This window comes from Prionailurus bengalensis, chromosome A1, assembly GCF_016509475.1.
Source record: "Prionailurus bengalensis isolate Pbe53 chromosome A1, Fcat_Pben_1.1_paternal_pri, whole genome shotgun sequence".
In the NCBI taxonomy this organism is placed as follows: Eukaryota; Metazoa; Chordata; class Mammalia; order Carnivora; family Felidae; genus Prionailurus; species Prionailurus bengalensis.
The window spans coordinates 55,390,184-55,534,362 of NC_057343.1; the positions used below are offsets into that span (position 1 = coordinate 55,390,184).

Sequence of the window (144,179 nt, forward strand, 5' to 3'; positions counted from 1 at the left end):
TTCCCCTCCTCTGTTCCTGTTCTTGCTCTCTCTCTCTCTCAAAATAAATTTAAAAACCTACAAAAAATCCAGGACACAATTTAATTCACACAGTACAGGAAACTTGGGGATTACACAAATATTTTCTTACTTTAAGAAACCAGCTTAATATAAGAGCTATAATGTCACTTACCAGACACAGCTCCTCTTAGCAATGAAATACCTTGATATATTTCTCAAGTTGATGTTCTTATATAAGACAACATTTATTTAAAATTACAGAGGTACTAACAAATAATGTGTTGGTCTAACTCATTCAATTATTGTGTAGTCTATTTTTAAAGGGGATATAGGATTTATTCACAAACATGTGTGCACATCCACCACTGTGTAGAAAATCAGGAGTCATCATAATGATAATCTTGATGATTAAGAAGTCAGTTGATAATATCAGCTGACAATTGATAATATAATTTATCTATTCAGAAATATTTCCCATGAGTCATGGGACAGAACTCTGGGGATAAATTGTTTATCTCAGCCTTCTGTACAATGCAAAACTGACTGATATAATGAAATTTGACCCCCGTGTAAGCTACTTCTATAGACAAACTCTATCACATGGTTGGCAATCTGAAGTGAAATACAATCAATTTCTTCAATTCAAAAAATAGAATGACAGCTTTTCTATCTTCTTGTTTGGACTAGAAACCATACATGGCTCATTTGCCAGGGGACATGATGTTGAGCTAACTGCTTTTGAGTCCCCGCCAAAAGCTCCATTTTCAAGATTATATTTGGTAGTCAGTGGACCGTGGTAAAAATTCATTGTTGTAGGTTTTAAGCTATTTTCTTTATATTTTAAATTTGATTACCAAGGACATACCTGTTTTCTAGAGAAAGTTTAAAACTCTTCTAAAAAACAAATCCAAACCTATCATGATCTGATATAGAATTTTTTAAAATTGCTACACATTTAAAATAGAAATATCTTCGCTTCCTCATTAAAGTCAGCTGGTGCATCCTGGCCCTGTGCTTTCCCACTGCTTTGGCAGATGCTTGCAGTCCACAACAGGGGACACCTATTGATCACATGGCTCTGGTGGTCGGGTTGGGGGTGCATTTCTGGGTCCTAAGGGACTGAAACAGAGAGACTGTTCTTGGCAGGCTACTATCCCCAGGGCACTGCATAGCTTGCAGACTGAAACATATCCCTAGTCTTTCCGGAAAAAAAGGCCTATTTACTCTTTGGAGCATCTAGAGGCTATGGAGGTGTTCTCAGAGAACACAGATGAAGGCTGTCATCTTTGTTGTCTCCCTTGGTTTCACTATTGCTCGTGGGTACCCTCCAGAAAGGAGCTTATCTGAAGCCCAATCATGTATCTGATAAGGGGCTAATATCCCAAATACACAAAGAACTCATATAAGTCACCAGCAAAATACAAACAATCCAAATGAAAATTGAGCAGAGGATCTGAAAGATAGTTTTTCAAAGAAGACATACAGATGGCCAACAGGCAAGTGAAAAGATGCTCAACATCACTAATCATTAGAGAAATGCAAATCAAAACCACAATGAGATATCACCTCACAGCTGTTAAAATGGCTATTATCAAAAAGAAAAGAAATAACAAGTATGGGCAAGGATGTGGAGAAAATGGAAAGCTCATACAGTGTTAGTGGAATATAAATTGTTGCAGTCACTGTGGAAAACAGTATGGAGGTTCCTGAAAAACATTTACAGGAGAACTGTCATATGATCTAGCAATTCCACTTCTGAGTATTTATTCAAAGAAAACAAAAACACTAATTTGAAAAGATATATGCACTCTTATGCTCATTGCAACATTATTTATAATATCCAAGACACGGAAACAACCTAAGTGTCCTCTGATAGATGAATGGATAAAGAAGATGTGGTAAATATATACAGTGGAATACTACTCAGCCGCAAAAAGAATGAAATCTTGCCATTTGTGAACACACATGGACCTTGAGGATATTATGCTAAGGAAATATGTCAGGCAGAGAAAGACAAGTACCATATGATTTCACTTATATGTGGACTCTAAAAAACAAAACAAACTAATAAGACATAACCAAAATTATATTCAAAGATGCAGAGAACAGAGTGGTGGTTGCTGGGGCTGGGGTGAGGGGTTTGGGGTGCTTTTGCAAAATGAGTCAAGGGGATCAAGAGGTATAGACTTTCGATTATAAAACAAATAAGTCATAGGGATGTAATGTACAGCCTGGTGACTATAGTCAATAATATTATATTACATATTTAAAACTAGCTAAGAGAGTAAATCTTAAAAGCTCTTCTTCCCACAAGAAAAATGTTTTTATAACTTTGATGCTAGATGGTAACTACACTTATTGGTGATGATTTTTCAGTGTATACAAATATTGAATCATGTGGGGGTGCCTGGGTGGCTCAGTCAGGTAAGCATCTGACTTTGGCTCAGGTAATCTCACAGTTCATGGGTTCAAGCCCCATGTTGGTCTCTGTGGTGAGCCTAGAGCCTGCTTCAGATTCTGTGTCACCCTCTCTCTCTGTCCCTCTCCTGCTCATGCTCTCTCTCTCTCTCTCTCAAAAATAAATAAACATTAAAAAAATAATAATTTAAAAATAATGAATCATGTTGTACACCTGAAACTTATACATCTCAACTTTACCTCAATAAAAAAAAATACCTTTAGCTTCACTGTTAAGGATGTAGTCTATTGTCAGATACAATGACCCTGAGAAAAGGATTCATATGATACGTTCCTCTTAATACTAGTATTAGTCCAATTTTTTCCTCTAAAAAGACTTATAGGATTAACTATAAGAAGCTAACAGGAATTTTTCTATTTATTATTTTCTGCCTTATGCAGGACTCCAGTAAATCTCCAAGTTAAATATAATATTCAGTTGCACTAACAAGATTATCTTCAGTTGCTGCTCATACAACTATCCTGACTTTCTTGGTGCTGTTGTCTTTCTATAAATCTAACTTCCCAAATATACAAAGATATAAAGATACACAGCTATACATAAATACAGATAGGAAGACACTATTTTAATGACTAGGTAAATGCATAATATAATGAATAATATGTTACTGTGCTCTTCCAAAAATAATTAATGAAAAATAAAAATTTCCCCATAGAACTCAGAATATGTTGCCTCAGCATCTTAGCAATTCAGAAAAGATATTATGAAGGGGTCATTTTCAAGCTGTGTTCCGAAAGCACTTAGGGCATTTTAAAATAAATTGTAGTCCAATATTGCTGACATTCAGGATGAAAGGGGAATGGGGAGAATTTAAAGTGAGGGAGATAAGACAGGATAATCAGTCATGGGCCACTGCTTGAAAAGCTTTATATGGGAAGATACAGGGCAAACTGCTGCCCGCAAGATTGGAGAAACAGACAGGAGAATCCGGGGGTTTCATCTTACCAGAGCAGACTCAGGAGTGGAAACCACTGCAGGAACCAGCAGCACAGGAGAAAACCAGAGCTGTAACTGTCCTCCTGCTAGAGGAGGACAGTGAGGACAACTCAGAGTTGAAATCTCCAGGGGGACACAGTCTTAAGAAGACTCCCACCGTACTGTGAGATTTACCTCCAGGAGCTCAACCAGATAGATTCCCAGAGTAAGACTCTGAGAGAAAAGTACCCGCTGCTTCCTGTTTGTAGAGGAGAAAAGGAACCATTTTGAAATACAAAAGAGCTCTCGGTATTTAACAAGGTCTGCCCTCAGGAGAAACTAGTTAACCGGAGTCTGACCTGTTGGGTAGTACCAGAGCCTAAGTAACCTGGGAAGCAGGAGGTATAAGGTAAATTATAAATATTAAATTCTTCTAAAAAATATAGTATTTTTTTTTAATTTTTTTTTCAACGTTTATTTATTTTTGGGACAGAGAGAGACAGAGCATGAACGGGGGAGGGGCAGAGAGAGAGGGAGACACAGAATCGGAAACAGGCTCCAGGCTCTGAGCCATCAGCCCAGAGCCCGACGCGGGGCTCGAACTCCCGGACCGCGAGATCGTGACCTGGCTGAAGTCGGACGCTTAACCGACTGCGCCACCCATGCGCCCCAAAAATATAGTATTTATAATGAAAACAACAACAGCCACCTGTATGTCACATTAGAAAATGTGTATTTTATTCTATAGATTAGTATGTAGAAGATACCATTTTTTCAGGAGCACCTGGGTGGCTCAGTTAGTAAGCACCTGACTTCAGCTCTGGCCATGATCTCATGGTTTGTGAGTCTGAGCCCCTCCTTAGGCTCTGCACTGACAGTGTAGAGCCTGCTTGGGATTCTCTGCCTCTCTCTCTCTCTCTCTCTTTCAAAATTAATAAATAAACTTAAAAAAATAGAAGACAATACTTTCTCAGAATACAAAAATATACTTCCTTGAGAAAGTCAAGCAATACAAAAGTTATATATTAATGAAAACTTTGGATCCCCTTCCTACAAAATGGCAGATTAGAAAGTCTGAAAACCTTCAGTAGAAATAAAGGTTTCGATGGGGAATATAATAAACGTAAGTAAAATCAATTTGCATTCACAGGTATTTTTGATAAATCACAAGGTGAAAAGGAGTATGGATGATTCCACAGTGAAAAGCTAGTACTAAAGCCCAGGGTATGTTAAGTGCACATGGTGATGTGGAGAATACAGAGCTTTGTGTGTGAAAAGCTGGCCAGGATTCAGAAGGCAAGGCACTAGACCTGCACAACATATGCACTTGGAAATATGTCCTCCAGCTAAAGCTAGAATTTCATGGAGAACATGGGTTAGGCAAAGAAAATCAACTGCCAGCAAAACAAAAACAAAAAACACAGCAACTAAATATATTGATGATAAAAGAAAGTAAAAAGAAAGAAAGAAAATGAAGAAAGGAAAAAAGTAGACAGTAAAGGAAGACAGGATAGAGGAAGGAAGGAAGAAGAGGAAAATAAGACTCCTCTAGTATTTAGTAGCAGCACACCAATTATTCATGCAAAAAGCCATTCTAGGTTGATAGCAAGTAGTGTCTTACAGAAGTAAAGCAAAACTTTTGAAGAAAAAGATCCTTTGCTCAAGTCCTTCAGTAATTTATGAGTCAAAAAAAAAAGGACCCAAACATAAAACCGTTGTAAAACAACTGCAGAGAAAAGTCACCCAAGTAAAAAAAAATTAGAAACTGAATCTTCAATACTCCCAAGAAATTTTGACAATGAAATTATGTTGTGATTATATAACTGCCATGTTTAAAGCATTTATAGAAATAAAGAAGCAATAGAAAATTATCAGAATGACCAGGCTAATCTGCAAAAGAACCACACATGAGAGGTTCACAGGGAAAACGTGCAATGGTGACTGGGATGGTCGGCACCTCTATTCCCACACGGATGTTCACAATGAAAACATATTCACAAGGAAATGTGACTGTTCACATGGAAATGTACGTGGTGCAATGGTGGGAGCCAATGTTGATCATACCCAAGGCTATGCTCCCAGAGTTGAAAAAAAAAATTGAAATTTCAACCTCATCTGTAATATGATCACAATTTTGAAATATAGAAACTACAGAAATTTTATAAACAAGGCTCATAAAGCTTTCTTTGCCAATGGTAGCATTTGGTATAGTTCCCATATTTTCCTATGTCAATTTATATATTTCCTATGGTAGGACTGATACTTAAATTCATTTTTAAATGTCTGCATCATATAGCATTGAGTACACCTTAAATTATAGAAATATTTTTTGGACATCAAAAGTCACATTTTATGCATATAAATTTTTCTATATATTAAGATATTGTCTCTTGACAGATGCAGATATCCATATAACGATGAGCATTATAACTGACTTAGATTATAAAAATATTTTTCTTCCTTACAATACATCACAAATTTTTTTGAGGCTTCCCAAATTTGTTATGCATCACTAAAATATGTAAAAAATTGTTTCTTCATACTCCTGCTCAGACATAGCATGGCTTTCTTTGGTCTTGTTTTGTTTTGTTTTCTAATTTGATCAGAAGAAAATTTCTTGGGATTAGAGATTTAATTAATATTTCTTTAGAAGAATTGAAGTTTTTACACCACTATAATTAATTGTCTAATCATGCTCATTGCTTAGAAAAACATCTTAAGAACAACAATTTCCATAAAACTAATGGAATGTTGATATAAAAATCATCCAATCTATCCAGACACTGGCAAACCACCCAACCAATGACACCACATTCTGTGTTATTTGTCTTTTTCCCCCCTGCTAAATGGAAAAAGACATTTTACTTTTTCTCTATTAGTTATATACTTATCATCACTCCCACCAACACATACATACACTTCTGTCACCTGGTCCAGTGATTTGCACTCAATCAATGTTTGTTAAATACAGTCTGCCAATTGAAAATATGAACAAATACATCTCTCCTGCAATGACTGTCCAAAGCACATTGTTGTGAAATATAAGCACTTCTGATACTTGGTAAAGTGAATTTCAGACTATTGTTTCAAATATAAAAAGATGACCTTCAATTTCTGTTTTTTCTCAATTTCTTGGTTTTAATGTAGCATGGAAAGATAGATGTTATGTTTCTATGGAGCTTGCTGAATCTTTAAGTATAGAACTCCTAAAGAGCAAGCTTTCCAAAATCATGGTCCTTAATATGCTCCTTGAAGTGTGAATTAAGCACATAATCAGTATATCTAGGTAATAGTCACATTCAATAAGCTATATTTTCCAGGTTTTTATGTTTACTAAATCCATTTTTTTTCCTTTCAGACAGGATAAGTATAAAAACAAAGATTATGAGAATGCCTTTAGTAGCAACCCCATATTAATGCAAAATCATTTTTCCTATTTCTAAAATAATTGGTTTTTGTGTTTTCGTTGGGAGAGACGCAAATATGATTCAAAAATTAAAGATTTGGGGGAGAAAGAAGAAAAGGATAGAAGGAGAAAAGAAAAATAAGAGGAATCATTATAGCACTTCTTAGATGCATATAATATAAAATGTGTTACCTTTTTAATTTAAGAGACAAGAATACAATTCAAGGTAGAATTGTTAACCTCCAAGTAACTAAATTTATGGCTTAAAGTAATTGAAAATCTGTAAATGACAACCTTTGTTATATTGTATGTACTTTTTAAAAAAACGTACTTTAAAAGGACAAAATAATGATTTCTTTGTAGTATTAAGTGAATAAATGTATCATTAAAAATGAGCTGTTCCGTTCTTTTTTCATTGCTCTCAGATTTACTACAATTTCCTCATATGAAATCTTTACCTCCCTGAATAACCACTAAGAATTTATTTACAACAATGTAAGTTCTTATCTTTACTCCCAGAATAGATTTTACTCTTTGTATTTCTTCCTAGTCTTCACCGAGGTGTCTTTTATTATAGGACCGATTAATTAAAAATATTTGGTCAGGGTCATATATTTAATTCTATTGACTTTCAACTACTTAAAGATACATTGGCTCAAGACTTGTATGTATGTGTAAGAAAATGTTGACAACTTTATATCAAACTGCTTCACCCATCCTACAAGATAATCAAAAAACAGAGAACACTAAAATTCAATTTACATGTAACTGGGGAAACCAACACTTGAAAACAGCAGACGCAAGTGTGGATCCCATTTATGAAGAGTAGCAAATTTTAAGAAGTCTACAAAAGAGAAGGTTGTATAAAGGAATCCCTAAGAGTGGTGAAATGTAAATAAAACTACCCCCAGAGGCAGTATCCTGCCCCAGGTAAGGACGCTGAGAATGGATCTGATCTGGTGCATCAAAAAGAAAGGGTGTGAAAAGTACACAACTCCAGAGGAAACAATATACAGAAGCACATCCAGAAACAAGGAGGAAAAAGAGAGGGGTTTGGTGGTGAAAAGGGAGAAGTAATCATGCTGTTCAAGTTCATAAACCTTTGAAAACAAGACAGTATCATTGAATCACAACCAGAAGGCACAATGACCAGCCCCCCCACTCACCAGCACACACACACACACACACACACACAAACACACACACACACACACACAGTACCATTTATTAAAGAGCTGAACTTCACTGCAACTCCAAAATGGAAGGCTCTTAAAGAAAATAAATTCACCATCCCAACTCCTCACCTCACTCCACCCAATATGTTACTGCTGGCATAAAAAAGCCTGCAAAACTTTTTATGAACAATAAAAAACAATTTATATTCACGCAGTTACTGTAAGAATTAAAAAAGTGCCAGTCAATAATTTTAGGTATGAAAAAATAGAACTTCCTGCTGGCAGGGGACAGGTATGGAGAGGACCTGTCAAAGAGAGGTAAATGACACATCCTTTCTGCCTTTAATGAATAAAATTAAATATGAAACTAGATATATGAAAGAAACTCACCTAATTTGATATAAAAACTCCTGACTGACTGTAGGGGCACCTGGGTGGCTCAGACGGTTGAACGTCCGACTTCGGCTCAGGTTATGATCTCATAGTTCGTGAGTTCAAGCCTTGTGTCGGGCTCTGTGCTGACAGCTCAGAGCCTGGAGCCTGCTTCGGATTCTGTGTCTCCCTCTCTCTGCCCCTTCCCCACTCATGCTCTGTCTCTCTATCTCTCAAAAATGAATAAACGTTAAAAAAAAATTTTTAAAAAAACAACTCCTGACTGTAATGTACAAGTAAAAAAAAAAAGGTATGAGATAAGAACAAACTGAACAAAAGAAAAACAACTGAAAAAAAAGACATCATCTCAGAGATATTACAAGGTACCAATGAAAGAATAGGAAAAAACCTTTCAGCAACTCTAGGACACACACACACACACACACACACACACACGAGACAGAGAGAGAGAGAGAGAGAGAGAGAGAGAGAGAGAGAGATTGTTCACACTGGGAAATGCAAACTTCAAAAGCTAATAGGGTGTTTTGGTCTATTTAATAGTAAAAGTTTAATAGCATAATAACCAAAGTCCCAGATCTGGTTGATTCATAATGCTCAATATGGGCTCCAACCTGGGACTTTCTCTCATTTAGCAAAGGCTTTATTAGAGAGATGCCTACACTTAGTCTAATGTGTGATCTGTCTTGTGAGAGACTGAATTGAAAGCATTTGAAAACAGTAGTTGGAAGTAAAAGGAAGAGACAACATGCCCTTTACCTGAAAGTTATTCTCAGGGTGACTGGGTGGTTCAGTCTGTTCATGATTTCACAGTTTGTGGGCTCGAGCCCTGCGTTGGGCCCTGTGCTGACAGCTCAGAGCCTGGAGCCTGCTTCGGATTCTGTGTCTTCTCTCTCTGCCTCTCCCCTGTTCATGCTCTGTCTCTCAAAAGTAAATAAATGTTAAAAATATTTTTTAAAAGTTATTCTCAAGTATGGGGGCTAATTCTGACCTTTTCTAGAAGGAATATATATGCATGAGGTGTCCCAAAAAATTAAGCTGCTGAATTAAAGTTAAACTTAGTCTTAAAGGAGCCTTAGAGTAGTTACATAACATAGGAAGACAGAGAAACTAAGGAAATGCATTCTAAGCAGATGTTTCAGGATGGATGGATGCACAGACTAAAGCAAAGAATGGTTTGGGGGCACCCAGGTGGCTCAGTCAGTTAAGTGTCTGACTCTTGATCTCGGCTCAATTCATGTGGTTTAGGAGTTCGAGCCCCACATCGAGCTTTGCTCTGATAATGTGGAGCCTGCTTGGATTTTCTCTCTCCCTCTTTCTCTGCCCCTCCCCCAATCGTGCTTGCTCTCTCTGTCTCTCTCAGAATACATAAATAAACTTTTTTTAAAAAAGAGAAGAATTTTTTTTCAGGCAAATGTGTAGCTAGAGTTTAAGATAACATGGATAGGAAAAAAAAGATTACATGTATAGGTCAGGCGAAAGGAATGACAGGAAATAAAGTTGAAAAGGTTTTGATAGGGTACATTTATGAAGGGTCTTAAAAATCATGGTAAAGATTTGAGAATTCACTTAAGCTGCAAGATGAACTTGAAGGATTAGAAAATAGCTTTTTTGGGGGGTGCCTGGGTAGCTTAGTTGGTTGAGTGTCTGATTTTGGCTCAGGTCATAATCTCATGGTTCATGAGTTCCAGCCCTGTGTTGGGCTCTGTGCTGACAGCTCAGAGACTGGAGTCTGCTCTAGATTCTGTGTTTCCCCCTCTCTCTTTCCCTCCCCCACTCATGCTCTCTCTCTCTCTCTCTCTCTCTCTCTCTCTCTCTCTCTCTCTCAAAAATAAACAGTAAAAAAATTAAAAAAAGAAAATAGGGTTTTTCTTAAAGAAAAGTAGGAACAATAGAGCAAGGACAGACACTATTTTGTTAATATTATACATGAGATAAAATGAGGCTGTACTAGGGACAATATGATAGAGGTGGAGATGCATCCTAAATATGTTCCCCTGGATCTGGATGAAAGTTAGTAGACAGCAATGCTTTTAGCTTGTGGGGAAATAAAGTAGGAAAATAAAAATAGGAGTATCTTGGGGCTCCTGGGTCGCTCAGTTGGTTAAGAGGTTAAACTCTTGATTTTGACTCAGGTCATGATCTCTCGATTGGTGAGATTGAGCGCTGCGTTGGGCTCTTCACTGACAGCAAGAGCCTGCTTGGGATTTCTCTCTCCCTCTCTCTCTCTCTCTGCCCTTCCCCCATTTGCATTCTCTCTCTCTCTCTCTCTCTCTCTCTCTCTCTCTCCAAATAAATAAATAAATAAACTTAAAAAGAATAGAAGTATCTAGTAAGAAGTTGGAAAATAGACCACAAGTTCAAAAGAGAGAGATAGGACTGAAGATTTGAGAGGCATAAAAATAGTAGTTACTATGTATGGATTGCCTTCTGTGAGTCAGATAGTTGTCATGCATTATTTCATGTAATCCTCAAAATCTTCAAAGCAGAAAGTTTGCCCTTTTAAAACTGAGACTCGATCTGAAAGGGATTAAAAACTTGCCCAAAGTCACACAATTAGTAAGCCACAAATTTAGTAAGCAGCTTAACCAAGGTTGCATATTTGGAATGTTTCAAACTTATGCTTCTTTTGAATATACTTTGTGTCTGTATTTTACTGATAATTGAAACAGTGGAAGCAGATAGCCATATCTTATTAAAGACAATATCCAAATTACATTCAAGTACAGATACATAGCAATATTTTTCCTTATCCACCACAGCTAAGTATCATGGACATCATGTGTTAATACATACAGAAACATAGACACACAATCCTATGATTTAGGTTTATGATTTCGGTATGTTTTTGTAAAATTTCTTTTAACTTTTTATCTTTTGTCATCACTTAAATCATTCAGATACTTTTGCTGTGGGTGAAATTTGAACTATGATAGTACCATTTTAGTTTGCCTCTATAAATTAAGCTATTGAAAGGTATTAATATCAAATTATTTATAAATGAATGCAGCAAAGGCTGCTACTAGTTTACCAAAACCTCATTTTTTTTCTTCTTCAGCATACACCTATTCTACATTTCCCAACCTCCCTGGATTTATATAGACCCATATGACTGCCTTCCAGACAGTGTTACAATAAATGATGGTTTCTATTTCAAGACAAAGCTTAGTATGTATTTTCCTTCCCAGACTGTCTCTCTTTATTCTAGCTGGATTCCTGCTAGACCTGGAGGATGAGAGAGTCAAATGATTTAAAAGACTTGGACTTTTGACTCACACCATAAAGGAGAGCTACATACTAATCAGGAAAACCACACGGGACTGTTACACAACTAAGAAATAAATGTCTGCCATGTTTGGGATATTTATCATGTTGGGGTATTTATTATTATGACCTAGCTATCATAAAAAATTGACATATAAATAAGTATCATTATTTTAAAGGGTTCAGATTTTCATGCTCCTAATTTGTAGTAAAATTAGAAACTTACAAACAATTTAAAATCTATAATTTTGATTTTAGTCTCAACTGATTGCCAATTTACACATGAAAGAGGCAAGAGGCATGATTGGGACGCCTGGGTGGCGCAGTCGGTTAAGCGTCCGACTTCAGCCAAGTCATGATCTCGCGGTCCGTGAGTTCGAGCCCCGCGTCAGGCTCTGGGCTGATGGCTCAGAGCCTGGAGCCTGTTTCCGATTCTGTCTCCCTCTCTCTCTGCCCCTCCCCCGTTCATGCTCTGTCTCTCTCTGTCCCAAAAATAAATAAACGTTGAAAAAAAATAAAATAAAAAAGAAAGAGGCATGATTGCCAAGTTAGTTTATAGTGAATATTGTAAAAGTACTTCAACGACTGTGCTGACAGGATAAAACTGTCAAAAACCTTTGTCTCTAATATCCCTATATGTGTAAGATGATCCTTACACTATGATTATAATTAACACATGGCTTTCTTTTATTTCTATTGTACCATTTATCCAGCACAACATAAACGAAAGCAATTTTGCTCATCGTTACTAAGCTTTGAGAACTAGATGTGGTATTCCAGTTACTCATTTATGAAACTATGTAGAAAGTAAAATTTGTTGTGAGGAAATTGTGAAAGGACAAGAGAAATCTTCATAACTGGATCTTGGCATAACAAAGAAGTCCTTGAAACACTCAGACTTGAAATAAACTACTGTAATTTTCTCAGGAGCTTTTTGGTCCCAATTAAGCTTGTCTATTGTGACTGAATTTTAATTAGTATGGATGTTTGTACTTCAGAAATTCAGAGTTTGAATTAAACTTCATAAATTTGTGAAACAAAAAGAAAAAAAGAATAATTCAAAAAGCTTAGGATTTTAATGAGGGCATTTGAAAATGCTGGCATTCTTCCTCTCATAGCTGCTGTGTCATATGCCAAAATGCTTCTATAAAACTGGTTTGAAGATCCAGACTGAATTAACTATTCAGTTGAGTCAAATGTTCAAAAATGTTCAAACACCACCAAAGGCACTGTTTGAGAAATTAATACGTTAGTGGAATTATTTGGTTTTTAAATTTTTAGCAAATGATCAAGTAGCTCCATAGGGATGCATACTTGAAGTGTTTTTCAAATTGTATTTTTGATTTCTGAACAATTCAAATTTTTGGAGGATTTTTCTGAGAAGCTAATGTCTATTGCACTTCGGTTACTTAAGATTACCAAACTGGAAATGTGAGACAGTTTCGACAGTAACTGTCTTTGTTTTATTTGTTTGTTGGCTTAAAATAAATAAATACAAATAAGAGACTACTTTATTGAGGTATGACTGACAATCAAAAAACCGTACATATTTAATGTAAACAACTTAATGAATTTGGAGAGGTGTATATATTTGAATTTGCCTTTTCATTTGTCTGCTTTTTAAAAGATTGCTTAGGAAATGGTAATGTGGCAAAATCACCTTTTACCACCCATGACAACTTTGAGCATGTAACTCTGACAGGACATAACTGAGATGCCTTCAAACCAACGGTTTTCAAACTTATGTGTGTACCACAGTCATCTGGAGAGCTGGATAAGATACCATGTGCTAGGTCTAAACCCTGAGTTTCTAATCCAGTATTTCTAGGATGGGTACCAAGTATTTGCATTTCTAATCGGTCCCCAGGTGAAGTGCTGTGTCTGATCCAGAGTTCTGTCTGAAAACCACTGGCTGAAGCATTGAACCCTACTTATTAACACTGGAACTGTCCATATATGACGGCATTTTAAAAAATTAAATATGTGTTTAAAACCTATAGTTTGTTACAGATAACCCTTGAACAATGTGAGGGCTAGGGGTGCTGACCCTCCACATAGTTAAAATGTGGGTATAACTTTTGACTCTCCCAAAACTTAACTGGTAACAGCCTACTGTTGACCAGAAGCCTTTCTGACAACACAGACACTTAGTTAACACATATTTTGTACATAATATGTGTTACATACTATATTTTTACAATAATGTAAGCTAGAGAAAATGAATTGTTATTCAAATCATAAGGAAGGAAAAATACCTTTATGGTACCATAGTGTATTTGTCAAAAAACATCTGTGCATAAGTGGACCCATGCAGTTCATGCCTGTGTTGTTCACAGGTGAACTGTATATCAAAATTAGTCTCCTTATTTCTACCAGGCATATGTCGGCTTTAATTATAAAAAATATATCTTTCCTATATATATTTATACAAAAGTGAAACATTATGGAAGGGAGTTTCAAAGGAAAGGGAATTTATATATACATAAAAGATATACAAATAATTATATGTACAAAAAGATATACAAATACAAATACAAAAGATACACACACACACACACACACACACACACACGTATTTATTGTAACTTTATTGTAAATATAAACATTGTAGCTTATACATATTTGTATTGATTCCTAATCATTTTTGTCATGGCAAAAAAAGTGCTCTGTAATATTTCAATATTTTCAATTTCATTGAGATTTGTTTTATGGTCCAGTTTGTGAATTATCTTGGTGAAACATGCTCAATTTACAAACTTTATAAATAATAGTTTTGGGTATATTGTTTTGAACATGAAAATTAAGTCAAAATGATGGATAGTGTCATTCAATAGCATCCTTCTTAGGTTTTGTATTTTATTTCAATTTCCCAGGGATGAATGGTAAAATCCAGAGATGAATGATAAATACGATTGCGGGTTTGGCTCTTTTTCTTTGTAGTACTGTCTGATTTTGCTTCATGTATATTGAGGCTCTCTAACTGGGCACATATGCGTTTATGATTTTTATGTCTTCCTGTTCAAATGGCTCATTTATCATTATGAAATGCTACTATTTCTACCTTGTGGCAAAACCTATTGTTTCTTAAATTAAAAAGAACCACAAAAATCTTCCTTTGATTAAGATTTCATGGTGTATTTTCCTTTCTTTTACTTTCAACCTATCTGTGAGTGTGTGTGTGTGTGTGTGTGTGCTGTGTTTCCTGTAGTTGGCATACAATTGTACTCTTTTTTAAATCTCCTTTAAGTATGATAATTACTTCCCTTTACTGGATTATGTAGTTCATTTGTAAATGTAATTAGTGATATGTTTGTGTTTACATACACCATTTTTATATTTATTTTCAGATTGTTTTAGGTGTTTTTTTAAAACTGCATTTTCTCTTTTCCATCTTTTACTTTTCAGCTTAACTTTTTTTTTTTTAAAGATGGGGGAACACGTGCTATCCCTATCAAAATCCTAATGGCATTTTTTCACAAAAATAGAAAAAAAATTTTTACTTATTATAGAACCATTATTATAGAAAGAAGAACAAAGCTGCAGGCATCATACTTCCTGATTTCAAAATATATTCCAAAGCTATAGTAATCATGACACTATGGTACCTGCAGACATTTAGATCAATAGAACACAATAGAGAGCCCATAAATAAAGCCACACATAAACAGTCAACTGATCTTCAACAAGGGGGCCAAGAATATACAATGCAGAAATGATAGTGCCTTCAACAAATTGTGTTGGGAAAACGGAATACCTACTTGCAAAAGGATGAAATGGGACCTTTATCTTACCTAATACACAAAAATCAAGTAAAAAATGATATAGAACCTAAATAAAGACCTGAAACTATAAAATTCCTGGAAGGGAACATAGGGGAAAACTTCTTCATTTTAGTATTGGCAATGATTTTTTGGACATGGCATCAAAAGTACGGGCAAGAAAAGCAAAAATATACAGGTGAGACTACCTCAAATCAAAAATCTTCTGTACAGCAAAGGAAATAATCAACAGAATGAAAAGACAATCAATGGAATGGGAGAAAACATTTTCAAACCATAAATCTGATAAGAGGTTAATATCCAAAATACATAAGAAACTCCTATAACTCAATAGCAAAAAAGCAAATAACCCAATAAGAAATGGGTAAGGCCTTGAATAGACATTTTTTCCAAAGAAGACATACAAATAGGGAACAGGTACATGAAAAAGTGCTCAACATCACTAATCATCAGGAAAATATAAATCAAAACCACAATGATATATTACCTAATACCTTAGGTAACTATTATCAAAAAGACAAAAGATGGCAAGTACTGTCAAGGATGTGGAGAAAAAAAACAACTCTTGTATACTGTTGCCAGGAATGTAAACTGGCATAGTCACCCTGAAAAGCAGGATGGATATTCCTTTAAAAATTAAAAATAGAAGTACCATATTGGGGCACTGGGCGGGTCAGTGGGTTAAGCATCTGACTCTTGATTTTGGCTCAGGTCACTATCTCACAGTTCATGGGATCAAGCACTGTGTTTGCTCTGGGATTAAAGCATGGAGCCAGCTTGGATTCTCTCTCTCCCTCTCTCTCTGTCCCTCGCCCCGTGCGCATGTGCACATCCTTACTCTCTCAGAAATAAATAAACATTTTTAAAAAATTGAAAATGAACTACCATGTGACCCAACAACTCAGTTCTTGGTTCTCAAGGATATGGAAAAATTTTACCTACTTTTTAAAGGTATCATTTGCTTCCACCATTTTTAAATTTTTTTTATTATAATTATTATACTTTTAGTGTTTGCTTTAAAGGTTGTAATATGCATCATTACATTTTGAATGAATCTGTTAAATTTAAAACCACTACTTCTTCAGTTTTTAGCTCTTTGTCTCTGTAAAGATTCCTGATACTTACTATAGCACTAGAAACTTTCTCATAATCCCTGATATTTTTCTATAACTCATGAAAATTCTAGCATTTTATGACTTGTTTTTCCCTTTGAGTTTCCATTTGAATAGCTTCTATTGCTAAATTGTTCATGTTCACTGTTTTTTTTTCTTCAGTATCCAATCTCCTAATAAACACATCCAATAAAATGTTCATTTCATTTCCCTGTACATTTGACTTACAGACTTCTTCATTTGGCTCTTTTTATCACTTTTATTTTTCCCCTATGAATCCTCATCTTTATTTTTTAGTACCATCTGCTACTATTAAGTCCTTAAATACATTTATGATAGTTTTTTCAAGCCTTTTACTATTTCTATAATCAAATGCTCTACCTATGAACTGTAGCACCAAGTTCTTTGTTATTTCTAACACCTGGATTTGAACTATGTTGTCTTTCTTTAAAAAGTTTACTTTTGTTCTAAAAAGGAGTTAATCTATGGCAGCTTTTCTTGACCATTTTGAGGCTTCAAATTAATTAGTCTTTGTTTTGGGGGTCAGGTTTAGAGAAGTCCTTACCATGTGACGTGGTCGTTGGTTTTAAGATGTGACCAGTCTCTTGTCTCAAAAGAATGTTGAGTTATTATCGAAGTCTCTCTTACATGGATCACAGTGTCAAAGTCTGCAGCTCCATGTGCCTGCTTCATTCTGTAGCAGCTGCTTTCTGTTTGGCCTTGCGAAGTTTCACCCTGAAAATGAGGAAAGCAGTGCTTGCTCAAAGATCCTTGGGAAACCCCAGTCTCATACAGTTCCCTCCTTCTGATGCATTGTCTGTAAGTGCCACCTGCCAACAGTATCCTTGAACTCCACTGTCTGTCTTCTCCTTTCAGTAGAACCTCTGTGTTCTCCTTAGGCTTCACCACCCTGAGACAAGTTTGAGAATTGATCTCTATGTAGAAATTATCTATGGGGTAGGTGTGGGGCTTATCTCATATATTTCCTTCTTTTATTTATTTATTTTGCAAACCTAAGTTATTTTAAATGCAAAATAAGTATTTATTGAATTGATATTTTTACTAAAGCTTCAAACATATATAACACTATATCTTGATATTTTAACCCTAAGTGGAAAATAAAAATATTTGAAGGGGTTTGGATAGATACACAGAAGACAACAAGATAAAAATAAATGAGAAGCCAGAGGTTCATAAAATTGCAATAGGAAAAGAAAGTTGAAACATGCTTCATTGATTTCTTTCTGGCTCTATTTATATTTTAAAGCAGTGCTTAAGGTTAATGTGAACTTTCTGTTCATTTGTGGCTTCAGTCTGGGGAAAAAATGCGAAATTTACTTAGGAAAGAGACTTCACAGATGTTATTTGATAGGTAACTAATGTACATGAACACAATGTATTTGTTGGTTTGCCACACCTTCAGTATGAAAATTCTCCCTAATTTGTAGCATTGGCTACTTCCTTTGATTTTCATCAGTCAAATAAACCAAGTATTGGATTTTCATTCCATTAAATTTACCTTAGATCAGAATGACTTTTTAATACTTAAGTTGCCCAGTAGTTATTCCTTCCCATCATGAATAATTGATTATTTTTTTATTAATGTTAGTCATTGTCTCAGAATTCCCTGCACACATGCTGAGAAATATTTATTAACCATAGAAGAATTTGTTGTTTCTGAAGAAATTTTGTTGCAGAAATCTCCTAATCGGGAAAAAAGAAAATATGGCCCTATTAGACTCCAACAAAATGATTCTGTTTTGCAGTTTGTGTTATTTTTCTTTGTGAAATCAGTATTTATTTTGTCATGGAGTAACCATTTTAATAGTAAAGGATATTGATCAACACATGTTTACTACAATGGAGAAAGGCTACCTATAAAGGATCAGTTACCCATAAGAAATGCCATAAAATCTTAATTTTTTTCAATAATGTGTGCACTTGAGAGAAAATGGAAGACAGCAACATCATCACTAGTACAGATGCAGCTGTACATTGTGTAGAAGGTGGATAATAGGACAGCACTTTTTACTTGGATCTATCTACAATTTGGAGTCTAATTTGGAGTATAATCTACAATTATACTTACATCAATAAGCCCTATTCTAACTCTAGCCAGGTCATCCAGGAAAAAAAAATATGTTTAATATGACATGATTTCAATCAAAATCTTGCAAATAGTATGCATGGTTAAGTAGTAAGCCATACTTTACTAAGTTTCATCCTGTTTAAAGAATGCTATGTTGAAGTTTACAAAATTTAATATAATTTCATAATAAAGGCCTACTGACATGACATTTGGGAAGTAATAAACTATTTACTATATAATATACTCCATTAAGATTCATCAGAAAATCTAGATCTACACCAGTAAAATGGAGTGTTCTAAAGTGATGTAATGCCAAAAATTACAGGGTGTATACAGGCATTTTATGTCATAGAAAAGAACTTTCTCTGCAATATACAGATGATTTACCAGAAATGTTTTATAGGAAGTAAAATAATTTATCTGGTTGTCACATTTTTTAAAATTCTACCATGAATCTAGTGGTTAATTCCTTACAGTGGTCAAAATGCTATGTTCTGACACATATCAAGGTCTTTGCAAATATGATCACATTGTTTGGAATCCTTTGACTTCTCTCTGCTCTAATATTCCATATATTCCTACAGAAGTGTGTACAAACAAGTGTTTCAGTCTTCAGAGATCCTCTCAGAAAAATCGCCTCCAATGCCAGTGTTATCTCTAGTCATTCCTATAAAAGAATGCTTCTATAATATCTTTTTCATATCTTGATCACAGTACTTTAGCATATTCAATGCTTTCTCTCTCTCCCCCAAACTGAATTGTAATTCCTCTTTGTATCCCAACGTCTACCTGCCTAACAGAGTGCCTAGCACATAATAGAAACTCCCACACGCATATATTGCTAAAAACTAGAAATTATAGATTAACTTCCATCTACAAGTACTTTACTTTTGTTTCTTTTCATCTTTGGAGCAGTAACGGTTTTACACATTGAAAGCATATCATCACTGCATCCGTTTTGTATTCCACAATGATATATAATAATAATAGCTAACATTTATCAACTGCATGCTCTGTGACAGGCACTGTGGTTAGTGCTTCACATGGATTAATCCATTTGATTATCACACACACAAGAAATTTGTGAAGTAGGAAAATGTATTATACCAATTTTGTAAAAGAAAATCAGAGTTTCAGAGCATTAAGTAACTTGGCCAATGTCAAAAGCTAAATGATTGCATGATAAAATTCCTAAGCTAATTCTTTCTGAATTGGTGACCTGACCTATTTCTCAACCACTACAGCCCAATACTACTATTCTCTTCCCTGTCTCCCTCCTTTCCTTCTTATTTTTCTCTTAGTCACTCTCTCTGTTTTTCTCTGTTTCTCATCCCTGACTTGTACTGAACACTGAATGAATTAAACTACTGATCAAATAGATCTTAAGAATAAATCTTTTCTTTGAGAACATGCAAATCTTTGAAGCAAAGAACAACACACATGTTTAACAATAGCTGTCTAGGAATGAGAAAAATAAAATAACCAATGTAGCTTTAGTCTTGTGTGGATAAAAGCAATGTATAATATTTCAATAATCTGGAGTTCACTTACTTGCCAACTCCAAACACAGCTGGACACAGCTAATGAGTGGCCAATGATACATTTAAGAAATGCTCCTGTCTACTTGTAAAGATGTCATAAAATCCAAGGACTAAAACTCTTATACTTTACTTATATTTCTTCAGCTTGAAAAGAAAGAACATGCCAGGTTTTAGTCATTACACAAACACACATAGCAATTTGCCTGAATAACTGGCAAGTTTAAACCTTTCTGATGACGTTGGAGCTACTTATCTATCTTACTTTTATCTCTGTCTTTGTTGTTGGCTAGAATAATTTCTCCTTTCATATTACATTATGATTAGTTATTAGATTTTTGTAGTATAAATAAAGTCAATAGTGATATGTATGGAATCTTCACCAATGAAACATGCTTTGAAACATAAACCCTTATAATAGGGTTTTTTTTAAAAAAATAAATGTTTATTTATTTATTTTGAGAGACAAATATATATATAGAGAGAGAGACCAGGGGAGGGGGAGAATGGGAGGAAGAGAGAGAATCCCTAGCAGGCTCCACACTGTCAGTGCAGAGCCCAATGTGGGGCTCACTCCCATTAACCATGAGTTCATGATCTGAGCCGGAATCAAGAGTCAGATGCTTAACCAACTGAGACACCCAGGCTCCCCAATAGTTGGGTTTTAAAAACCACTCTAGACACAAATTTACATGTATCAAATTTTCAACAGAACAAGCTTATTTAGAATATTGAGGAGGGGCGCCTGGGTGGCGCAGTCGGTTAAGCGTCCGCCTTCAGCCAGGTCACCATCTCGCGGTCCGTGAGTTCGAGCCCCGCGTCAGGCTCTGGGCTGATGGCTCAGAGCCTGGAGCCTGTTTCCCAGTGTCTCCCTCTCTCTCTGCTCCTCCCCCGTTCATGCTCTGTCTCTCTCTGTCCCAAAAATAAATAAATGTTGAAAAAAAAAATAGAATATTGAGGAGAAATTTATTGAAAGGATCACCTGAATTTATTGCTCTTATTTTCCACAAAATCCAGTTATATTTTAATATTCCCATATCATATATCTTTATATAAAATATTAATAATAAAATATTTTAATAAAATGTTAAAACATGTCATTTGAAATGTAATTCAAACAGAATTCGATAACGTATCAATTGTCTCTGTAAATACGAGCATTTAGTATGATCAATTTTACTGTTTCAGTTAACAAATAAGCTGTCTGCAAATTTCAGAGCTCTGCAGATAAAAGATGGATAGGTAAATAGAAGTAATACCTGATTCTCAAAAAGCATAGTATGAGAGTAGCCCAGCATTAGTTATTTAGGAGAACTAATGCATGCTATGAGGTCAGCAATTTTGAGTCATAGCAATGGAGTATTGTTACTAGACTGAGTCCAAAGAGCCCACCAGAGAATTTTTCTAAAAGATGTTTTTTGTTCTAGTATCTCCCCCACAGGTGTTCCTGCCCAGAAAATCCAGACCACAAGAAACTGCAAGAAACCAGATCAAACCAGATAGGCCCAAGATGGCGGACAAAATAGGCCAAAGTTCACATTATTCCTTCATTACACAATGTTAACATACCAAAATCTCCTTCCTAAGAGTGCCATGACAGGAAACCCCTGACCAAATAAGCAATAAAAAAGGATGCGGCCTAAGTTCCTGGAAATTTCTGCCCCTTCCCCAGAATCTGGCTGACATCAACCATCTTGTGTTTGTCCCCAGTCATATCATCTATGCCCCCGACACATCTGTGGAGAAGGGGGTGCCTTTATAGCATGAATTCCCTTATTCTATTCTCTGGCCCGTTGAATAAATTACCTGCTTCCATCAAATACAAATGTTTTGTTATTTGGCTATTTGGTGAACAGTACTGAGTAGGGAAAGAACCTATCTGTTTGGTAATAGTAACTTTGAACTATTTGAAAGTGTAGTCTTCTTAACGAGTAGCAACTATATTTAGATTTGGACTGCAGATCTGTTTCAGTGAAGCCAGAAAATGGGCGGAAGTGTGGTTTTGGAAGCAGGTGGCATGGAGAGTGTGAGACACGTGAGGGAAGGCAAATGTCATTGACTTACTTTTGCTAGCAAAATTTTCCCAATGAAACATTTTCAGTCTGTCTGTTTCCACAACAGGGAACAGGAAATTAAAATAATGCAAATAATTCCATTACCCAAAGGATACATTTTACAATAGTTTGAAAAATGTAACCTCTATATTTAAAGAGACATAAACTACTTTTTTTTCTCTTTCTTTTAGGGAGGTGATAACCAGTGCTGTGGCTGAGCCAGCCCTCGTGGTTCTTACAGTTGCAAGATGACCTCAGAAACAACTTTGAAAGTTTGGGAAAAAAAAATGTTTATTATTTACAAGTCTTAGGTCCACACAGTGAAGTTATGGAGAAGGGGAAAGGAAGGGACAGGGAGAGAGGGAGGAAGAGGAGGAGTAATGAGAAAGGGAGAAGGAGACAGAGGAAGAGGAAGAGAGATTAAGAGCAATTGAGAAAGAGAGATTGAGCACATGTGGGCCTGGATTCTACTTTACTGGGCTCAAGACGGGGGTATAGGGTTCCCCCAGGCTGAATCTTAATTGAGGAATTTACAATGTAAGAGTGAGAATTTAAAGAACAGAAAGGGAAAAAAAAAGTGCCCCAAATAGTCAGCTGTCTAAGGAGTCTAGTTGTGTGGCTGACAATTAGTTTATACAAGAGCCATCTTTGAAGTTGTTGCTTCAGCAATCAATATTTAAGTCAGGCACTTGCATTACAAAAAAAAAGAAAAACCAACCTGTCAGCGCTTACACTAGAGGGGGCAACTCTTCTGAACTACTTGTTATATTGAAGACAGTATTTCCAAACTGGTTTTTAATATTCGTTTTTAAAATCTTGTCCTCCACAGGATTATAAACTGCTTGATTATATTAGGTCATATTACTATATTTTTTAAAAAAAGGCTTAAGATGATACATTATAGATAGCCAACACATATTTTTTGTAATGAAGACATTTTTAACAATAAGGCAGATTTGTTAATATTAGTGAAGTAATGAGGTGGGTTTATTGCTTTTGTTTTTATATCTTCTAATAGACTGTTTGATGGTACATGGATATTTTCTCTTGATGTGTAAAAGGGCATTTGTCTTAGTGACAATTTTGTTGTATCTTGTATTTACTTAACATAAATCAGTACAAATTATAAAAAACAAACAACCAAAAAACACAGAAATCTGTATCCAGATTTTGGTATTTTTGAGATGAGAAAAATATTGCAATGAGTTACATAATTAGTCCGTTACAAAACTTTTCTTGTGAGCAAATAGCAATCCATCTCAGTGAAATGTGCCAAGTGAGACCATTCCAGCAATAACCATTAAGACTCAGAACAGAGAAGCTAAAGTACACCAAACAGAAAGAGAGATTGACTCATTAAAACTAAATTCTCCTTCCCCCATAGGATACCCTTGAACACTCTCCTTAATATGGAGAATTTCGGCTGACATTTGCAAGAACCATTTATAACTCAGATCCTGGATGAATTGCAGAAAATGATGGGTGCTACACACACAACAGGCTTTATTCTGATTTTTCAGGAAAGATGTTTTTCAAATAAACATCCTTAACAGAATTTGCGATGACATCTTAGTATGAATTGCTTTAGAATTTTGAAAACCATTATTGTTTTTGTAAATCACTCCTAATTTGCATCTTTATTTGACAGATATCTTGATTAAAACAGATTTTAGGAATTGCACCTGGTTAGCCAGTACTACGGATATTTTATATTTTTAACGTTGAAAATTCATAATAATATCTTTTGAAAACATATATAAGACCAAAGGGGTATTTGACACATAAGAAATTATATTAGGTGAAGCCAACTTATTCATTTAGGTCAATTACTTGGTGATGTTGTTGCAGCCTATTTCATACAATTTGAATTATTTTTCTTAGAAACAATTCTAAATTATTTATCTCTTATATTTTTTTTTCCTGTTGCCTGCTAATTAAAGGAGTCACTGAGCTCAAATTAAAACTTCTTTTTAGGAGGCATTGCTATTTTTTCAAGGTTTACTAAGCAATTCATTAATATATACTGATAGAAGCTATTCAACTTGTCAACGAAAATCTTTATACAAAGGTTACAGATCTGTTTTAAAGTATTCCAAAGTAAACATTAGGAGATGTTCATAAAGATTGTTCTTTAATACTTTTTTTATATAAGTAGAAAATATCTTCCAAAAATAACAACTACTGTTATGGAGTCTATGTAAGTCATTATTTAATAAAGTACTATATACCAACTAAAATTATAGGTCCAGTTAATTTTTTTTATTCTAAGAGGATTATTAACATTGAATTCTTTATATCATACTTTATTCCTTTGTGTAATATAATTTTATTCCATTTACAAACCATGATACAAGTTAACATTAGTTTGGCATATTTATACCGATTTATTCCCAAAACATCCTTCCATTTTAGGCAAGGTAAATAATTTATAATCAAAACTGATGCTCATTTGAATGTGAAGGACTACAGCTAATAAATATAAGCTATTATTAAAAACAAAATAGAACCACTGGCACATTGGAACTGCCTTTTACTGGCTTGGATGAGCTGATTATTGAAAAAAAAATTTGTCAGCCAGATGTTAAAAGCTGTTAGTTCGAAATGCTACCCGGTGATAGCATTTTCACCATGAAAATCAGCTAATGCTATGAATCAAGACCTCACCCCTTCCTGGCAGTTGTTGAACACTTACCAGTATATGAAAGTGTATGCATCTAACAATTTTGTCAAAACACAGAGTAAACCAAGATTGCTATAGGTAACTGAGCCATATGGTAATCTACATTGTAGGTCACATTTGAGGTTGCTATTATTCGGTTAATGACTAAAGAAGTATCAATGAGGCATAGTAGCACTTATTGATATTGCTCTCAAATCCACACTGAACTCCACAGATAAAATGATATTTTCATGTGATTTAGACATTTTCCAGGCCTAATGTAAAGGCTTGTCATGCCCATTAGGATGAAGTCTGACATGCTTAATAGGGGTTTTGCTAAACTGATCTGGTGTCGAATATATCCTTAGCCTATTCATCTCTTTCCCCAAACCATACTGGAAGTTGTTGGTTTTTTCCTCATTTATTAATGTATTGTGTACTTCTTTGCCCTCAGAAATATGGATATGCTCATTTTTTTTTTTTTGCCTAGAACTGTCTTTAATTCATTTCAGTAGCTAGCTTCTACCCATTCTTTTATGCTAGAACTTAGTATCTAATCTTTTCCTGAGTCCTAATTCAGGTTCTCTGCTCCTCTCTACATCAAATTTGCGATTTTTTTCTATTTCAAGGTTATTGTTTATCAATAGCCTTTGTGTGTTCCATATTCCACCAAGTTTTGAAATATTGCAGTCCCTAGGAGTAGTTCACAGGAATATATATCCCTCTAATATGCTATTCTATATCCAGGTCTGCAGCTTTAAATACAAAGTTTTTGCTGATTACTCCTAAATGCATACCTTCGGACTCAACATGTCCCTTGAATTCAAAACTCACATATCTAACCTGTCAATTTAACATTTTAATTTTTGTAAATAATACATCTTTCCCTGAATGTTACAGTTAAACTTGTGCCACCTGAAATAGTTCCTTCCTGAGTTGTGGGGAAATAGGTTAAAAAAGCTTAGGGCTGAAAGCTGCCACCACAAGGTGAAATAACTCAAGGTTAGTTAGTAAGATACTACAATGGGATCATGACTAACTTGTTATATCACCTGCAGGGAATACTTTCCATTTGGCACCAATATACTTTGATCACAAACACCACCCTTGTATTAATAATGAATTTATTATAATAAATTGCTTCTTACACACACAAGTTAATGATTACTATCTGATTGTCTTCTTCATGTTCCACCCGTGTGTAAGATCTTGATAGCTCAATAAATATGGAGACAAACCTCCCTGTTCTGGGCTCTTGTCTCCTCCCAGACATTAGACTCTCTCGTATTCAATTCTCTGTCTCCTCTCTTGCTGGATAAGAGAGAACTCCAGACTCATTGTCTATGACACTGATATCAAAAATTGATATCAACTACTTAGGATCTCAAACCAAAAACCATGGAGTTATCTTTGATTCTTTATATTTTTCATTCCATGCTTCTCCATCAGTGATTCCTATCAACATATCACAAATATTTTACTCTTCTCCATATCCAGTAATTACCAGCTCAACAGAAATTACCAAAATTTATGGTTTATACCACAGTATTATTGCGCTGATGCCTCACTGCTTTGCCTGTTTCTCTCTTTTCCATTCTTTCATCCATTCTCTATTTTCTAGAATGTTCTTTTTGAAATACAAATTTCCTTTCTGATTATATCCAATTATTATTAAAATCTTCAAATAACTTTTCTCATTTGCTTATAATAAAATATGAACTCCTTACCTGGAAAACATGATTTGTTGTTCACCTCCTATTCTATATCACTTCCTATAACTCCATTTCTGCCTTATTATTTTCACACTACAGCCATAGATATCATCTTTTTTTCTTATGCATAAGCATCTTGTTTGTGCTTTAAGTCTTTGCAATATCTAATCCTGCTCAGAATTATCTTTCCTAATTCTTCATACAGTTGACTCACACCATAAGTTAGGTCTCACATAGATACCCGTATATTAGTTCCCCAGGACTGCCACAACAAGGTACCAGAAACAGGGTAGCTTAAAATAACAACAATTCATTGTCTCACAGCTCCAGAGTCTAAAAGTCCAAAATTAAGATATCGGCAGAATTTATTCCTTCCAAGGGCTCTGATAAAGAATTCATGCTATGCCTTGCTCTTAGCGTCGGGGGATGGCCAGAGATCTATGGCATTTCTCACTTTGTAGATGCAGCACTACAGTCTCTGCCTTTGTCTCCATATGGTATTTTCTTTGTGCCTCTGTGTCTATATTTTTCTTTTTATAATAAAATCAGTTATTTTGGGTTAGAGCCCACTCTAATGATCTCATCTTAACTTGATTACATCTACAGAGACCCTCTTTTCAAAAGAGGTCACATTCAGAGTGCAGGCGTTAGTGCTTCTTTTGGAGGACACAGTTCAAACCATAACCACACCTCCTCTGAATATTCTTCATATAGAACTTACTCTCATAATGCAGTATCCAATTTTCATCATAGTATTTGCCATGACTTGATAATTTTGTATTAATTTAATTAATGGTTTCTTGTATGCCTGTCCCAAATAAATAATAAATTCCATGAGGGAGTGACCTCATCGGTTCTTGATTTTCTTAGATGTGCACCTAGAAGAGTGTACAACATATAGTAAGACCTTAATATAGATTTGGTGTATGTGTTTATGTATTAATAATGAATTTATTATAATACCTGTTTATCACTAATATTACTGCCACAATATTTGTTATAATACCTAAAATAGTATGTGTAACATTTTAATTTGCCTTACCTTCAGAAATGTGGTTTTCTATGTAATGACTAGTCAAGGTTATAGCGAGTTTTTTTTTTAATCCAAGAGAACATAAGTGCAATTCAAGACTGAGTCTTTTTCCATTACATTAATGTAGCACAAAATTCAATTTTTGGCAGTGTTCCCAGGCAATCGAGGTTGCAAAGTCATCTTGTCCTCCACATTTGATATAATGGAGAAACTTATATCATCGTGATATATTGCAATGTTACTCAGAGGGGTTGACCTTATTCTAAAAGATACTTGATTATTTCCATTGACAGTTGCCATTTAGATATGATAAACATTATACTAATTTTTAAAAAGATAAATCATTGAATAAGAATTAAAGCTACTACAAATCTGTCTGGTAAAGAATAAAAATAATCAAGCAGGATGTTATTTTTCCAAGAATTTAATGCATTGTGTATATTACCACTGAGCCAAGATATAGAACTAGATAACTTTTAAATGATATTATTTTAATAATCTATGTTTCTAAAAGAAAAGTAAAATAAAAATCTATTAGAAATTTGCCTACAATGGTGGAGGTGATTAGATTTTCAAGGTTTTCACATGTCTGCATATTCTAAAAATAGCAAGTTTATTCATGGTAATTAGAAGATGTATTGGTTTTCAGGCTAGCACTATGCAAAATACTGAATTATAACACAATTTATGAAAGGAGTCATTTCTACTCATGTACTTTAGAAAAATGAATGTTTTCCTAAACATGTTTTAGTGAGAAAGAAAATCAATTAAACTTAGAAGAAACTTGCTAGAAGAGGAAAAACAAATCTCATTAGTTTTTAAGAAAAGGGGATTATGATTTTCCCTTTACACAGCAGTATATTTTCTGCAACAAAGTTTGAAGAAGAAACAGAAAAACTTAAAAGAATAAAAAGGATATTTTGTTTCTTGCCCTTCAGTAAAACAAAATTTAGATTTTAATTGCAATATAAATTAATGGTATGAATTTCTTGACCTTGGCACTGTTGACATTTAGGCTGGATAATTATTTGTTGTTGAGACTACCCTTTATATGATAGGATGTTTAGCAGTACGGCTGACCTCTATCTACTAGTTTCCTGTAGTACAATCTCACCTCATTTTTGGAGACAGTGAAACATGTCTCCAGATATTGACAAATGTCTGTGTGAGTAGGGTGAGGGGGGGTAGATTTTTCTCTGGGTGAGAACTACTGCATTAAAATAAACTAATAAAATATTCCTGCCATACCAGGTTTGTTGTTGGCAGGCTTATATCTATCTTGGCATTTAAGTAGGAAAAAAAATACCCAACTCTTTGGAAAATCAAAATCCAAGGCTGTGCTAATCATAGGATAATTTAAGGAGTCCAAGATGATAATTTATAAGAATTATATATATATATATATAATTCTTATATATTATATATATATAATTCTTATATAATTCATATATATATAATTCTTATATAATTCATATATACATATACATATATATATATATATATATATATATATGAGACAGTGGAAACTCTTGGGAAACCAAAGATATTTAAATCTTTCTTTGGGAATATATCCAAAACACAGAATACACAGAAAAATAAAGTTTCCCCTATAATTGAGCTTATAATTAAAAGTAAAATCAACAAAGGGAATAATCTATTATGACCAAATCTATTTGGACCAAACTAATGTGATCAATATTCTTAGAATTTAAGATAGAGTAAAAACTCAAAAGTAGAATATAAAATAAATGTGTTTTAAAGAATTATAATGATGAAATAATGAATGAGAAAAAATTTAGAAGCCCAGGGCACTATGAAACAAGCATTGACTGATTTGGAAAAGGACAAATGACCATACTAGAAATGAACTATTTTATTGTAATTAAAATGTTAATAGATTAATTAAAAATAAGATTAGATATAGTTCAACATAGAATGAATGGACTGGCAGAAATATCTGAGGAAAATTCTTGGAAACCATCACAATGATACAAAGAAATGAAAATATCAGAGAGGTTCTTAGACAAAAAGGATATAATACACATGTGTAGTCTATAAGCAACAGAATGGACAATTAAGAAAAATTTAAAAAGGTAATCTAAAGGTTTTCTAGTTGAGATGGCATTGCCTAAAACTCATGAGACATAGAGAAAGATATATCCTAAAACTGAAAAATGTTGAGGTGAGAACAAAATAAATAAAAAACTAATCTTAGGCACATAGTTGACTCTCTAACACGCCAAATAAAGAGAAAGTCATAAAAAGAACCAATGATTATGTGCAGAAAGAAAACAATTAGAATTGTGTCTGCAGAATTATCACAATTATTAATAGAGGCCAGAACACAAAGAATTCTAGAATAAATTTACAAAAACTATTCAAGGAATACCACACATTACTCAAAGTTCTTAGCAGAATACTAATGCTCCCCACCCATAGGATCCTATTTAAAATAATAATTATTATTTTAGTCCTAAGTTACCATTATGATTTTATTGTTATAATTAATGCCAGTCTATATCCCATTTATCAATTTTCTTTTTTTTTTCATTTTTTTTTAATGTTTAGTTTTGAGAGAGAGAGAGAGAGAGAGCGGGGGGGGGGGCGGTCAAAGAGAGAGGGGGAGACCTGGAATCGGATGCAGGCTCCGGGCTCTGAGCCGTCAGCGCAGAGCCAGATGCAGGGCTTGAACTCACGAACTGGGAGATCTTGACCTCAGCCGAAGTCGGAGGCTTAACCGACTGAGCCACCCAGGTGCCCCCATTTATCAATTTTCTAAGGACAGTCAATTTACATTTCTCTAATGAAATATAATATGTTAAGATAAGAAAACATTTCAGAGACCAAAATATTACCCATCAAAAAACTTTACTAACAAAATAATTGTAAAACAAATTTATTTGGAGATAAATTAAATCCACTGAGACCAACAAAATTGGTAAAAATGTAGGTTGTAGGCTTCCTTTTGAGTGTCTTATGTAATTTTGAGAGAATGGAAAATGGATGCTCTTCAAACACTGTTAATGCGATTATACATTTTAAGGCATATGAGTAAAATTGCTCAAAGATAAAAACAGAATATATATGCTCTTCAATTTTGAGGAGAAAACGTGGATTAAAAATTGATAAATTCAATGCAAGATAGGAAAGGAGAAAAAAATGAAATTAAGAAAGTAAAAGTCGGAGAGAGATCTAACATGGTGGTGTAGTAGGATGGCCCTAGACTTGTCTCATCCCTCAAACACAAGTAGATAACTATCAAATCATTCTGAATACTCAGGAAATTGACCTGAGGACTGACGGAACAAACTCCACAACAAGAGGGAGAGAAGAGCCCACACTGAGAAAGGTAGGAAGTATGTAGATATTTTTTTTTTTGGTGGAAGAAAGTAAAAGCTTGATCAATAGAAAGAACAAAAAAAAAAGAGATACAGATAAAGCCAATATATAATGACAATCATATCGAATACAAAAATAAAACTCTCCTCCAAATGTAGATATTTTCAGCTTAAATTCATAACAATTCTATTATTGGATAATTGTATTTTAGTATTTCTTTAGTGGCAAAACTGAAATAAAAAAGAAACAGGAAGAATGAAAGTAATAAAGAGAAATAGTTATACAAACCATAAAACAAAAAAGAAACTAGTATACAATATTACAGGAAAAGGAATTATTAAGGATAAATTGAGTCACTACATACTGATAGCCTACAATGATAAGACCAACTCAACAGGAAATTATAAGCTTGAAACTGCATATACTACTATATTAACAATATAGTTGCAAACTAGTTGAAATAAAACTAAACAAATTTAAAGAAACACAAACAAATCCACAATCATAGTAGGAGATTGAAACTTTTTTTTCACGAGATCTTTGGGGCTGCTTCTAGGATATTAGTGTCTGCCTGAATACAAATTGTCACACATCATTTCAAAAAAATTAACATAAAAAATAAACTCCAATTGAACTAAAGATTTGAACATAAGTTTTGAAACCATAAAACTCCCGGAAAGAAATGTAATGGTAAGCTCTTTGACATTTGTCTTGGTAATGATTTTTTGGATTTGCTACCCATGAGCAAAGGAAACAGAAGCAAACATAAACAAGTGGTACTACAGCAAACTTAAAAGCTTCTGCACAGCAAAGAAAACCACCTACAAAACGAAAAAATCAACCTACAGAATTAAAGAAAATACTTGCAAATCTCATATGTGATAAAGCGTTCATATACAAAATACAAAAGAACTCAGAATCATACAATTCAATAGAAAAAAATCTATTTTTTTAATAGAGGAAAATCTCTATGGAGATTCCTCAAAAACTTAAAAATAGAACCACCTTGTGATTCAGAAATTCCACTACTGGGTACATATCCAAAGAAAACAAATCACTATCTCAAAAAGGTATCTATACCCAATGTTCATTGAAGCATTATTTACAATAGCCAAAACATGGGAACACTTAAGTGTCCATTGACAGATAAATAGATAAAGAAAACATGATATATATATCACATTTATTTTAAATTATATACATAATTATCATGTGTTGATATTGCATATACTGGTAAATTAACAGCATAGTATCAAACTAGTTAATTTTAATAGTACGTAAATTTAAGGAGACAAACAAATCCACAATCATAGTAGGAGATGTAAACGGTTTTTTTTTCACCAAAATCATTTGTGATTGCTTTAGGATATCAGTCTCTACCTGAGTATAAATTTTCCATATGTCATTTCAAAAATATACATGTATGTATATATTTGCGACAATATAAATGAAATTTGAGGGTATTAAGCTAAATGAAATAAATGAGACAGAGAAAGACAAATACCATATAATTTCACTTATATGTGGAATTTAAAAAGCAAAACAAAGAAACAAACAAACCAAAAACAGATGTTTAATTACAGAGTAGTGTCTTAGATTTATAGCTTTATAATGGTCCTATTTTAAACTGCTTCTATGATTAAATAATTTAGAACACATTGAGTGTTGGCAATTTTAAAAGTATTTTGATATTGTTTTCCTTTTGGAGGTAAATGAAGCATTTGTTCTTCTGGAATGAAGGCTGTCATATTGAATAAAATGTATTTTTGTATGTATAGATTTCAAAAAAATATGATCATCTGATAATGCATAATGATATATATTATATACCCTAACTATAAAAATGACTTATGTTCTTTAACATATTTATGAACTTAGATGATACTTTGTTAATATGTTTTGGTAGGGAAAATTCCCTATAATCTTAGTATTTTGAAGTTTCAAGAATGGATTAAGTTTATAAAGAATTATAAAAGGTTATTAAAATAATCCATTTCGTAAGGTAGACCATTCAACATATTAATGCTTAATTACATATGAAAAATAAATTTTAAGGTATACATTATAATGCTTAAAAAAAGAAAAACAAAGTCAATTTTTTGGTTAGAGCCCTGGGTCTGGCATCCACATTGAATCAATACACTGTCAGTGAAATGATCAATAATGTAACATTTAACATGAGAAACTTTACTATTTTATGGTAAGAAAATAAAATCTAAAAATCAACTTGAAACCAGAGGTCTATTACTAATGACATTAAACTCTAGCACATTATACATGCTGTCTTCAGAAAATAAAGCTTGTCGAAAGGCCAAATATATTATAAAATAATGAACCCCAAAAAAGAGGAAATGATATATTAAGTTAAAGTGTGAAAAATTTCCTTAAATTAAAAACAAAAAAAGATTTTCTTTATTGTAAAATTTTGTCCATCAGATAATGCCATTAAAGACCATTATTTTCAAACTTAACATAATATCATTTGATAGTTCACATTTTAAAGTTGAAAAAAGACAAATTTTTAAATAGCATGCTTGGGCTACATTATAAGCCTAAGTTAATGTCATTTACAGATCACTGGGGTTTTTGGCTTCACACTACAATGGCCTCATCCAGAGAAAAGAGGCTGACAAAATCTAATTAGGACTTGTAGATGTGACGAACCCTGGTTGCTAAAAGCTGAAATGGCATTGATCTAAACAGTACCATGGCGCGGTGGAATGAGCAAGGGTTCAGAGTTACACGAAAAGGTTATGTTTAGAAATTTCATCATTACTAGTTTTGTCACCTGGGAAAGTTATTTGATGTCTCAGCACCCTGTTATCTGCCTCTGCAAAATCTGCAATGCCGTTGTACATTTTACGCGAGGTGCTGGTAGTGTAAAATAGTAGTTAACACAACAAACCCTGCAATCAGACAGACGTTGTGGAGATGACACCACAACTTAGTACATCTGTCACAGTGGGCCAATCCTGTAGTTCTTGGTCCTGGAAGATAATAATATTTATTTAATGTTTTCTTATGGATGTTTTAAGGAGGTCAGGAAACCCTGAATGCATCTCTTATCACAGTACCTGGCTCATAGTAATTGCAGTGAATTTTAACTATTATCATAGGTAGAATGCTTATATGCTACACTCTTCCTGCCTCATAACTATGCTCAAAAAGATCATCCCATATAATCCCAATCCCAATAATGAAGTAGAATGCTCTACTTCATTATTTATTGCTATTAATAATATACTTAAGGCACAAATTTTGTGACAAGTCTATGCTTTTGGAGGCATGTGAATATTGGTTTCATCACTGACCAGATATTTGATTTTATGCAAATACATGTTTGCTTGGAAACTTATGATTTGGTAAAACGTTGCTTATGCAAGTAACTGCCTCAGATATAGGTGGAGGTGTTGGGGAAATGACTTGGTAGGATACAGCAAGTTAAAATGCTCCGCACTCAACATGTCCATGAATGTGAAGGCTGGATAAAGCAGAGTGACTAAAGTCGAGAAGAGATAAGAACTCACATTGTCAGAAATACCTTAATATTATTTAACTGTATTTTTTTTAAATATTCAATTCTAGTTATTTGCATTTCTTTGGATTTTGTGATTATTGTAACTGCTGTTTTGTTTGTTCTTTATGGAATTAAAGGAAAGGATTGACAACCACATCAATGTTATTTAAGCTCATTATAATCTGGAATCTGTACAGAAATCAAAGACTGGTGGTGTGAGCAGTTCATTGACTCTTGCAGCAGAAGCAGAAGTTCATAGCCAGGTGGGAATTTGAAAACTCAGATTACCTCTATCTTATTGAACATGGCATAAGATTGCAGGAAATTTCACTTGAAGCTCAAAAGGAGATACATCTCTGCTGACATCTGGTTACAGAAGTGTCCAAACCAATTGTGAAGTACAGTTTCCTAGTGGGTAAATGGGAGCAAATGAGAGTTACCCTACCAGTTTTTGTATAAAATGTAAATGCCACGAAGGCTGGAAATTGCTGCATTTTGTTCTTCATTAGATGTCTAAGATTTAACCCAGGAGTGAAAAAAAGTATTTATTCTAAAGTTTACATAACATTACCTAAAAAACAACCATATGTAATACCAAGCACATAAAAATAACTAGGCAGTGTTAGTTTAAATATTTCATTTCATATTTTAATATTTTATGAGTAAATAGAATTAATGTACTTAAAAAAAATATGTCCATTATTTATGTGAGTGCCTGTAGCTGAGCATCATGATTCGCACTATAAATACAAGAGGAGCCAGAACTGTCCCATACATGTGATATTAATAGATGGTTTTAAATATAATTTCAATTTCACAGAAGAAAAAAATGAATAGAAAAAAATAAATTGTTAAACTTTAGTTACTTTTTTATTGCAAGCTGAAATAAATTTTAAAAGGCCTTGCAGTTATGAAATAATTATACAATTATTAAGAGGATTTAAATAAATATTTTTGACTTTTGTCTCATTTATACTATGAGGAAATTAGGATTTCTATATTTATCATTTCTGCTGATTCCAAACACAAATTATTGTTTTGCACATTTACTTTTATGACACCTCCTACAAAATCAATCAAAATCTCAAAAATGCATATAGAAAACGTCAAATTAAGATGAATGTTGAAAATAAAAAATAAGGGGCGCCTGGGTGGCGCAGTCGGTTAAGTGTCTGACTTCAGCCAGGTCACGATCTCGAGGTCCGTGAGTTTGAGCCCCGCGTCAGGCTCTGGGCTGATGGTTCAGAGCCTGGAGCCTGTTTCCGATTCTGTGTCTCCCTCTCTCTCTGCCCCTCCCCCGTTCATGCTCTGTCTCTCTCTGTCCCCAAAATAAATAAACGTTGAAAAAAAAAAATAAATAAATAAATAAAAGAAAATAAAAGAAAATAAAAAAATAATACTAAATTCCTGTTAACCAGGGATATAGAAGACAATGTAAACAAGTACAATTTCAAATCTCATGAATAATAATTTTTATGTTCTCATTAAATTTTTTAAAAATCAGAGATTATCAAATCCCATAATTTTTTCATCAGTTGTAATGTTTTTGATGTCTTGTATAAATCTGCTTAAACCTCTACTGATAATTTTCCTTGGATATTGCACAACAATGTATTTTGGACTTTCTTTCTTATTCTCCTGAGTTGAATCCACTCTCTTGATTGTAGGTATTCTTATTTTCTGTTCCTTCCCTTGTGCATTTTTCCTGTTTGTTTACATATATATGTAAGATATATATATATATGTATATATATAATATATAGATGATCCTGACATAATATATATAATGGAATATATATCACATTTTACATAATATTATATCTGTTATATATAATATAAATGTAAAATATGTGATAGATTTAAATATACAATTTATATATTTTAAGTGATCCTCACATAATATCTTACGATATTGAATTTTAACATATCTTTAAGCAATCTAGCAACAGATTTGATTGAGCATTGGTCTGGGTATAGAATTTAACATTAAATTGAATTTTTTCCCTCAGAAATTTGAAATGAATATATCATATTATATTATCCTGTGCTGCTCAAGATGTGTTTGGTAATAATATAATACTCTTTTGTCCTCTTTAGAGAAGTGTAAAATTTTCTCTTACCCTTAGGCTCTGAACTTTTGCAGTTTGTCTAGGTCTGGGTCTTACTGTCTTCTAATTAGTAGTATGGGTAACTTCTATCAACGTGGAAATGTGCCCTAAGACTATAAACATTTTCTCCTCCTATCTTTTCCTCCACTCATTTTGGATATTTTTCTTATTTTTTACTTAGGATTTTGTGTGTCTTTGCTATTCACATTTGTTCTCTATCAGGTTCATTAATTAATAATAAGATTATTATTTTTGAATGTATGTTATTTTAATAGTTCTTTCCATATGTTAATTTTTATTACGTAGATGTTCTTTCATGGTTGTACCACATTCTTGATTCTTTTCAACACCAGTAGAGTTGTACATTTGTGCACAAATGCCCATATGTTTATGCAGGCCCTTTTGAGCATCTTTCATTCCTAGAAGCATATGATTTTCCTTTAGATCAATTTTTATATTACCTTACTGTAATATCTATGATGTTGTAAATATAGTTGTTGGTTTATAATTAATTTCTTAAAAATAGTTTATTCATGTATTGTTTTATTTTTTTATTTTATTTTATTTTATTTTTTTTAAATTTTTTTCAACGTTTTTTATTTATTTTTGGGACAGAGAGAGACAGAGCATGAATGGGGGAGGGGCAGAGAGAGAGGGAGACACAGAATGGGAAACAGGCTCCAGGCTCCGAGCCATCAGCCCAGAGCCTGACGCGGGGCTCGAACTCACGGACCGCGAGATCGTGACCTGGCTGATGTCGGACGCTTAACCGACTGCGCCACCCAGGCGCCCCCATGTATTGTTTTAAGTGAGTGATAAAATCACTATGGTTTTTTATATTCCATTAAATATATTAAAACAAGGGATGGGGCATTTTTATTATAAAATGTCAATAGTTTACAGTAAGCCAAAAATAATGGCATAATTTGTGGTTTGCAGTTAATTTTAAGGGATATAACAACAATGAATAGATATTTCAGTGTTGTGTGCCTATAAATGGGGCTTTTAAACTGATAGGTTTTACTTTTGATTCATCACATAAAAGTGAGGCTTCACGTGGGAAAGATACTAAATATAAGCATTTTGAAAAAAATTGCTCAGGGCCCTGTAAGAAAATTAATTTTTTATCCTATATGCCTCTCTATACAGATTTTGTATGGAGAATGGGGTTGCGAGTCAATATACTTTCTCTCTAGGAATGCTTTACACTAATGACTTTTTTCAGTCCTGCATCTAACTTCTGCCCTTAGCTCACCTAACACTGCAGTGATCTCAGCCTTTCAACGTACTGAGTAGAGTAACTCCTCTTTTGGCCATATCTTCCTCCACGAATATTGTTAGTTATCAGCTTTCTCCTCCCTTAACCCAGCAGTTACCACTGTTCCAACTTCTTTACTTCTTCTTCCTTGATAAATTTGATGTGCTTTTGGCCCATTTTATATCTCTTTATTGTTGTGGATATATAAATCAGAAATATTACATTAAATTTATGCCCTTAGAAATTTGTGGACTACAAGAATTTAGATGAGATTATCTGGCCATTATCAAACTAAATGCCCTTATTATTAGAATTTTTATCAAATTTAAATTATTTTCCTCCAAAGTATAGTTGTTAATAAACCTTTCTCTCAGTATCACATTCATACAGACTAAAAGACAAACTATAATTGAATTATAGATTATGCTCAATTAAAAATATGATAGGCATTTGAAGCATGAATGGTTGAACACATTTGTGAGTGTAGGCAACAGATGTTTATTTGAACTCTCTAGTAAATTTATCATATCAATAAGGCAATTGCATTTAGGCTACTTTTATCTTACAACATTGTTCATTCTGTATATTTCAAATATTTAATTGAAATTTTACAATTTACTACTGAATATACACGTAGGCAGGTTGAGATATCAGTTAGCAAAATAAATGATATGCATTTGTATGGCTCTCACAAAATTCCAAGTACAGGTATATAGATTATTTTCAGTGAGTATATTAATTGAAATTGAAAATAAATTAATTGATTTCTTTGTTTTTCTATAAATGATGTCAAATGGAATTGTGTTACTGTAAAACTAATATTTGTTCAGTGCCTATATTCTAGGTTTTTCATTGACATCTGTCTGATATGTTATTTTTTTATTCATTCATTCATTCATTCATTCTTTATTTAAATTCCAGTTAGTTAACAAACACTGTAATATTCAGGTGTAGAAGTTAGTGGTTCATCACATACAACACACAATGCTCACCACAAGTGTCCTCCTTAATACCCATCACCTATTTTTAACTCATCTGTCTGCCCACCTTCCTTCCAGTAACCCTTATTTATAGTTAAGAATCTGTTTCCTGGTTTGCTTCTCTTTTTTCCCCCCATATGTTTATCTGTTTTATCCACATATATAAATAAATGAATAAATTTAAAAATTTCTTATGATCCTTGATTTTTAATTTTAATGAGAAAACTAAACTTCCAAGTGTGAAAACAACTTATAAAAAAGCTGTTCTATTAGTAAGTCATAAGAAAAAAACGGAGGTCCAGATTATTTGTTAGTAGCTGATACTTTCTCACCTCTGGTTGTATTTCACTTTGTCACAAGTAATCAATCTAGAAAATATCAATTACATTCAAGAGCAAAGATGAGCCTACCACTTTTAATTCCTCAAAAATTTTGATGGAGTCACATGCTTTAACACCCCCAAATGTAAGTGAGAAACTCACTGTGTGCATACTCCAAATCTACCCTTTGAACATGAATACACAGTTAATCTGAACAGTATTTTTGAAATAATAAGACTCTTCCACCAAGGTACAGGTCAATTCTGCCACCAAAACTTTTACTCATTTTAACAACTTCTTATCCTTTTACCATTAGATTATTCATACGTTTGTTCATTTAATAAAAATCTAGGTACTATTAATAAGTATATTAAAACATAGCCAACTTCAGGAGAAATCATGAAATTATAATTTTGTAGATTATCAAGATTTTTCTTGTTGATTCTATAGAAATAAAAATTCGGAAAGGTGTTTTGTAGACTGTAAAATCATGGACTTTCTACATTAGACTCTCTACATTAGACTCTTCACCCTGCTTCCTCACTCTACTAATTGCCTGGAACTTAAGTGAGATTCCCTGAGGCATAGCAGCCACTTTTAAATCATGAAGATAAAAGTTAAGTGTTAAGGTAAACAGAACATGAAAATAAGTAGATTTAGGATTCTTTATGACGGTGTACCTGATTCCCTACTTCCATTTATCTTGATATTTAAAGAATTTTTTTTCCCCTACCTGTTTAAACCATTCTTGATGAAGCATCCTGTAGCTTGCCAAACAAAATCTTACTTGGTAAAGATTAGATCCAATAATTTTCACATAATCTAAGTTGTACTTATGGGAAAAGAGCTACAAAAAGACATCCTAGGGGCGTCTGGGTGGCTCAGTCGGTTAAGTTTCCAATTCTTGATTTTGGCTCAAGTTGTGAACTCACAGTTGGTGAGATCAAGCCCTGACTCTGGCTCCGTCCTGTCAGCATGGACCCTGCTTGGGGATCCTCTCTCTTCCTCTCTCTCTGCCTTTCCCTTACTTGTGTGTTCTCTCTCGCTCAAAATAAGTAAATAACGTTAAAAAAAAAAAGACATTTTAACATATTGGATGTCACAGTAATTATATCATAGCAATGCCTTTGCTGAAGCCAATAAATATTAGTTTAGTTTATAGGTGAATAAAAATTCAGCATTTATGAAATAAATTTATGCTATAGGATCAATGAAAATGACTAAAATTAGTCATTGGAATATATTTGTAAATAACGTTACAGGGCTTTATAGGGTATATCCAAATATTTAAGTGATAAAATTTCTTTCAATATTTTCTCGTCTAGGTTTATCTATTCATTTACCCATGGGAGCTTTATTAATATTTTTATTAGAATGGAGTTAAACTTTTAATTTACCAAATAAATGTACAAACAAAAAATCTGCACCAGTACTGAAAACATATAATATACTATAAATTTGTATAAACTTAAATCAATAGGATATTAAAGACTGACCCCTAAACTTAATAATGAGTAGCAGAGAGCCATTTAGATTTCCCTGTCCTAAAATGCCCCAATTTTAGAGCATGAACAGATGGGGAAACACGAGAGAGATAGGAACCATTTCACCAGGGATACTGCTAAGCATATTTTAGCTGCTAAAGTTCATGGCTATTTTTGGTGATTCAAGGATATTTAAAGGTTAAAAAAAAAATGATGGTATGCTGGCAGTGTCCTTGCTTGACATACCAGAGCCAGCCCTTCCAAGTGGCAGGACAGACCTGCATTTTAGAATCATTTTGAAAGGGCCTAGCACAATACTCTCATAACTGGCCCACAGCCCAGCCTGGAGAAGATCCTCCAAATACCCAGTGGGTTGATGCTTCATCATGCTGTTCTCATCCCTCTTCAGGGACCTTTCAAACATTGATCAAAATAACCCAAACACTTCTCCTACCACCACTGGCTGCTACTCCATAATTTTTCAACTGGAAAAAAGTTCTCTGTATATACATACTAAAATATATTTGCAAATGCATTTTTAAAAAAAATTTTTTTTAATGTTTATTTATTTTTGAGACAGAGACAGAGCATGAACGGGGGAGGGGCAGAGAGAGAGGGAGACACAGAATCGGAAACAGGCTCCAAGCCATCAGCCCAGAGCCTGACGCGGGGCTCGAACTCACGGACCGCGAGATCGTGACCTGGCTGATGTCGGACACCTAACCGACTGCGCCACCCAGGCGCCCCTGCAAATGCATTTTTTAGATGAGCTCATGTATTTCAAGTTAACAGAGACAAAAGCAAACATAACTAGGCATATCACAACAAAAAGATGCAGTGGGAACCAAACAATTCTTTAAACTTTTTTTTAACATTTTTATTTATTTTTGAGAGAGAGAAAGAGACAGAGTGCGAGCGGGGGAGGGGCAGAGACTGAGGGAGGCACAGAATCTGAAGCAGGCTCCAGGCTCTGAGCTGTCAGCACAGAGCCAGATGCAGGGCTCGAACTCACAAGCCATGAGATCATGACCTGAGCCAAAGCTGGATGCTTAACTGACTGACCCACCCAGGCACCCCCAAACAATTCTTTAAAAATATATGATGACTGACAGAAATAGCACCAAATATATCATTTATAAGTATCAGAGTGGAAGAAATATTCTCACTTAATGATAATAATTATATTCTGAATAAAACTTGATAAAGTGACTGCATAACATGTCTCAAAATTTACTATAAAAGCTAATAATTATTTATTACTATGGATTTCAGTCATATAGCAATAAAAATTATAATATCCTGAGATTATTTAAAAGGCTGAAAAGAATATATAAATAACAATAACCCTGTCATGTTTTGCTGTGTGAATTCATGGTTGGTATTAAGGGTGTAGGTAGAGAAGGAAGATGTTGTAATGTAATTTCATACTTAAAGAACAACAACAACAACAACAACAACAACAACAACAACCAGGTTTGCAGTCCAGAATATAAGGAGCTTAGAAGTTGCTAGTTCATCCTAATGACAAGTAAAAAGCTGAACAAACTGAAAAATCAATAACTAGTCTTGGATATGGCAGAGAAATGAAGTCAGGGGGCAAGATACTGCCCCTCAAAGTTGGATAGACTGGTGGACACAGTCACAACTTACACAGTGTAGGGGCAAAGCCTTCCAGAAGTCAGAGACTAATCACAGGACACTGCCCATCTCCCCACACGCTGCCCACACATCACCGAAGACCTGTTTACTGCAGTTCCTTTTATGCAGTACCGCATACCCACCTTGTAACAAAGTTTTAAAGATACTAAAAGGCAAAAACACAGTTTACAGAGACTTAAAAAGCAACAAAAGCAAAGTCAGATAGGGCAGGAATGTAGGAATTTTTTAAAACCTCTGATTAATATAAAGGGCTTTAATGGTAAAAGTGAACAACATGCAAGAACAGATGGGCATTGTGAGCAAATAAATAGAAATTCTAAGAAAAACAAGACAAAAATAAATGCTAGAGATATAAAACAAAGTAACAGAAAAGAAAAATGCTTTTGATGGGCTGGACACAACTGAGGAAGGAATCTGTGAGCTTGAGGATATGACAGTAGAAACTTCCAAAACTGAAAAGCAAAGAGAAAAGACTGTAAAAATAAACAACAGAATAGAACACTCTCAAACTGTGGTACTACAGTGGTGTAATGGGGATGCCAAAAGGAGAAGAAAGAAAGAAAGAAAAGAAAAGAAGCAGTATCTGAAGCAGTAATGACTGAGAATGTCCCCAATTAATGTCAAACACCAAGCCATAGATCTGGGAAACTCAGAGAACACGAAGGGAGATGGACGCTAAAACACTACCTAGTTATATTCGCATTTCATATAAACACTAATTACATCATATTAACATTTCATAAAATATAAGGAAAAAGTCTTGAAAGAAACCAGGCAAAGAAAATATCTTACTTAGAGTGGAGGCTTTATTTGTATGCCAAATCTTGAGAACACCAAGATGTCCTAGGTTAATGGATAAATGAATTTTGTTGGATCTAGACAGAGGAATATTATTCAAAGATACAAATAAATGAGCTATCAAGCCATCAAGACATGGAGAAACCTTATATGCATATTACTAACAGAAAGAAACCAATTTGAAAAGGCTTATATCCTGTTTAATGTCACCGATATGACATTCTGGGAAAGGCAAAACTATGGAAAAAATAAAATGATCAATGGTGACCAGAGGTTATGGAGAAGGTGCGATGAATAGGTTTAGGGCAGTGAAAATATTCTGTATGATACTACAATGGTGGGCATATGTAACTATACATTTGTTCAAGCACATAGAATATATAGCACCAAAAGTGAACCCTGATGTAAACCATGGTCTTTGGGTGATAATCATTTTTCAACCTTCGTTCAATTATAACAAATGTACCATTATGAAGTGAAATGTCAATAGTGGGGGTTTTATGGGAGTGGGTGAAGAGGGAGTAATGTATGTGGGAGCTCTCTGGATTTTCTGCTCTATTTGCTGTCAATCTAAAACTTTTTACTAAAATAAAATTGATTAACTAAAAAAGCACTATTTTACCATGCAGCTACGCTGACTTTTAGTAATAGTTAATGTACTATATCAATATGATCACACAAAAGGCAAACTCCACTTTGGAAGGTTTTTGTCATTGTCCATATGACCACATCTTTCCCATTATCGAGGGAGGCCTACCAAATGCTCAAGAGTGCTTTGATTTCTGAGTCAAGTATAGATTTTATAATTAATATGAATAAAAATATTACCACTATGACCAAAAAAAACCTACCAAATGCTCAGAGCATAATTACCTTGAATTAGATTTAGGATGCATGATCTCCTTTTTATTTTTTATTATTATTTTTAAGGTAATCATAAAGAAATGTATGTTATTACTTTATCAAAACATTCTTCTAGAATCCTGAAATTCATTCATTACTGCATTTATAGATATGCAAGTAATTTTATATAATGTTCAAGTATATTGATGCTATGCATAGTGTTTCCAAAAATTTATGTTCATGTAATTAGCCTATCTTTATAAAGAGGTGGAGTCATCATTTGCGTCGTAAGAGATTCTTCTCATCACTCCATCTATAAACCTCATATCTGTCTTCCCCTTCTCCCGTCCCCACATCTTGCACATACCTCTCAGCCATTTATTTCATAGATTTTTAGGGTCTCTTTCACATTAAGAATATTTCTCTGGTTCCATTTGCAATAAACTGCATTTCCTGATAATCTTCAGGGGGTAAAAGTTGTTTGTTTATTTTTTAAAGTTTATTTATTGATTTTGAGAGAGAGATCTGGGGAGGGGCAGAGAGAGGGAGAGAACGAATCCCAAACAGGCTCCACAATGTCAGCCTACAGCCCTCCCCGGGGCTTGAAATCATGAACCATGAGGTCATGACCTGAGCTGAAATTGAGTCCAAAGCTTAACCAACTGAGCCACCCAGGAGCCCCCAGGGGAAAAAAAAGTTGTTATTTGAATATCTACATAAACACACTATTTATATGATACTTCTAAATGTGAATAAAGCACTTTTTTCCCCCAATTCTAATGTTAATTCTCTGTAGCACCAGAAGAATTTAATTCTGGTTCTTTTGAAGTCTTACACTTTTAGGTTTATTTTGAATTGCTTTTCAATCAGTGACACGTAGACCACTAACCAGTAAAAAATGAAATGAGATATACCTATAATGGTAAGAAAAAAAAGGAAAGCATGTTCACTAGTTTTATTCCTTGATGGCTGAGGTAATCGTACCAGTGAGTTTGTTCACTTCACATATAATGCATACAAAACCCAGGAGACCATAGTTAATAGAAAACCTGCATTAGACCTCACCTGCATGTTTAAAGAAGTTGGATTTTCCTTCTGAATACAAATTTTAGTCCAAAGAGAAAAGGAAATTTAGTTTCTTTTGCTTTGAGTTTTTCCCAGGCCTAGCGGCTAAATACTGTCTTTAAAATGTGTCAGTGGCAATATCTAAATGGGAAAAATTAATGAATTATTCTACCATGATTTTTAACCACAGCATGTAAAAATTAAAGTTAAGTAATGCATTGAAAAATCATGGCAAAGTGTCATTATTGAAATGCGTAGATGTACCATAACCAAATTTCAATTTGTACTTTGAAGGTTTGTGTACTAGAAAGCAGGGTCAGCTATTTTACCTAACATTTAAATGCATTTACTGATATAATCGTCAAGATCTAGGAACTTTCTCACATGCTAATGAGAATTACAAAAAACCTTAATTTCACGCATTACAAGTCAACATTGTTAGCACTGATACTGAAATTAATAAAAAAACAATTTTCTCACTGAAAAAAACAATGTAAAGAACATATGCAAAAGTAGATAAGGATATGCATATGCAAAAATAAGAAATAAGGATTTAATGAAAGAATATTATCTTTAGTTGAAACTCAAATATGTGGCTTCTGGACCTACTTCTGACCCCACCATTATGTGGAAGTATAGCTCTCAGGAGATGAGGTTTTTATAACTTATAAAAAATTCCATTTGTATCCCTATAAATTGAGGACTGAAGTCCAGTGCTTCTTCCACACCTAAAATTAAAAAAAATAAAACTATGCATTCTTCCTACCTACAAGTAGGAACTTGCAGGTCTATAGGAAGAAATATCCACAAAGCTTTTAGACTGGAATCTTGAAACTCGGTGATTGATTTAATATTAAAATATTATTAAATTATATTTATTTCTTCCTGACCTTGAATGTTTGTGAGAAGGGTGTTGTAAAATAGAACTTTATATTTTCAGATTACTGGTAACTGCATTGGCAATATAACACAGTCTAAGGAATTATGTTGTCCATGGCCACTAAAATGTCATGCTAATTTAATGAAAAGTCACTGGTATTTCCTTTCTTATTTCAAAGTAGTAATAGTTAAATAAATTTTGTTTCACCATGAGATACTTAGTAACTCATTTAACCAAATCTTTATGAATCGCAAATTACAGTATTTTTGATTTAAAAGAATTCTCAATGTAAACTCCATCTGTAATTTATGGGTAAAGAAAAATGTTAGAAAATGAACAAAAGTCAGGTCATATAAGTAGAAATATAAACCTAAAATATTTTACTGCAATATAGCCAAAAATAAATAAAAATATTCATTGAGTCCTGATTCATTATATATTTTTTAATATTCTAGCTAGAGTGTATATCTAGAAATGACTTGTGACATGGTTAGTGATTCCTGTTTACTTTGTATTGTTAAAGAGATTTATTTATGTACTATACACATCTGCTGTATTTATTTGTTTTTAGTTTTTATGTAGATAGAAAGATACAGAGATTTCTTTCTCATTATAGATTTTATTTTGAAAATACAGGAATGTATAGAGAAAATATTTTTTCAAGTGCATTAGGCAGGCTACAGGCTAAGCTGCTATGACAATATCAAATATATTGACTTAAATACAAGTTTATTTTTACACGGTAAAACACTAGAACAAGATTTTCAGCTTTGAGGGGATGATGGTGGTACTTCTGTCATCAAAACCAAACTCCCAAATTTGCTCTAATTATCACCATTTCCCAGAGAGAATGAAAGAAAAATGTAGAATCAAGAACAAGTGGCTTTATCTGTAAGGTGATGACCCAGAAATAATCCACATCATTACCATTTACATTTCATTGCCCAAAGTTAATTACTTGGCTTCACTCAACTGTTAGAGGACGAAGAATTATTATCTTTAGCTGGATGTTAACGTGTGCATATAAAATTTGGCACCTAAAAATAAGGGGTGAATGGATGTGGGGAAAAACTAGTACTTCCTGTTACATTTTGCTTCACTAGCCTTTCAGGTATTTAAGTGCTCCCCTTTTCTCCATGAAGAACAAAACCTATCTCATCACTAATCCTATTATTAGATCCAGCTTTATTGATATCTGGGTTATGTACAGTTCACCAGGTTTGATGTGGCAGGCTTTTTTTTTCTTTTCCATCTTACCTCCACCAGGCTAGAAAACTTAAGCAGCATACAAAAACCAGTGCTAGTCGATTAATGGGGAACTCACATACCCAGCTGATAACATGAAATCGGCACAACACCATGAACAAGTTGGTATCATTTAATAAAAATAGACATGCATGTATTCAAAAATTTGGCAATTTTACTGATAGGTGAGTTTCTTAAAAAACAAAAAAAGTCAGTGCACTTGCACCAAGGTAAATGTTTGGATATATTCATATTGAAATTATTTTAGTAAGAAGAAAAAGGAAGCTATCCCAAAAGTTGGAATTTGCTGGCATGTACTTATATGGCTGTTTCTTTTAAGTTGTAATTTGTTCAGAGTGGTTACAGTTCTATTTTAACTGTTCAATTTTTATGTACCACTTATTATTAAATATTTTGAATATTTTCCCAGGAACTGTCCATCAATAGAACAAAGGAGGAATAAATCATGTATATCCTTATAAAATTGTAAAAGACATCACTGAAAACAAATGTACCATGACTACATATATCAATTTAGATAGGTCATAAATATGTAATATTGAGCCAAATAAACGAAATGCACTGAATAGAGCACATAGTTTTATATGAATTGTATACAGTTCAAACCAAGAAAATGTCATATATATAAAATACATATATATATATATATGACTGTAACAGACAAATGTTTAAATTGTAAAGGAAATCAAATGGATGGGTAATAAAAAAAAAAAGGCATGTCTGGTTAGAGGACTTCCAAAGTACTACTTATGTTCAAATTGTCAAGCTTGGCAGTGTGTATCTAAAAACTTAGATAAAATTTATTTTAATATGACATTTCATGTGATAAATATATTCTAACTATAATATTTGTGCATGATACATTTTGTATGATATTTTTGAAAGTGAGAGGATTTCTTGATTAAAACAGATGATCTTTCAACACAGTTTTATTACATTTTGAGTTACCTTTGTAGAAGTTAAAAGTGTGGTTGTTAATTATTATTTCTTGTATGTGGATCCTGGTAGCTATTAAGAGATTGCTCCGCTCCTCTGCAAATATTTGACATACTCAACACAAAATCCAGGGAGACTCTATGCTCCCTGTTTGCACCTCTGTTCACCCACTGCTGTGATTGCCACAGGGTGAAGAAGGGGAAATGAATTATAGAGAGGCACAAGGGTGATTGCTTTCTCATCTTAATTCCCTTCCTGACAGTCCTGCCTCTGCTGATTTAAAGAGAGAATGAGCTGGGATCAGAGCAAAGGTGAGAACCTTGGCCATATCTAAATTAAAAATTAAATTTAAAAATATGGCCAAACCTATAAAATGTAACTGCATTAGAAGTTGTGACTGAAAGAGCATTGCATGTCTCATTGGTTAAGAATGAGAGGGATTTTTTAAATAAAAAGAATATAATGGATATATGAGGATTAATATGTCCTGATTATTTGCTTCGTAAAATAGCTAAGAGGAAAACTAGAAAAGGTAAGTTATAGTATTGTTTATAAATATTCTGAATTGTAATGCCTTTTACCAAGATTCCCAAATTCCCTCCTACCCTAATGAGTCAGAGAACACAATGTATACTACAATACTTTTTTAAAAATTTTTTTAAAAAGTTTTATTTATTTTTGAGACAGAGAGAGAGACAGAGCATGAGCAGGGGAGGGGCAGAGAGAGAGCGAGACACAGAATCCAAAGCAGGCTCCAGGCTCTGAGCTATTAGCACAGAGCCCGAGGCAGGGCTCAAACTCACAAACCATGAGATCATGACCTAAGCCGAAGTCGGACGCTTAACCAACTGAGCCACCCATGTGCCCCCCACAATATTCTTTTTAAATGTGCATTAGTGATACAAATATAGCTTTGGGTAAAATGATCCTTCCTTACTAAAATTAAGGTCCTTTGTTTCTTCTTCCATTGTTACTGTCATTGCTATTATTATTATTTGACAGTTCTGCTCTACCTTAATAAAAAGCAAATTTAGAATACTATAAAAATCAGTCTTTAATGATGCTCAGCTGTAATAAAGTGTACTGAGTCACTCATTGTATAAAACTATGCATTAAGTATGTTAAAGAAGGGCCTTTTCAGGGCACCGGGGTGGCTCAGTAAGTTAAGCATCCAACTTGGTTTCGGCTCAGGTTGTGATCTCACAGTTCATGAGTTCAAACTGATATTGCAGAGCCTGCTTGGGATTCTCTGTTTCTCTCTCTGCCCCTCCCTCACATGCTCTCATTCTCTGTCTCTCAAAAATAAATAAATAAACTTTAAAAAGGGGGGGAGGGTGCTTTTCTTATTTAGCAATTATAAAGGTGATTTGTATTCCTCATGAATTTTAACTAGAAATTTTTTCATTTGGACATTTCTAGTGCATAAGACTATAAGCCTCCCTGAACTTCATAGTGTTTGTTTGCTTTAGTATATAGATATGAACTCAGACATGCTTATACAGAAAAAAAAAAACCCTGCACATTTATGCAGATATCAGCTCATCACTTCTTTGATAGCCATTTTAGAAAATATTTTACAGAGAAAAGCACCTCCCTCACCTCTGAAATATAAAGAAAATATTAAATATATGAAAATAATTTATTACACTTCTATATTCAAAGTTTGGTAGACAGGATGATAAAGAAACCAGAGAAAAAGTATACTTGGTATTAGCAAAAAATAATATCTGAGTTTTATCAGAACATGGATAGATAAAAACTTAGATAAAATACCTAAGTTTTATCAGAACATTCTCCTTAATATTTTGGTTAAGTTTTTCCACCGACTTTCTGCTAAGGAAGAATTAGATATAAATACCAGAATCACACTGTAGTTTATTAAAGGCTTATTGCATAGGGGCACGTGGGTGGCTCAGTTGGTTAAGCATCTGACTTTGGCTCAGGTCATGATCTAACAATTCATGGGTTTGAGACCCGTGCTGGGCTCTGTGCTGACAGCTCTGAGCCTGGAGCCTGCTTCGAATTCTGTCTCTCCCTCTATCTCTGCTGTGGAGAGTAAGCTTAGGAATTCCCCAAGCTTGCACTGATGGGTTAACAAGGCATAAAGAAATAGAAAGCCACAGGATGTGCATCCAAGATTAAGTAAACAAATTAGGTAAACAGGACAAAGATCCTCAGTATAGCACAAAGGTATAGAAATAGGAAATCTCAGGATGAAAATATCCAAAATTAGGTAAACAAGATTAGGTATTCAGGGTGGAAATGGCCCCCAATTTAGTACAATAGCAGAAAGCTGCATTCACAGGAAGGACCAAAATAGGTAAACAGGTAAACTGGGCTATAGACCACTACAGGGTGAAGTTGCCCAGAGCAGAGCTAATTAGCAAAAGAAAGGTGCCTTGCTGACCCTGAGGTAGCAAGCTCTGTCTTTCTTGTCCCCTAAGCAAGTTTAGGTAAACTGAAGTAGTGCCTCCTGTCTGCTGCACACAACCTTCCACCAGGAGCCAGGATTTTGTTTTGTATTGACCCAAATCCCTAACACTGCATATCTTCAAAACCCCCTTTCCCTCACACTCATGAGTTAATGTTCACAGTTTCATTGTCTCTTTGTGCACGTCCATCATGCTTATAAGCCTTATGATCTTAATTCAAATGGAGCAAGGACCCTTACTCGGGCTCTTGTCTCCCCGGACATTAGCCTCTCTCGCATCTTAATCCTGTGTCCTCTCTTTTGCTGGACAAGAGACAACTCCAGACCCAGACCTATGACACTCTGACACTTGTAGACACTCTCTCTCCTCTCAAAAAAAATTAACATTAAAAAAAAAAGCCTACTGCATATATTTTCTTGAACTTGTCTCTACACCACATAAAAGCCCTTCTTTTATTCAAATGTTTAAACGTTGGACTAAGCCACAAGCATGGTCTTTCTTTCTCACTTCTGTTTTCCATTTCTCACATTTAATTAATCATTAGGGGTAATTGATTTTATCATCAAAATATTTACTGTTATCTTCTTCCTGCAAAGGTAGTACAGGCCATTATCTTCCAACCCTCAATTACTACCAGACCTTTTAAATTGGTGTCTCTCCATCCTTGGGCCATCCTCTTCCTCTGAGTAATTCTTTTCAATTATCAATGATGACCATTTACAGACATGCATCTGATTACACATATTGCTCTGCTTAACAACTTCACATGGGTTTTGCATTATCCTCCAAGTTAAATAGAACTCCTTAATATGGCACCCTGGTCAATTCTGTCCCTGTTTTGCTCAAGTAACATCTCTCACCATATGACTTTTACATGTCTGTCCCTCTGTGCTCCTCCTCTCCATTGCCTTCTCTTCTTTCATCCACTTAACTACTGCTTCTTCTTCACACATCAGCTTAAATGAGACACCTTCCAAAGAGCTCCCCCTAAATTATTAGGGCACTAACTGTCTCTGGTAGGTACTAACATGCTAAGAATATATGGACATTGAAGGAAGGTAGTGGAATAAAGTATTTTAGAGAGAAAAAAAAAAAACAAGAAAGGTTACAAACTGACTGGTGTATCCAAGCCATCGAAAATAAGCTTAGAATGAATGGTTTGAACAGAAAAAGAGAGTGAATGGTGTAGAACTTTGATAAAGGTGAATATAGTTTTGTGGATACCAAAACTTAAGATATAAAAGATGGATAAGTGAAAGGTTAAGATTGAATAGGTAAGCAGAACCAGATGATAATGTTGGGGGTTCATTTTATGCTAATATAATATTTTTTGTATTCTATTTTTGACACAGATACAGAGGTTCTTTTTATTTTAAGTTTATTTATTTTTGAGAGACAAAGAGAGACAGAGCAAGAGGGGGGAAGGGGCAGAGAGAGGGAGACACAGAATCTGAAGCAGGCTTAGGTTCTGAGCTGTCAGCATAGAGCCCAATGCGAGTCTTGAACCCATAATCTGTGCTCAAACCTACAAACTGTGCTCGAACCCATGAACTGTGAGATCTTGACCTGAGCTGAAGTCAAATGCTTAACCGACTGAGCCACCCAGGAGCCCCCAGATACAGAGGTTTTAAAAGATGTTCATAAAGTGCTAGGAGCCCTGTGGAAGATTTGGAGGGGTTTGAGTAGTGCCAGGAAAAATAGTTAGAACTTCCAAGCCATTTATAAATGTCTCCTAATCCGCATGATAGAAGTCGTTACTCCTGAGAGTATTTCCTCCCCATTGAAAAAGATGTTAGAAATTTTATTTTTTAAAAAGCTTTATCAAGAGTCACAACAAAGATACAAGCTACAACAGATTATCAACAGATTATCGCCACATTTTTTCAGATAACTTTGAAACAACCTGTTTACCTTGGTTATTTGTAACACTAAAAATAATTTGACAATTATAGATCACTTGTTTTAGTACAGAAAATATCATATTTTCTTCCTGAACTAGTATAAAACTTTAGAATTAGTGTGCAATCCATATTTGTTGGTTTGCTGATTATGTTGGATAAGTTTCAAAATTTTATTACCTTTGATTTTCTTTCTAATGATTTTTATATAATAATTCTTTTTCTTGCTATATACGAGAAAATAGACCAAAGAAAAGTTTTAAAATCTGTTTCTCTGACTCATAAACCCTGTCACTGGTTTCTAGTAATGATTTAAGGTCACAAAGATAATTTGTGTGTTGCTGGGAGGTATAGAACACTAATCTGAAGGCTAAAATTGTATTACCTAACATTTTACAAAAATTTAATAATTATTAAAGTTGACTTTCTGTGAGGTCTATAGATCTTTATGCTGCTCTTTCATAAATGAGTAACCTGGAGCTTCCTTCCATGACATTCCAAAGACCACAAATGTCAATGGAATGGAGCCAAGAGGGAATGGTAGACAATTTTGATGACAATCAATATGCATAGGGCAGTATCCTCTAACTCAATCCATTAACAACATTGCCTCAGATCTAATGAATTAAATGTCATTGAAAAAGTGAAACTTTTGTTAAAGCATTTCTCCTTATATAGAGTGGACAGATTTTTCATTTAAGTTCACTGTCCAAGTGACAAATTGAGGAGAGCATCCTAATGAGAGCATCCTATTTAGTAGCACATATGTAGAGGTCAAGTGTAACATTAAAGACGAAAATAGCATTATAATAATAGCTGATAGCTCACTGAGCTGTGTGCTCAGCACTAAATACACATAACAGGAAAGGGGAGGAGGTGATATGTGCTCAAGTGGCCATCTATTTAGCATCTATGGAATAAATAATCCATTCATGATTATTTGAAGGGCAGTGGAGAATTGTGCCTTTCTTGTTAAGGTGGTTAATTATACTTCAGATTTGTTTTTTGTGGGAAAAGAGTTTCTGTCTTTTGAAATTATAATATAGAGATAATTGCTGCTTTTGATTGTGACCTCAGTAAATATTTATTGAGTAAATTAACAGAACAATAAAACTAATTTAGAAATAGATTATAAATAAATTATAAATAACAACACAATATTTAATCTCTTCTGTCCTTACCAGCCAAAAAACAACATAACAAAACAAAATAACACAGTTTTAATTTAGTTTATCTGAGCTATAACAATATTATCAACAACTTTCACAGATTTGTAAAAATTATAAATAAACTTCATGATGAAATCAAACTGGCCAATTTGATAAAGAGTACTTTTGGAGTTTAACCACATTAATATGAAAACACTGATTGTCAAGATAAACAATTAAATTTAATAAAGTCAAAATGAAATATTTAAGTAAGCACAGTCTTGGGAAAGAAGCTACTATATAAGGAATAAAAAAGTAAGTTTTCTTTCCATGTAGCAGTTCTGCATCAATTATCTCATTTAACTACCTAAACAATGCTGAAAGAAGAATATTATGCATTTTTGCAAAGGAAGATACCTCAGGTGAAAGCTTTGAAATGAGTCTCTCGATACACATACTTTCTGTCCTACATTTCATGGTCTTCAGGTCAGCCTCACTAAATGTGGTTTGATCTCTCCAAAACTTCATGGTTCATCTTTGTTGTAGGTTTTTTAAATAGCAGATCCTGCATTCCAGAGCAATCATTTCCTATTTCTCCTACCTTTTTCACTGGACTAAGTCCTCCTTTAGTCAATAATTAATTTTTAAGTCCCTATTCTGTGCTAGAAAATGTAATTCTCTCTCACCAGGCATGTCTCAGTTAGTCTTACCAGGCATGAATTTCTTAAATTCAAAAGCATTCCCTGATGTTCCAAAGATAAGATGGTAGCCTGTCTATACCAGGGATTGACAACATACAGACTGCAATACCCACCTTGCTGCCTATTTGTACAATCCCTGAGCTAAAAATGTTTCTTTTAAATTTTTAAATGGGTGAAAAAGTCAAAAGAAGAATAATTATTTTTGTGCAAAGTGAACATTTTTTGAAATTCAAATTTCAATGTCCATAAATGTTTACTGGAACACAGCTATACTATTTATTAATAAAATTTTAATAGACACTGGAATATTCTGCCATGCTCAGAAATATCCATCAAGGACATGTCTAATTTTCTGCCTGATACCAGTGGTATCAATTTCACCATCAGGAAGCAATGAAGAACCTGGGTAATTTCTGGGATTTAAAAAAACTCATATCAGTGAAGACTATCCTTATATGAGGTAGATGAAAAGTGTGGTAAATAAAAAATGACTCTATGATGAAAAAGTCAGGGAATTATTAAAGAATCCAGGTTCATTAAAACAAAGAAAGAATCATAAGCAATATGTAAATTCTGAGGCGATAAAGGGAATATTGCAAGGAAGGATATTGCCTGTGGGCATGTGTGTGTGTGCACGCGCGTGTGTGTGTGGTGTTGCAAACATATTATTTACTATTTGTCTTGCAAATTCATGTTTATACCAATAATGGAATCTATTGGACAAACAAAATATAACTTAATCCTTTTTCATTATAAATTTTTGCATTTTCCTTAAGTTTTGTCATTTCAGGCTAGATTTTATTTTCCTGAAGATTGAGAATTAATCACTCATTTGAATTATTGAATATTCTAAAATATATAAGCAAAAAAACAACTTAAATACTATGGTACAGTGCTAAGTGAAATAAGTTAATCAGAGAAAGAAAAATACCATATGATTTCACTCTTACCTGGAATTTAAGAAACAAACCAAAGGAATAAACAAAAAAAAGAGATGAGGAATAAAGTCTCAAAACTTTTAAAGGTTCTTAAATACAGAGGTTCCTGGAGGAGAGGCAGATGGAGAGATGGGTAAAGTAAATTAAGGGATTAAAAGTACACTTAACCATGATGAGCACTGAGTAATGTATAGAATTGTTGAATGACTATATTGTACATCTGAAACTAATGTAACACTGTATGTTAACTATACTTGAATAAAAAAACCCAACGCATTAGGAACACTTTCAATTTAATTCCAAAATACTGCATTTATCAAAATACTGGACTTACATATTTTTTATTATCAATTTAAATAAACAAATTATTTTAATTTTCTGGTTCAGTGTTTCTATAATCATTTTTATACTGTGGAGGTTTCGTGTATGATAGTTTTTCTATATGAACATTTAATGATGGAGAGTAGTGAATCCAAATTTTAGTCTGTGACTAGCAGCAGAATTTTAACTACTTCAATTTCCAATATCCAGTAGCTTATGTGTAATCCCTGATTGTATTTCCAGGTTTTTAATATTCTTCACTCCAAAAGACCTTGATCATAGTAATTTCCACGTTCTGCTTACAAGGTTAGATTTCTTATTTTATTTTAATAATTTAGAACTCATCTATAATTCAGAATAATGCATGACTGATTAAATAAATAAACCTAAATAACTTCTTGTCATATTAGAAAGGTGGAAATCAAAATGTATTCAACTGGTTCAATTATATTAAGTGTGGCAGTCTATTGTTAGATTTAAATTTATGAGACTGAACTGTTTCAAGGATTAAATAAGGTCAAATATCCTAACTTTCTGAATAACTTTAAAATTAATATTTTTTTTCTGATTAAGTTTTTTTTTTAAGAAGACCAAAAAATGTGCTCTCAACTGAAATAACAGGTCATCGGATAGTATCCACATTTTTACTGTGTTGATTACATTATGTCTTCCTTTCAAAATATCTTGCTGCTGGTTTCTATGGAGATGGTTTAATCTGTATTGAACTGAATAGAGGATGATTAGTGTGCTCAGCATGATAAAAGCAGACACTATCTTCTTGCTTGGCCCTAGTTGATTAGATTGGGTCTGTTTAGAATTTTCTCTTAATGTTAGGATATTTCCTGACTTTACAGCATAGCACTTACTACTAAAACATAAGATTTCTGGAGTCACAAATGAATGCCTACGGTGCTCAATGATGTTTCCACTCAGGGTAGACAGAACTCCAACATGTTCAAGGAATGCGTAACTACCGATATAGCCATTTTGCTTCCAATATCACAGTGGTTACACTCTTCAAGACTTCAAACTTCTCATCCTTCACCTGCCCAGACCAACTCTTGGTCAAAAACATAAAGGAAATCCTCATGAAGACTTCTGGGACCAAACTTTGGGATAGCCTACTATTTTCCAGTAATATATTCTGCAAATTTCAGCTGCTTTTGAAAACTAAATTCCAATGGTTGTGCCCTCAGCTCAGAAAAACTACCTCTATTTCTGCTTGACTTACATTTTTTGGCCATAGTTTTGAGTGCATTAATGTTGAAATCCAGACTGAAGGTAAGGCCCTCCTGATTTGTCTCCCTCCTATCAAGCTTCAGAGTTATACACTACCTGTTTTCCTACACTTAAAAAAAAGATTTGCCTTACATATTTGGTCAAGTTTTATGGTTGTTTACTGTGTTAGAGTTAAGTCCAGCACCAGTACCTCCAAAATGTGCTGAAGCAAAACTGTTATTAATTAAAATGTTATCTTACTAGTTCAAAGTCTAATAATTGCATTGTGTAATCTTCATTTTATTGTTTCAATCCCAAAATTGATACCAAAGAAGTTTTGATTTCATCTTATCCCAAAATGATGATGAAACATATCTATTACTGAATATATAATAAATATATATTCTAACATATCTATATCTATTCATTTCCAACTAATTAGGTCTATTTTATTCAAAATTTTGTTTTGTATTTCTGCTTTTAGTGACCTTTTTTATGAGAACGTGGTACTTAATATTTAAGTTTCTAAAACTTAAAGGTATTTTTATAATGGCTTAATATTTTGTGGCTTTTGGATAAATTTTCTTACTGCTTGAAAATAATTGTTTTTATTGCTTTATGGTACAAAGCTTATATATAGAGTTAATTATATTTAGGTCATTATCTTTATTCTGTCATCTAGTTTATCTTTCAAATTTGGAAATACTTATGCTAATGTTTACTTTTGGATTTCTGCAAATGTACATTTATCTGTCTATCTATCTATCTATCTATCTATCATCTATCATCTATCTATCTATTTCTTTATTGGTTTTGTATCTTTAACAGCTGTTATTTGCATTTTCCTTTAATTCTATTTTTCCTGCTAGTAATTTAATACATTCTATTTCTTATGAAAAATCAATCCCTAAAAGCAAACACTGTTCATTCAGCATTACTCTAACATTTGCTTTTCTGGAGGACACTTATTCACAATGACATTACATGGAAAGCCCCCACTCATAGGAACCCATTCTTACTTCCTAATGCCAATTCTTACTTCCTATTGCCAATGATATGAAGCATTTCATTTAAACCAGTAACATTCACTTGCACCATTTTCAGAATTATTCTTATTCATAGAACTACTAATAATGATTTAATTATTCTGGGCATGTGTCTTAGAATGCATCATACCCTTTCTTGCCACACTACTCCTTTGTCTTGGATTCTTTGTCAGTAACCAAAATGAAGAAAGATTGAAGAGGTTAGATAGTTGGAATAGTTTCTTCCCAGCTTATAAAGATCATATAGAACTTAAAAACCGCAAGTCATGAAACCTAAGTGGGTTTTCAGATTTAGCTTAAAATGAAATAAGAACATGCAGAGTGATAAGCAATTTAATCAAATCTTATGCTCTCCTGTCCCTCCCTACCCTCCCTCACATATAGACTCACACAATATAGCTATTAATAAATAATTGTAAAATTATTCATAGCTTGAAATTTAAAATAGCATTGCATTATGTTTTTAAGAGTTCATATTAAATATATCAACTATAATATGATATCACAAAACATTAATGTTTTATATACCTTAGAAAGATTATAACAGATTGTTTTTTTCTAAGTAAATCTGTGTGTGATACATGCACACAAGTTTTTAATGACAATTTCAATTGTTCACATTCTGAAAATTTTCATATGGTACTTTGTGTTCCCTTGTAATAAGTTTCTTCACAAGTAAATGAAGCTATTTATATACAATGTTTTCATAAGCAGTGACTTCATTATTTTTGATTCATTTGGGGAGATGAGAAATGTGCATTATGGCAATAGGTAGAAAAAAATAATTAAGGCTAAAATGAATTATGTCAAACATCAACCTCATATTAATGTGTTCTATCAATACTCCATCTTAATCAAATTACTATTGTAAATAATTCACAGTGTAGTAATTTAATAGCTTATAAATCTTAAAAAAGATATGACATTTAAGGCTTTTGTGCATCTATAAAACAACTTGTTAGACTATTACAAATCTAATGACAAAACACCTACTTTAGTATTCCAATCACAACATACATTTTTTGGGTATTGTTTTCCATATAAAGTTGAGATAAAGTTGAGTAAAACCTCATATTCATCATCAAAGTGAAAGAGCCCACACATGAAATTCTTCCAAAACATGTTCTCCATAGTTGGTTGACTATTTCCCTTCTGTCACAGAACAAATGGAAATAGATTCATTTTGTTACACTGGATGCCTGGAGGTAAATACATGTCTATGACATTTTAGAAGTGGCTTTCTTTTCTGTAAGTGTGAAATTCCTAGTGATATATAAGAGAAAAATATAATCTTACTATTTTTGATTCTCTATTTCCCTTAAAGTCAATTTATCCTCATATATTAAAATTTATTTTATTGCAAATTTTGTACCCAAAGATATGGATTTGAATTATATATTATTTAAAAATAAAAGTTAAATTTTGGCTGCTAAAAAAGACTATTAAAAACCATAACACACAAAATATAAGATTAAAAACAAAACATAAATGGGTCTATTTTTAACAGTATAAAATTGCTGTTTTTAGTATAAAATATGAAACTAAAATGTAATAAGATTACTTCTGAGGGGAGAGATTTATTTTATGGAATATTTATAATTGCATAGAAGATTTTCTTTAGAAGAGAATGATATTTTACCTCTTGTTATATAGAATTTCACAAACTACATATGACATTGATTTATTTAGCTAGTTAATGTTTTTGAAAATGATTGTTTCTAAAGTTTCAGTAATATTTATAAAAGGGGTGTTTCCACTATAAAACTCTTGTCCCATGTACAGGCAAATAGATTTCTGCCATACCCTTCAATTTTAATATAGTTTATATGACACTCTTGATCCTCTAAAACAAACATGTATCTTATCTTGGCAATTTGGTACTTAAAGCCAGTGGTTCAAATGTTTAATCTTTAAATAGCCTAGAAATAGAAAGGTCAATATTACATTCACTTTGTAATTTTTAAAATTTGAATAATTCAACCTACTAATCTCTGGATGGATTTAAATGAATCAATAAATTAAAAATATATATTTTTTAAATTATACATTAATAGGACTCCTGGGTGGATCAGTTAGTCAGTTAAGCATCTGACTCTTGATCTGGCTTAGATCATGATCTCATGGTTTGTGTTTCAAGCCCCACATCAGGCTCTGTGCTGGCAGCATGGAGCCTGCTTGGATTCTCTCTCTGTCTCTCTGTCCCTCTGTCTCTCTCCTTCTCTCTCTGCTCCTCCCCTGTTCTCTATCAAAAATGAATAAATAAACTTAGAAAAATAGTACATATTAACAATAATGATTGAGTTGTTCTGAATGTGAACAATGAGAGTGAAACATATCATCTCTAGTTTCTTCTTAATGCCAATATTGTACAGTTTTGTTTTGTTTTGTTTTGTTGTGGAAAGTAATTTATTTATTAATAATTATAATTATTTAAGCACATAAAAGACATTCCAGAATAAGTGACTCACATTTCAATTCACTTTATAACCTCAATGACAAAATAGAGCAAACATGTTGTTACCTTAGGATTAGCTCATGTCCATTTGTCTAGTACAGTGATACCATAACAAATCTCAGTGTTAATAAAAATCATCTGGTAAAGAGCTTTTAAAAAAATGGAATATGAAGGGGTGCCTGGGTGGCTCAGTGGTTAAGCATCTGACTTTGGCTCAGGTTACGATCTCATGTCTTATGGCTCATGGGCCTGAACCCCAGGTTGGGCTCTGTGCTGATGGCTCAGAGCCTGGAGCCTGTTTTGGATTCTGTGTCTCCTTCCCTTTCTGCCCCTCCCCACTCATACTGTATGTCTCTGTCTCTCAAAATTGAATAAACGTTCAAAAAAGTTTCTTTAAAAAAATGGAATATAAAAAAATATTAATAAAAGAAGTCATTTCTATAGTTGAGCATTCCCCAAACTGAAGATTATAGAAGATTGTTTTAAAAAGAAGAGGGAAGGGGATGAGGGAAAGAAAATATGAACATGAAAAAAAAGATAAGTATTTAAGGCAGTACTCTTATCATGTTCTAATAAGTTCAACAATTAGATTCTAATAAGATTCTTGCAAGACTTGCCAGAGTCTACAGTGTGCAATATGCTTTGGAATATTAAAAGAAAGGATAGATTATACAATTATTTGCTAATGATTTTTTCCATAAAACTTATTATTTGGAGAAGTAGACCTTGAAACACAACTGTAAATGATGCTTAAGTTTCAAAAAGAATGATACACTCTGTCCTCTATACTTATTCATAATGAAAAAAATTAAAATAAATGCAAAAAATAAAATATAAAATAATAATTAAAAATAAAATTAAGGGACAGATATTGGTAAAAGAAATATTGATCAAAATGTATCCTAAAAATTATGTTGAATATGTTGACCCTGCAAATTCTTATTAGCATGATGTTAAAAGTATTTATAAAATTATGTGAGAAAACACTGAATTGTTTAAATATGTGGCTTAAAAATCATTTCAAATAAACATTTTTAGTGATAAAATGGCTTTAAAACCAGGGAGAATTCATTAAATGAAAATACAGTTAAAAACAACATTTTCTTGTCCTTGATAATATGAGATTAAACACAGTGATGGTAGCATCACAAGGTCAAATGATCACAGAAGTTGATAGTGTATAGTCCTTCAATTCCTCAAAGAAATTACATGAAAAAGACAATCTGATTAAACTCTGGTGTCCTGAAAGTCCTCTCTTATCTCTTCATCAAAATAGGTAAACTCACATACCCCTGCACACACACACCCACACAAACACATAATTTTCCTTACACAATATGTGCTGCTGCCCATAACTGAAAAACTTCAAGAGTTATTCACAAAGTCCATGAATCCCCCTGGGCTAGTTGATGCCTCTCCTCACTACTGAATTAATGTGACAACTTACAGTTTATTTGAAGGTCAGCTGTACTTGTGTTTGAATTCCTTGAAATTTCTCTGACCTTTATTCTATATCCCTCTTGGCTTTTCCTGAGTTGAGAGTAATAACTTTTCCCCCAAACACCTGAATAAGACATGGAGACACACTTAAAAATCAAATAAAATATTTGCAATATGAAAAAAAAGTAGTTAAATTTCTGGTTAAATATAGTGGTGGGAATCTTGTCCCCTGAAAGCACCAGTTGGTTGATGGTAAAGAGTAAAGAAATTAAACTGGTCTAAGCTCATCAAGACAAAGAGAATAAGATAACAGATCCACATTTTCCCAAAGAATTCAATAAAATTTGAAGAAAAATATGGATGGAGGGGAGGGTCACTTGCTTACTAGAAGTAAACTATAAACTAAATGCTTACATTGGGATATAATGTTAGGGGGAAATGACTTCTCCCTTGAGTCTTTTAAAGTTTCAAGATTTAGAAGCACTAGTACCAAGAAAGGTGATAATTAGATTTAGAACAAAATTCGTGAAGATGGATTGAAAGTATGTATATGGAGTATTTGTATCCTTGGATACTTTTCCTTCAACTTGCAGAGTCAGGGCACCACTCTTCTAAGAGACTAAAAGTTATTCTCAGAATAATGTTGCCTGAGAGGCTTCACACCTGGGGACAATGATGCAAACAGAGATTGGCACTCTTGCAGAAGAAGCATGGAGAGGTAAGAGTAGGGTTATATGACTGTCTGAACCATGGGGCATCTGGGTTTGTTGTTGCTGCCAAAAGAACTTAGACAACAAGCACTATCAGTTCAGAAATGAGCAAAAACTAATAATGTCAATATAAACAGTGTTTATGAAACAATTCTTTGGTTAGGTGTATGGATTTCCAATTCAGAAAACTGAGACATGTTACTGTAGACGACAATTGCAAAATAACAAAAGAAGTGCTAGGAAAGAAAGAAACATCCAAGGTATTTGAGTCTGTCACAAACAAAAACAGAATGAAGAAGTGGCTGCATTTCTTATAGGAGGAGGAAAATTTAATATTATTTCAAAGAACCTAAAATTAATACTATACATCTATATTAGTTTCATGCTCCTCAAAATGTAACTATTAACATTTTAAAATAATCTCTTGGCCTTTCAATATTCACTCATATTTTAGATGCAATGTATTTTGTAATGATGATTGAGTCAATTCATTTCATTCAATGACAATGGAGGTTATAGAGATAATAGGGCTTTGATAAAGATTTTTTAGTTGGTGTTCTAACCAGAATAAAAAAGTCATAGGCTATCTCTAGACATTAATGAATAATCAATTATAATTCTTCAAAAGAATTCATCTGCTCCTTCACAGAGTATCAAAACAATTTTTTTCCATATCGATTCACATTGTTTCAAGGCAGAGTAGTAGAACAATTCTTTGACTAGTGTGAAAAAAAGTATGTTTAGTATTGTGGTAGGCTGAATAATGGCCCCTCCAAAAGATAGCCACATCCTAGTCCCTGGAACCTATAAATGTTACCTTATATGGCAAATGTGATGAATTCATATGCATTTGTGATTAAATTTAGGAACATAAAATGGAGACATTATCCCGCTTTATTATCATGGTGGACATTAAATGCAATTACATTGTCTTTATGATACAAACAATCATTTCTTCTTATGCCATGTTGAATTGCCATTCTTCCGTCTAAGTTTGGGTCAGCTGTCCATGTTTTATCTTTTGTGCTTTCAATGTTGTAAAACACCTCCAAGAGTTCCATTAACATGAAATTTATTCTCTAGTATTACTTCCTCTGTGGTGTTCATCACAACCACTTTTCCTCATTTATGCAAAGTTTACCTTCACTAATTTCCTCTGGCTCCATATCTCAAGTCTCCCAAAACCCCACTTATCTTCCAATCACCCACAGATTTATTCCCAGGGGTATCATTTCTGTTTCTTTGCTGCACCATTATCATTCTCAGCCTATTCTCTCTTTCGATTATCTATTTTTTTAAGAATATCACTTGGATTTATCCCTGGGTGACAAGGTGGCAATGCAACTACATGCTTTGTTATTTTTATGTGAATTGAATAACAGATGTGCAGTGACCAATTTCTGGCAGACTCTTAAACAAGTCATGTGATTGGTCACTGATCATGATGTGCGTCTATTATTTATGTAATGATTTGTGGATGGAGGAGCTAGCAGCATGTTTTGCTTTATGTAATTACTCACAGTTGATATACCCAATTAATTTTAAATTACATCCATTTTTAGGGAACTGGCATTATTTAAGTAAACTATAAAAATTAATATTCGGGCATGTGAGAGACCAGCAGAGCAAAGGCCTATATGCTAAAATAGCAATAAGATCATTGAAACATCAAATAAATGTAAAGTATAGGAAAATTCAAGTATTAGCACGCAATCATTACTAAAGGTATTATGTAAAATATAGCATATTTTAGATAATCAATACATTCTGATTTTATTTTTTTATTTTAATTTTTAAAATTTTTTGTTTATTTATTTATTTTGAGAGAGAGCTAGACAGCATGTGTGTGCATGGGGGAGAGGCAGAGAGAGATGGGGAGGGAGAGAATCCCAAGTAGGCTCTACACTGTCAGTGCAGAGCCCTACGAAGGGCTTGATCTCATGAACCATGCTTGATCAAGACCTGATCCAAAATCAAGAGTGGACTCTTAACCAACTGAGTCACATAGGAGACCCACATTCATATTTTATTAAACAAACTGATAGAAAAACATGAAAATGTTAACCTTGGTGTGTACCCAGAAGACTGTTAAATTTGAAATCCTTAAGCTGGGAGTGTTAGAGTTCCCCTGCACCCTTCCTCTCTCTGGACTGAGCTGGTTGGCTCACTAGACACTCTGGCCTGTGCATTCTCACTTTGCCCAGAGTACCTTGTAAACTGACAGCAGAGCTACCCTTTCAGACCACCACTCTGCCTTTTGTTAGCCTCCATGTTTCATCTGAACTTGCCTGGCATTCCTAAACAATCTTCAGATCCTTGTCTAACCTCATCCATCCCTCCTTCTCCAGCTTTTAACCCATCCATGACTCCCCATCACCTGGAGATTGAGAAGACCAAACTCTTGCTTCAACCATCAGTCAGCTGGCCCTGGTTCCCTCTTATCCTCTCCCTCTGTTAGTTCCAGCACCTTCAAGAGTATGGCTCATTTCCTGGACTTTCCCATCTGCATACTTTTTGAAGTTTCCATTCTCTGGATCACTTTTTCTTTGTGGCCCTCCCCCTATACCATCCCAGAGCAGAAGTTTACTTCCCTTATTCCATCCAGGCCTCCTTGATTTTGTGGAGGAGATTAGCACATATGCTGTGTTCTGCCTGATGTCCAGATACCTGGGAAGGTACTATGGTCCTCAGTTGACTTGGTTGGCTCATCCATCTCCCAGTCTGCTGGCTTCTCCCAGTACTGGAAATTAATACTGGCACCCAATATTCCTATTTTCCTCAAGGAGGGTAGGGCATGAGCAACCCATCTCTACTCCTAGCCAAGATGCTACTTCCTCCTACCCCTTCTCCCCCAACAGCTACACCACCCCACCACCCCCACAGCCCTATGCCCAAATCTCCTGGAAGATCTCACAGAAGTGATTAGAGCGGCTGGTCCATGAGATCCCTCCTTCCAGAGAGTCTCTTGAGATACATAAGTGGATAGGGCAGCTCATGTCAAGAAGCAGAGAACTACAAGTCTTATTTTTCTTCTTCCAATTAAGCACTGAAAATTTTACCTACACACCTTGTAAATTCATATAATAACTAGCTGACATCTTCATCAGCTCCTCCATCAAAAACTTAGTTCCTACTCTCCTGGGATAAAGGATGTCAGGGAAACCACTTAGCACTTTGTTCACTCAAACACTCATAAAGAAGACCAAGCAACGTGATTATCATACTATTTACGTATTTATACAAACAACGAAAGTATAACCTAATTACCATAAGAGTCATATTTATTTCAGCAACTCAGTTGAGTATGATTCCCTTCCAAATAAAAGGTTCACTTTATGTATTCGAAGGAAAATTATCTTAGGCTTCATATTTCAAAGAATAATTAAGTCTCAAATGTGTATCTTTAATAGTCTAAAGTTAAAGGTTATATGTATTTTCTATTTGGGCATTTATTATTAAATGTATGAATTTGAAGGATTTTAAGCAAGATGTCAACATAAGAAACAACAAGCTTTAATTCCCACCCCTCTTTCCTCTTTACAATCTGACAGAAGTGTTCAAGGGAGAATAAAAATAAAAATAAAATACGGAAGAGGGGTCTTAATCAGTGTCAAAAACAAAAGAATTAGGGCTGTCCGTGGAGGCAGCCTCTCAGATGGGGCTTTCCTATGTCAAGACCAGTAAGAAGAAAGCATCCCTGGTGTCCCAGACAGAGTGCAGGACTGGGACTAGCCAGCTGAGGCGAGGCAGCTACACAGGGACTGCCAGGGTCAGAACCACAATAAATCCACTAACAGAAGAAATATTCTGCCATCAGTCTGGCAACCTGCACTGGGTAACAAATGCCCTACAACTGGAGGAAGATCTACTTGTGTTATCAGTGAAGCCCCGCGAAGGCCCCATAATTACGAAAGACTACCTATAAAACAAGGAAAAGCACCATGAAGAAATTTGTTTTTTTGACAAGATCAAAACACTGCAACTGTACCAATCCCAGAGATCACAGAGCCCCTGCCCCACCTGTGCCTGGGAACTGGCTGCATTTGTCAAAGACCATCACACCTCAGCCTTCAGATCTTTGAGTGGTCAGGAGTGGACTCAACCAACTGAGCCACACAGGCGCCTTCCGCCTGTACTTCCACTTGCGCTGGAAGTATCATCAGGGGCTGAGACATCTGCAAACATCTAGGATCCCAATTGCTGTCATGAGCTGCCTGGAGTTTGGGGACAACCAGCTGGAGGAAGTTTGTGGACAACCAGGACAGGCCTTTTCAGCCCTGGGATGATAACCTGGAGCAATATAATAACAGCATAAACCGACAACTTTGGAGGACTTCGGAAATATGAAACTTGGATGAGCATCACCCCCCCACACACACCCTCCCACCCCCAGCTAGGAAGCGATTCAAGAGGACTGTTCCTGCAGCATCTCAATGTTTCATAAACTGACTCTTAGGAAGAAGTTGTAAACTCCATAGGCACACTTGGCCCTTGCCTGAATCCAGAAAACCTTTCTTTCCTTCTTCATTCTTTTGTTTTCTTTTATAAGTGTGCATATATTTTTATATTAGAAGAAACGAAAATAATTTTTAAGTCTGTAAAAAAGAATTAAGATAAAGCAAATTAGGGGCGCCTGGGTGGCGCAGTCGGTTAAGCGTCCGACTTCAGCCAGGTCATGATCTCGCGGTCCGGGAGTTCGAGCCCCGCGTCAGGCTCTGGGCTGATGGCTCGGAGCCTGGAGCCTGTTTCCGATTCTGTGTCTCCCTCTCTCTGCCCCTCCCCCGTTCATGCTCTGTCTCTCTCTGACCCAAAAATAAAATAAAAAAAAAAAAAAACGTTGAAAAAAAGATAAAGCAAATTGTTCAAAATTCATATATATAAATTTTTCAGATATATGACCACTGATTGCAAATTGAGGGGAATGCCTAGGTATTAACTCCCACCCTACAGCTGGCATGAACGTTGTGAGATGTTGCATGAACTAGGAAAAGGAAATTGTGATGAATCTCAGAGCATCACATAAACTGTAGGGGGGGAGAGTCAAAGCTGATAACTGGTCACAGGGCTGATGACAATTTCTGACTTTTTTATGTTTATTTATTTTTGAGAGAGAGAGAGAGAGAGAGAGAGAGAGAACATGAGTGGGAAGGAGCAGAGAGGGGGCAGGGACAGAAGATCTGAAGCAGGCTGTGTGCTGACAGCAGAGAGCCCAATGCAGGGCTCAAACCCATGAACCATGAGATCATGACCAGAGCCAAAGTGGGATGCTTAACCGTCTGAGCCACCCAGGTGCCCGGAAAATTTCTGATTTTCAATAATGGTTTTTAACTTCAAAGACTGTGCCAGCAATGGTGGAAGGTCAAACACTGGTGACACATTCACCCCACAACTCTCTATGGAAGCATACCATCACTTCAACATTGGGAAAGATTCTGGAATCAGATAAAATTCCTTTATTCTGGGGAGGAAAAACTAGAGGGGAAGAAAAGACCAACAATTTGAAAAGTGAATATTATTCCACCTGAAGACCGTTTGCTCAAGACGTAACAATACTTAGATTTAAAAGCCCTGAAAATACTCGAGAGAATTTTTTCAGCAGTGAAATTTAAGTGTCTGCAAATGTGGTTATGAAAATTAGAATGAAGGAATCACTCACTAGCACAGCTGGAGAAAAAGCAAGCACTGCTCTCCTTTTCAATGTTTAAAAACTATATGCAACTTCCATGAAATATATTCTGGCAATGACATTTTTTGAGTTTAGTCCTAACAATTCAGAAGCTGATCATACTTCTCCTGGAGCTTCAGAGCAAAAGAGCAGGATATTTCTAAAATTGTTTTTTAATTTTTTTTTACATTTATTTATTTTTGAGAGACAGAAAGAGACAGAGCACAAGTGGGGGAGGGGCAGAGAGAGAAGGAGACAAAAATCTGAAGCAGGCTCTAAGCTCTGAGCTGTCAGCACAGAGCCCGACACGGGGTTCGAACCCACAAACTGTGAGATCATGACCTGACCCACAAACCGTGAGATCATGACCTGAGCTGAAGTCGGATACCCAACTGACTGAGGCACCCAGGCGCCCCAAAAGCAGGATATTTCTGATGCTAGATGGTTCATAGGGGCCTAGTAGGGGTGCCTCCCTTATGTTCACAAGGTCTGCAAGTTGTTCTAGGACACATTACACAAAAGTCTAGGGGAAATTGCTACAATTCTACTTGCCACAACAGGATACTAGTGTCCATTATAGAGAGCTCAGACTCCTTCAGTAAAGATGATGCTTTTGAGTTTTTGAGGTGGATGTCACTGTTGATGGTAACATGGTAAGATACAACACATTTCATGGCTAAGCCTTGGGGACAGAATCAGATTTTGGCTCTTGATTTTTTATATTTGTCAAAAAAAAAACCCACATGAATTTCCTTATTCTGTATATAAGTAAGCTTTTATATGTTACCGATATTTCCAATGCAAATATATGTTTGTAATTTTCACTGTTAATTAAATTGAAGTAGGTAAAATTACATGAATAAGAAGTCATTTATATTGGATTTTTAAACTTATTATTATTTTTTATTTTAGAGACAGAGAGAGAGAGCACACAAGCAGGGAGAGGGGCAGAAGGAGAGAGAGAATTGTGAGCAGGCTATAAACTCAGCATAAAACCCAACGCAGAGCTCAATGGGATCATGACCTGAGCTGAAATTAAGAGTCTGATGCTCAAGTGACTGAGCCACACAGGCATCCCTATTAGATTTTTCTTAACCCCAACTTCTCATTGAAGTATTCACCAAAAATCAACAATTGATAGAACAATAGTGATAAAAACCATGTAGATATATTCTGGGTTTTTTTTCTGCCTAGGTCATTCTGCTTTTCAAAAACCATGCCATATGTTATGCTTCATGTCCTTTCTGCTTTAAGACTCATCACAAGCAACTGATCAGAGCTTTATATTCCCTTAAGACTATCTGCCTGGCTAGGAACAGATCATATATCCCTCCTGAACAGTTATTTCTGTTACCCACAATTTATTATTTTAAAAAACAGGTATATGAATAGTATACCACTATTAGTTAATATAGTTAACTGAGAGAGACTAGAAATAAAATATTTCATAATTATTTGCTGTACCACATATAAAGTGGGTATCAAACATTTTATAATAATAAGTTAAAATCTTTTAACATAAAATATATTAAACTTCTTGAAAAATGTCAATAAGTGATTTCAAAATAATATTTAAAAATAAATATTATTCACTATAATTAAAGAAAAACACAATTCTTGTTTTTATGCAAAACAAGAAAAAATGGTATTTGGTTTCTTAGAAAATTTAATGATTTAAACCAAGCAAGAGCAAAATAACTGAGGAGATATAAATTGTTCTAATCAGAAGTAGTGGGCAGTAAGGTTGCCTATTCTTTCAAGTTTTTTATACATATAGTATTTTTCAATCATTATTATGATGGAATTTGTTTTGAGAACTGAAAAAAAACTAATTGTGAGTTTTATCTAGAGGAGTAAGTAATTTAAAATAAAGTTTAAATTTTTTGGAAACATAATGAAAGAGGACATTTTGGGTTTAAGTAATAAACTGTATTTAAGACTAATATTTAAAATACAAATTATGCATTTATGTATAAGTAAATTAAATCAAACAAGTGACTCTCAAATAAAAAGTATTGGGGTGTTTGGGCAGCTTAGTCAGTTGTGTCTGACTCTTGATTTCAACTCAGGTCATGATCTCGTGGTCGTGGGATTGAGCCCACATTTGGCTCAATGTTGAGCCTGGAGCCTGCTTGGGAGTCTCTCCTCCTCACTCTTTGCCCCTCTCCCCCTCAAAATAAATAAACTTAAAAAAAAGTAGTTACATGCATATATATATATATATATATATATATATATATATATATATATACATCTTATAATTTAATTATAATAAAATCATTAAAGAGCTATTGAAAAAAACTTTTAAATAGAATATTATTAGTGAACTGAAATCAATAGTAAAGAAAGCTAACGGTGTTCAGAAGAGTACATTTAGGCAGCAAATGAATACATTGAAACATTTGTAACTTAAAAAGTAGAAAGTACACATTAAACAGCATTTACACCAATTAAAATTATGACGTTTCAAAAAAATGATTCAAAATGATGTCAATGGTTTCAAAGTGTATTTTAACAGTGAACATTAATACAGATTAATTGAAAAATTGAAACAGACAGGCTCATCAGATTCTGCCAAACCCAACCCTACTCCAGATTGGAACTATAAACTCTGGACAAAATACAAATAAATGATGTTCTGAAGGCACTAAAAAGTAAACAGAAATGGGCAGACTCTGGTGACAACATTTGATACAAATTTGTCAAGGTTTGGATATCTCTATTTTCTTAGATTTTACCCTGAAGTTAGGCCCAAGATACCAACATGAGGGATGGCTTAAACTTTGAAACACACACACACACACACACACACACACACACACACGGGCACATAGGTGGGAGAGGGGAGAGAGACAGAGATAGACACTGACAGACGGAGAGAAATCTATCTTCCTCTGATGAAGAACTAAAAATCAAAATTCGGAGCAATCACAGTCATTGGAGCATTAGTGGAAAATCTTCCAAGTCAGTGGGAATCCTAAAATCTGTGTGCAAAATCTGCCCAAATCTTTGGGCTATGCCCTGAATCATACATACTTTCATCAATGTAGCTAAACATATAGGAGCTGAATAAAGGTTGAGCTACCACATAAGAGACCGGGTTGGCAGTTGATTTCAACTGGGTTGATTGCTTAATAATGGAATCAATAATTTTCAGAAGAGTAATGCTGAACTGGAGTTTCACAGTATAACATTTACAATATCCAGGATAAAATAAAAATTATTCAATATAACAAAAAGAAAGAAAAATATTATAGTTTCTCAAAATAAAAATAATTAACAGAGAATAGCCAAGATAACCAGATGTTAAAATTAGCAAAAGAAAGAAAAGTATTACAGTTCCTCAAAAGAAAAATAATTAACAGAGAATAACCCCAAGATGACCAGATGTTAAAATTAGCAAATATGAATTTTAAGATAGATACCACTGCTATGGTCAATAACATAAGAAAAACATACTTCCAGTGATAGAAAAGATAGAAAGGTAAATGATAAAACAAATACCAAAACTTAAAGAATACACATAGAATAATAATAAAAAAAAACACTCACTTAAATAAATTTATTCAGAGTAGTGATCTAGTGAACGTAATAAATCCAGTGAAATTGAAAACAAATGAACTAAAATCATCTAAGCTGAAGAAGAGAAAGAGAAAACAATGATTGAAATGAAGCTAATCTTTGGGAAAGCATATATACGTGCATTCCAAGTCCCAGACAAGAGGAGAGTAATAAAGGGAGAGGAAAAATATCTAAAGAAATGATGACCAAAACATCCAAAATTTGATGAAGGATATAAACTTTCAGAATCAACAAGTTCAGCAAACCCAAAGCAGTATGAATAAAATATCAACTATGCCTTGGCACAAAAATTAAACCAATTTTTAATTGAAAACAAAGAAAGAAAATCTTGAAAATGCAAGGAGAAAATACCATAGATCATAGAGGGGAACACAAATTCATATCATCAATGCATTTTCATCTAAAACTATGGAGGCAAGAAGATATTGAACTGAATTCCTTAAAGTGCTGAGAGAAAAAGCTGTCAACCTATAGAAGTCTATATCCAGCAAAAACATTTTTTAAGCATAAAGTGAAATACATACATTTCTAGATAAACTAAGTTGAGAGTGGTTAACAGATTTCTAGCAAGGTATTAGGTCTGTGGAAAGAAATTGAGTTCATCAGAAATGAGAAGTATCTGGAAAAATATAAAATACAACAATTTTATTTTATTTATTTAGAATAAAACGGATTATTTAAAATAAAAAGTACAATAGTTTCTTGTGGGGTTTCTCATGTATGTAGATATATTACATAAGATAACTACAGCATGAATTATAGCAGGGGGCTTAGTTAATGGACCCAGAGAGTTACATGGTTTATATATTTTATGTACTGTGGACAATATTAACTCTAAGTAGTCTATGAACAATTAAAGATAATTTTTGTCATCTCTAGATCAACTACACACACATGCACAGACACACACACACACACACACACACACACACACACAACCCAAATAGCTGTAACATAAAAGCCAATAGATAAAATGGAATTTTAAAGTTATTCAGATCACTTGGAAAACAATATAGTAATACACTTTGACATATTTTAGAATTCTTATTTGTTGATTGACACTTACATAGTAATTATATAACAAAGCTTCATTTTACAGAAACACTGATGAATATACTGGCAATGTTTGTTTGACCATTTATCATTTTCCATTTACTCAAGTTTTACATCTAAGAGTTGTATACATTTTATTGTGGGGATCATTACTATTTTATTTTACAAATGTCTTTGCAGTTGTAAAGGCCATATTTTAGTTATTCAGTCCTTTTCTTTCTTCTCTCATAAACATAAACATCTGTGTGGAGTTAAGGCTTCTTATTTTCCTTCCATGTTCTTTGCAATAATGTTACTGCATTTCTAGCTCAATAGCTTTTACTGGTACTAAGGAGTGTGCTCAAGAGATTGGTTAGGAAAAGAGATTACAGCAACCTTGGAGTACTGCAAGGTTAAGTGATTTGACCTTGGTCACAGGAAAGATAAATGACGGTACTAAGAGCAGTATCTGGCTAACATAAGGAGCTTATTTTAATCTATTCTTCACTGTTAGTTTCTAAATCAGAGATTTTGCTTTAAAAGTACAGGGAAAATAAGCAAGGGAGTGACTCAAATTAAAATTTGCATCAATTCAATTCTGCTGTCTTATTTCAGTCTTCCAAAATGATACAGTTCTTTTGCAGTAATCAAATAAAATGGATTCTGGACAGTAAGTGTTTATCCAGGTGGATGTCTGAGAAACAATTATTTGAGAACCACAGCAGATTAAGCCCCGAGTTGAAAGAGTCTGAAAATTTGGTCAAGAAGCCAAGCTCAATATTCTCTAGCACTAGAGACAGTTAAGAACAGCTAGCACATTATTCTTAGAGTCTTTTTATTTATTTGTTCGTTCATTCATTCATTCATTCATTCATTCATTCTAACAAGGTAAAATTAAATTAAAAATCTGGGGGCGCCTGGGTGGCTCAGTCGGTTAAGCGGCTGACTTCGGCTCAGGTCATGATCTCTTGGTCCGTGAGTTCGAGCCCCGCGTCGGGCTCTGTGCTGACAGCTCAGAGCCTGGAGCCTGTTTCAGATTCTGTGTCTCCCTCTCTCTGACCCTCCCCTGTTCATGCTCTGTCTCTCCCTGTCTCAAAAATAAATAAAACGTTAAAAAAATTTAAAAATAAAATAAAAATCTGGTTTCTGGAAATGAGCTGAGATGAATGGATTTTCAGAATCACAGAGAAGAGACCATTTGCTGGCCTGGAAGTGAGAACAAAACAAGGATAGATTGTGTTGTAGTCACTATGATAAATACTGACTACATTCATCCTTCAAGTGTGTTTTCTAAATCCACTTTGTTATCCCAAGTATATTCACTTGGGATAAATGACACTCACCTCCATAGTCTGTCTCCAGGAGTGATTTTAAAAGAGTGATTAGTCAAAGGAATTTTCAAAAACTTTATTTTTATGTAAACATCCTAAAATATAATCATCATAATAAAATAATTTCTAGACATTTTCTAAATATACATTTTATTCTGATTTTCATTTTACTCTAATACTCCATCATTGATCTGTGCTATTTCACAATGCATGCTTTATACTTCCCACCACAGAGGCCAAGGGAATTTGTAAATAATTTTACTGTCTTACCTAGAGGGTAGAAAAGTGACCTGGACAGGGCCAGGCAATATCTTCCCAGAGCAAGTGAAGTCAAAGGGAAGTCTTAGGTTTTCATTTGTGCAAACGGGTAGTAATGATGTTCTGAAGTTAGGGTGGTATTGTGTTGGCCAGGTTGTGTCTGCTGCCTGTTTCTTTATCCTACCTTGTTTCTGTGCTTCTGCCCAATTCACTAGCCTGATTCTCTAACTTATTTTGAGTGTTCTAATAAATTCTTTGTCTCCTTAAGATAGCCATAGTGACCTTTTATGTCTTGCAATCAAGAACTTTGATAACAACAACAAAAAATCTATTTTTAATTTTTTTAATGTTTATTCATTTTTGACAAAGAAACAGAGAGACAGAGCATGAGTGGGGAGGGGCAGAGAAGAGGGAGACACAGGATCCAAAGCAGTCTCTAGGCTCTGAGCTCTAAACCAAACCCATGAACTTCGAGATCATGACCTGAGCCGAAGGCAGGCACTTAACTGACTGAGTCACCCAGGTACCCCACAACAACAACAAATATTCAGTCTATAAATAAGTATGAACTTTAGACTTTTCTACAACATCTGCAGATTTTAAAGGGGTGCCTATAACATTTTTCCCCAAACCTTACTATTGGTTTTGAGTCATTTGGGCTAACCGTTATCTGTCAACTTACTTTTTATTCCTGTTTTGTGAAACAGAGAGGCATACATCTGTTTTTTCCATGATTATCCTTTAAGTAGCCAAGGTTTTTTAGCTTCCTAATGTAGCACAAAATAAGGTAGAGATGTAGATACCTGTTATTGTGTTAATGCTTTTAGTGCCAGATGGTAAAAAAGAGACACTTTCTTCAAAAGCCAAAAAATTGAAAAGTAAGGTCTGTATAGAAGATAGAGAAAACTCCTCAACCATTTCCACATTTCTGAATCCCCTTCCAATTTCACCTTGATTAAAGCACACAGCAACTGTTGCTATCATAGGAGAACACATTTTGTTACTGTGAAGTTTTACCCTTAATTAGGAGAGGTTTATTCTTAGAGATTTCCTCCTAACTTTACTTTGCGAGCTATTTTTTACTTGTTATATTAAACTATCCATCTTAACTTTAAATTTATCGTTTGATTCCCTGTCTAGCATCTAAAAATCAGAAACAAAAAATTCTTTAAAAAAGAGTTTATAAATTATCAACTAATAGTTTGATTAAAAGCACAGGAAAGTACTGCATGAGAATAGGTCATATTTATTATCTAATTGCAGGAAGGAACATGAGAATATGAGTAAGGAAAACAGTTCTGCATTAGTTTACTATGATAGATTCAAGGACCTGATTAAAAAGCAACTCATTTTAATTTGAAATGAAATTCAACACACATCAGGCAGAAGACAATCGACATTTTACAAGTAGTACAGGAAAACATATCAATGACATTTTAGAGACAATTTATCAAGTAATGCAGGCAAAGCGGTGCCTTCCTCAGTACTTCCTCATCCAGATGGGTTTATTAAGGAGGATGCTAAAAATTAAGGCAAATATATTACTGATAATGATGGATGTCTTTGCACAGGAAGAAATTTTGTGAACAAGACACACCAAAGTTGAAAATGGAATCTCTCTTTCGTGAATTTTCTACTAAAATAAAATTCCACATTATTAAATTGGTAGCAACATATTTTGTAGGATACCTAGTAGTGTTTGTTATGTATGTTCTGGGAGATGTTTAACAGAAAGATAATTCTTGTAAACTTGGGATTATAATTTATCCTTATGAAAAATGTGAACTTAAATAAGTATTCAAATATCTGAAATGTCTATATTTATGTTTTCTTTATATTTTAATCGCTTTGATTGTTTTTTAAAATAGAAGCTGGAAAGCTGACATATTTGATTATTGAAACAAAATTTCAAAATGTTAAAAGAATTCCTTAAGTACCATTAATAAATATTAATGAACAGTATTTATTATTGTGTCATAACTTATATAGATTCATTTAGCAAATTATAGATACTATTTCATTATTTCTTAATACTTATAAATTAGAATTCATGTGATAAGTTATCCTAAAAATCTCATCTACTCTATCACTTATTAGAGAAATACCCATAATTGCTTTAAACTTTTTTTTTTACTTGAAATTTTGATAAGGAGAGACCAGATCAATCCCAACAGTATTATCTAAATGAAAGTTGCATATTAAAGTTTTGAGAAATGAATAACTTTACAGCAGCATAACTTAGGGTGAAGGTATACATAATTTTAAGGGAATATTAAAAGCAATCCCTCATGTAACTCCATCATTCTGATGCCCTTCATGGGGACATATTGGGGAATAAGAAGAAGAATAAATTCTCTTTTCACAAAGAGATTATAAGTTAGTAAAGAGGTAAAGTAAACAGATGAGGTAGTTCAATAGAAATATAAGGAACACATACCAAAGCAATTTTATGAAGGTGATTCTAAGTGCACTGAAAGCCTTGAAGAAAGACACAATGAAGTGTAGGAGTCTTGAGATAAGCCAAGCTATATTGGGAAAAGCAATATAAAGAGAGGAAGCAGTTTGTTCTAGAGGAAGTTGGAAAAAAAACATTAACTAGGGAGCAAGTTGCATGTGATTTTCTGTGTTTTTCCCAAAACAAAGAAAATGAGATTTAAGTGCTTTTCAAATAAAGTATGATAGAGATTTTGAGTCTCTAAGAACTCTAAGTACATAGTATATAGACGTTCTATACAGTTATGTTAGAGAGTTGATTAACACTGATTCTTAGCTGTGTTAATAGAGGATGATTGAAAAAAAGTAAATCTAGATATACATATATTCGTATACATATATACATATACAATATACATATACATACACATACATACACATATACATACATATACAACATACATACATATATAATATACAAATATACACATACAGTGTTCAAATGTCCTCCTAATGGAGCTAGTGTACCTATAGAAAGTGAGCATCAGAAAAGCATTAAGATCACTGCTTTGTATATTAAATCCTCAAAAAAGCAAGGTAAGTAATAACATTAGTGTGGCTATAAATGAAATTAAGAGCATGCTTTGTACATTGGCTATAGGAATCGTATTTTTGTTTTAATTAGAGGAGTCATTTATTTTAATGTGTTCATAAAAGAAGTCATATTGCTAAGATTCAAATCACAATACATAAGGCATAAGTCAGAACTGTATACAAGTAATTTCAGTGTTTAGTTTCTTTGTTATCTTGTGATGTTCTAGAAAAAAAAGAAATTTGGGTATGGATGACTCTGTTCTCCCTTCTACCGAAAGTGAAAGAAGAATCTAGCTCTGTTATGTTAGCATTATTGCCTCTGTGGTGACATCATGAAGTGTCCACTAAAAAAATTTTTCTTGTGTTTATTTTTTTAGAGAGAATGACAGAGTGTGAGTGAGAGAGAGGGAGACACAGAACCCAAAGCAGGCTCCAGGCTCTGAGCTGTTAGCACAGAGCCTGACGTGGGGCTCAAACTCATGAAGTGTGAGATCATGACCTGAGCTGAAGTTGGACACTTAATCGAGTGAGCCACCCAGGCACCCCATGAAGTGTCCATTTTAAAAGAAAAACTTTGAAAGTCAGAATTTATCTACAAGAAAAATACAAATAAATGCAAAAAGTCCATCAAGCAACATTTTTTTTTAATGTTAAAACCCTAGGTAGTTACACCAAAATCAATTATATTAGAAAATGTTTCAAGCTGCTGAAGAGGGCCCGCATAATGTAATCCAATGTAATTATCTTGCTTAAAACAAGCAGAATGAGAAAAAAAAATTGAAGATAGATATATTTTAAACAGATTTTAAAATTTTAATTTTCTCATAGGAATAAATAGGCAGAGTGAATAAATTGTCTTGTAGTTCTATATATTTCTTCAATTAAAGAAATTAGCCTGATAATCACAGATACATAGTACTTTTAAAGGGCATTTATAGATTTGGAATTAATTTCAGCTACGGTTTAACTGAAGCTTATTTCAGAAATTTCTAGGGCAACATAATTTTAAATAGGCATGGGAGGGATGCACTGTCCATCTCATTACCCAGTGGGTATGAAGTAATATTCGTTAACAATTAATGAATAGACTTTTGAAGTGGAAAAATAATTTTTCAGTAACCTTTACAAAGGCCTCAGACATCCACAACCAAATGCTCACTTGATAATGACACTGTTAGGTCTCTACTAGAGAAAGACCAGTTAACTGCAAGCAAGCTTCATGCAAGTCGCTGTTCATCTCTTAACCACAGATGAGAAAGGCTGATGTAAATCAGTCAACAAATGGGCATTTATTAGGTTCTGATGCTGGAAGCATTTTCCTTTTCTTGGCATATGGTTTCTAATCTCTCTGTCTTTCTCTCTCTCTCTCTCTCTCTCTCTCTCTCTCTCTCTCAACATCTCCTTGCTAAATTAGTACTATATGGTCAGAGAGCTCAGTTCCTTCATAGCTAACCTTCCTTACAATGAAATTGTTTGTCAGAGGGAAAGATAACAATCACCACCACAAGCCAATAACAACAAAAATAGCTTTGCCCTAAGACTTATGTAGAACTTTTATCTAGTTTTCTTCTTTGTATTTAACTATTTGGGAGAGAGTGTATTAGAACTGTAAAAGTGTGAGTTTGGAGGAAAAGGTTAAAGAAAACTCTCACTTAGGTTTACCACTAACATAAAGAAAAAGATTCTGCACAATTTAAGCTAATCTGGGAAATATATAGTGGCTTGGGAATCATCAACCATTACTAGCATCCTTACAAGTAATGACTTTTATTGTCTGTGCTTACGTCCTCTGCATATATTTTCCTTTAGAATCTAGGCCAGCAGTTAGATGCAGTCTCAGTAGCTTACTGTTTGACAATAGGATTGAGGAATTGTGATTCAGCCATCCAAAGGGGACACATGAAAACCTGTATTTGTTGTGGCTACTGGTTACTAAAAGAGTTTAGGAGGAGCCTAAACAAGGCTTGTTTGGAACAAACAAGGAATTGTTTGGAAAACTATTTTCTGGGGATATTATTTTTTCTGTAAAAAATAATTGATTTGATGGTGAGGGTTTATAGTACTTTCATTGGATCCAAGTTGTGGTATTATATAACTTTCATTTGAATTTTATTGGACAATATAGCAGTAAAAAATTCAGATCAGAAAAAAACTTATCAACTGACATCTCTACTGAAATATGATCTCTTGAGATCAGATTAATTAATGTCTTGTCATGTTCCATTTAAGAAACTTCTGGTTATAACAGAGAAGAGATATCATATGAGCCTTCATTGACCAATGTGTTGATATCATTCTGTCAAATTAATACAAAGGCCTGGATAGAGGTGTCTGAAACTCTGTAGTTCTTTATTCTTGAAGGGTATAATAATTTAAGTTAACACTCTCCAGCTAATTATTAATAGCTTTTAAGAGATAAAGTATACTTATTTGACCTCTAGGGGAAACTCTAGGTTGATCTCAGTGACTCACTTCCTTTGATTTCATCTCCAAATACATGGACAAATAAAACTACCAAACATTAAGGATATTTATTAGACTGTAATATAGGCACAGCTTCTCTTTTTTATTCAAACTTGACGTTTGGTCTCTTTGAGATTTTTTTCTCTTTTATTTGTTCATGCAGCTTGCATCAGAGGAGCCTGGGGTGATTTCACCCAGAAGTTTCTCCATCCAATGCCTAAGCCCTGGAAAGAATTTTCTTATTCAAGTTTTTCTCTGTCATTGGAATAGTCCATTGAAATTGGGTTACAGAAAGAGGGGAAAGAAGTAAAATAAAAGTTCAGTAGTAGTAAAGCCCCTTCTATCTATATGTGTACCTTGTGGATTTTCTAAAAGGAGGGTACAGAAATGTTGGCAAGAGAAAAAGATTCAGAAATTCCTGATTTAATGTCTGAGGTGACTGTCTGTCTCTGCCTTCTCAAATAAGAACAATAAAAACAAATGACATCTGGAGACAAGACTTAGCATCTGAAAGAAAAGATCCTATTATGTTTAGTTGGGTAATAAATGGTAAATGATTCAAACCAGTTCATATTTTTCACTGTTTTCCTGATATACCACTACCTCTTGAAAATATTGCCTTAAGCAATGGACGATGTGTGTGTTGCAAATAGTTTTTAATAGATCATGAGTTTTTATCCACAGATTGTTTAAAACTCAAACTCATCACAGCACTAATGCACACTATAAAATTAAAACATTTAAATAGAGAATGACATATTAACAGTTTAACATGCTAGTAGTAATAACAGAGCAAATGCTATTTTTTATTAAAATATGGAGGGCTCAGTTTCTATTTTTAAAAAGTTCTATCAAATAACAACTCTCCACTACTTGAGGAAGATCTCTTGCTCTGCAATACTTTGTTTACCACCCAGCAGGCAGCTTTGCTAGAGAGACACATGGAGCTGTAAGGCAATAAAGGAAGAGACAGCAGACACATATTGCTTCATATCACAGTTGGGGGGGGGTATGCATATGATCTTTATTTTATTTATTTGCATAGCTCTCCAAATATATTGCTTATTGAGATATAAAAATATTTTTAAATTGGTTAATGTGTTTTAACTTTCATACCTGTAATTCACAGGATAATTTCTAATTCACTAAATATTTGTAAAAAAAATAACAAACACAAAAACCTTAGTTTTGCTTTTTTTGAAATATATTTTAAAAATTGAATCAGTATTTTGTGAGCAAGAAGAGTTAGCTAGTATAATTTTAAATGAGGTCTCCATTGTTTATAAGAAGGGGCCTTCAAATATTGATTTGCCATTTATTCAACATGTAATGCAATAGAGAGGCATAAAAGAGTAATTGAAGAATTAAATCTCCACTTCACTTCTAATTTTCCTTCTTTTGAGGTTTGTGCCTGACCTTTTTGACTGACTATAGCTTTCATGGTTTAATCATAAGTAATTTGGCAATTCAAAGACAATAATATCAGACATGATATATTTTTTTTCTAAGCAATAAAATGCATTCAAAGATACCAAGGTTGAAGAGAATATAGTAAGGGGTTGGGGTTTCATCGTTATCTGGTGACAGCATGGTGAATTAAGGTGGGGTTTATTGAGATACCCTGTTGGGTCCAGACACAGCAGCTCAACTTGCTGTGATTTTTTTCATTCTCTTTTATTAGGTTTCTTATGATCAATCTTTACACTCTTTGAAACTGTTTATTGGTTGTACAAGTGTGCTACATACATATCCTGACAAAGGAGAACAGATTTAAAGGAGACATATATGAAAAGGGGAGGTTTCCTGGTGAATTTAAAACTGGTGCAAGCTGGCATTATATTACTAAAATTATTTTCAATAATTAGAGAAACCAGGAGAAATACCTTCCTTACTTGGATGTCTTTACAACAAAGGTAGGATACTGAGACAATTAAAAAAATAATAATTCCAAGTTTCTCCAGTGCTTTTCAAAACTCTTGCTAAATATACATCATCCTCTTTTACAATAATATAAAAATTTGCTTGATATTTATTAATATCACTTTCTACCTTCTCAAAAGAGACCCCATAAAAGTTATTTAGTTTCTAAAACTCGGAAACTCCTTTGCTGAATGATTAGTATCATCATTAAAGCAAATATATGCAACTTAACTATGTATAGACATTGTCTTATGTATTTTGAATGGATTATTTTATACATGTGTGTCTCCCCACCCCCCCCACACACGCACAAATAAATCCCTTGAGAAAATCATTGGTACTACCTTGATTTTCCAAATAAAATTAAGATACTTGAAGATTAGAGTTAGTAAGTGGCAGAGTTGGTTTATGAACATACACCATCATGCTCTATAACCTATGCTATTAATCATTGTTAATATAATCTTTTGTTATCTTGTATGGAGATATTTTTTGCAACAGCTTTCCTGAGCTATAATTGAGACACTATACAATTCACTCATTTAAAGTGTACAATCTGGGGCGCCTGGGTGGCGCAGTCGGTTAAGCGTCCGACTTCAGCCAGGTCACGATCTCGCGGTCTGGGAGTTCGAGCCCCGCATCAGGCTCTGGGCTGATGGCTCGGAGCCTGGAGCCTGTTTCCGATTCTGTGTCTCCCTCTCTCTCTGCCCCTCCCCCGTTCATGCTCTGTCTCTCTCTGTCCCCCAAAAAATAAATAAACGTTGAAAAAAAAATTAAAAAAATAAAATAAAATTAAAAAAAAGAAAAAAAAGTGTACAATCCAGTTTTTTAAATTATATTCACAGAGTTGTGCAACCATCATCACAACCAAATTTAGAACATTTTTATCATCCCAGAAAGATACCTTTCCCACTTTTGTTATCTCCCTCTAAATACCCCTTAGGCATTGGCCTAAGGCAATGCCCTTAGGCAACTGCTAATCTGCTTTTGTCTCTACAGAGTTCCCTTTTGTGGGTTTCCTGTAAATGGAATCATATCACACATGGTCTTTTACGACTGGCATCTTTCACATAATGATGTTTTTAAGGTTAATGTGTATGATGTTATATATCAATACTTCACTCTTTTTTTTATGACTACATGATATTCCACTATATGGGTATACCACATTTTGTCAGGTGATTGACATTTGGCTTGTTTTCACCTTTTGACTATTATGAATAATGTTGCTACATTCATATACAAGTTTTTATATGCAGATATGTTAAATGAGCCTTGGGTTTATATCTAGAAGTGGAATTGTTGGGAAATATGGTAACTCAGGATTTTTTTAATTTTTTGAAAAATTTTTATTTGAGAGAGAAAGCAGGGGAGAGGGGCAGAGGGAAAGAAAGAGAATCTCAAGCAGGTTCCGTGCTCAGTGGAGAGCCCAACACGGGGCTCAATCCCACAACCCTGGGACTATGACCTGAACCAAAATCAAGAGTCGAACACTCAACTGACTGAGCCACCCAGGCACCCTTTGGTGTTTGACTGTTGGAGAAACTGCTAGAGTGTTTACAAAGTGGCTGCAGTATTTTACGTATCCACCAGCAGTGGATAAGTGTACTGACTTCTCCACACCTCTGTAACACTTGATATTTGACTTTTCTATTCTCCCATCCTAATGGACACCTAGTGGAATCTCACTGTACTTTTGATTTCTATTTCTCCATTGACTAATGATGCCAAGCATCTTTATAATGCTTATTGACTATTTGTACATCTTCTTCTGAGAAAAGTCTATTTATATCTTTTGCCCATTAAAAAAAAAGTTAATAGACTATTTTTAGAGCAGTTTAGGTTTACAGAAAAATGGAACAAAAAGCACAGAAAGTTCACATACATATCCTCTAGCCCTGCAGATAATTTTCCCCATTAATATCTTACATTAATGTCATATATTTGTTATAATTAAGGAAACAAAATTCCTGGTCATTAACTAAAAGTCAATAGTTTAGACTTCACACAGTTTTATGCATTTTGGCAAAAGCATAATTTCATGTATCCAGCATTACAGAATAGTTTCACTGACCTAAAAATGCTCTGTGCTCCACTTCTTTATCCCTTACTCTCTCCCTTTGGACCTCTGGCAACCATCTATCTTTTTACTGTCTATAGTTTTGCCTTTTCCAAAGTGTCATAGAGTTGGAATCATACAGTATGTGGCCTTTTCAGAATGGTTTCTTTCCCTTACCAATACACATTTAGTATTTCCCCATGTCTATTCATGGTTTGATAAGTCATTTTATGCCAATTTATGGACATACTATAGTTTATTTATCCATTCATCAATTGAAGGGCATTTTGGCTGTTTCTAATTTTTGAAATTATGAGTATTTGTTCATATATTTTTGTGCAAACATGTTTTCAACTCATTGGAAACATACCTAGGAGTGCATTTCAGATTGTATGGTAAGACTATGTTTAACTTTAAGAAAATGCCAAGAGGTCTTGCAAAGTGGGTGTCTCAATGTGCATTCTCATCAACGGTGAATGAGAGCTCCTATTGCTCCATATCCTTGTGAGCATTTGGTGTTGTCAGTGTTTTGAATTTTAGCCATTCTTTCCCATGTTTTGTGTTGTCTTTTTATTATTGAAGTTTGAGTTCTTTGATAATCTAGCTACAATTCCCATCAGATACATGATTTGCAAATATTTTTTCCTATCCTGTGAGCTTTCTTTTAAGTTTCTTGATAGTGTCTCTTGAAACACATTTTATTTTGGATTAACTCCAAAATATCTATTTTTTTTCATTTGTTGTTTGTGTTTTTGGGGTCATATCTAGAAAAAAACTGCTAAACTGAAGGTTGCAAAGACTTGGGCCTATGTTTTATTATATGAATTTTATAGCCACTGCTCTTAACATTTATATGTTTAACCTATTTTTTAATTAATCTTTGTATGGAGTTTGGTAGGAGTTCATCTTCATTCCTATGCATGTAGATACCCAGTTGTCTCAGTATCATTTGTGAAAAGGCTGTTCTTTCCTAATTAAATGTCTTGTCACCCTTGCTGAGAATCAAATGACGTAGGTACTTATGTTTATTTCTGGACTCTCAATTCTCTTCTGTTTATTTATTTATTCTACTCCAGCACCAAATTGTCTTGCTTACAGTTGCTTTGTAGTAAGTTTTAAAATCAATAGGAGTGATTTCTCCAACTTTATTCTTCTATATCAAGATTGTTTTGGCTGTTTTTTGTTCCTTAAGTTTCTTTTTTTTTTTTTTTAATTTTTTTTTTCAACGTTTATTTATTTTTGGGACAGAGAGAGACAGAGCATGAACGGGGGAGGGGCAGAGAGAGAGGGAGACACAGAATCAGAAACAGGCTCCAGGCTCTGAGCCATCAGCCCAGAGCCTGACCCGGGGCTCGAACTCCCAGACCGCGAGATCGTGACCTGGCTGATGTCGGACGCTTAACCGACTGCGCCACCCAGGCGCCCCTCCTTAAGTTTCAATGTTAATTTCTGAATCAGTTTGCTAATTTCTTCCAGAAAGCTAGCTAGGATTCTGATAGGACCACACTGAATCTATGGATTAATTTGGAGAGTATTGCTGTCTTAACAACATTAAGTCTTCAGATGTATGAACATGGATGTCTTTCCATTCATTTTGCTTTTTAAAGATTTTTTTTTCAACGTTTATTTATTTTTGGGACAGAGATAGAGCATGAACGGGGGAGGGGCAGAGAGAGAGGGAGACACAGAATCGGAAACAGGCTCCAGGCTCTGAGCCATCAGCCCAGAGCCTGACGCGGGGCTCGAACTCACGGACCGCGAGATCGTGACCTGGCTGAAGTCGGACGCTTAACCGACTGCGCCACCCAGGCGCCCCTCATTTTGCTTTTTAAAAAATTTCTTTCAGTTGTGTTTTTAGTTTTCAGAGTATGTTTTGTGTGTTTTTTCTTAAATTCATTCCTAAACATTTTATTCTTTTTGATAAAACTGTTTTCTTAATTTTATTTTTGTTTTTTTTTCCATTGCTATCTTAATATTTTTTTCACTTTTAATTTGCACCTTGAGAAGATTTAGCTTAAAAGTAATAAATAAATAATAGAAAGGAAAATAGAATAAATAAGGCAATAAGTAAAATATATAAATGAGGGATATATTTTAATGTGAACAGATAGCAAACTGTCATTGTTATAAAAGGCAATATTTAGGTGTAATAAGTGTTTTTGAAAGGAGTGAAATAATTTTATTCTTCTGTGAAGAAAAGACCTTCAAACAGTTTCTAGAGCACTAAAGAATTATTATATTCAGCCCTCAAGATTTAGGAGTCCTAATTTCAATTTAACCTCTTATTCAATTATCAAGGAAGTATTTTAGCTGAAGTATTAGGTCTAAAAATTTTAATATGTTTTTGTTCATTGTGTATTAGTAAATCCCAGAACTAATGTATATCCCCATCAGTAGGTAACACATTATTAATTATATATACAATAATTTGCCTGCTGGCCATTATAATGAACGTATCTGTTGAAATGAAAAAACCTCCAAGTTATTAAGTGAAAATAGCTGATGTGAATAGTCTGCGCACATGTGTGTTTGTTTATGTATGTTTGCTGTTTTTATCTACAAGTATTATCTATGTAATGGTATTTGAGGCTATTTTGTTCTCATCATATTTTTTCTTCTGGCAAATTAATATATTTAATAAAGCAGCAGTGAAAGTATAAAGCTTCACTTTGTGAAAAAAATATTATCTCTATATGTAAAATTTAATTCAGATAGAAAATAAACTTCTGAGATAGAATCTGTCATAAAATCTCATAGCTACCAATGCTTTTCTTCTTTCTGGGAGGATGAAAATCTTAAAAATTTTTTTTTAATTAAGCTATAATAAATGTAATCTATATCATATATTTAATTTTCTCTCATCTTATCCTAGGTCATCTATCTAATTGTTATAGGTTTAAATCTTTAAAATTATTTATTATATATGAATACATAGAAATATGTAGATACTGTAATATAGAGATTGATGATTTATGAAAACACCTGGTACAACGGAATTGATTGGCCCTATTTAATAGCTAATAAGTGAGTCAGCCATAGTTACATGGATGCTGACAGAAAATATCAAATTCCTGGATCAAAAACAAGGTAATCATATCATCATGGTTGTTCTGGATCCCTAAACCCTAAGTCCCATAGGGCAATATAGAGAGTCAACTGAAGCTGGTATACGTCTACTGCACCACAGGAAAGGAACTCTGAACATAAGAGACCCACTTATGTTGTGACAAGCAGGAAGAAAGCCAGACCTTTGTGAAAAAAGAGACAGTATTACACCTTTCCAAAATCTGAGCTCTATGAACAATCCTAAAAAATAACCCAGTTTAAATAGCTTTTAGGGCCTTATAATCCCAAAATCTATATAGAAAGATCTATATGAGCACAATGAATTAATGATGGGCTTCCCACAATTCGCCCTGGGTCATGCACTGTCTTAACCTCTAAAACATTTTCACATCTGACCAATCTTAGGTGACAAACTGAGGCTGAAATCAAATCCTTTCAATCTGTCTCATTTAACTAGGATTCCTATCAGTAAGATTCTAATAACTAAGATGGGGCAACTGTCTTAGTCCATTCTGGCTGCTATAACAAAATACCATAGACTCTGTAGCTCAGAAACAATAGACTTTGTATCTCACAGTCCTGGAGGCTGGAATTCCAAGAGCAGGGTGCCGGCATGGTCAGGTAAAGGCCCTCTTCTGGGTTGCAATCTTCTCTTTGTGTCCTCATATGGGGCAAGAGGCATGGGGAATCTCTGAGACCTCTTTCATAATGTTATTAAGCTCATTTATGAGGCCCCCTTCGACATGCTATCACATGTAACACAGGATTTCAACATGTACGGATTTGGGGAAGACACAAATGTTCAGCCTATATCAACAACATACAGTATTTTCCTCAATCAAGCCCTCCGGGATCCATGCCCAACCAGAAGGGGAAAATATCAAGTAAGTCATTGAGTCTACCTTAGAAAAGTAGGAGGCTTTCTCCTTATATTTGTTTTGACTTTCTATTTGTCCCAAGGCAATAATTCAGATGCATCAGGATTTATTATTGATTGCACTGACTCTGCCTTGGCCTGCAAGGGTGAAGTCTAGGGTAATTCTATCATTCATAACCACTCTGGGCAATGAATTAGGCTGAGCTGAAGGCTTTCCAAGGTCAAGGTGGTGTCACTGATGTAAGCTGACATCAGGGAAAAAAATTCTTACTACATTTTCTAATTGGAAGATCCCTATCATAGCAATAAACTCCCAGAGAGTGTGCATAAGTAATGAGTCGGTCATCACTCTGAGGAGCTTCCCCAATATGGGGTCACCTCATATTGGGTCACCTCATATTGGAGAGATGTGTGGAGTTGTTGAAGAATCCTGATGGGAATTCCTTAAATACGTGCAGGTGTCTTATGATCACAATAGTGTGTAATCTATTATGGCTTTGAAGCAGGAAAGTTTTTGCCAGGCTTCTACACAAGAAGTATAGTTCTGGTAGCAAACATGGTAGCCCCCAAACGAAAACGTAATTTTGATTACTGGGGTTTTCCCAATAGGAATTTCATCAGTTTGGTGGAGACGGGGGGAGGCTTGATTCCAAATGGTCCTATCAGAGAACATATCTTTACCATGGGCATCTACATTTGTGACCGAGAATTTCTTATTAGTGGCAGGGAAGTTTCTTTCCCTACAGTTCATGGCTTCAAAGAGAAATGTCTTTAATACGCCAGTCTATAGTCTCCCAAATGGCAGACCAAACAATTAGACTATAGGCAACTGCCTAGGAGATAATAACAATGTCTCAAAGTTCATCAAGGTTTCTAATGGCCTGGCTATGAACAATTTTCTGAGTTCTGCCAACTCAGAAAAGAGACCATATTGGCCCTTGGTTATACATAGCGGGTGCTGATTGTGCACAGATGGTTTTCCACAGCAGTACAATGCACACCATCATATTTTAACATAGATGAACAACCAGTGAACCAGGCCCAGGCATTTAAGGAAATCTCTGTGAGTGGAAAGCCTCATTGAGCCAGAAGTTTTGCTTAAGGCAGTGAAGTGAAAGATAAGGATTCCCCCCAAAGGGGTTGCTTTCACTTTTTAATGCAAATCTGAGATGCTGCCAAGACCAAGTCAGCTGCTCTCTTGAAAACACAATTTCCATTTGGCAATCAAGGCTTGTAGGGCCCTTCTTGCACTGTTATTTGTTGAGTCTGAAGTGACCACTGCCAAATGTGGATATCAGGCTGGAGATTCACAGACCTGCCTGTGGCATGCATTCAGCTATTTCAAAAACAGTATACCTGGTGGTTACATCAGAAAGGTGACACCTTTGTTTTGGGAAATGGTTTTTTTGAGTATTTAAGATGCAATTAATTTTCTAAAGTATTGTCTTTTTCCTCCTGTGATTATAATTTCTCCCAGGCTACCTGGGAGAGGATAGGAAGGAAGGTTGTAGTGTAATTTATGTCTCATTATCACTACATAAGTCATCCCTGAGAGAATGGGAGAATCTCCTTTGAATATATAGGATGAGAATATAAAGGATGTGCCTGTAGCACATCAACTGTTTTATTCCCTTAGCTAAGGGGGTCAAAACAGCAACAATTCAACCTTCCTTCCTCACTATGGGTTCCTTCTGAGCTACATCTGTTGAATTTGGGTGCCCTTTCCTCCTAAAAAACCTGGTAAGATAGTAATTTGGGCACTTGGTGCCACCAGGGTCATAAAAATTTATGTCCCTTATCCATTTCCTGGGAGTCCCTGAATGCTTGATGGTGGTGATGCATGGCTTTCACTCTCCCCATTGAAAACAGGGAGAGTGCATACATATTTTTCCTTAGAGAAGAGTTCAGAGGTAAAGAGAGGCACCAGGATTGGGAGACACAAATATATTATACACACAGACAAAAATTCACACACAGAGGTCATTCTCATCAGCATTAGGAAAAAAAAAAAGAGACAGTAAGAGGCTAATACTAGTCAATGCTTAATATTTTGTTTTCTATAGTAGTTTGCTTTTCTCAGTAAAATATTCTGAACCAGCCAAAGCTCCCTGATAGCAGTCAGGACTCATGTTGACAACTTTGAGAGGTTTTACTCTCATTGCAGCATGGATCTAAGGCTGGAATGAGAAACTACAAGAGAGGCTGACCAGAAAGGCAGACTACCTGCTTGTCATTCCTTCTTACTGAGCATTATATGCCTTATATTTGCATGTTCCAGGTGAACTAGTCAATGTACTGGTCATGTAGCTTGTAAATGTGTATCTCTGTAAATATAGTTGCAGGTTGTAGAGCCTTCCTTCAACTCCGAAAGGGTCTCATTGCTAGTTTTTTCAATATGGTTGGTAGACCAGTTAGTGCTCATGCTATAGGAGAGCTGCTTTTGAGCCTATCCCCTGGTATTTTTCCTCCTTAAAACAGGCAACAAATTGGAGAACTATGTCTTGGCCAAATAATCATATCATTTTGTCAAGATTATCTATCACTGGTTCTCAAGGATTTCCTCAAATCCTTAATTGACATTTTCCCAGAAATCCATGTCTCTATTAAGTGTCCCATCCTCTCCACCAAAACTGTGGGGGATTGACTTTACCCTACTCACAAGTTAAGACAGCCTGCTGTGGTCACATGGATGCTGACAGAAGATCCAAGCCCTCTGGGTCAGAGACAAATAACTTCATTATTCCTGAAAAAGTAACAGCCTGAGTACCAGCATAGTTTCACATTAACCTGGAAAGCCAGAGATATAGTCTGCTTGAGCAGTGTGTTGCATCACAATAGTGCCATGAGCTTAACTGCTGTTGTTTTTTTTTGGCAAGTATTGAGCAAGAGTATTCTTTGTGTGGAGACAGGCATAATATGACCTCTCAAAAATGCCAGTTGCATAAACAATCCTAAAAAAATGGTCTTGAGTGAGGGGAGATCAAGGCCTTATAATCTTCAAATACTCTGCAAGATGTATACAAATAAAAGAGGCCTATAGAGGACCGCCTCCAAACACCGTATAACTAGTACCCAAAGTACCCAAATTAAGCAACAAAACTTCTTCAGCACCCCAGAAACTGTCCTTGTGCTGCTTCCTTCCAGTTAGTACTTATATCCTAAAAGTTTCCAATATCCTGACTTCAAAAAGGTTAATTATATTTGTGCATTCAGATAAAAAGAATTGACTAGCATATTCTCATGTGTTTTTGACTTCATTTGCTGGAATTTTATAGTGATGATATCCATCCATCCATCTGTTGTACATTTAGATTGTTTTCAGCTGGAGGCTGTTATGAGTAGTACTGACATGATCATTCTAGTGCATGGCTTTTGATGAACATATTTATACATTCTTTTGGAGTATACACTAAGTAGTAAAATCATTGTGTCTTAGAACATGCACTCTGCTTGACAAAATTCAAAAATGATTTTACTAATTTAAATTCTCTACAAATAGTGCTGTATGAGAATAACTGTTGCTCAAACCGTGGCATTTTTTATTTTTGTCATTTTAGCCATTTTGGTGGGTGTGTGATGTTATATTGTTGCTTTTTACTTGCATACCCTTGATGACTAATGGTGTTGAGTATTTTTATTGGCTATTTATATATTCCTTTATGTGATATAATTGGTCAAGTTTTAAATTATATTTCTATTGCTATTTTTTGCCTTTTTCAACTAATTTTCATAAAAATTTGTGAATATTTCTGAATCAAGTACTTTATTACATGTGAATATATTTTACATACATGTTCCATTCTGATAGTGGTCTATTTATTCTCTTAATGTTGTTTTTTGATGACTAGAAGTTCATAATTTTAACATAGTGTTACACATAAACACACACACAAACGCACCCATCCCCCCTCCCTCTGCACATAGGCACTGTATGTCTTCTTCAATCTTTGTTCACCTATGATTTTTTAATAAGCTTTTGTTTTAACATTTACGATTATATTAACCATTCATCTAGCTATATAAGCGCATTAAAATATTTTTTCCAGGTGAGACAGCATCATTTATTGAAGGCTATCCTTTCCCCACTGTGTGAGGTGTTCTCTTTGTCATAAACAAGTGACTCTTTATGTGCGAGAGTCTTTGCTTAGACTCTTAGAATAGAAAGACTGGGCTTTCTATTCTGTGCCACTATTCAGTTTTTCTTTTCTCTCACCATTGCCTTTCTGTCTTAATTATCTCAACTTATAACAGGCCTTAATATTTTGTATTATTACTTCTTTAGCCAGGCTGTTTTCCCTTTAAGATTACTTTATCTGCGGGATAGAAGGAACATACTTAAAGATCATAAAAGCCATTTATGAAAAGCCCACAGCTAACATCATCCTCAACGGGGAAAAACTGAAAGCTTTTTCCCTGAGATCAGGAACACGACAAGGATGCCCACTCTCACCGCTGCTGTTTAACATAGTGCTGGAAGTTCTAGCATCAGCAATCAGACAACAAAAGGAAATCAAAGGCATCCAAATTGGCAAAGATGAAGTCAAGCTTTCGCTTTTTGCAGATGACATGATATTATACATGGAAAATCCGATAGACTCCACCAAAAGTCTGCTAGAACTGATACAGGAATTCAGCAAAGTTGCAGGATACAAAATCAATGTACAGAAATCAGTTGCATTCTTATACACTAACAATGAAGCAACAGAAAGACAAATAAAGAAACTGATCCCATTCACAATTGCACCAAGAAGCATAAAATACCTAGGAATAAACCTAACCAAAGATGTAAAGGATCTGTATGCTGAAAACTATAGAAAGCTTATGAAGGAAATTGAAGAAGATTTAAAGAAATGGAAAGACATTCCCTGCTCATGGATTGGAAAAATAAATATTGTCAAAATGTCAATACTACCCAAAGCTATCTACACATTCAATGCAATCCCAATCAAAATTGCACCAGCATTCTTCTCGAAACTAGAACAAGCAATCCTAAAATTCATATGGAACCACAAAAGGCCCCGAATAGCCAAAGGAATTCTGAAGAAGAAGACCAAAGCAGGAGGCATCACAATCCCAGACTTTAGCCTCTACTACAAAGCTGTCATCATCAAGACAGCATGGTATTGGCACCAAAACAGACACATAGACCAATGGAATAGAATAGAAACCCCAGAACTAGACCCACAAACATATGGCCAACTCATCTTTGACAAAGCAGGAAAGAACATCCAATGGAAAAAAGACAGCCTCTTTAACAAATGGTGCTGGGAGAACTGGACAGCAACATGCAGAAGGTTGAAACTAGACCACTTTCTCACACCATTCACAAAAATAAACTCAAAATGGATAAAGGACCTAAATGTGAGACAAGAAACCATCAAAACCTTAGAGGAGAAAGCAGGAAAAGACCTCTCTGACCTCAGCCGTAACAATCTCTTACTTGACACATCCCCAAAGGCAAGGGAATTAAAAGCAAAAGTGAATTACTGGGACCTTATGAAGATAAAAAGCTTCTGCACAGCCAAGGAAACAACCAACAAAACTAAAAGGCAACCAACGGAATGGGAAAAGATATTCGCAAATGACATATCGGACAAAGGGCTAGTATCCAAAATCTATAAAGAGCTCACCAAACTCCACACCCGAAAAACAAATAACCCAGTGAAGAAATGGGCAGAAAACATGAATAGACACTTCTCTAAAGAAGACATCCGGATGGCCAACAGGCACATGAAAAGATGTTCAGCGTCGCTCCTTATCAGGGAAATACAAATCAAAACCACACTCAGGTATCACCTCACGCCAGTCAGAGTGGCCAAAATGAACAAATCAGGAGACTATAGATGCTGGAGAGGATGTGGAGAAACGGGAACCCTCTTGCACTGTTGGTGGGAATGCAAATTGGTGCAGCCGCTCTGGAAAGCAGTGTCGAGGTTCCTCAGAAAATTAAAAATAGACCTACCCTATGACCCAGCAATAGCACTGCTAGGAATTTATCCAAGGGATACAGGAGCACGGATGCATAGGGCCACTTGTACCCCAATGTTCATAGCAGCACTCTCAACAATAGCCAAATTATGGAAAGAGCCTAAATGTCCATCAACTGATGAATGGATAAAGAAATTGTGGTTTATATACACAATGGAATATTACGTGGCAATGAGAAAAAAATGAAATATGGCCTTTTGTAGCAACGTGGATGGAACTGGAGAGTGTGATGCTAAGTGAAATAAGCCATACAGAGAAAGACAGATACCATATGGTTTCACTCTTATGTGGATCCTGAGAATCTTAACAGGAACCCATGGGGGAGGGGAAGGAAAAAAAAAAAAAAAAAGAGGTTAGAATGGGAGAGAGCCAAAGCATAAGAGACTGTTAAAAACTGAGAACAAACTGAGGGTTGATGGGGGGTGGGAGGGAGGAGAGGATGGGTGATGGGTATTGAGGAGGGCACCTTTTGGGATGAGCACTGGGTGTTGTATGGAAACCAATTTGTCAATAAATTTCAGAAAAAAAAAAAGATTACTTTATCTGTTCTTAGTCCAAACTTTGCATTTATATATGAATTTTAGAACCAGCTTTTAATTTCTTAATGTACATTTAAAAAGTGATATATTGAGAGTTATTTGGGAAAATTGACAACTTTAAGAGTATTGAGCTTGCCAATTCATGATTCTAGAATATTGCTCCATTTATTTAGCTCTTGTTTTATTTTTCTCAATAATATTTTATAATTTTCAGTTGAAGAAGACTTTCATTATTTTTAATTAGATTTATTACAATAAATTTGATGTTTTTCTTGCTGGTGTGAGTGGTAATTTAAATTTAATTTTCATTTGTCTTTGCACAGCATAAAAACACAAAATTAATTTTAGTGTATTAATATTTTATGGAGTGACTGCTATATTCCCTTATTAATTTATATTGTGTTATATGTATATTCTTTTGAACAGTGAAGGCACACAATACCGTCCTATGTAAATAAGCAAGTTTATTTCTTTCTTCCCAAGTCTCATGTTTTGTGTTTATGTATACATGCTCTATTACATGGACTCAACTACATTGGAATGTTGAAGAAGAGTGCCGGAATGTGACATTCAAATCTGATTCTTGACTTGAGGAAGGGACCGTAAGTTAAGTGTTTCACTACTGGATCTGATACATTTTCTTATAGAATTCTTTATCTTTTTAAGAAAGTTCCCTTTTATTTCAAGTCTGCTGTGTTTTAATATAAACTTATCTAAAGTCAATGCGTTTACTGTTGTAATTTCTTTCTGTATCTATCAATGCTGCATGTATGCACGATCATACCTAGTTTACACCTTTTCCATTAATCAACTGAATTATTTTATTTGAGTGACTTTCAAATATTAAATACTTTTTGCCTTTCTAGATTAAATTTTACTGGGTTATAATGCATTATCCTCTGTAATATATCAGTGGATTTGATTTAATAATTCCTCATAAGAATTTTTGCATCTACATGCCAAAAAAAATGTTGGTCTTAAATCTGTCTTCCTTGTAATGCCCTGTTGAGTTTTGTTCTGAGTTAATTATGGCTTATGATAAGAATTAAGAAATATTTGTCTTATTTCTATTATCTGGAAGAGTTCGTGAGTGATGGGCAATCAGTTTTGAAAAAAAATCAGTGACACCTTCAATTTCAAAAATACTTCACCAGTTAAGTCTTTTAGAATTAAGACTTTTAAAAAATTATTTTCAAAATTTGTCTTCATTTCTTGCTTCAGACTTGTGTGTCATCCAAATTTGTTTTCATAAAATTCTTTCATCTTTTTGATACCTGATAAATCTGTATTAATGAATATCTTCACTTTCATTCTTAATACTAGTGTGTTAGAGAATGTTGAGTGGGTGAATTTTGGTAGTTGTCTTTCAAATATCATAGTTTTCTTTGTTGCTGTATTTTTCAGACAGGGGTAGTTTATGCTGTAATAATACATAAGTTTAAAATATCAGTGGCTTTACGGACATATGTTAATTTCTTGCTCATCCTAAGTCTTCTACAGATTTTGGCAAATCTCCAGGGCCTCAAACCACACTATTTCAGTCTTGCTCCTCCATTACCTGAATATTACCTCTAAATTATGCATGGGAGGGGGCAGAGACTGGTGATTTACTTTGTAACTTCCGTGCTTTCAGACTACATATGATATACATATCTATTTGCCAGTGGTGTTTCACTGACAGGAACTACTCGTATGGCTCCTTTTCTGTATAAAGGTCTGGGAGAATATACTCACAAAGAAAAGGAGGTATCAGAGAACATCCTTAATGTCTACCATGGTTGGGAGTGACAGCGTTTTCAGATTCTTGGCTTGCAAATTATTTCTGACCCCAAAACATGTCTTTTTAAAAGTTATATATTTCATTCATGTACATGTATAATTTGTTTTAACTTAAAAATTTATTATTTATCATGAATTGCTAGTGCTTTGTGCTCTGGAGTTAAACAATTTTTGCTTGAATCCAAATTCAGCCAGTAGATATAATTGATTTTGCTCATATTGTGTGAAAATATTGATCCAGCATTTAAAACCAAAAATCTAGATTTTTTTGGCATCACTTTAAAAGCAATTATGCTAGCAATTACCTAAAGCTGAGTTGCAGATGCCATTTTTTGGATGGTTTAAGAATGCTTTATTTTACCTAATTTTCCACCATTTTCTATTTTTTACATACTGCCTATTAAATCCTGGTAGCTTTTGAGCTTATTGTCCCCTAGTATTCTTATATACATTCAACTATATATATTAATCCGGTGACAATTCAGAGATTTTTTTTTTTGCTTTAAAATTAACTCTGATCATTCTTCAATTAAGTGTTAAATTATGAGTATAGGGAAAGGAAAACATCATGTGCTTAATTGTTAGCTTGACAAATAATGTTGGAAACATGATAAAAAGATAACATAAATATGTACTGAATTTAACAGAAACATTATTGTTTGCATTTTAATTTGTTTTTTAAAATTTTAAATCAATGATAAGCCATCAAATTAAAAACATGAAACTACTTGAAGTAGAAAATATAGCATTGGCACTGTTCATTTTAACTACTTTATTATTTGTCATCATATTTTGTTATCTTGAGAATTTGACAAAACGACAGAAATTCTAAATTCATCTTATATTTCTTTATCAGATATATATTTCAAAATATATCAAATAAATGCACCCAGTTTTTTTTTGAGGTTGGTCTTTTTTCATTTTACTGTAGCACATTACTATGTTAAGGGTTTTTTGTTTTGTTTTTTTGTATCAAGAACTGACTTCAGTTTGATGTCACTGTATTTCTTGCTATGTGCATGTCTAGTAGCTCATTGTCTCTGGTTTTATAAGATCATGGTAACATTATGGAAAATATAGATTCAGAAGATAATACTATTTTATATGCATTGTTCTATTTTATTCTGGAACAGAGTATTATTATAAGTTTGCGAGGAAGACTGATGATATATATACAGTTGTGAACAAACACTAGAGCCTCAAACTGAAATGAGAAAAGTGACTTTGGGATACTACTGTATCAACTCTGACATGTAGATTCTTGTAAGTCATCACTCTTATCCTTACAACAAGAATAAGAATACTGTGAAAATCAAAGACTTTTTACAGACTCATCAAACAACTGAAGTCAGAGGGAAAACCACTACCTGAAAACCAAGAGAGAGAGAGAGAGAGAGAGAGAGAGAGAGAGAGAGAGAGAAGCTGACACAGAGACTCACAGCCAAAGTCATCATATGAAAGCAGAAGCTACCGGATCTGATAGGACACTTAAATATAACTTTGGCAAATTGTTGGAGGCAGTATATAGACAAGTGTGAAAGAGAAAATTCCTGAGGCCATAGTCTTAGAAGGCCTCCACAATTTTATGGGTTTTATCTCCCAACATTCTACAAAGTTTCCATGGTAAAGAATCAAGAGAAAGCTCTTAGGGGCTACTTTGAGTCAAGAATGACTTCAAGGGTTCCTTGTGGAGGTTCACCAAGCCAATGTTTGCAGCCCCTTTGCCCCAATATCTCCAGCCCCAGGCAACTAGTTTGTCTTTATTCCACTGCTTTGAAGATTTAACTACAACTTTGGCTTCCAAGTCCTACATGCTCAGAAGGCTGGGTATGGTGTACCTGTGGTACACAAAGTGAATTCCAATGGACTTTGGAAGATGCAATCCCACAGCATATGTGTATTCATTTGTGATTATTGGAGAGAGGAGCTACGGGATGGGTGTGCACTCTTGGTCCACCAAAAGGTGTTTAAGATGCTTCTGGTTCCAGAAAATAGCTCTCCCTTGGCCTATTACCTCATTCCTCTCACAGGGACTGTGGGGTTGCTGGTTTTAGCCTTGGGAACAGTGATGGTAATTTGTTGTATCTAGCACTGTGTGCTGCCCCAGCTAAATTGACTGACCAAAGATCAAGTGAAACAGATTCCTATCCATCAGACCTACTTTTTCCATCTCCTTTGGCTCCCATCCCCCTACCCCTTGTCTTTCCAGGGTCTTCAGCAAGGCCCCACACTCTCCTTCTTGCTCTTCCTTTTCAGCTACCACTCCAGCCTAACATTTCCCTTCTCCTACCTCTAGTGAACTGTTTGCACTGCACATTTTCCTCCCTCCAGCTTTCTATGTTGAGGGACAAGGGACATTTCTGTATCAGGTTTCTCCCTTCCTGACCCCATTCTTTTGATAGGGTTGGGGTTGCAAAGGGACTGGGTCTTCATTTTACTAGGTTAATAAAATCGTTTTTGTGAACATCAACAATAATACTATTGAATTAGAACCCAGAGTATAAAACAAACATGAAGTCCATACAGATATAAATAGCTAATTCAGTAAGTTAAAACAAGGGAGGGCAAACACAAAGCCCCCATGCAGAATAATTTCAAATAGTTTATGCAGATCCTGCCCTCTCAAAGACAGGGAGCATAATTATCTGTTCCACACATGTGGACTGCGCAAGTGACTTACTTCAAAAGTGTACAATATAGAAGTGGGTAAGGAGGACGAGAACTTTACAGTAAAGAAACCTGGTAAATACTACCTCAGCCCGGTGATTCATTGCCAAATCAACTGTCATTATGTTGCTAATATGTACACTTGAAAGATACAATGAAAATGGCACTTTCCATCTGTGATCTTCCTCTTGGTGATCTATAAACCCAATCTTATCATGGGAAAAATATCAAGCAAATTCTAGAGTTGTAAATTCTACAAAGTACCTGAGCAGTACCCCTTTAAAACTGTCAATGACTCACAAACAAGCTAGGTCTGTGAAAATATCACATCCAAGAGGAGCTTAAGAAAACAAATGTAGATGTAATTTGGTATCCTGGATGAGATTCTAGAACAGAAAAAGGACATTAGATAAAAACTAAGGAAATCTAAGCATTTATGGGGTTTACTTAATAGCAATATATCAACATTTGTTCATGAATTTTAACAAATGTACGCTAATGTAAGATATTAATTATAGGGCAAATTGGGTATGAGGTATGTGGGAACTATTTTCTCAATTTTTTCTGTAAGTCTAATTGTTTTTAAAATGAAGTCTGTATGAAATATCATCTCACACCTGTCAGAATGTCAAGGTTTACCAATTTTGCCAAGGCTATGCCAAGTTTTACCAATTTTCCTGAGATCCAAAATTATACTTATTGTCTAAGTGTCATGTGGTTTAATTATGGATGGATAATTATGTTCTTATTCTTATTCTTGATAATTCTATTCTGGGCATTCATAACAAAGAATGTGTAATGGTTAATTTTATGCGTCAACTTGGTTTTGATAAGAGTTATCCAAATAGCAGGTGCAACATTATTTCTAGATGTGTCTGTGAGGATGCCTCTGGAAGAGATTAACATTGAATCAACAGACTGGATAAAGAAGTTTAACTTCACCAATGTAGATGGGCATTATCTGATCTGTTGAGGACCTAAATAGAATAAAAAGGTCGAGGAAGGGTAAATTTGTTCTCTCTTGTTGAATTGAGACATCCATTTTCTCCTGTCCTTGAATATCAGGGCTCCTGTTTTTCAGGTGATCAGACTCCTTGGGTGGTTAGACTCAGACCAAAACACATATGCCCCTTTATTCTCTGGTCTTTGGTCTCTGGACAGAAATACACTGTCTTTCCTGATTCTCTAGCTTGCAGACAGAAAATTGTGGTACTTCTGGGCTTCCATTACTGTGTGAGCCAACTTCTACAGTAAATTTCCTCTTATATATATCTACATATGTTCTTTCTATATATTCCATTGGCTCTATTTGTCTGGAGAACCCTAATACAGAATGGTTTACTAACTAACATTTACTCCTCTAGCCCAGATGCATTTATTTATTATGCATGGGAAAGCACAAGATAAATAAGCAAAAGACAATCATTGCTGAAAATGATAAAACATTATCCAATCTTTGAAATAAAAAGGGTCATGTTGAGTTGCTTATATTTATAAACTTTAATATAATTTTAAATTTAAAATGCATATAGAAGAATTTCACTTTTTAATATTAAATTATTATTAATTCTGGGCTATAAAATCATGCCAAGCACTTTTGTTTGGAATTGTATTGAAGTTACTGATGAGTGATTTCTTTCATTTTTTATGTCACTTTCAGCAAACTTATAGAGCTATGAAAAATCTAAGCATTTTTAAATTGGCAAGCTAAGTTAACTTCTTTTGAATAAATGTAGATTTCCTTAGATGCCATATAGCTTATGAAAGTAAATACTTGAAAATAATTATAAATTCACTATAAAAAGATTCTGTTGTAATCCTTTAAGTGAAATCATTTATCATATTGTACCCACATATCTTATGATAGTATGTATTCTGTAGTAAAATTGCCTCACATGTACAAAGATGTATGTGCAAAAATGCTTCCTTCAATATTATAATAGCATAAAAAGTGGAAAACTATATCTCTGTCAATATGAGAATAGTTAAATGATTTATAGTACATTGTGCTATGAACTACAATGAAGCGCCACAGTGGAATAGTGTGCATGTCTGTCCATTTGCTCTGATGGGGAAATCATTCAAGGACATATTAGCAAATGCCCCAAAAAAGGGTTATAGAAAAAGAAGGTCTAGTATCATCGTACTCATGTACCATAGTCTTTGTAAAACTAATGGCATAGCGATAATGAAAACAAAGAAGAAAGTACTATATACAAAAATTAACTTAAAACCAAATTAAGGACTACATTGATAGCATTTAGTAAAGTACCCAGAGACAAAAAATAGCAGTCTTTTATGGAGGCAGGGGGAGGGGTGAGGGAACTCCTCTGCTATTAATTCCAGATATAGTTATAATGCCACCTGGGAAGGAGAAGCAGTAAAAGCCATATACTTCTAGAGAAGAGACAGAAGACACACTAGGTCTAGAAGCTTGTACTGATACAAAGTGGAGATCTGCTACTACGATGAGAGAGTTAGCAACATCCTCCTGCTCAAGACCACCCAGAGCTACAAGGCAGAGACTTACTGCCATGGGAGGAAAGGGGAAGGAAGGCGTAGGTGTACTGAGAAAACTCTACTCGCGGGTCCCAGGAACATAGACCATGCTTGAGACTAAGGCAATGCCAGTATATCAGAGAACCTCCTGCCTCTTCTTTGAGTCTTGCACCAAGCCACAAAGCAATAAATAACACTTTACTTCTGAGGAATACGCTGCAATGCATGTATACAGGACCTACAGAGTGCTGACTGTGGAATAGAAAAACAGAAAAATCCTCTGGGATGTTAGGCCCCACAGCAAGCATAAAATAGAATTAGCCCATTGTTAATAGAACCAGAGTCTGCGGTACACTGAAAATAATGACAGCAACAATGAAATACAAATTCAGTTCAACTTCAGACCGTATGAACTATATCTCTATGACTTGAAATAACCAAAATATTTGGCACTGAATAAAAAATGCAGTGAATAAAAAAATACAATGTGTCAATATATATTTGAGGAGTCTGGTTCCTGGTGAAAAACTGCCTGTTTAAGGCCTGTTTTTCAGGTCTGACCATATGCAGTTATAAAGGACAGTCCTTAACCTGACAGTCTTTCCAGGGAAGCTGCCCACCCCACACCTGCTCCACACACAGCCAGTGTACTGTATTCTCTGGCCACCACGCTTTCTGCATATCTGCACTCGTAGCTCTGGCGCCTTCATTCCTAGATCTCTTTATCAGTGTTGGGCCCAGGTCTTCAGCTGTCTCTGTTAAAGCCTCCTTATGTGTGTGTGCCAGGAGGTGGAGGGGAGAGACGTTGGGGGGAAACCTTGAAGACACTTCTCCCTATTCTAACTACCCAATACTTTTCCATTCCTAGCTCTCCCTTCTCACTCTTTCCCCCACTGCTGGGTCCAAAACCTGCCAGAACCTTTTACTGGATCTTTCTCAACAGTGAGATAACCCTCCCCATCCCCACACCCATGCTGGCCCAAAATAGAACAAGAAAGGTCAGTGCTTTTCTGATTTTAAACTCTTGGTTATACCATCTCAATAACTGACTAAAGACTTAACTCTTTATTTTTTAACTCTTTCTTTAATTGGCTACTCTGAACTTGGCAGTTCACCTCTCTCTCCCAGGTCAGTTGATTTCCTGACAATGTTAAAGTTGAAATATGGAATTATCCTTTTATAAATATTTTCCTCTCATTGTCATATAATAGGTAATCCAGAACAGTATGGACACAGACAAACATTGATATTTCTAAAATTTTCAGTAAAGTTTCATGTTAGAAAATTTAAAAATTGTTATTTCCCAAAATATCCAAACTATGCAGTAAGAATGTATGTAAGTAATTTATTTTTGTTCCTGGAAAAGATAATTAGAATATTGATGGATTTTAAAAATATGTTTAAATATGTAATATCTTTCAAGAGTAAGGAATAATTTTTTTTTAAAAATATTTATTTATTTTGAGAGAAAGCATGCATGTGCATTCAAATTTTTTTAAAAGAGATATTCAAATTAACAGAAAAATATTTGAAAAGCATGATTACAGATTTTTCAGTATTGCTAAATCCATGAAGGCATTTTTCTCACCTTTCATGGTGCAAAGATTTTCAATAAAAAAAAATATATCTGTGATTGCAGAATTTTTATAGTGCCTTGATAAAATTCACATTTTTTACTGAACAAGAATGGTTTTATGCATATGTTATATCTTAAGTTCATATCTTTCTTGTTTCACAACTCTCTGTATGTATGTGCATGCGGTTATAGGTTTGTGCATTATTATGACATTATAGCTAATGATGTAAAAATGTAGAGGTTTGGGGTGCCTGGGTGGTTCAGTCAGTTAAGCATCTGACTCTTAATTTCGTCTCAGGTCACAATTTCACAATTTGTGGGTTCAAGCCTTGCGTCAGGCTCTGTGCTGACATTGAACAACATGGTTGAGATTCTCTCTCTCTGCCCCTCCTTTGATTGCACTCTCTCTCTCTAAATAAACAAATTTTTTAAAAAATGTAGAGGGTCAGGAAGTGGATTAAAGTTTAATTTTTGCCACTTCTGTGTCATGTTGGAGAACTGACATTTAACCTTTCTGTCTTCATTTTCTTCTTTATAAAAAGGGAGTGTTAATAGTAACTAACACATTGTGTTACAAACATTTACATGAAATAATACATATATATAACTCTTAAATGTCTTTGGTAAATAGAAAAAGAATATTTTGTTCTCTATCTTCTATTCTCTCCCTCTACATTCTCTCCCTGTAGCATTTACAAAAAACAAAACATAGCAAAATATAAATATTAATAGAAAAACATGTGCACGGAGGCATGAGATAATTTGATTTTACTGTTTGTATAAAATTAAATGGACAGAATTTTGATTTAATAAAATGATGATTATCTTGTTTTCTCATAGCCTATTCATTTTTAATCCGTTTATACTTCAAGAAATAGAAAGAGCATACCAAAGCAATCTTGACAAAGAAGAACAAAGCTAAGCTTTAATAATCCCAGATTTCAAACTATACTACAAAGTTTTAATAATCACAGTATAGTACTTGCATAAAATAGACACAGAGATCAATGGAACAAAATAGGGAGCCCAGAAATAAGCCCATGCTTATATGGTCAGTTAATCTACCCGCCCCCAAAAGGGAAAAATATGCAACGAAGAAGTAAAGTGTCTTCAAAAAATTGTCTGGGAAAACTGGAAAGCCTCATGCAAAACAATGAAACTGGACCACTTTCTTTTGCCATACGCAAAAATAAACTCAAAATAGATTTAAGACCTAAGTGTAAGACCTGAAAATTTAAAACTCCAACAGAAAACTTAGGTACTAAATTCTTAGACATTGCCCTTTGCAATAATTTCCTGGATCTGACTCATCAGGCAAGAGAAACAAAAGCAAAAATAAACAATTGGGACTATATCAAACTAAAAAGCTTTTGCACACTGAAGGAAACTATCAATAAAAGTTAAAGCAACTTACTTAATGGAAGAAGATATTTACAAATAATATATACAATAAAGGGTTAATATCCGAAATGTATGAAGAACTCAACATAAATTATTTAAAAATGGGCAGAAGACTTGAATAGACACTTTTCCAAAGAAGACATGTAGATGGCTAATAGACACATGAAAAAATGTTCAACATCACTAATCATCAGGGAAATAAAAATGAAAACCACAATAGGATATTACCTGACACCAGTCAGAAAGACTAGTATCAAAAAGACAAGAAATAACAAGTGTTGGTGAGGCTGTGGAGAAACGGGAACTGTTGGTGGAATGTAAGTCAGTGTAGCCAGTATGGAAAACTCTATGGAGGTTCTTCAAAGAATTAAAAAAAGAACTGTCATATGATACAGCAATCCACTCTAATTACATATCCAAAGGAAATGAAAACACAGTATGGAAGAGATATCTGAACTCTCTAAAGCATTATACATAATAACCAAAGTATGGAAGGAAACAACCTAAGTGTCCATCACCATATGAGTGGATAAATAGTTAGCTGGGATTGGAGATACCAGGATCCAAGGGAGATGAAAACATCATTATGGTGAATCTGGCACTTTCCTCTGCTTTTCCATCAAGACATTTGCTAATATGCAGCCTGGGGAGAAATACTACATATCCCAGCAGAAACCGAAGGAATCTATGAGATTTTAGTAGGCAATAGGGCAGGAGAGAAGAGAATTGGATTTCAGGCCAGCCAAGGCAGTCAGACTTGAAGGGCTAAATTCCCAGTGAGAAATGGGTTTGACATTTTGCCACACTTTAATTGTTGATATGTTTCCAGATGCCTACGCTATACAAACAGAAAGCAGCTGCTGTTAAAATGCTGAATAGTTCAGTGAAACCATCAGAAATTTTGGTTGTAAGGAGATAAAAATTAGACTTTCAGAACTATGAAGAAGGAAGAGTATAGATAACATTTCCTTCTTTCAATTAAGTCTCTAATTGGCTAATTTACACAGTTAAGAACATACAAGAAAGAGACCCAAAAAGCTCTGAAAACTATTGTTTGGATCGTGAACTGAATCTAATTTCATTGTCTTTCTGATCATTAAATATGACCTGTTGGAGGAGACTCTAGAGTTTGTAGACTCTACAATTTTCATACACTATTTCAGATAATTTCTCAAAAAATGAGCAGACCAATAAACTAGACCAATTGAAAAACAGTATCACTTGAAATTGATTCATAAAAGCCTAGATTCCTGAGTTATCAAAATGGATTAAAAATTATAATGTGAGGGGCGCCTGGATGGTTCAGTCGGTTAAGCGTCCGACCTAGGCTCAGGTCAAGATCTTGCGGTTTGTGAGTTCGAGCCCACATCCAGGCTCTGTGCTGATGGCTGGGAGCCTGGAGCCTGCTTCAGATTCTGTCTCCCTCTCTCTCTGTCCCTCCCCTGCTCATGCTCTGTCTCTGTCTCTCAAAAATAAATAAATGTTAAAAAATTTTAAAAATTATAATGTGATTAATATATTTGTGAAAACAGAGGGTGTATAATGTGACTAATATATTTGTGAAAAATAGAGGGTGAGATATAAAATTTTGTCAGGGAAAAAGAAGATCTATAAGAGAATATTATGAGACTTCTTGGAGTGAGATATGTGTATATATACATACACACATATATATAAAATTAAAGTTGAAAGTAAAAGAATGAATTTAACAGTAGGTTGGACACAACTGAAAAACTCACTAGAAAATGAAAAAAATTGGAAGACACTGAAAAGCACACAAACTGAAAAGGAAAAGGGAAAAAATGTGGGAAAACCCAGAAAAGAGGGTAAGGCATTTAGTTAGAAGTTGTACTTTACTTGTAACTGGCTTTCCAGAAGCAGAGGAAAGAATGGAGCAGAAGTGACTTCTGAGAATATTCCCTACGAACTTCCCACAGCTGAGAATATTCCCTACGAACTTCCCACAGCTTGGGTTACACCAATGTCTGCCTCTGGTTTTTCAGGCTGGGAACTCTGTGGAGTTCTGCATCAAAGTTTTAACCATCATTTATACCTCCAACTGTAGCCTTCTCTCAGTATAAATCCAAAAAATGTGATCACTCACCTCATGCTTCACTCTTCTTCCAAGTATTGACTCCACTCTAGAATCTGCCTGATTTTGTTCACTCTCTAGTAACTTCAAGTACTTTTAATTTTGTAATTGTCCAAGATTTATATGAGCTGACATTGTTATGGAAGTCTATGGTAGGAGCTTACCTGGATAGGCTCAAATTGTACCCCTGCCATATGGGAAGAAGGTTCAGTAACTATTTTAAAATATTTCATTTTGATGAACATTTTTTGAGGATTTATTCTATTTAAGTTAATATTGCAACTGTTGGGGTTAAGAAGAAAATTAAACAAGATTTCAGTTTTAAGTACCTTAAAGAAAGAACATCAATAAAAAAAATACTGTAACTTTTTATGATAGAGGCTAAGAAAAAGTCATGTTCTGAATGCTACAAAATCTGTCTGAAATGTGAAAGGTGGATGAATTTTAAAGGGGTAAAACTAACCTCAGAGAATAATGCATTATTTCAATATTTTCAGTAATAGATAATACATGTATGAATTAGTAGAGAAGGAATATTAACAGTTGGCATGCAAAGGCAGAAAATAAGAGTCAAGTAAGATCTAGAACATAAAATAGATAAACAAAAACTTATTTAGAAGGTCAGAAGTAGTTCTCATGGTAAAGAGTTGTTAAGTGAATATCACTTAACTTAACAGAATTGTGTTAACTGCAATGTATTAGACTTGGATAAATGGACACATGATCGAAGATTTACCAGTAATTACTGTGTTTAAGTATTCTACAGTAATAGGTAATTCTTTCCATCCAGGTTTTTTGTGGAGTCAAATGAGTGAAGTGAATACATATTTGTATATCATCCAATGATAACTGTAAAGAACTCATGAACATAACCATGGTAACCACAACAATTAAACATATGGAGATCTAAGGAGAGTATATGGAAGAAGGACAGAGTCATGAGCTATCTCTGAGGCACCACAATGCTGAGAGGTAAAGATACACCTTTTTAATGTGTCCTCCTTTAATTACATAGACATTTCCAGACCTAATAGCACTGGTTTATTGGAAGAAACGTTTTCTACTTATTCCACTGAGCATAGCAATAATTCATAGAAATAAGGTACATGCTTATTAAAAATGATTAATTTTCTCCAGGCTAATGGAGAAATTTTGAGTACTTGAACTAGAAAATTCGGAAACATAAAAATACCTTATCAAATACTTGGCTAGATTCTAACTTTTGCAGAAAGTCTGAAGGCCAAAAAGGATGTAGAAAAATATGCAATGTATGCATTTGGGAGAAAAATTAATGATCCAAATCTTGGAAATATAAGGTATGAATAAAGCTTAAAGGAATGATAATTAGGTAGCTCGAGAGAAGACTGCTGGCAGGTGACCTAATAACTTGTATTCTGTATAAGAAGGGTCATTATAGTTTAAAAAATGAATCCTTATTGAAGTGAGCCAAGGCAGCTGTATTTAATTATGGCAAGATAGATGTGGGTTTCACTGAATTAAACCATTTTAGCATTTGGAATAATTACTATTGAAAATGAGTCATTGAAATTTTTTTTTTCTTTGAAGATCTAGTATAATGCTGATTTGGAATAGGTGATATGCAAGTCTTTTACAGAAATTATATGGAATTTTAAGGGAAATTAAAAACATACAGTTTAGAAAGTGGTTGTGTTAACACTGAAGTTATCATGGAATTAACTGGTGTATTTCAAAAATAACTCTGATCTCCAAGCTATGGCAAATAAATAATGAATTTTTTATTTGTAAGCTAATAAAAACAATTTATGTATAAATCTAAGTATGTGTACATCTGAATCATAAAATAAAGACAGCAATATTTTTAGGATAAATTTAGATACTCTCTAATCCAACACCCATTCCTGGAAATTTATTTCTTATATCACAGGAACACAAAAAATAATCTATGTAAGTATGATTATTGCCACATTATATATAGTAGCAACAAGTTCCAAGCAAAGTAAATACCTATCAATGGAAAAATGTATGAAATTATTTTACATACTGATTGATAAACATTATCCAATCAAAAATAATATTTGAAATGTATTAAGAGAATTTGCAGAAGTTATTGTTGAGTGAGGAAGGAAATGCATGTGTAATAATTACATTACAGTAAAAATAATCTGAGCATGCAAATAAATATATGCACATATATGCCTGCAAATAGATGGAGGGTGTTCCTTGTTGATTCATTTATTATGAATTGGCATGATAAATGATGAGGAATAGACTGGGAGTGGAAAAGGAAAAGAAAAGAAAAAAGATAAAAATTGTTATGATTGCCAAATAATAAAAACAAAAGGATAATCACTTTGTTGCTTTTACATAAATTATGCATATTTTAGAAATAAAATCTAAAATGCTTTTAATGAAATTGGTGAAAATGATTTTCTTTTTTTTTAATTTTTTTTAATGTTTATTTATTTGTTTATTTATTTTATGAAATTTATTGACAAATTGGTTTCCATACAACACCCAGTGCTCATCCCAAAAGGTGCCCTCCTCAATACCCATCACCCACCCTCTCCTCCCTCCCATTTTTAATATTTTTTAACGTTTATTTATTTTTGAGACAGAGAGAGACAGAGCATGAATGGGGGAGGGGCAGAGAGAGAGAGGGAGACACAGAATCTGAAGAAGGCTCCAGGCTCTGAGCCATCAGCCCAGAGCCCGACGCTGGGCTCGAACTCACGGACCTCGAGATCATGAACTGAGCTGAAGTCGGACATTTAACCAACTGAGCCACCCAGGCGCCCCAGAAGTTGGTGAAAATGATTTTCTAATGAATTGCAGCACTTACTTAGAAAGTATGATCCTTAATATGGTACAGAAATATCTCCATCACCTAAGTTATATAGCAGCTAAAAATACAGTGAGGACTGTATTAATGTGTATAGTAATTAATATGTGTTGGAAAATTTATTGTTCATCTTAAAAATCTTATGCTTTTCAGGTTATTTGAAAATAATAGAAATAAAATTTCAGTGTACAGAAAAAAAATTGTACTTAAAAATGCCTCGTTGCCTAAAGATAACAAGAACTCTGTGGCATTTAGTACTACTATTATTTTATTTATTACACAATTAAAAAAACAAAATTTGCCTTGAGTTTCATTGGCTTTCAGAAAACCTTTTTTTGAAAGTTAGTGAAAGTGAAAACAAAACTTACTAAAATTTTCACTGTTAATTACATTAAGAGGTGACGCTTTTCTTGTCCATGCCTTGAAGAAAGAAGAGGAAAAATCTTTCTTAAAAAATAAAGGTTATAAATTCACACCTGTAAACCCTGTGCCAAACAAGGAGAAAAAAAAAACTAAATTGGGAAGCATAATACTTTGCTAATGGAAACACTGATAGTCTGGACTTTCTAACCCCTGGTATTATGTACAGCATTATGACCTTGAATGCTGTGAGATAATACTTTTTTCCCTCTTTCCTTTTTTTTTTTTTTTTTTTTTCATTTCAAAAATTCCCATTAACCTAAGTCATTGAGATGCTGGGGTTAGAAAAAAAAAAAGTTCACATGAAAGATGATAATTAGTTTGGGAGGTTGAGTTTAACTTTTTCTAAGGATACAGTGTCTTTCGTTACTTAGAAACACATTTTGGTCATAGAATGGAAGGGAAATATGCCCTTCAGGAAACTTGTAACTAATGGGAAATCCTTCTGCTCTGCACAGTCTTAGGAATTGGATAGAATTTTTCAAACACCATGTCTTTTTTTGTAAATATATATCTTTTCATAAGAAAGTACCTTTTTTTTCACATCTTTAATAACTTGGAAGATTATTTTATCATCAAATATACCAAAATCAAATCAGGTCTCGCTCTTTATTTTTCTAGTTCCATGTTCCTATGTAATAAAACAAAAATGGTTAAACAATAACTTTAAAAATGCTTTTTTAAAAGACACATGTGAAGAAATTCTGCTTTACACTTTATTTTCTCCAATCTAGCGACAATAGCTTTTGTGATAATTTTGCTTCTTCATCAAATTAGTCATACATATATATGTATTTGCTCTTCAGTACAAAATCCCGACTGAGAGACATTTCCATGAAGTAAACTTGGTTAAAGGGAAAGAGCAAATGAGACAATTTGCCTTTAGGGTCAAGTTCAGTTTTACAATAGTACTTTAGTAATTTATGAAAAGAAAATAGGAAAAGACTGTGTGACTACTGCAAATGGTCATAATTTCAAAGAGAGTGACAGTGAATGTTTCTGAAACTTCAAACCATCTAAGTACTTTGGAATAATTTGTTTGGTTTTGTAGAGCTTTATGCTTTTAGATATTTATAGTTGCAAAATATATATATTGTATAATAGATGTATGTTAGATATAGACACATATGTATTTTTCTATATTTTAAAATTTTTCTCTTGCCTGGAAAAACAATAACTAATCCTTCTATATAGGGCTCCATCACCATATGAAAACCGGAAGAACTCAGCATGTGTTTTTATCCTTCAGTGTACTTCTGTTTTCTTTATGTAACAACAGGATTATAGAGTGGTGTAAAACATCTTCTTGTTTTGGTGTTGTCTATAGGAGTTTATGCCTAATCAATAATGGATACTAACTGTTACTGTTTCCTTTTGGTCAGTTATGTTTGTTTGAAACAATTTTTTTGTTATCAGAAAATATTTAAATGATGGTGGTTGGTATCTCTTTATCAGTAAATGCTTATCTATACTTGTACTTTTATATATTTGTTTATACAGACATCCTGTTTTATTCTGAATAAAAATACTATAACCTAGGGGTGCCTGGGTGGCTCAGTCAGTTAAGCGTCTGACTTTGGCTCCAGTCATGATCTCATAGTTCGTGATTTCGAGCCCCGCGTCAGGCTCTGTGCTGACAGTTCAGAGACTGGAGCCTGCTTTGGATTCTGTGTCTCCGTCTCTCTCTGCCCCTCCCCTGCTCACACTCTCTGTCTCTTAAAAATAAATAAACATTGAAAAAAATTTTTAAATTCTATCTTCAATGCCCCTTCGTGTCTGTTTCAAGTTTTTGCTCTCCTTGAAAATTTATATTGAATTTTGTGTAAATTTTTATATCTATTTTTCAGTTTAATTCTCTTTAATTTTTGTTTAATATCCTGTAAACATTGTTCAAGTGGTTTATAATTTCAAAATTACATTTTTTTTCTAAAAAATTATTTTCTGTTTAATCATCCTGTAATACTTTACACTATTCATTCTTGAATAATTTAGTTCATTTTCATTTCTCTAAGCATGTCATACAAGTATGACAAAAGTATGACTGAAAAGAATTTCCAGAGATACTTTTTATTTCCTTTTTCCTATTGATGCTTCTCTGCTTCCCTACTCCTCGTTACCCATGTCCCCTATCTAAGACTTAGTTATATGATTCTGGTTCAAAGTTTTGCCCCATGGAAATGTAAGTGTAATAAAATATTTAAAAAGCCATTCAGATTTCCTTAGAACTGTTGGGTAAGTCCAAGTACTGATGACATAGATTAAGTAACCCAAATTTTAAAGAAAGCCACTCCTAAACAAGACAAAATAGTTTCTTCTGACTTGTATGGCAGGCAGCCTTATTGCATAGAGCGTGATGTCACTTCCACCTCCTTTCTATACTAGAAGGACACTGGAGAGAGAGAGAGAGATGGTGTTTTGGATTTGTGACATAATGGGAATGTTGTGTATATATTCACAGCCATTTCTGTCAGCCTGTTCAAAACCTTCCACGGGAATGGTGGAAATTCCTCTGGACAGATTGATATGTTTCACACAAAACACGGTGGAACATAAACCCATGATTAGCCCAAGAGAAGAATTTATGATAATAGGCTTGGAAGGAAATTTAGTGCAGTTTACTTGGAGAAGAGACTGATGCTACTTCCACCCTGCCCTCATACTCTGCTTTGTTAGGTGGAATAAAAGAGTACCTCATCTGTTTTTCCTTTATGCAGAGAACTATGGAATTACTGAAAAACTACTAAGCCAGACTCTACTTGAGAGGAATTTACAACGTTAAGTTGGTTTGGCTAAGGGGCTGATATTACCAACCCAAATCAGGGCACACCAGAGAAATCTCTCCAAGGCAGACATAATGTCTGTAACATAAGACAACTCTGCCTTTCCTCTGTCATCCCTTTTTTCAACCCTGAAACAACTAATCTCAAAACAACTTTTGTGAGGACACAGAAAATACAAGATCATTTTGTACCTCTCCCAAGTCCAAGTTTCCAAGTTACAAGTCTGCCTTGATGAGGGTAGGGGACTTTCTGATTTGGGCATGAAGATTTGAGATTTTAAGTGTTCTAGACTGATCATAATTTTTAATAACATATTAATTGTTACTAGTTTTTCTATCTATCTATCTATCTATCTATCTATCTATCTATCTATCTACCTACCTATCTATCTACATACTGATAAGTTAAAACAGCCCAAGCTTGGTTAAAAAAACCAGGGGAGTGAGGTTCAAATCTACTGAGGAAAATCCCATGTTGACTATCTCCAAAAGATACTCTTGTCTGATTCCTACTGCTTTCCAAAGTGAGCTTGCCTCTCCGAATTTTTTTAAAATCTTTTTTACATTTATTTATTTTTGAGAGACAGAGTGAGACAAAGTAAGAGTGGGGGAGGGGCAGAGAGAGGGAGACACAGGATTGGAAGCAGGCTCCAGACTCTGGGCTGTCAGCACAGAGCCTGACGCAGGGCTTGAACCCACAGACCATGAGATCATGACCTGAGCTGAAGTCAGACGCTCAACCATCTGAGCCACCCAGGCACACCTCCCAAACTTTTTAAAGTAAATTAAAATTTACATCTGAAAACCTTTCATGTTTTTGACTTTTGTACTTTTAAAAATGACCAAGGCTGGTTTCTTTTTAAAAAAAAATTTTTTTTTTAATGTTTATTTATTTTTGAGACAGAGACAGAGCATGAACGGGGGAGGGTCAGAGAGAGAGGGAGACACAGAATCCGAAGCAGGCTCCAGGCTCTGAGCCGTCAGCACAGAGCCCGATGCAGGGCTCGAACTCACGGACTGCGAGATCATGACCTGAGCCGAAGTCGGACGCTTAACCGACTGAGCCACCCAGGCGCCCCAAGACTGGTTTCATGAATGCTTACTCAGGCTGAGAAAATTTTACTAACTTAGCAAAGCTAATATATTACCAGAAAGGGAATATTTATACCATTTCTATCAGTAATATAAAAATCAAGTCCTACCTTCACTATTAAGTATGGTCCAGTTTTTCTTCATTTGCCAAATAGTAAAATGTGGTAGGAATACCAAAGTGAGGAAATGAAAAAATACCAACAATAATTAGCACTTACAGAGATCAGGAATATAAGCAAGATGTCCTAGAAGACAGAAAAAAGAATTTTTACTTATGATTGTGAAATGGAAAAGGATCTTGGAAAATGGGTATTTAAGCTTAGCTGTAAAGAAGAAATATATTTTTTAATTTTTTTAATGCGTATTTATTTTTGAGAGAGAGAGAGGAAGAGAGAGAGACAGGCAGAGTGTGAACAGGGGAAGGGGCAGAGAAAGACACACACACAGAATCTGAAGCAGGCTCCAGGCTCTGAGCTGTCAGCACAGAGCCTGATGCGGGCCTGAAACCACGAACCATGAGATCATGAGCTGAGCCGAAGTCAGACACTTAACCGACTGAGCCACCCAGGCGCCCAAGAAGAAGTATTTTTAAATGAACTTTTTATTTTGAAGTAATAGTAGATTGACATAAAGTTGCAAAGATAATATAGTGGACGTAAGCAAGAAGTATGAAGTGTATATTGGCTATTGGGTACATGAGGATGCTGAGGGAAAGGTAATAGTCAGGAATTCCTTTATCAGTTCCTTCTACAAATATCTACTGAGCTCCTACTTTATGCTGGTCAACTTTATAGACCCATGGTGATCATCAGTGAACAAGAGAGAGAAAATATCCCTGTCAGCATAGGAATTATATTTTATCAAAGAAATGAAGATAAACACAATCAGCATAATGTATAGAAGCCAATAGTATATTTGAAAGTAATAGTAAAAAAAGCAAATATCAAGAACAAGTAAATGCTGATAAGGTTAAGAGGTGTTGGGAGGAGAAGAATTTGTGTCAGGAAAGATAAACGACTCTTTCAAGAAGATTTATTGCAATAGGGAGCAAAGTAATGGAGTGATACCTAAAATAAGGAAGTGCAGTCAAGAGAAAGTCTTCTTTCCAGTAAAGTATGAGAAAGAACACCATGCTTTTGTACCCGTGAGAGTGATAAAGTGGCTAATAAAAAAATTAAGATGTAGGAGAGTGAGAAAGGAAAACTGTTGGAGCAATGTCTGAATCAGCGAGAGAGCGTGATATATAGTGCATCACTCAAATGAATCCAGGGTTTCAGACTCAATCAAGTAGGTGAAGCATGGTCCCACTCACTGAGGTAAGACACATAAGAGGAAAAGCAAGTTTGGAAAGGAAGAACATAAACTCACTTTTCCAAGTGTTATAAGAGGGACATTCTTTAGGAAGTGTGCTTCTCTGTACTTTTATCTGGGGCAAGAATCCAAATAGAGGTCTAAATATAACATGCTAACTAAAATTTACAAATAAAACCAACAAATAAATAATATATATTATATCTTCCTACCTTGACAACCATCTCTTAACAATGGAAAAATAGAAGGAATAGGTTGTAATCTTTGGTTATGTAACCAAAAGCTGGCAAACTTGCAAAGACAAAATGATTTTTTCCTACTTTATTGGGACATAATTGACATACAGCATTATATAAGCTTAAGGTGTATAGTGTGATGATGTATGTGTATATACTACAAAATGATGAGCACAATAAGATTAACACATCCATCAAAACACATAGTTAGCATTTATGTGTGTGTGGTGAGACCACTTAAGATCTACTCTCTTAGCAACTTTCCCATATATAAGACAGTGTTGCTAACTATAATCACCATACTGTACGTTAGTTCTCAAATTACTTATCTCATAATTAGAAGTTTATATCCTTTGACCACCTTCACCTATCCTATTTGTTCTACCCACCTATATCTGAAAATATATGTATATGTGTAAACACACATATATATATTTTATATGAAGGGCACCATTATTTCTCTGAATAATTTAGTAGCATCTTGTTTAAAGTAAATGTTATTACATCAACAGTAATTAATCATCATCCTCACTGAGTGTTTTGGGAATAACTACAGGTTAAGATATAATGTGGCCACAAAAATATTCAAAATGTAGACAAGTACAGAAAATATTCTATGTAATCTTTGATTGATATAAAAACTCTAATAGCTATCTGTTGATCCTGTGTCTCACAGTGACAAATATAAACTATGTACTGCCAATTGAAAAAAAGATTCTGGACTTTAGTCAAAATTTGGTTGCTGCTGAAAAACTCATTTCTCATTATCCTCTGTCTTAGAGCCATGAAGATAATGCCAAAGACAATCATTTTAAGTTCACTAAATACCACTAAAATTTTAGTTGTTTATTTGAAAAATGTGAATGTATTATATTATATATTTATTTAATTTAAATTCATAATTCTAGTATTCAACATTATCCAATTATCAAAAAAGCATTGGTATCATTCTTCACGTATGCTGTATCTATCTGGCTATCTAACTATACTGAGATTAATTATTTAATATTCTAAAATCTTTCTGAGCCATCACGTTCAATGGTTGTGAATGCCATGTTAACAGAGTGCCGCTGGAACCAAGATGCAGAACAGAAAGAGAAGCAAGAAAATTGACACTTGGCACTATTGGAAAAAAACGCTTCATTATACTAGAATCACTGAGTTCATGCAGTCTAAGTGGAAAGATCTGAAAAGGTAAATGAAATATCTTTTCATTTCTGCCAGTTAAATCCTCCCTGAACTCTGAAGCAGTATCTCTCTCCAATATTGCTAGTGGTGTACCCTTGTTCTCTTCAAAGCATTTTTAAGCAGTCAACATCTGTTTCAATGACTTAGAGCAACCAAAGTAAAGAAATATATTCTTCTCTTTACTCTTGATTCTGTGTGGTGTAGTGGTGTGTGTGTGTGTGTGTGTGTGTGTGTGTGTGTGTAAGAGACAGACAGAGAGAGAAGTGGGCCCTCTTTAGCTTGGGGCCCATGTCAGCAGATTATTGTTCCAGAGTCTAGGGAAGTAATGAATGGGAGAGAGTGAACTGGAAATTGAGCATATGCAAATGGAATCATTGGAACTCCTATGATTCTACATGAAGAGTGAGAAGATAATCTAGGACTGAATTTCTGAGGGGGAAATAGATTTGGGTAGGAAATAAGAATACAATGCAAATTCTAAAGAACAACCAGAAAAGTGGGAGGAAGGAGCACCTGGGATCATAGAACATAAAACGAGAGAATGACAATGAGGTAAACAAACAAATGCTACTAAGATAAAGTCTAGAAATAATTTTATTGTGAAGATTCTGTTAATTGTCACCTAATAGCATCTTCCCACCTTGTTCTTTGCTAAGTGAATCTTAGTCTGAAGATATAGGAAAAAATTAGAATCCTGTTCTCCACTGAAGCAATGAATGACCATATATCCCAGTTTTGGTCAATGAGATAGAAGAGAAAACTCCTTTGGAGAGCTTTCCTGAGAGAGGTTTTGCACACTTGAATCAAGGGGTAACAGACAAACTTCATGTGATCCTTTCTGGAGTTGAATATTGATATACTATCTGAAACTGTTGCAGCCAGCATTTGATGTGGAAGAACAAGCCAAGATATTGACAAGGTCCAGCTCTGATATCATTGTGCTATTTTACTTATAATAGCAGCCAACTGCCTCCAGATTCCTTGTTAAGTAGGGGTGGGGAGTGTGGAGAAGGAATAGAAAATAAAAATTTAAAAAAAAACAACAATAAAATGGTTAGCATAAACTGCAGTGAGTAATTTTTTTTTTTTTGCTTGTTTGGTTGATTGCTGATGTTGTTTTAACAGATTAAGACATCTTACTTGTTACATATGGATTAACAATTATAATTGAAGAGATCAGTAATCCTGGAGGTGTGTGACTGCAAACTATTTTGTGGTAAATTGGAAAATGAAGTGGGAGGCAGAACAAGAGAGAATGAGGGTTAGACCTTTTCAATAGCCTTTGCTCAGGAAGTTGGGCAGGCTAGATGGATACATGAATTTGAAGGAAGTTATTTTTATTTTTTGGCTTTATTATATACCTTTTAAAATATATCTTTAAAAACATATTTTGTAGTCAGAGAGGTTTGGATTTAAATCCTGGTTCCACAACTTCCATTAGGTAATTAAACAAATCCCTTAATGTCACCAAGCATAAGTTTCTTTACATCTTAAAAAGAGATTTTGATAAATTTAATACTATTCTATTGAATTGGCAGAAAAATCAGAAGCAGAAGCAGTGCTAGTTAATTCATATTTCTAGTCTCTTTCAAATAAATTACACTGCTCTTGAATTTAATATTGTTCTTTTTTGACAATGATTAATATGATGATTATTGATGAGTACAAGCTGACTTTCAGTTAACTCTTGAAACGTATGCATATCTGTTTCATAATGATAGATAATAGGACAATTTATGATGTATAAACAATAAATCATTGAAGAAAGAGGTCACTAGAAATTTAAATATTTATAGATAGTGAAATAGATCAAAAACTTTGTGATGAGTTAAAGCAATAGAGAGCACATTTATTTCTTAATTGTCAATTATTTTCATGACTAATGTACCTCCCATAAAGAATGTTATGATGATAAACAAAAGACTCTTTTTTTTTTTTAATTTTTTTTTTCAACGTTTATTTATTTTGGGGACAGAGAGAGACAGAGCATGAACGGGGGAGGGGCAGAGAGAGAGGGAGACACAGAATCGGAAACAGGCTCCAGGCTCTGAGCCATCAGCCCAGAGCCTGACGTGGGGCTCGAACTCCCGGACCGCGAGATCGTGACCTGGCTGAATTCGGACGCTTAACCGACTGCGCCACCCAGGCGCCCCAACAAAAGACTCTTAAGTGAGCAATTTTTAAAAATCTGGCTAATATCAGTTTGTTTACTGCATTAATCACATACAACTTTCTTATTCTGAACACAAAGTAATAATTTGAAGAATCACTGAGGGTTGAACAATGTCATGTTAATTAATGGACAATATGGTTTAAAAAATTAGCAAGAATTACAGAATGATTATTTCTAAACACACATAAACATATGCATTTTTAGTCGTGCAATATGATTTTGTATATTATTTTTTTTAATTTTTTAAAATTTATTTATTTATTTTGAGAGAGACAGAGTGAGTGGAGGAGGGGCAGAGAGAGGGAGAGAGAGAATCCCAGGCAGGCTCCACACTGTCAGTGTAGAGGCCAATGTGGGGCTCAAACTCAGGAACCATGAGATCATGCCCTGAGACAAAACCAAGAGTCAAATGCTTAACCAACTGAGCCCCCTAAGCAACTCTGATTTTCTATATTCTTATAAATTATTCTGACTTAATTGGGAAAGGGTTAAAAATATATTATGTAGTATGTACTTTGTGAGAGGCAATATGAAAAGCACTTAATTACCTAGTGCCGACTCACAATAATCATAAGAAAATTTCCATTTTATAGACAAAAACAAAAGTCAGTGAGATATAATAATTAGCCAATGTTTTAACATCTAACGAGGGCTGATTACAAATCTATTTGCCTCTCTGTTTTGCTGCCTCCAAAATAATTTAAATTCATTTTTTTATCATGTTATATTTGATACATTAATGTTTTATTCATACTAGAATGCTTCCTTTTGGAAAGAAAACATATCATTGTAAACAAAAATCATTTGCCTATATATTTTTAGGTGAGCAATATGAATAGTTATGTTTGTACAAATCAGAGCATAATTAATATCTCTTAATGGTCAAAGAAAATTATATTCATGTGTAGAGTACAGAAATCTGAAGATTCATCCTTGAAAGGGATGCCCTGGACTTTCATATATTCATCCATATCCACATTCTATCATCTTTATCTTTTTTCATGATAATATAATAAGATATTACATAATATATATAGTAGATGAAACATTGACAACTATCATCAATGAAATATTTCCAGTGTTATTAGAAAATAATAAAAAATTGTTCTCTTTTTGGAAATGAAGAAAAAAAACAAGATTACACCAAACTATCTCTCCCTTTAACAACACTTATAAACTCTGGGTTAAATAAAATTAAACAAATGTTTGAGGGCATAAGGAAGCAAACAAAAAGGCAGAAAATTAGAGAGGTTATATCATTTAAAACGAGGAGAGAAAACAAGGGGGACTCCCGGTTTAACTGGCATATTACTTCAGTGTACTCCTTGAATAACATAGAGCCCACGACAAAGAGTACAAGAGAAAAGCAGCAGCTTCATTACACTGAAGATTCAGAGGTTGGAATCAGAGCTGGAACTGCTGAGAATCACAGGGGAGATTCTAGAAAAGAGGGAGCCACTCAGAGCTGCGCATGTGTCAAACTCAATTCAAAAGATTTGCTAATTTTTAAGTTATGCATTCACAAAGTGAGACTCTAAGAAATATAGCAGAAATCAACACTTGAAGCCTAAAAGTGATATGTATAAATTTAATAGCTGCCCAAGGCTTGTGAAAGAGAGTTTGGATATCAATTCCTGCCAATTTAGCGGGTTTTGATGAACACTTTGGACTTACTATTGAAACTCTAGATAATCCAAATTTAAGAGAAACACATCACAGAGCTCAGAGGTGCACCTTTGTGGGGGATAAGCTTAGGAATTCCCTGAGCTTTCACTGGTGGGTTAACAAGGTATAAAGAATTAGAAAGCCACAGGATGAACATACCCAAGTATGGTAAAAAGATTTGGTAAACAAGATTAGGTAAACGGGGCAAAGGTCCCCAGTATAGGACAAAGGTATAGGAATAGGAAGTCTCAGGATGGAAGCATCCAAAATGAGGTAAACAAGATTAGGTATTCAGGGTGGAAACACTCCCCAACTTAGTACAATAGCAGAAAGCTGCTTTATGGGAAGGAAGGGCAAAAATAGGAAAACAGGACTTTAGATGGAAGTAGGGCGAAGATGCCCAGAGGGGAGCTAACTAGCAAAAGAAGGTGCCTTGTTGACCCTGAGGTAGCATGCTCTGTCTTTCTTGTCCCCTAGGCCAGTGTAGGTAAACAGAGGTGGTACCTTATGTCTGCTGTAAACAACTTTCCCACTGGCTCCAGGATTTTGTTTTGTATTGACCCAAACCCCTAAAACTGCATATCTTCAAAACCCCCTTTTCCTCACACCTGTGAGTTATTGTTTACAATTTCATTGTCTCTTTGTACACATCCATCATGCTTGTAAGCCTTCTGATCCTAATAAAAACAGCAAGGACCCTTACTCGGGGCTCTTGTCTCCTCCCGGACAGTAGCCTCTCTGAATCCTGCATCTGCTCTCTTGCTCAATAAGAACTCCAGACCCAGAGTCTATTACACATCCTAAGCCCAAGGGCAAAATCAAAATGGTTATACTATTGGACAACACCCAAAAGAAAGACCTCACAGTATCAAGGGGATGTACCAAAAATTTAGCAACTGACCCCCCAAAAGTAACACTTTTCAACAAAAATAACAGAATTCAGAATTTTTACCTACACATCATAAAAATGTGCAAGATTATGGGGCTCCTGGATGGCTCAGTTGGGTTAAGTGTCCGACTTCGGCTCAGGTCATGATCTTTCAGTTCCTGGTTTCGAGCCCCACATCAGGCTCTGTGCCTACAGCTCAGAGCCAAGAGCCTGCTTTAGATTCTGTGTCTCCCTCTCTCTCTGCCCCTCCCCACCCATGCTCTGTCTCTCTATCTCTCTCAAAAATAAGTAAAAACATTTAAAAATGCAAGATTAAAAAAATACAATTAAAAAAAAATAGGAAATATGACCCATGATAAAAAGAGAAAGACGGTCAATGGAAGTGGACCAAATAACAATATTTATATTGGAATTAGAAATAAAAATACTTTAATAATTGTTAAAAATATTTTTAAATGCTTCAATTGAAGATAGATATAACAAGTGAAAAGTTGGAGAATTTCAAGGGGAATATGTAAATTCTACAAAAGAACCAAATGGAAAACTTAAATTGAAATATATATATATATATATATATATATATAAATTGAGGTTAAAAATTTATTATCTACTCTCTGGCAATAAAAAGATCCTTGACCTTGAAGACAGGTACATATGTATTAGCCAACATGAAGATAGGTACATTAATAGAATCCCACAGAGCCGGAAAAAAGAATTGTATAAAAATAAGCAGAACTTCTATGTGGAATTATATTAAGCCTAAATGTAATTAAAATTCTAGAAGGAAAGGAAAGAAACATTGTATTAGCTAATGTGTTTTGTGGGGGCATATGTGTGTTTTGGAAACTTTTTGCAAAATCAGTCCTCAGGTCCAAGAATTGTAGTGAACCTCAAGTATGATAAATCTATAGAAAACACACATTTGAACACATCACAGTTATAAAGGAAATATAAAGAAAACTTTTTCAAAGCAATTGTGAGCACAGCAAGGAAAATACACCACATGAAGGAAAATGATACAAACTACGATTGAATTCTCACCCAAAGGAACATAGACTAAATTAAAGTAGAACATTTTTAAAGCAACAGTTTTGGGGTGCCTGGGTGGCTCAGTTGGTTAAGAGTCCCACTCTTGATTTTGGCTCAGGTCATGATCTCACAGTCTGTGAGATTGAGCCCTGCATCAGGCTGTGCACGGGCAGCACGAAGCCTGCTTGGAATTCTCTTTCTCTCTCTCTCTCTCTGCCTCTCCCTGGCTTGTTCTCTCTCTTTCTCTCCTTTCTCTTTCTCTTTCTCTCTCTCTCTCAAAAATAAAGAAATAAGTAATAACTTTTTTTTTTCAACTTGGATTTTTAACTTGAGTGAAAGTATTCTCAAAAATGAAGTAAAAGTTGAAAGACTGTCATGGCAAGAGCTATCCCCTAATTGTGTTAGTATGCTGTGCAGTATATGTCGTACTGTGGGTTTTTACTTTCTACTTTTTAAATATAGTACACTGTATGTGTAGAAGGGATTTTGACTGAATTATGTGAGGAATAATTACTCAGAGTTGAAATGCTGAGTGCTATTTCATTACTTTAGAAATCATTTCATTTTTTTTAGTCAGGTGATATTATTTTGAAATTTCATTGTGAAAAAATGTTTTTGTGAGGATGCTGTTGCCATATGGACTGTGTTGTATAGTTTTTGTCATATCTATTCGATTCTCTTACTAGTGTTTCTCTCCGTAATTTAAAGGCCGGACAGGTAAAAGCTACATTTCCAAGTCTCTTTTGGAGTTAGGATTCTGGGGCATCTGAGGCTTGGCCAATCAGATGTAGTCATAAGACTTGGAAAGTGAACATTATGTAGAAGCCAGGCGTCTGCTACTGCCTTTCTTTCAACTCCCTGGCAGCGTTCATGTTTTGGGAGTTTCAGTGTCAGCATTAGTGGATGTCTCAACGGGCAGACATCTGTTTCATGAGTGCTGAGAGGCTAGATCTGGGCCAGTCAATGTGCTGATAACAGAGCATAACTAGTAATGCACATTCTGCACTAATAGCTTCCTTTTTCTGGTGATTTCCACATTGTCAGGAGGTCAGCTCTGCAGGGAGAGAGTAAGCTGAGCTCTCAGGTGTCAGAGTAGCCAACTGAATCCATAAACTAAAAATGACAGTTGAGCTAACCACTTACTGAGATGATATAAACAACAGTCTAAAACTGGAGAAAACAATGACACCCTCTTTTCCATTTTCCACTGAGGAGTAGTCAGGGGTTGAGGGTCAGGTGGATCAGCGCAGTCATGTGGGTTCTCTATCTGTTGAGGGAGGGCAGACAAAAGATTGGCAGTTTGATAGGCCTCAGGGCTGGGGCTGTGCACAAGGCCTGGTGTGGAGCATGCAGCTTTTTCATAGGACTCTCAGGTGAATCCTTCGTAATTGCCTATGGTCAGGCCTGAAAAAAGCACTTAAGTTCTTAACTAGGAACTGGCCACCTTATATATCTTAGCTTCTTAGTGTGGCACTTGGTGGGATTAGTATCATCTAGAGGCTTTCTGATTATAATACCTTTGTGACAAAACTCTGTCACACGGCTCTTGGAATAATTCCTGAAAACACAACTTGAAATAGGTTTGTTCAGTCTTCTTTTTATTTTTTAATTTAAAATTTTTAATCTTTATTTATTCTTAAGAGAGAGAGAGACAGAGTGTGAGTGGGGGAGGAGCAGAGAGAGAGGGAAACACAGAATCCAAAGCAGGCTCCAGGCTCTGAACTGTCAACACAGAGCCCAACGTGAGGCTCAAACTCACAAACCGTGAGATCATGACCTGAGCTGAAGTCAGATGCTTAACGAACTGAGCCACCCAGGTGCCCCCGTTTGTTCAGTAATCTTAAGGACTCTATCAGCTAATTGTATTATATGCTATTATTTTTCTATTTGTAAGAATATATTTCCTACAAAAGTTCTCAAATTTTTCTTCTCAAATATTACCATAAGAATCTGGTGTCCCAAAGGGAAAAACGGAAAAAGGAAACAAAGAAAAATCATAATTTACTTAGTGACCTCCAGAAAAAAAAAATTAGGGCTCTGATTCTGGAGAGTAAGTTATATTTGTTAAGGAAAATAAATATTTTTCTATGAATAGGCTGTGTTGCTTATTAAAGCTCTCTGTAATAAGATTGCCTTTAAGAAGGAAGTTTGAGAGTGTCTGTCAAATAGACTTGCTCTACACTCTCATATTAAGACCAAACGTGAAAGAGAAAACCATAGGTAAATCCTATACTAAAACTGGAAATAAGTGTCTGCTATGATTATGACTTTTTAATTTATTTAATATTTCAGCAAGTTAAATTATATAGTTAGCTTTATGACAAGGATACTATACGGTGATATTGGTCTCAAAACACTGGCTTACCTCATAAAAAGAGAGTCAGTATCCCCTCTGGCTTTTGATCTTTTAGTGAAGTGGTCACTCCAATGAAGAAGGAGCTCAACTCTTTCTAAAAACCTACATAAACTACTCTTCACGAGTGAACTTATCTCCCCTACATTCATGCACCTCTCATCCAAAGCCAAATCTATGTCATAAAACAGGTGTTCATAAAGTAGCTGTCTTTAGATTCTTAAATTTTTCGTTCTATCCAAAGTTGTAAAATATACTTTCACCCACTTCAGAAGTAGTTTCCTGTGTAACAGGGTTGAGCTTATGAACTGTCATAATAGATTTTTTAAACTAGGCCCTCCTGCTCCCAAAATAACTCCTCCTTCTTCCACACAGTTCTTGGAACACATATTACATATTGATTTATGTGGATGGGTTTTAGAGCATGAACAGTTTTCAAGAACTACTAAATAGAGTCAAGCACTCATGTATTATTAGTACTTAACACACTTTTTCAACTGGTATATGGAGCTAGGCCATATTGGGCTCATCCAGATGAAGAAAAGCATCATGAAATGTGAAGTTGGTGCCAGTTGAGACATGAAGGTGAGAATTTTAGCAGATTAGACTCAAGAGAATCCTGACACGCCAAGTCTCTCATAAGCAACTCATATTAAAAACTCTCTACCTAAAACTCATGCTTACATTTCTTCAGAGAAATAGTAAATTATATTACTTTGTCCCTACACTTCAAGACAAGTTAAATTTGAACAAAATATGAAGCTATTTATCTGAGTGACAGGGACATGCCTAAAGTACCAAATGCAAAGGGACAAAATCTATGCCTGCTTCTAAACTGAAGACCATTGTCAAACTCCGGCCATACTAGTAAATGCCTAACATTTAAGAAAGCAGTATTTACTAAGACATATGATTTATTATCAACATGGGTTTGGCTGATAGAGTTATACAGACCCTACTTATCCTTAACACAAGTCATTCCCCTTTTTTAGAAGCTATGATTTTGGGTAGAATTAACCTCACTTAGAAGTGATCATGTGAAGATAATAGTTTAAAAAATATTTTAACTTTTTTAAATTAAAATTTATAATAAAGTGTCACAAATATAAATTACAATGTTTCCAATTACAAATAAGAGAAAATCCACACCCAACTGGATTTAAAACAAGGAAGAACACAAGTGGGCCAGATTTTGAAAAAAAAAAATCACATTAAGTGCAAGAAGTTGTGGCCCTGGAGCATGTTTCATCAAGATTTGGCAGACCACTAGACTATGGTTCCATCTCTCAATGATGCCAGTTGCCATTCTTCAAAGACGTAGCCTGCTTTATTTTATAAGAACACGACTATGCCCTCCTTCATATTTGGTGATAAAACCAACCATCTTAGGAAACTGCAGAGGGGGCTGTTGGTTGTCCAGTTATTCACTTCTGTTGTGAACTAGATGATAAAAAAATTTTCTCTGGGTAAACAGAGGATAACCACAACTAAATGTTTTTGAATTTGGTAAAACTTTCCAAGTTTTTGATAAGTTTACATCCATAATTCTGAATTTACCTCTGATTTCATTAAAGAAAACAATACTGATAGTCTCTTTTATTTTTCTCTTCAAATAAAATATCAATTTGAGAGTATAATTTTCTTTTGTTTTGCACTCTTAACTACTTACTCAAAGGAACACACAATACTAATCCCTTTGTCCATGTGTTGTATGTTTCCAAATTAATGAGGTGGCAAGTAAAAATATGGTACACCAGTAAATCTCCATTTATTTCAAGGAACAGTTCGTGTTTTTAATAACCTCCATAACACATGGCAATCATTTAACAAACATATCCTTCTTTAATCAATAAGTTACAAAATATTTATTGAACACTTAAAATTTTTTTTTCAATGTTTTTTATTTATTTTTGGGACAGAGAGAGACAGAGCATGAACGGGGGAGGGGCAGAGAGAGAGGGAGACACAGAATCGGAAACAGGCTCCAGGCTCCGAGCCATCAGCCCAGAGCCTGACGCGGGGCTCGAACTCACGGACCGCGAGATCGTGACCTGGCTGAAGTCGGACGCTTAACCGACTGCGCCACCCAGGCGCCCCTATTGAACACTTAGTATGTTCCAAACTCCGTGTATGCATTATGCATATAGTATGCATCATGATAAATCAGGTATTCACTCTTATAGGGCATGGAGTATTTCCATTAGACGTATTTTATAATATAATTTCATTCATCAAAAGACATCAAGTGTGTTTTCATCAAATATGGATATTCTATTATGAAAGGATTCATATCAAGAAATTGACTCGCTGGATATTTGTTACAATCACTTACCTATTAAGATTGGGTAACTAAAATGTAATGTGAACATTTGAGGAGAAAAACTAAATTAGCTCCATCAGTAACTTTTCCTATTCTTATGTTTTGCCATCCATATGTAAATAAATCAAAATAAGCATTTTATTTTATTTATTTTTTAATTTTATTTAATTAATTTTTAATGTTTATTTATTTACTTTTGAGAGAGAGAGCACAAGCAGGGGAGGAGCAGAGGGAGAGAGAGAGAATCTAAGGCAGGCTCCAGGGTCTGAGCTGTCAGTACAGAGCCCAACGTGGGGCCTGAACCATGAACAATGAGATCACGACCTGAGATGAAGTGGGACGCTTAACCAACTGGGCCACCCAGGGACCCCTATTTTATTTATTTAAAAATTTTTCAATGTTTATTTATCTTTGGGGGCAGAGGGAGAGAGACAGAGACAGAGACAGAGACAGAGAGACAGAGTATCTGAAGTAGGTTCCCCACTATCAGTGCAAAGCCTGATGCAGGGCTTGAACTCTTGAACCAAGTGATCATAACCTGGGCTGAGGGTGGACACTCAGCTGACTGAGCCACCCAGGTGCACCAAAATAAGTATTTTAGACAATTAATTACTACACCCATCTAAAGACAATGAAACAACTACTGCATTTTGAGTAGATATATATTACACAACTTTAGACATCACATTTTAAGCATGTCCTTGACAAATTAAATTATCCCCAGAAAAACTGATACCAGGATTTAATGATGATTGTATTTATGACTATATGAATTGTTTCTGTTAATTTAATTTTGAGCTGTTAAAGTTTTCTCTATAATGCATTAATATTGATAAGAAAAGAAATTGGTTGAATGAAGAAGCACATAATTTATTGCTTATTAATTCACATAAATCACAAATACCAGGATCCTAACTAAAAATCACAAAGATTCTCAATGTAATACACACATGTATGTGGTTATGTGTGTGTGGATAGAAAGCGAGTGAAAGGGAGGAAGAAAAAGAGGAGGAGGAGAAGGAGAAAAAGGAGAAGGGGAAGGGGAAAAAGGAGCAGGGAGAGACCTAGAATATGATGAAATCTGTACACTTAAATTTCAGGTTTTTCTTTTTTCCCCCTAAATTCTTTATTCAGAACTTACTAGATGCCTTCACTACATATTAGACATTATTGCAGTTATTATAAATTGTCCTTGTTACAGTCATAGGGTGAAACAAACAAATTAATAATTTTAGGAGAGTTACACAGATCTTTTAAGAAACTATTCAAACTATTACCTATGGGAAAACTACAAGGGAAATTGAGTACCATTGAGGCGGGAAGAGTGGGGCATCCTAGTCAAGGATAGGTAATGAAACACTGGAAATAAAGCTGCCTTGCAGAAGCTATGACCTTTGGTTGATGGATGAAGCCAGTCGATGGTGTTCTCATAGGGAGTTCACTGAAGAAATGAATAACTGACTTCAGTCCTCTCTTCCTATTGTTTGCCACTGTCTGAACCCCAACCATCCAGAATCCCAAAGGCAAAGGATCCATTTAGACATTCCAATCAAGTCAGCTACCAAGGCACAGAGCATGGAAACAAAGGATGAAGAGTACCTCTGAAAAGGTAAACTCATGATATTCAGCCCAAGGAAGAGGTATGTAAAATATATTTTTTTTTCTTTTGTAAAACCTAGTGGAAGTAAGAGCCTTGTTTATCAGTGTTCACAGTTATATCCACCAGTAAATTTTAGAAACACAATCCATATTTTTAATGAATGTATGCATGAATAAGGGAGCAGTGGCAGCTATTCTTAAATTATTTAAAAACAGAATATAGAGTATTCTTGTTCTACTCTGCTCCAGAGATTAAAATTATGACTAAAGCATTATACATAGAAGGAGGCTAAACAAAAGAAATACATTTTTAAAAAGTAGAAATTGTCTGCTAAATAATGAAATACCTTATTAGTGCTGAGCTTTCTGCCAATGAACTCATTCAAATAGAGATATGATGTTTTAGAAAGACCGAAGCAGAATGAATCCGGGAACTGAATAGGCTCTTAGACTTGCTGCACACTAATATCTCTACCACTTCTAAGATCCTTCCATTATGGGACCCATAGGAGACATTTATTTCTGTCTTAGTATCAGGAGAGCTGTGCTTCTCTTGAGGAACTGTTTGTTGTTAGCCCATAGGGACATTCTAAATCTCTATACAGATCTTGGCTTTGGCAGTCAAGAATTTTACAACCAAATTTGTGGTTCATTTTAGCAAATGTGTAGAATGTTTTATGACTGTTGTATTTGCATATTAACACTACCTCTGGCTTTTCTTATTTTTCTTTAATGCACCATACATCTATTTTTTAATCTTGCTGATTATTTTCTAACTTATTTATATGCCTTTTGGGGAAAAAAAGCGGGCAACAGTCTTCCATAATTCTGTTGTTTAAAAGTTCTAAATAATTCCAAGGAGAAAAAAATAGGTAGTTGACAATTTATTTAAATTCTCTTCAAAAACACATGCTGCAGGGGTGTTTTTGCATTGTAAATTCTGCCCCACCCCTTCACTATCTGGTTTTTTTCCATCTCAAAGTTGCAGGGAAGGTACTGATAATGTGCCTCCTATGAAAGCAAATTCCTAAAAGAGAAGAATTTTAGATTACTGCTAAGTTTGAAACTATTAGAATGTTTCTGATATTTGAGGTAGCCTGGCAGAGACTTGAGTATAGGAAAAATAAGACTGAATTCTTGGGGGTAATTAACTCAAGTGGAGAGAGGTTATGAGATGGAGGAGGAGGTTCAATGCCCAGGCCTCTCCCATGGTGGTGTTGGGTTCACATCGCGTAGCACATAGTGGAAGCTCTCTCTGGAATGAGCAATTCTCGAACCAGAAACATTCATTAATAGAAGACTGGGTGTAAATATAAAAAAATATAAATAAACACATGAGCAAAAGAATTTAGAGATCAAATATAAAATGGTATGTGTTAAGCATATTTAAGAAAGTCTTCCCTACGTTCCCTACCCCTAACCCCCATACACACAGACCAATACCAGGGAATCTTCACGATGAGTACAGAAAAAAAGGTCACTGCCCTTTTTCAAAGGGAATCCTATTTAGCAGGAACTGCTAGTTTCCAATTATCTCTCTGTTTGATGCTTGTAACTAGGATGAAACCTACAATGTTTGAAAATAGTCATAGTTCAAAGAAATGTGTGTATGTGTGTGTGTGGGTGAATGTCTGAATTCCTAGTTGAAATACTCAAACATACTAAGGATATTTATACTGATCAAGCTGAGTTTTAGTTTTGAGTAAGGAAAAACAAATCATTTGTATTGGCATTATTTGATTCTTACAAAAATCAAGTGAAATAAAAACAACAAAATTTCTTATCTCACCAAAAAAGGCTCAATAGGTTTATGTGACCTAATGATGTTACATGTACATTAAATAAAGTCAAAGCTGGGGTCAAAACTAGGGTTTTGTCACAACAAAGTTTTCACATTAATAAATTATTAAGATTTCTAAGCATGATGTATTTTCCACCAATACAGGATGCTATAAGAGACATTTCTATATTACACTGTATGCTGATTAACTGATGTTTAAATAAATTTTTTAAAAAAGATAAAAAAATAAAATTATTTTTAATTCATCTAAAAATTTTTATTTAGAATAATGTAAGAAAGCCATACTCCCTATATTATGGGCAAAATATAAATTCCATCAATAAAGAAACACCTAAAAATGAAAATGTTTCCTTGAAAATCTATGGCTAAATTAAAGAGGTAAAGCTACTTAGTTGACATCAGTCACTTTTAAGATTTATAACTCCAGTGAAAGTGACTATTGTAAATTTTGAAAACATCTCTATCTAATCACATTTGGTGAGCCAAGTTCTCATTTTTAATCCAAAATATTTCTGAAAAACGTCTTGGGAATTCCATTTTGGAAAATGCAAGTAATTTTTCACATTTCTCTATTATTTCATTAATTCACAGTGTGATTATATTCCAATATAATTTAGCATAAATTCTCAACTGAAATATTTGCAAGTATACATTCTACACACTCTTTACACAGAGAAACAATGATTTGCATGTATTCAGCCATCACAATATTTGAATGTATCTTCAAAAAAGGAAAACATGGATGAAACTTTGAAAGTCACACACTGTAAATATGAAAACTTTAAAAGCAGAGCCCATGAAACAACAGAATTTTGAGAATATTAAGATGATTTGGCCAAAATTATTACACAGCTGGAACTAAATATCTGGACAGTTGTAATCAACATTTCTTTACTTTTTGCTGTCCATAATGCTCCCATAAGTTCTTTATATAATATGAAAATTTTATAAAACTATTTTACAATAGAATGAAAATTTCCAAATTTCTTGCTGTAAAGAATTAGTCAAACTTTTAAAAACTCCCCTCAATATATGAAATAGTTAAAAGGGAGTGAGGAAACAAGTGTGTTAACATGTCAATTCAGCCAGTCACCAATAAAAACAATTTGGAAACTGATCATCTAGCAAAATGTTGTTGGTAAATAAATGTGTGGAGTTCAACTGAATAGTGATAACTTGTTATAACTGTATTGCATTGATAATATGTTATAATATATTGGGTTTACTACAATGTATGTAATGGAACCCCCAGCCTACTTTTCATTTTCTTCAAACAACGAATTGCTATTTGGAATTGTTGCTAGAATAAGGCAAAAAAAAAAAAAAATTAAACAAACCACACACATACAAAATTCACTTGGATATATTACTCAGGAAGAATTCACTGAAATATTTTCTATTGCTAAATGTAATACAGAAACACTCCCTATTTTCAGATTCATTATTCCTGGGTGTGGATATTTTCATAACTACAAGGAAGGTTAGAACAGGAAGCAATGGAGAGGGAAAGTGGGGGGCTGACTGATTAGGCAGAGCACACAGTCTAATTCTGAGCTAGCATTCATCAAGAATAGTTAATGAAACAATTTCATCTGTTACAACGAAACATGAGCTGTATGTTTTTTGCGGAGATCATCTCAAATTGCACGTGACTAAATTTTAATATTTGTGTCCATTAGTGGTTTTCAAATGAGATAATCAAAATAGTTTATTTAAAAAGTTTTAGGGGCGCCTGGGTGGCGCAGTCGGTTAAGCGTCCGACTTCAGCCAGGTCACCATCTCGCGGTCCGTGAGTTTGAGCCCCGCGTCGGGCTCTGGGCTGATGGCTCAGAGCCTGGAACCTGTTTCCGTTTCTGTGTCTCCCTCTCTCTCTGCCCCTCGCCCGTTCATGCTCTGTCTCTCTCTGTCCCAAAAATAAATAAACATTGGAAAAAAATTTTTTTTTAAGTTTTAAAAATAACTCAAAACAACTTTCCAAAGTTATTGTGATGAAATTTGCCAAATTATTATCTAAAACTATTGGAAGTATTCTATTCTTTATTTTCCTTTTTAATATAAATATTAGGAATTGATGTTCAAAATGAATTGCATTTTAATATTTTAATTATATTTCAAATTAATAATCTGTCATTAAATAAAATATTCTTTAAAAGTTTCTTTCTTTTTCATATCACTTCTCACTCACTAAGTCTCATTTAATTATTCTCACTTTGCATCAATGATTTAGCATTGTTTTTCCTGTGGTAATTCATTTGAAGTCTCCAGTAACAAAAGAAGCAAACTGGGTTCAGCTACCTCATTTTTCATTGATGGAAACAGAACTTTTACAAAAGACTTTAAACACACAGCTTAAAGCAAAAACTGATTGCTACATTATCTTCATATAATATGAAAAATTCTGAATACACAAACTCCCTCCCTGAAAAAATCTGCTTAAGTAATATTTGCCTTCTAAATATGGTTCATTTCTCAAGCACAAATTGATTATGATTACAGTATCTTTCCATTTCAGTTACATGTTTAAAAATTAGAGGAAAGGCCATGCATTATCAATCAAAGCATCATTTAGGTCACAGCATGTGGCTCTTGTTCCCAGTTTCTTGAATGCAGGATTAGAGTGCAGCAGTGCATTTAATTGGAATTTAGATATCCTAACATTCTGTCTTTCATCAGAGTGGTTGGGATGCCGGACAAATGAATGGTCTGTTGCATTACAGTAGTGTTCAATATAGGAAGTGTTAGTTTAAGGAAAAGATACTGAAAGTGAAGAATTGCAAATTACTAAGTGACCTATTCACATTTGAAATGCCCATGCCTTTTAAATGTTTATGGGGGCGCCTGGGTGGCGCAGTCGGTTAAGCGTCCGACTTCAGCCAGGTCAGGATCTCGCGGTCGGGGAGTCCCAGCCCCCGTCAGGCTCTGGGATGATGGCTCAGAGCCTGGAGCCTGTTTCCGATTCTGTGTCTCCCTCTCTCTCTGCCCCTCACCCGTTCATGCTCTGTCTCTCTCTGTCCCCCCCCAAAAAATAAATAAACGTTGAAAAAAAAATAAATAAATGTTTACAACCACTAGCCTTATAAGAGGTACCATGCACCAATGAGAAAACAATTTAGCAAGGTTATGTTAGGAAATCCTTGAATTTCTCATTGAAGTAAAATCAAATTTATATATTTATTACAGCCAAAGAGTGGAAAGTGCAAGGCTTTTTAAATAATGCACAATATAAATATTAAAGACTAATTTATTAAATTGCTTGAGAGCAAAATCTTAAATTTTCAATTTGTTAAAATTCTACTGGGATCTTGTAGTGAAAACAAAACATATTTCTTTAGTCATGTGACAAACATACATTCAAACACACACTGTTACTTTTATATTCAGACTTAGGTAAGACAGGAGGTCTGATATATTTGGTAACTGGCATGAAACATGTTGGAATGATGGATCCAGCATGACATAGTAAGGATGAGACAGATAATGGAATACTGTGCAAGCTAATTCCATAAATGTGGCTTAGAAAATAAGAACAGTCTAAAGTTGCAATTTAAATTTGTCTATCATTAACACCAGTCTAGAATCAGCAATCTTCAAAATGTGGTTATAATCATATCGATATTTTTATAACAAGGAAGTCAGACAAAATCCCTAATCTGTTCACAATTTTCTAAATTCTTAGCAGTTTTCAATGAGGAGATGTGTTCACAGATGATAGTGTTTCCACTTAGTGAGTTGGGATGGGATAAAGTTCTAGCTCCAAGTCACCCTCCACCATTCCTTCCTTCCCTCCTTCCTTCCTTCCTTCCCTCCTTCCTTCCTTCCTTCCTTTCCCTGTTTTCCTTCTTTCTCTTTTAGAAAGAGAAAAGAGTGAGCAGGGGAGAGGAGCAGAGAGAGAGAAAATTTTAAGCTGCCTCCAAGTTCAGCCTGACGTGGGGCTCAATCTCACAACTGTGAGATCACGACCTCAACTGAAATCAAGAGTTGGATGCTTAACCAACCGAGCTACCCAGGTGACCCTACACTGTTCCACTCTTAAGGGAAAGGTAGAATACACAAGTAGGCAGACAGCAGAGTGTTTATACACTAGACTTACAAGACAATATGGTTGAGTAAAAAAGAACTTCAACCCAAGATAACATAAGTATATACAAGTCTCCCTGAGTCTTTTATGTTAAGGTCTAATTGAGAACAAAAGACACTCACAGAATGGTAGGAATGTACATTTGTCATATCATCGGTTAAAGAAGATAAATTAAGATTATCTTAAAATACAGAAAAAAATAATTAAAGAAAATAAAACATAAAACTAGTTAGCAAAAAAGACCTTATTTGATAAAGTCTTAATATGGAAAACATCATGATTTGTAACAGACTTAATATTTTTTAAGTTAAATGATATAAACATTACTATCATGACTTCTATTAAATATTATGCTGAAAGGCCAAGCTAATGCGTAACCACTCGGACACTACTAGTATACTATTAACAACTTTTAAAAAATCTAACAAAAAATAAAAGAAGAAAAAGTATATGTATTAGTAATTACAGCAACACCTATGAAGTTTCCAGGGATAATTTTATAGGAATTATACTAGAATATAATAAAGAGAAGTATGAATGTATCACTAAAGGACACAGTGAGATATATAAGATGTTCATGGAAGGATACACTAAATATTGTACAGAAAACAATTCTCTATTTCACTTAAGATTAAATTTGATGACTTATGATATACATGTGTTCACAGTAACATAACAAAATCAGAGTTTATTCATTCAAAAATTCTGGACAGAGCCTATAATGATTTGTGAAGCTGTTCCATGAAAAGATCAATATCCCAGTTTCCTTCTATCTTTCTCTGGCATTAATCTCAGCAGAAGCATATTTTGAAGATAAACAGAATCCTTTTGAGGGCTGGTTGTAGCTCTGTAAATGTAAGTTAGAAATCTCAATGACTCCAAATTATTGTGTAATCAATTTGAAGGACAGAGTTGCCATCAACTGAGATAGGATGCTGGGTAGTGTCAGGGTAGGTCAGGAATTCACTCTGACACTCGTTAGACAAAACTCAAGTAAGGAGATACATATACAAGTCTGGGACTGTCTATAGTAGAGATAAATGTGGAGGTCATGATTATACAGATGTCATTTAAAGTCTTAGTACAGAAACTTATCTACAAGAAATACATGCAGGTAGAAGGAAGGATTAAGAATGGAGCTCTGAGGGGTGCCTGGGTGGCTCAGTCGGTTAAGCGTCCGACTTTGGCTCAGGTCATGATCTCGGGGTCTGTGGGTTCGAGCCCCGCGTCGGGCTCTGTGCTGACAGCTCAGAGCCTGGAGACTGTTTCAGATTCTGTGTCTCCATCCTTCTCTGACCCTCCCTTTTCATGCTCTCTCTCTCTCTCTCTCTCTCTCTCTCTCTCTCTCTCTCTCTGTCTCAAAAATAAATAAATCTTAAAAAATAAAAATAAAAAAAAGAATGGAGCTCTGAAATAGTGTAACAATATAAGGTTGTATAGAAGAGGAGAAACCAAAACAAATCTTTTTAAAGGAGTATCTACTGAATTAAAAGGAAAACTAAGAGAATAAAATGACCTGAAAAAGAAATGAATAGATTTAAGGACTGTATCAAGTATTCTTGAGATATCGTGCAAAAAATTAAGAGAATTGACTTTAGTTTTAGTGGCATTGATTAATTGGTATTTTGATAAGTTACACAGTCTTTATAATGTGGTGAAGTTGAAAGATTGGTGTTGAGTTAGGCAGGAATGGGGAAAGTATTGATGCTAATAAAATTACATAATTATTTTATTTTTTTTTGACATGTGTTTTGCTCAAGGGGAATCAAATAATTATAGCCATAGTTGGGGAAAATATACCTATACCTATACCTATACCTATACCTATACCTATACCTATACCTATACTTATACCTATACCTATTATATATATATATATATGTGTGTGTGTGTGTATATATATGTATATATATAATAGTTATATGAATATATATACTATATAATAGGTATAATAGGTATATAATATATATATACCTATATATATACATATATATATATAATAGGTATAATATGTATATAATAGGTATATGAATATATGAATATATATATATATATATTCATAAACCTATGTATGAAAAAGAGTGTTTTTTCATTGATGTCCTCATGCTGATGAAAGAGGTTATAATCCAGGGCACATATGGAAGGGTTTGGTTTTGGGTGGAGCATAAATAATTTTTAGGTTAACAGCTGGGAACAAAATGTGAGTAGATGTAGTGGTGTGAATCTTTGGGTGGTTCCACTCTGACTGCTGATGTTCATTCCAACATCAACTTCTCTCCTGCCTTCCTGGCAAGGAAAAAAAATAGTGAAGTAATGATAAGGAAGCAGTAGAACCCAGACTGACAAAACAAAATTATCCCAGATACTTTCAGTGGAATTTCACTTACTAATCACTGGCCAGCATTTATCTGACACTGACAAATGTTTTGCCTTTTCTCTTTAACAGAGTATATTATTGTATTGGGAAAAATGGTGGGTTTTAGCATGGAATAAGAGAAGAATGGAATTTGTATAAAGGGAGCATCAGTGTCTTTTATACTCAATGCAGCGCTCAACACAATCTTTCAGAGAACTTTACAAACTGGAATTAAACTCGTTTCAACAAGAAAATTGTCAAAAAAAGAGTTTGATAAAAAGAAGGAAACAAAAAGGAGTTTTTGATGTCTGGATGGTAAAGTATCAGCAGCAATAGTAATTAATGAGAAGTGATTCAGAAATAAACACTTTTATTAATGTGACAGAATAGAGTCCAGAAAGAGATTTAATTTATAATGTGACCAAGACAGCTGCAACATTCTCCTCAGCTTGACTATACTTTCTACAGGTTTCTTCTTGAATCTAGGATCCTGATCTCCCTTTTCTCAGAACATTTACATCAGAAAATTTTTAAATTCTTTCTCTGCTCCTTGAGATGTATTTTTTTTTTCAAAATTTACAACCCAGAAATGCCTTTCTTGAGGACCTGGGAGGTATCCCTATGAAATGTGGTCATCAAGAGAGATGGAGCCCCTGTCTCTCAGTCATTGTGGGTGGATAGGAGCCTTATTTCAGTAAGCACCAATTAGCAAACACATTGGCCTAATTACATTGACCAATTTCTCCCCTAATGTCTTCCAGTTCTTTTCCACTAACTCACTTCAGTGCTTAAAAACTTCTGCCTTTTGTTTCAGTGGAGGTTGGATTCAGTTTCTCTCCTTTATTGCTTTGCCTTCTTTTCTAAATAAAGTCTCCCTCTTTAAGTCTCTCTTCCCTGTTTAACTTATACAGTATAATTTTTCTTTGACAAATGAAATTGTGTGTAATAGTGTTATCAATCTGTAGGTAAATGATTTTTTATTCATAAAATTGTATGAGAGGACCTATTTGGGGGAAATGATCCTATTTCACACTGTTATCAAAAATAAAATCAAATTAACTTAAAAACAAAAAAGTTTGAAAAATGTAAAACTATAGCCGTGCCTGGGTGGCTCAGTTGGTTAAGTCCCTGATTCTGATCTTGGCTCAGGTCATGGTCTCATGGTTCATGGGATTGAGCTCCACATCGGGCGCTGTGCTGACAGCACTGAACCTGCTTGGTATTCTCTCTCTCCTCTCTCTGCCACTCCCTTGTTTGTGTTCTCTCTCTCTCAAAATAAAGAAATAAACATTAAAAAAGGAAAAATGTAAATCTATAATATTATAGGATAATTTATTATTTTTCTCATAAAATACGTTTTGCAAGTTTAATTTGTTCTGAAGTCTAGTATAAATACTAGGAATTTGTAAACATGAGAGACCTTATCCCTGCTCTCATTAAAACAAAAAAAGATTGATCAATTCGACTAAAGAAAACTAACAAGTCAAATAATCAATACTTCTATACTTCAAAAGATATTTTACAGGGGCGCCTGGGTGGCGCAGTCGGTTAAGCTTCCGACTTCAGCCAGGTCACGATCTCGCGGTCCGTGAGTTCGAGCCCCGCGTCGGGCTCTGGGCTGATGGCTCAGAGCCTGGAGCTTGTTTCTGATTCTGTGTCTCCCTCTCTCTCTGCCCCTCCCCCGTTCATGCTCTGTCTCTCTCTGTCCCAAAAATGAATAAACGTTGAAAAAAAAATTAAAAAAAAAAAGATATTTTACAAATGAAATATATATAACTAAAAGCCTAGAAGAAAATGTGTCCAACGAATATATAAAAATTCTATGCAGAATGCATCAAATATTTCTACAAAGTGAAAAAGGAAAAGGAAAAAAAAACTTCCAAAAGAAGTTGAACAAAATATATGAATGGGTGGCTTTTACAAATACACCTTGTTTCCAAAATATATCAGAAGGAAGCCCATGCATGTCTTCATCTTGTGGCACCTTGGAGGTGGTAATCTGTTCTAGGATGAAGCTGAACATTTCTTTCCCAGCTACAGCCTTCCAGAAACTTACTGAAGTGGATGATGAACTCAAAATTTATACAATTTATGGAAGTACATGGCCACAGAAGTTGCTGCTGATGCTCTGGGTAAAGAATGGAAGGGTTATGAGGTCTGAATCAGTGATGGCAATGACAAACAAGACTTCTCCATGAAGCAGGGTATCTAGACCCATGGCCATGTCCGCCGGCTGCTGAGTAAGGTGCATTCCTGCTACTGACCAAGGAGGCCTGGACAAAGAAAGCACAAATCTGCTTGGGGTTGCATTATGGATGTCAATCTCAGTGTTCTCAATTTGGTCGTTGTTAAAAGGGGAGAAAAAGAATCTGCAAACTTTTCAATCTAAGATGATGTCTGCCAATATGTTGTAAGAAAGCCCCCAAATAAAGATAAGAAGCCTACAACCAAGCACCCAAAATTCAGCGTATTGTTACTCCATGTAACATCCGTGTGTTGCTCTGAAGAAACAATGTACTAAGAAAAATAAGGAAGAGGCTGCAGAATATGCTAAACCTTTGGGCAAGAGAATGAAGGAGGCCAAAGAAAAAACACCAGGAACAGATTGGCAAGAGACAAAGGCTGTCCTGTCTGAAAGCTTCCACCTCTGAGTCTGAGTTCAGTGGGGGAGGAAAGATTTTCTAAGGGTAACAAATAAAATCAGACATCCAAAAAAAAAAAAAAAGCCCATGCCAGTTATATTCTTCAAATCATAATTAGCATCACATTTAAAAGTTTGGAAAAGATTTAAATGTTGATATCTAATGTAAACAAAAATTATCACAGTAACATATGAGTTCAATTTATTCTCATCTGTATAAAATCCCATAATACTGCAATGCCACTTCGTAGTATATAACTTAAATGAGTGAACCAAGGTAAGCAGAAGGGCGTTATCTCATTTTCAGTATTTACATTTGTTACAAGGGCAATGTAGTCTGGCATTATTTGGGAAGTAAAGTAACTGAATAAAATAGAAAATAATTTTCAAATGTGCCAGAAATAACAATAATTTTTCAAAATATTCTATCATGATATAATTGCTGGCTTCAAACTAGGGTACTAAAAACATGTTGAAGGTTCTCAGAGGAATGCGCATTTTAAAATAAATTCATATGCATATAAAATATTAAAGAACAGTTATAAAAAACCATGGCTAATAAGAATATTCATCTTAATGCTTCAAGGTGTCTTGATGTAAGTGTTTTTTAACCTTTGGCTTTGAAATTCCTGATATTAATTCCTAACTTCATTCTGCCATGTTATCAGTGTGATCAAAAGAAGGTATTTACTACCTCCATGAGAAAACTGGGGGACTAAATCGCTTCCACTGAATATGGCTGTCATGTGGTTTAAATGAGTTCAAATACATGACAAGCTTAGGAAAATGCCTGATACACAGTAGCCATTCAACAAATGTTACCTGTTCTTACTTCTTTATAAAAAAAGTAACATAGAAGAAAAAAGTGGCTGCCCTGAAGATGCATTCAAAAGCAAATTTATTTCCATAAAATCATACAACTGCTATTTGCAGGTTTTATTTGAACAAAAAAACAGGCATTAAGGTTAGAAAAAATTATATATGCGATATTTGCTTTTCCCTTTGCAAGTAATTACAATATGCCAAAAATATTATATCTTCCTCTTAGAGTACCCTTCCTACATCCATCCCTACACTTAGCACCAGACAAAATATGCTTCAATACTAATGTTCACCAGGGATTGGAGTATTATTCCATTAGTTTATTTTCTGAAATACTCTTCATTTTCCAAGTTCTGTAACTACAGGAAAAACAACACGAAAAAGAGGTGGTTCAGATCTTCTACTGAATGATTAGTCGACAACTAATTTTATTTTTCAGTTAGCTAAACTTGAGAACAGTAAAATTCTTCTATGACTATTAAAAAAAGAAAGAAAATAAAACACTGCTCTTTTAAGGCAACCATAATTAATTCACTTGAAAACATCATAATATTATTTCAAAGAATCATGAACACTTGGCTTTAAAAAGTAAATTTGATCATGATATTTTGACATTCTCTGTTATCCAAGATTTGGAATTTTGACTAAAATAAACTTCTATTCATTCATAAGACTCATAATAATATAAAACACCTATTCTTATGAGCAATATATGATCTAAACTTAAAAGTAATTTCTAAACTATATCTCAAAATGATAATATTTATAAACATTATAATTAAAATTAGTATGTAAAAATTCAAAAATCTTGAATATTAGCTTTTTTTTAATGCTTTTTTTTCTATCTATAGTAAAATAGTATGGTAATGTTAAACTCAGCAGGTTGTGAAGGATCTACTTATTGAAAACTATATAGAGATTTTTCCCAAATTATGAGCTGGGTACTTCCTTTGCAGTTACATGCTGAAGAGTGTCTGAATGACATTTGTCATTTCTTTCAAAATATGTTCATTTTACATATAATTTAGTCACATTGTTTCAACTTAGTAAATTGCACTATGTACATGATTTTCTGTTTTCATTGATTATAAAATGTTAAACTACATCCAATTCACTGTAAGTTCCCTACTAAAACTACAGCTCATTGTCTCAGATACTTTTCTTATTTGAGTTTTATTTTATAAGAGTTTCTGTAGCAACTTAGCACTTATAAAAAAGAAAGGCTTTGCATTTATAGGGAACTGACAACCCATTGCTGGAAATTATGTTCTACTTGTCATTTCAAAGAATCTCAGGGGTTTCTCTTTTTCAATATTTTAATGCTATATATTTTAATTTGGGATGCTTTATTTAGATGACTCTCAATTTCTCAGTAATTGTGGAATCTTCTCTAGAAGTAAAATAAACAAATAAATAATAACCCCAGAAAATAACACTCTAGAATAATTTCCCTTTTTCTTTTGAATGCTTTTGTTAACTAGAGATTCCTTTTACCTTCTTGAAAAACACATGTTCAATCATGTAAATGGGAAACAATCAATAGATGTTTATTCCAATTAAATTTATTGGAAGGACTTTGGATTTGGAAGCAGGAAACATGAGTCAAATACTGTCTTTGTACTAATAGCTCTATATATTTTGGAAAAATCTATATCCTTAATTTTTCTTCACTTATGAAGTCAAATTTGGGATAATTTCATTTTATATTTATTCAGCCATAATTTATTGATGTCCAGCTATGTTCCATTAAATGTTCTGGATGTTGCAGACATAGCACTAAACAAAACAAAATACTTGTTCTCAAAAATCTTAATTCATTAGTGGGATAGGAGTAGAGAGGGACCAAATAAACAAAATCAAAAAGGAAATGGATATAATAGATAAGAATCAACATATTAGATGATAAAATTTATTTGAAAATAATAATAGAAAAAATTATGGAGGGAACATTGGGCGGAGAGGAGTGGTCCACATTTCTTTGTTGTAAAAAATTATAAGAAAATTATATGTGAAAATCTTACAAATTCTAAAGCAGTAAACAAATATTGAGTTTTGTAACTATAGATATATGATTACATTATACATTCCACAGTTTAAAGAAAGATATTAATAAAGGTATAGGGACTTTATTCTCAGCTTATCTAGTTTAATCATAGCTGGGAGCTAAGTAAATAAAAAGAAGCTCATTTCCTGCCTCCTACCCCACAAAACATTGAGATTGCAAAATATTATTTCTTCAGCTAAGGACATGAAACATATAAACACTATGGGGCAAATTTCTAGAATTTGAAGTAAGTTATAGAGGAATGAATATTGGAAGAAAACAAAGCTAAATTAAGAAATGAAGAAACTCATAAGAAGCTGTATACAGATGTATGATTAAATGAATAGAAGAGGGGCAGGTGGGTGGCTCAGTCGGTTAATCATTCCACTGTTGATATTCGCTCAGGTCATGATCTCGCTGTTCATGAGATTGAGCCCTGCCTGGGGCTTTGTGCTGACAGCGTAGAGTCTGCTTGGGATTCTTTCTTTCCCTCTCTCTTTGCCCCTTTCCCACTTGCTCTCTCTCTCAAAATAAATAAATAAACATTAAAACAATTAATGAACAGAAGAAAATACCATAACTAAAGAGAAACTAAGAGGCAGAAGAACACATGTTACCTAGAGAAAAAGGACAGAGTAACACAATGTTGAGATCCTTACCTGGTCATTTTCTGTGTGTGTGTGTGTGTGTGTGTGTGTGTGTGTGTGTGTGAATATACCTAAAATTGTTACATTACCCATGTAAACTGGAGTTTTTAGCAATTAATTTAATCACTGGAAAAGAAGTATTGTATTTTTTTAACTAGAATTTTTTTCTTGATATGCTTAAGGACTCTATTGTTTCTATATCTGATTAAAGATTAATTAACTTATGAAAATTGTTTTCAAGCTGAGAAATATTTATGAATTTCCTAGCTATAAATATGCTTCACGTATAAATTATGCCTTAATTTATGAATGTGTTTCATAGAACATTAGAAAAGCTAAATTCTATAATAACTGAAAAATTTCTGTTTATGTTGTTCTTTATTTTTGTTTTTTTTTCCTTCAGTTATCTGTCTAATGCTATAACTATATACTTACAAAGACTTGTTTTAAAATTTGAGAAAGTTCAATACTAGGGTGTAGAATTTACAAGGACATGTCAGTCATCTTTATTGTAAGATTTGACAATTTTGTAAGTGACGTGGATATGTCTTATCAAGTTTATAGACAGATTACTTCATTAAGTTAAGGCCAACAAAGCCAAATTACAAAGCAAATTATTCTCCATAAAGAAATAAAGGAAGCCATTATGAACATTAAAAATATAGCTTTAATTAATTTATGTGTTTGGTCACAGAAGGCAGAGCTTGAAATGAGAGAAAATATGGCACAGACTTTAATAAGATTTAGTAGATTTGAAGAATAATTGCTGAGAACTGAGTGGAAGTACCAATGATAAATTAAGGGTGTTAGGATCCTGAGATTTAAGTTAAATTTGAGAGTTTCTAGGAATGAAAATGAGATTTCATCTACTTTTTTGTTTTATTTAATCTAGGTCCTATTTTTAATTATTACTTTTTTACTTGCCAAAACAAAACAAAACAAAACAAAACCATGCATTCAATGCTCTATGTGGACTAGATGATTTTGGAACTTAATCCAGTGTATTTTAGCTAATCAAAGCTATAGTTTCACCTGGGATTCAAATACTGGTCCTGCATCTTACCTGGGCTACCTTGGGCAAGTTAGAGATTTTCTCTGTGCCTCTGTTTCCTAACTTATTGAATGAGTATGATAATAGTACCTGTCTCTTAAGGTTGTTGTAATAATTCCATGAGCTCATCTATGTAAGATACTTGTAGCAGTATTGGGCTTATCTTGAGTACTCAGTGAACAATAACTGTAAGATGTTCTGTTCATACCTAGGAAGCTCCAAAAAGCATTTGGATTCATACTCTGTTACTTTACTGAAGTAAGATCCTTAAAATTGACAATGATTTTTTTACATCTATCTCTTTTATTCTATTCTCTCAATAATATCACTTTAGTACCCTATTACATCATGTCTAGAAATCCATATGAAAGTGCCAATGTTTGAACATTTGCATCCTCAGAAACAACAATTTAAAATGATGCAATCTATGAGTGACTCTAATTCTTCATTCTGGCTTCAACTCCCAGCTTCCCTGTTCAATCTTCCTATTACACTGCTGCCACATTAATATTCTTTAAGTAAAATTTCATCCTGTTATTATTCTACCAAAACTCCCAGAGATACCCAGGTGTCTACTGATATGTTAAAAACTTATTTGAATGTGGAACAGGATTCTCTAGAATTTATCCTAAATTTAAATTTTCAAGTGTATGCTAAACGATTACTGTTATTGTAATT

The 144,179-nt window shown here is 34.4% G+C and overlaps 1 pseudogene; it reads left to right on the forward strand.

Moving 5' to 3' along the window:
• Positions 1 to 3,323: 3,323 nt before the first annotated feature.
• On the forward strand, positions 3,324 to 98,415 carry LOC122478719 (annotated as a pseudogene).
• The last annotated feature ends 45,764 nt before the right edge of the window (positions 98,416 to 144,179 follow it).